This window comes from Gopherus flavomarginatus, chromosome 5, assembly GCF_025201925.1.
Source record: "Gopherus flavomarginatus isolate rGopFla2 chromosome 5, rGopFla2.mat.asm, whole genome shotgun sequence".
Classification (NCBI taxonomy): domain Eukaryota; kingdom Metazoa; phylum Chordata; order Testudines; family Testudinidae; genus Gopherus; species Gopherus flavomarginatus.
Window position 1 is genome coordinate 142690241 of NC_066621.1, and position 142825 is coordinate 142833065.

At 44.1% G+C, this 142825-nt stretch overlaps 2 protein-coding genes across 5 annotated transcripts; both read left to right on the plus strand.

Annotated features, from left to right (window-relative positions):
• The first annotated feature begins 14877 nt into the window (after positions 1–14877).
• CEP170B (centrosomal protein 170B) lies at positions 14878–108546 on the plus strand. 2 transcript variants are annotated; one of them, XM_050954080.1, is made up of 20 exons: positions 14878–15231; positions 18911–19046; positions 40688–40777; positions 43395–43473; positions 47623–47681; positions 49071–49209; positions 66293–66406; positions 67274–67750; positions 71032–71792; positions 73111–73299; positions 74635–74758; positions 76572–78368; positions 82521–82767; positions 88017–88176; positions 98889–98927; positions 99852–99995; positions 101528–101616; positions 102367–102460; positions 103697–103748; positions 104385–108546. In XM_050954080.1, the coding sequence occupies exons 2-20, from the start codon at positions 18942–18944 to the stop codon at positions 104618–104620; spliced, it is 4995 nt and encodes a 1664-aa protein (XP_050810037.1). In that variant the 5' UTR covers positions 14878–15231; positions 18911–18941; the 3' UTR covers positions 104621–108546. The 2 variants fall into 2 exon arrangements, with proteins under 2 accessions (XP_050810037.1, XP_050810038.1); XM_050954081.1 differs by lacking the exon at positions 98889–98927 and having other exon boundaries at positions 14880–15231.
• A 10577-nt stretch (positions 108547–119123) lies between these two features.
• On the plus strand, positions 119124–138154 carry PLD4 (phospholipase D family member 4). 3 transcript variants are annotated; one of them, XM_050952327.1, is made up of 12 exons: positions 119124–119222; positions 120404–120581; positions 123445–123534; positions 126772–126980; positions 127331–127514; positions 128568–128688; positions 129097–129224; positions 129464–129664; positions 130421–130560; positions 133333–133498; positions 134877–134973; positions 136449–138154. In XM_050952327.1, exons 2-12 carry the CDS (start codon positions 120579–120581, stop codon positions 136664–136666), a joined length of 1557 nt encoding a protein of 518 aa, XP_050808284.1. In that variant the 5' UTR covers positions 119124–119222; positions 120404–120578; the 3' UTR covers positions 136667–138154. The 3 variants fall into 3 exon arrangements, with proteins under 3 accessions (XP_050808284.1, XP_050808285.1, XP_050808286.1); XM_050952328.1 differs by lacking the exon at positions 123445–123534; XM_050952329.1 differs by lacking the exons at positions 128568–128688; positions 129097–129224.
• Positions 138155–142825: the final 4671 nt, after the last annotated feature.

The following is a 142825-nucleotide window of genomic DNA, read 5'->3' on the forward strand; positions in this document are numbered from 1 at the left end:
CCATTGGTTCTTGTTCTGCCTTTCTCCAATAGACTGAAGAGCCCTTTAGTAACTGGTAGTTTCTCCCTGACGAAGGTTCAACACTGTAATCTAGTTACCCCTCAATCTTCTTTTTTTTAATAAACTAAACAGATTGAGCTCTTATGTCTCCTACGGTAAGGAAATTTCTCCAGCCCATGAATCATTTCTGTGACTCTCTTTTGCACACTCTCCAATTTTTAACATCCTTTTAAAAATGTGAATACCCAAACTATATGCAGTATTCTAGTATCTGTCCCACCAATACAGTGTTCAGAGGATGAAATCACTTTCCTAGTCCTCCATTCAGACATTCAAGGACTGCCCTTTTGGCCACAGAATCACACTGGGAGCTCAAATTCAGATGATCCCAGGAGTCACTGCTTTGCAAGTCACACTCCTCTGTTCTGTACATATGGTCAGCAATCTTTGTTCCTAGATGTCCAATCTTGCATTTGGCTGTATTAAAATGCATTTTGTTTGAACAGGCCAGGCTTACCAAGCAATTCAGATTGCCCTGTGTGACTGCCCTGTCCTCAGTGTTACTTACCATTCTTTCAATGTTTGTGTCATTCTCCAATTTTATCAGCAGTGATTTTATATTTACTTCCAGATCATTGAAAGAAATGTTGAAAGGCATCAAGTCTAGAACTGATCCTTGCAGAACCCTACTAGCAACAACCCCATTTGATGATGATTCCCCATTGACAACTAATTTTTGAGATCTGTCAGTTTGTCAGTTCTTAACTCAGTTAACGGGTGCTTTATAGATATTGTCTAATGCTAATTTTCAATGAGAATGTCACATGGTAATAAGTCAAATGCCCACATCTACATAGTTACATTTATCAACCAAACTTATAACCTCATCAAAAATGAAATCAGGTTTGTTGGAAAGGATCTATTTTTCATAAAACCATATTGAAGGGCATTCATTATATTCCCATCCTTTAATATTTTATTAATTGAATCTTGTATCAGCTTTACTATTGTTTTGTCTGGTATTGATGTCAGACTAACTGGCCAATAACTACCTAGGTCAATCCACTTGTCCTTTTTGAATACTGGCACAATACTCTTCCAGTCTTCTGGAATTTCTCTGGTACTTTGAGATTTATTAAACATTAACACCAGCGGGCCGGAGATATCTTTAGCCAACTCTTTTAGCATTCCTGGGTACAAATTATCCTGGCCTGCTGATTTACATGTTCATTCCTAGGAGATGCTGTTTAACATCCTTCTAGTTATTAATGGACTGGAAAGTGCTTCCATCATCCTCATGTGATACGAGTACATCAGCCTATTTCTTTACAAATACTGAACAAAAACATTTATTGCACACTTTTATATTTTCTGCATCATTAACATTTTTACCATCTCCATGTAGTACTGTTTCTGTCATGCTAGCGCTCTCGAAACAAACCCCAGCGCAAATGTAAGCTTGATCCAAATGCCAGCTTATTTTCCCATCTCTGTATAAAATAACTGTGACCTGTTTAGGGCCTGATCTTTCAAGACAGCAGCAATGTGAAACTCCCAGTGAAACCACAAAGGACATGCAGTACTGGACTCTGCTCCTAATGAGATTTTTGGCGTCTTTGTTATTCAACATCAAAAATGATTTACATGATGAACTGGGCAAGTTGATTACTATCTCACGTGAGCCTATTGAGTTCGTTAACACCAAAAATGGCTGGCATTAAGTTTTAAAGTAGCCTACAATGGATGAATTGCTCATTTTTTTTAAAGCACTGAAATTGCCTAAAGGTTTTTATAATGGGATGTCTTCTTTATTTATATTTTTATAAATCCATACATTCTAGGCACCCATGACATTAGACAGGAATTCAACCAAATTAATGCCCAAACATGCCTAAATTTCTTAACTATGTGACTCCAAAAGGCACCATAATTGCAATGGGAAACTTTTATGTACATCATACAAGACTATAAAACTGCACAATTAGGTAATTGCTTAATAAACTTTAGTTTACTGACTACATCCTACGGCCCCGATGTTGCAACTTGATCCCTGAGGGTGCAAGTGTCTGCCCCCACATGGATTTGTTTGCAGCACTGGGACCTTCTTAAGCTCTTTTTATAGACTGTAAGCTCTTTGACTATCAGTTAGTGTATGTTTCTACAGTGTCTTAGCATGCTGGGACTCTGACTTGGTTGAATCCTGTAGGTACTACCATAATAGAAATGTTAAATAAAAGTAGCAATAAAGTTCAATTATTTCCCACTACTTTTTTAAAAGAGGAAATTAAAAGGACATTTTAAAAACAGTTATGAAAATATTTACCATATATACTCGTTCATAAGCCGAATATTTCTGGCAAAAAAGTGACACATCAGAGAGTGGGGGTTGGCTTATAAATGGATCCACACCAAAATTTGATGATTTTAAACTCTATGGAATCATTGAATTGAATATCTAATACATTGTCATTTTGTTTACCTGGAGTGTCTTCAGGCACAGAGCCCCTTGGCTCCCTGTGGCCGCTGTTCACGCCACTCCCTGCAGTTCCCATTGGCTGGGAACAGCAAACTGCAGACACTGGGAGCTGAGGGGATCTTGTGCCTGTGAATGCTCCAGGTAAACAAAACGTCCAGGCCCACTAGCGGCTTACCCTGATGGGCCAGGAGCCAAAGTTTGCTAACCCCTGAAATATAGGGTCGGCTTATGAAAGGGTTATACAGTTTTTCTATTTTTACCTAACCATCTTGTGGGGCTGGCTTATAAACGAACGGGCTAATGAACGAGTATATACAGTACTCTGTTGTTTCTTAAAAGCAGGAAAATCCAGATCTTTTAAAGCCATTTTGTTCTTTTCCATTTGTAAAGACTGATCTGCTGACAAAAAGCAATTTGTAAACTGAATTGTCATTTCACTTTTCCTTCAAGATAAAACAAACCAATCTGGCAAATGATTGGCCAATATGCTAGCGAAATCACCGAGCATTATGAAATATCCATTTGAAGAGGACCGAGTTTTTAACATGTACAATAACTTTTTCTTCAAGTAATTCAGAAGGATATTTACATGAAAAGTCTGACAAACTCACTGAAAGGGGGCAGAGACACTACTTAATCTCTGGCACACATGGGGTTAAACTCAGCTGAGCTTTCATTCTCCCCTTGCTCAGAGCAGAACTGTAGACTGACTGCTTGGAACACAAGGGTCATAAAACGATGTTGTTCCCTGTGCTATTTCTATTTCCTGTTCTGTTTATGTCAACAGAGTATCTTTTCTGCTTCTAAATGTGAACTCTTAAGGAAAATACTTTACTCACTGAATTTCTTTTTGCTCAGCTACTACCAGTTGAGTCATCAATAGGCTTGGCAGATTTTTTTTTTTTAATTTTGACAGATAATGTCAATGTTAATTTTTAACCATTTTTTGTATTTTTTTGTTTAAACTTTCACAGTTATGGGAATTTATGGGGGGAGTCAGATGATTAGGCAGTCAGACAATTATTTAATGACAATAGACACTGAAATTCAAAAAGTTAAAGCTTTATAAGTGTTAAAATACGAATTGTCAACACCCCACAGCAAAATATACAAAGTCAATTTCCTTAAATCAAACTCTAACATGTTCTCAAGCAGCATTTTTCTTATCTTGCCTGTCTGTAAATTTCTATTATCATCGATGGAAATTTGTTTTTGTCTGTTTGCAAGTGTACAGGGAAATTGAAGTTTACTGACATTTACTGATAAAAATTGAATCTAGCCATCAAGGTAAGAAATTATAGACCATATGACCTGATCTAACAACCTTTTCTAGATCTTTACATTCAGGAGAGCCTAATGTGAATTTACAACTCAGTGTGTCCTATAATAGTTATCTAGTGACTCAGCATTGGTCTAGGTCGATCTGCTTGCTTTCACTGAATTACTATGACAATAATGCCGAGAGGACCCAACTGAGACTGGGCCTAGAGCACTGTACACACATAGCAAGAGACAGTCCCTGCCCCAAACTTAGTATCTAAACACACAAGACAGACAAAGAGTGGGAGAGGAAACAGATGAAGTGCCTTGCTCTCACTCAGTGCAAGGAATACAACACTGTCTCTTCTGAATCCTAATCTAGCGACCTAACCACTAGACAATGTTGCCTCTCTTATGTGGTTATGTCTTTAGCGTTACAGTGAAAGGGTATCTCTTCTTTCATTCTGCATTTTCCTTCATACTTATTTTTCCATCATTCCAGTTATTTAAATAACTGTTTTACATCAATGTCATGCTGTAAAGTAGTGCTATGTACTTCCCTTTGTACTTCATAATTGCCTTATATTGGTAGTTTTGTAAGTGCAGATCCTGAGACTTAAATAACAGTAAAAAAGGGGAAAATGTAGATTACTGAGAACATGAGGAGACACTGAAAGGCAGAGATGGAAAGGCAGAATGCAATGTGATTGAACACATCTGTACATAAATATTGAGCTCCTGCCAACTTCTCGTGTCTGGGCCAAAAGGACTAAGGAAATCTGGACCCCGTATGAACTTAGGACCTAAAATAGCTAGACCCCAATAGGCTTAACGGAATAGATAATGTGAATGGTTCAAGTCACCGCATCCAAATTTAGCCCGTTCTCATATCTCAGCATTTGCTCATTGGGCAAGCCCATCTCTAGTCAGTGTTCAAGCTCCTATTCTTCCATGCACATTACTGGCTGGCTGGTACTCTTCCCCCCCTTTCCCTACCATTTCTGGCACCCTCTTACGCCAGGGATTGGCTGCAATGGAATATACACTAACCAGTACGTCAATGAAACTCAAGGACAGTGAACACTATAGGGAAATAAGAAGTTGCGAGAAAAACCTAGCACGCCTGTGGATGAGTACGGATTGTTTCCGACTGCCAGTACAGAAAGCGAAAACGTTCACCCCTGTGACTAGCTGGCTAATACATCATACTCTTTGGCAGCTGTTAAATTCTCCAGCAGCGGAGCCAGCCAGTGAACTTATCACACAACTTCTGGCTACAGTGGGATGTACCAGATAGGTGCTTCCTCTGTGCACCCTGCAAGAGTATTCCCTGCTAGAAGGCAGGTAAGGCAGTTCAGACTAAAACTGAGCCTGACATTAACAAAGGCAGCCTCCACCATTCCCTCCTCTACCAGTCAGCAGCAGGGGAGTGTGAACGAAGCCACAGTTTTATTTAGGGAGAAAAAAAACTATAAAAAGACCTTAATGCATCTTAATGAAGCCTATCAAAGAGCTGAGACATTTATTAGACTTTGCTCGCTACACAATTAAATCAGGGACTTTTTTCTCTTATTTACTTCACCGTCTGCAAATCAGATCCAAGCTACATGGAGTCTCTTTGCCTCTTGTTAAATATGCCCCCCCCAAAGTCCCAATTCATCGTCTGAGAATGTAGCCCCGTTAGCTTGTTTACCCTGAGCTGCTTTTGTCTAGTACTGTGCATGTACACTGAGGCTAGCAAAGGGGACAGTGCAAGTGCAGACAGGTCACAGGAGCTTTAATGTCTCATCCGGATCTGCTTAGGGCTGCGCTAGGATGACACAGCGATAAAAACACCTACAGCTGCTCTCTCCTGGCATTCTCACCCATGGGAATCTTCCCATTGACTTTAAAGGGAGATGGACTGGTGAAATGTGCAGTGAAGGGAGGTTGTGCTGAGTATGCGTGCATAATTCAGAGATGTATTTTACAGGATGCACATGAGCTGAGAGGCAAGGGCTCTCCATTGAGGGTATGACAAGATGATCGAATTGCCGCGTAGCACACAGGAACCCAACCACTGCTGATGAAACAAGATTAACTCAAGATATCCTGAAGCTTGCAAAATAATGCATGTAAACTAGATGCACATGTCCTGTGCTCAGAGTACTTTTCTATCAGACTCCTCCTGGTTGCCCTCCTTTGCCTTTGATGCTTTTAATCCCTCCAGTCCCTCTCAAGGAACACAAACATTTCTCTAATGATTTATTTTCAAAGGTACAGCAAGCGCATAAACCTACTACTGAAGACACTTACGTGATCATTCAAGTTATTCAGTCCCCTCCACCCAGTATAAGCTGGCTAGCTCGTCCTGACAGTGATGACCTTTTAATATATATTAATGGCCATCTTCCTTCCCTCTGAGTAATTATAACAGAACAACACCATCAACCCATTATATAACAGAGGAAGAGCAATGCCAAAGGATGATATAGTTGAATCTGACTTTAACTTCCACAGCGCAGAAAATGGGTGTCAGTGAAAGCGGAAACGTAAATCATTCCTTGTACACTGTCAAACATTATCTTATTCTTGGTGCTAGGTTTTAATTGCTGTGGAGGATACAGTCGAGAGACGCTTCAATTTATATGGAACTATGATTCCATTTATAGAGCTATTAAATATTTCATTGAAGGCTTTCAGTTTACAGGCAACATGACAGTGCAACAGAACGCAATAAACGAAAATCAAATATACAGTTTCAAGCAAAAGTGCTTAGACTTGGAGATTTCCATTAACAGAAATATTACCATCTGGCACCGGTCAGACTGGCAACTACTTGTGACTAGTGAGACCACAGTTATGATTCATTTATGGAAACACCTGTCTCTGCAATAACCTTACCCTCACCTCACCCTCCCTGTTTGTTAACAAGAGCTGGGCAAAAACTTTCACAATTTTAACAAAACTTTGAATGTTGATTAAAAAACCAGGATGAAATTTTGGTGAAGGTTTTCATAAACATTACAGCCCTCCCCGCTGTATTGTTCAGCTATCGTACATTGTCTAAATCTTGGAGTGTGAGCTCTTAGACCCATTTATTTGCACAGTACCTAATACTGTCCCAACAGGGGTTGGGGGCTTGTTGTATTAATAACAAGAACAATGTGAATTTACCTTCATCTTAAATTGAGATTTATATCTGAATCATAATCATTAGTACATTTAGATGGGTTGATTGTCAAGTTTTTTTCTCACAAATGTTAAACAGCAAAATGATTTGCCCCCAAAATTCTAAAGGCTGGGTGAAATTTACCAAGTGATAATGGATCCATACTAGCCACGCTGCTACCCCAGCATAGGATGGGGTGTGGCCGAGTAGCTAGGTGTTGGGACCTCTACAACCACAACCTGCCAAAACAAGATCTGTGCTGGTTGGCTCTGAATTTAGGGAAAAATTGGTGCTGGACTAGTGGACAGGGCTGGCACTATCATTTAGGCAGCCTAGGCAATCGCCTAGGGCGCCAGGATTATTCGGGGGGCGGCATTTTGCCGGGGGGGGGGGGGCGGCAGGCGGCTCCGGTTGACCTGCCGCAGTCATGCCTGCGGACGGTCGAGTCATGCCTGCGGACGGTTGGCTGCTCGTGTGGCTCTGGTGGACCGCCTGCAGGCATGACTGCGGCAGCTCCACCAGAACCACAGAGCAATGGATCCTCCGCAGGAATGACTGCGGCAACTCCACCGGAGTCGCGGGATCAGCGCAGGGGGCAGCGAAATGGCCGTGTGCCTAGGGCGCGAGAAACCCTGGCGCCGGTTCTGCTAGTGGAGGGATCATTTGAGCAGCATTAATTCAAATCCAGTACCCAGGAAGTCCTGCATCTGAGGGGGAACAGCAGAACCACCTTGTCCATAGGCTGGAGATTAATTTGTGTCCCTTCACTCCCTTGCATCACACAGCAGCTGCTTATCCAGGCTGGGTGAGAGAATTTTATCAATTATGTGTACTGGCAAGCTCAAGCTTGAGAAACTTACAAACCAAACAGAAAGTCAACTCATCACAGTAGAGAGAGCAACAACGTGGGCTGCTGAGGCCTGTCCTTTCCATTCTCCCATGTAGGAAACTGCAAAACCCTGCTGCTTCCCTAATGAAACCCATCAACTTTCCATGAAGAATGATTTCTTTAAACATAGAATTGAAATAGCTCTGGCTTACAATAGATGGCTCCTATTTAACAAACCACATGATATAACCATATATCCTTGACCTAATCTCATCAAACAGCTTGGTATCTTCATTGCTGCGCTTACTAATTACAGCTGCCCAACACTAATAATTAAAACACATCTTTTTTATTCTTTTCCAGCAAAGATTAACACTGCACACATCCGAGGTGAAACATTATAACAGGGGACCGTCACCACTCTTGTACTGATATTTCTTGATTTTACTGAGGTTATGAAAGGCTTACATTAAAAATAGCTTTATGATTTAGACTACATAATAAAAAGGAAATCATTATGCTAACTCGTTCATGGCATATCTGAGAGAAAGAATTCAACAAAGAATGGCATGTGTATCCTCACAAAAACTGCTAATGCCAAATAGATTTTATTTTAGTGAATTTCACAGTACTAACATTAAATGTCAGGCTGGTCTAACAGGGATATGAAGTCACTATAAAAATACAATGTATTGCAAAGTGAGAAGATATAGGGTCAAAGCCTCAATTGCTATAAATTGATGCTGCTTCATAGGCCAATACAGACCAACTGCAGGTCTGGTCCTACAGTTTTTAAATCATGGAGCTTAAAAATATTAACATTGTGGAAATCACGCATTAAATCCTCCAAAACCAGGCCTTGTCAATCAATCTATACATCTGAAGAAGTGGGTCATACCTCACAAAAGCTTATGCGCAAATAAATTTGCTAGTCTTTAAGGTGCCACAAGACTCCTTGTTGTTTTTGCTGAAACAGACTAACATGGCTACCACTCTGAAACATATCCTGTTGCTCTGGCAGAGAGGGGGGAACTGACCCAAAGTCTCCCACTCCCAGCTCAGTGCTCTAACTTCTGGGCTAAATGCTATAAGGTGGGCTCCTCTTCTGGAGATTGGGCTGTGAGCACGCCTACCAACTCGAGGAGCCGAATGCCTGTCTTCCCTCAGTTTGTGATTGCTCTGGGGCTTACGCAGGAGATAGACACCTGGATGATTAGAGGGAGACAGCGGGGGTGGGGGGTGCTCAGAAACAGAAATAGAGGTGCTCAGGGAAGTTTTACTCTGAAAAGCTTAGGCACTGTATGAGTTTAGGCAACTACAGGGCTCAGTGGGAGCCAAAACTGGGACTTAGGTGCCTAAATACCTTTGTGGCTCCTACCCTTAGGCCCCAGTGCTGCAAATGCTTATGCTAGTGACTAACTATGGCCCTCAGCAGTCCTCTTTAGTTCAACGGGATTACTCGGGCCTTAAGTGTTTGGAGGATTGGGGCCTCTTGCTAGATGTAAAATAGACTGGGATATAATGTAAATGTTGGCACACAACACTGCCGGAATATTCTGCAGGGCTGGAGATAATACTTAGCATGAAAGGAGGACCTGATTCTCCTCACTGCCACTGCTGTAAATCAGGAGCCAGCAACGTGGTTATGCCAGTGTAAAACCGGAGTAAGTGAAAGGAGAACCAGGCCCGTAAGCTGTAGAACAATTTATCATTGAAATACAACTACCAAGAAGCTGTATTAACCATTCAAAGGGGCAGAGGTCAGGCTTTCAAAAGTGGCTAATGATTTGGGGGTGGGGGCAAACTGAGACCCCTTTAAAGGTCTCTGGTTTGCAGAGGGCAGGTGCTCAGCATCTTTGGAATATCAGGACCCTCTAAGGCATCTCAGGTATGACACCTCAAAAAACAAGTCCCCCCCATACAATTCTGTTTGAAAAAGGTGTTGATAGGAATACTACCCCCATGAAAAAGTGGGAGGGAGATGTGGACAAAGAAATTGATCTAGATGAGTGGGTATCTCTGTGGGAAAGGGGATATACATCTTCAATTTGCATAGCTCACAAAGAAAACTTTTATAAATTACTGTCTCAATGGCATTTGACTCCAGTTAAGAGCCATTAGGTTTTTGCTACCAGGGAGGCACTTTGTTGATGGGATTGTGGGGAACATACTAGCATATCTGGTGGTTGTGTTGCAGAAATTAGACAATCTGGGGAGGAAATTATTAAAGAGATTAATTTTATAACAAAATGCTGCTTTCCAGAGATTCCCTGACCTGCTTACTTAATGCTCCAGTGAGTAAAGGGTCTACATTTTAAACAGAACAAATTAACTTCTTTTATTGTTAAGAGCAAAGCTTTGTATTGCTTATCACTTGAAAAATGTAACTTCTCCTGTAGAATTGTGGTATAGCAAAATATGGACTGTCCTTGTAATGGAAAAGCTTTACATCAAGTATGGACACAAGAGGAGTGCCTCAAAGAGGTAATTTGGTCACCCTTTTTACAGTACTTGGAGGAGGAGAACACCCCAGCATGCAAGCCAGAATCTTTAGCCAGGTTCTTTGGGTATTAACCTGATACTAAATGAGGTAGTAAGTAAGGTATGATTAAGTATTTTTAATGTTTTATTGTAACCTTGCCTTAATAAAAAGTTTTAAAAAATCAACTGACTTGTAATTTTGGGGGAGGCCTTATGAAAACCTTGGTGTAGGACTCAACTTTGCATGCCCTGCTGGAAGACAATGAATGTTTTGGATATATGAGGGATGCTGGATCAGGCCTTTTATGTCATCTTCTAAACGTCCATAGATTCTTCCTCCTGCCTCTGACAGGATGTCTGGGAATACTGACCTGAGGTGACATGGGAGAGCTCCAGGCACACACTAATCAAGACCATATGCAGCAGCCACTGGCAGCAGCAGCAGGACTCTGAAGAAGTGGTCCTCCTGCAATTAAGAAATCCTTGTTTTCTGAGAGACAGGTGACTACCCCAATAGAACTGTGCCCACTGGGTAGCAGAATGCAGCTGTGTGGAGTGGATTAAAATTCATTTCAGACTCCATGACCTCTTGGGAGCCTTTACTAATGTATCTGAAAGTATGTTATTCAAAAGTGGCTGAAAGAACCTGGGGGATTGGTGAATGGCTAATATTTATATAGTGCCTTTAATCCAAAGGTCCCAGAGTGCTCAGCAAATTTACAAACTGCACGTGTACACAGAGCTCACTCCAGCCTGCATGTTATGAGGTGGACTGTGGCAGATTTTAAGCAGTGCACAGTAACATTTTCTATCTTGTTTATTTATAAAAGGTATCTACCTGATAGTCGGAAGCCTGGGTTGCTGTGGCCTGAGCATTGTTGCAGAGAACTATTTCCTTGAAGGGGGGGAATCTGAGGTAGCTATATTGAAATCCATTATGGCTTTATACATTGTGTTCAGGATGCCAGCTGTACCGTGTAAATTAGAACAGTCTTAGGACAGTCTAGCTTAAATGTGCCTGCCAGCAATAACCCTGAGGAGCTGTCCTAGTAGCCAAAAATAGCAAGATTGCAGCAGGGCCACAGCTTTTAAACCATTCAAAAATCAGCTAGAATTATTCTCCAGGGTCCGTATCTACTAACTTTTTGCTCGCACTACATCATTGGAGCCGCACAAAGGGGCCATAACAGAATGTATATCAGGCCCTGCGTGTCTGCGTGAACTGTATTAGGATAGAAGGAAAGGTCCAAGGAGCAAGGACTAAGGTGTCTTCTATAGTTTGTACTGTACTGACCACACTGACAGTACTCATGGTGGGTGTGTGCACCTACACACAAAATAATATCAATCTCAAAGGTACTAACCCTATAGAGAAAGTGACTAAAACCTTTTTATAGGTACTTCCGAACAAAGATTTGCCTAGAAGATAGTTGGTTCATGTAGAGAAATAAATTGTATCACTATAGTCCTATTGGGTGATTAGGCCAATAGAGAAACTTCTCAAGTGAAGTTCAACAGGAAGGGATCATACTTATGAGATAAACTATACAATAGAGAAATCAACCATAACTGCACAACACAACCAAAGCATAAACCAAATAATGCAGGAAAGGTCACATTTATTTATAAAGGCCCTATAATAAATTATACAAATATTCCAAAAAATGCACAAGCAGATCTAAAGGGCCAATGAAAATGGCTCTAGAAAGGAGACAGTTCTTCACCTTGTCCACCTACAGAGAATCTACTGCTGGCTAAAGTGCTAGACTAAAAAGATGTGCCTTGCACAAGATCTGAAAGGACACCAAAGGCAAGGGCTTGCCACTGAGAAAGCTACTGTCAGTCCCATGGAGCTCAACGCTGGAGCAGACAAGAAGAAGAGAATCCTAGCCAAGGATCACTCCTGCAGGAGAGGCAGTCTCAGGCACAGCTGGATTTTAGGTCAATTAGGTCAATTTAGGTCAATTAGGTCAAAGCATTGAAATATATTTGGACACAAGGTTTTTCCCAGAGAAGAACTCAAACATTGATTGAAGTGGGTAATCATAATACAAATGATTAATAACTACTACTTTTAGAGTGGGAGAGGAAGAGAAGAAATGAAGTCTCCTCTCCCAGTTGTGCTGTAGCTTATTTCTCTCCCCTAACTCTGGGACTTCCAATCAGTGGCCTTTCCTCCTGGTAAGCATGATACCTACTAGTATTCACAGAGTGCTAATCACTGTATTATCTAGACATAAAGATATGAGAATGGATTCCGAATTCATTTGTGACCAGTGTAAATCGGGGTAGCTCCACTGTAGTCAATGGAGTTATATTGACATAACCGGTAGAAGTTAGTGTCCTCTGTAGCCTGTGTCACCATCTGCTACTGTAAATAGTTGGTTATGTCCCTAATTACAATTCTTAAACATAACAAAGATGCCAAGGTAGGTTCCTGGAGACCACATTGGTCCTGGTTTTCTGAGCTAGTTACTCAATAGCCACAGCTCTCATTGATCAGAGGGGTAGCCGTGTTAGTCTGGATCTGTAAAAGCAGCAAAGAATCCTGTGGCACCTTATAGACTAACAGACATTTTGTAGCATGAGCTTTCATGGGTGCATCTGACAAAGTGGGTATTCACCCACGAAAGCTCATGCTCCAAAACGTCTGTTAGTCTATAAGGTGCCACAGGATTCTTTTCTTTGCTGCTTTTACAGCTCTCATTGACTTCATCTGGAGTTGTGCACACTCAGCACTTCTAAAAATCAGATCCTTCTCTCTACCAGCCTCAGCACACAGCTGGATACATTCAGTACTTCTGGGCTTGGCACTTCATAGCCCTGGCACCTCTGGGCTTGCTATGTCAGTTACGAAAGTAAAAAAAAATTGCTTTAGCCCCGGCAACTCTTTCATTACAAATTAAGCACTGGATGCGTTATAATAATACTCAGTGGCTCCAGTTTTCCTTCAACAGAAAAAAGCTGCCTGACTGCTATCCATACCAGGGAGCATCAGTGATTTTCTAGTTACATTTGTAGATCACTATCAACGACATGTGTTTTCCTGAACTTGTTCCTTTAACAGTCTCTTCTTCCATTCACAAACTCTCCAGATTACTCCAATCCCTTGTCGATCAAGATATGTTCCTTCAAGGAGTAGCAGCTAAGGATTCTAAGTAGGATAAGCATGGTTTAAAAATGCATGTTGAATGGAATTTCAGCCTACTCCACTAAGCCAAAGGAGGTATGTCCAGGGCTGGCCCTTCCATTAGGTCACCCTAAGCGGTCGCCTAGGGCGCCAGGATTCGGGGGGCGGCATTTTGTGCACTCCCTACGGGGCGCACAGGAGCTTCCAGTTCTGCTCCCGTCACGCCACCGAAGAAGGACCTTCTGCCGATGTGCCACAGAAAACAGTGGCAAGCAATTGAGCAGCTCAACAACTGCCGCTGTCACCTGCGGCATTTCGGCGGAGGGTCCTTCTTTGGTGGTGCGATGGGAGAGGAACCAGAAGCTCCCGCGTGCCTTGTGGGGAGCACACAAAATGCCACCCCCCGAATTCTGCCTAGGACGCCAGAAACCCTGGCGCCGCTCCTGGGTATGTCTACACAGCAGTGTAGCCCAGGCTTGAGCCTGGACTCACACCTAATCCCCCTTGCATTCACACAGCAGTTGTGTTAACCTAGGGCTCAGACCTAAGGTCCCAAGACCCTGCAGGGCTGGAAGGTCTAAGCACGTGTTAAGCTGGGATCCAGGGTCTGAACCCTATTGCTTTCCCGTTTGCATGTAGCCCTGGCTTGACTTGGGTACTGGAAATCTTCTGGATGTATCCCAGAGTTCCTTGGGGAACCCTGGAGGATCAGGAGCAGTGCTGTCTGTTGGTATCTACTGGGGCACTGGGTATCAGAACTCCATTCTTAATTCTGACACTCAATTTGCTGCATTCATTTTATAGCCTTGCAAACTGAAGATAATACAGTCTACATCACAGAAGTGTTGCAAAGCTTAATTAATGTTTACAAAGCCCTTTGAGAACCTTGAATGAAAGACACTATAAAAGAGAAGTACATTACTATTATTATTAACATTCATTATGAATGGAAAAGTCAAGTACCCAGCAATCAGATTAGGATCTGCCTACTGTGCCATTACATTGGGTATTCAGATACCAGGATGAGAGGCACCTTTGAAATACCAGTGAGAGCTAGATAGATCTCTTCTGCATCATCAGCTAAATTTGGCACAACAACCAGCTACTAGCCTGCCAGCTGTTAAGGGAAAGGCCTTCTGCCAACATTTTCATTAATAAATGGGTGAAAGTAGACGCACACCCTGGCATGCTCCGACTTGTGCATATGCAAGGAATGGGTGTGCTCCTAGAAGCTGGGGTTGCAGATGAGCATCTGGCCAACTTCTTATGCACATTGGGCAATGTGCCTGCAAGCAAAAATGCCCACCCATTTTTGCACCCATGCTTTTGACAATGTGGGCAAATTGCATACTGTAGCATTTACTGCAAAGCCTGATGCACAGCTACGATGCCCTATAAATAATCATCAGAGTGTAGCTCCTAAACGGGGACTGGAGGAAAAGGCCCTGCCCATTATCACGTCCTAACTCTTGGTTGGAACATGTCTGCTCCTTGCAGAACACACCCAAGCGCGCTGCATGCCCGGCTGCAAACAACTTCGCCGTGACTGGGGTCACAGCAGAGCTCAGGCTGCAGGCACCTTTAATGTTTAAACCAGCTTGTCACCTGACCTAACCTGGATTGTCTGCTCCGGGGAGGGCGGCTGCAGGAGAGACGGGCTCGGGGGTGGTGGAAGGGGTAGGAGCCGCCTACTGACGTCTAGAACCTGCTGTGCAAGTGCAGGCGGCGCTGCCTTCCCCTGGCAGGAGAGGGAAGGAGCCCGGCGGCCGCTGACAATGTGCGATGCCAGAGGAGCGGCCAGTCGGGCAGGCAGAGCCGGCTAGAGGCAGGCGCTGAGCCGGTACCTGCCGCCACCCGCAGCTGGCGGAGGGGCAGGGGCAGGCAGCCGCGGCGGGCTGGAGCAGGTACCGGGAGGCCGGGCCGGGGAGCGAGCCTGCGGTGGCGGGCGGGGGAGGATGGATCGGCAGCCGACAGGAAACAGCTGATCCTCAATGGCTTTGGCCTGCGGCCTCCGCCACAGCAGCACCTGGCTGGATTGCAATGCACCAGCCGGCCCGGGCCTGCCGGCGGAGTGGGGAGGAGAAGCGGGGCCGCTGCCCGCTCGGGGCCGTGCGCAGGGGGCTGTGAGATGCGGTGGGGAGCCGGCTGCCCCCGGGCAGGGGCAGGGGCAGGGGCAGAGGCTCGGGGCAGTGAAATGCGGAGGGGGGTGGGGTCTGGGCTACCGTGCAGAGAGCGGGGCAGGGGAGGAGGCGCAGGGCGCTTGGACCGAGAGATCTGCCAGGCTGTGGCCCCGGGGGAAGGCGGCCGGGCCCCTTTCCAAGTCTTGGTGGCGGTGATTGATCTGGGGAGAGCTGTCCGCCGCTCTCCAGTCTAGGGCTGGGGGTGGGGTCAGAGCTCCCCTCCTCCCCCGGCTCTGCTCTGTTCCATTCTCCACCGCACATGATTTTGGGCAGGGAAATAGACAATGTGCTTTAAACCATCTTATTCCTGATCCCCCCCCCCCCCTTTCCCCAGCCTGGTCCTCTCTAGACAAAGAGCCCCGATCTGCCTCCCCCGTGACTAATGGGCTCCATTCCCCCTCCAGGCTCCTTGGTCCCGCGGGCTGGAGGGTTTGTTGTCGCACCTTGTTTGGTTGGTGTTTTCCCTGGGTGTGGATGACTGGCAGCAGCTTTCTAATGCTGGCGGATCATGGAGGAATATACAAGCCAGCCAGTTTATTGGCATCGGTGGCCCACCACACATGCAATCAGCATCTTAAACATCCCCGAGCGGGTTTTGTTCTCAGTCTCTGCCCCTCCATTGTAGTGGATTTGATCCCGTGTGCAGCTTGGTAAATCCTCCCTCCCCACCCCCTCCTTTTAAAAACAAAAACACTTATATATTATGTCAGTGGGATTAAATGGCTTTGTTCTGCCTCTTTTTGCTTCTTGTCTAAATAACCCTCCTCTCCTAGAAGTGTCCATAATAAGCATTAGTTTCAGTAGTGTCTGCTGCTAGGGGTGAGAGCTGATTAAAGATACAGCCTCTCTCCACTGAATCGAGCTAAGGGTTGCAGCTTCAATTCCTCCACTGACTTTCTGCATTGTGGCCCAATAGCAGCTTTATGGAGTGTTTATTCCCTTCCTCCTAGCAACAAATGCCAACACGGGCTCACTGCATGGCATTAGAAGCAAAATGTAGTGTCAAAAGAGGTGGGGTGAGTTTCTTTATCCCCTAGCGTTTGTGTAGGACTAGCAGCGTAACAGGGCAGACCTTTCTGTCTGGGTCCCTGCCCGTCACAAATAGCTTTTGGTACGAATGCAAGGCCTCCTGGCGTCTTGCACTAGCAGAGTGACCATGCAGTTGCATAGCATTGTGCCCACTCAAGTCAGTGAGGCTGTTTTGAATAGGCTAGAGGTGACAGGGGAGTGGTTTTACAGAGACCTCCTTTCTGCAGAAGTCCTTCCCTTCTGTCGGCTCCTGGGGCACTGGTGCAAGGCGGCTTTCTGTGATTGTCCACATCGTGGTGCTTTTATGTTTCCAACAAGGAATACCTGAGAAGGGATGGATGGAACCAGAGGAGCTCAGGGGTACTCACAGATGCTAAAAAAGGAAAATAAAGGCAGCCCGGTAGTATGTGTTAGGGATGTTCAGTGGTGTTCTAAGCACTGACTGCTTGGTGCCCTATGAGATACAGATGAAGTCAGAATCCATGCCCCAAGGAGTTCATAATCCAAGACCGACAACATCCAGAACCTCTCTCTGAGCCTCCCAAGGCAATCACTGTCTTGGAACTCATTTCCATGTCCTTTGGGTGGACAATGGCATTTTTACTGATGCAGGATAGCGTTTGTAGTATTATTGCAGTTGTGGTCCCATGTCCCAGGAGTTAATAGTTCCATATCAGCCCAAAAGCCAAGTTAGGCACTTGCCTGAGAAGAGGATATAAAGCCAAAGGTGCATAGCACAAATTGCTCAACAATGAGGGGTATCTTTTCATGTGAACTTATTGCCATGTGACTTTGTTTACACACAGTAAATGGGATAGTAATACTTGCCTCAGGGCTTATGAAGTTTACTTCGTGTTTGAAATATGCTTTGAGATCCTCAAAAAGAAGATTCTGTAATGCAGAGATCGTGGAGCATGTATGTTAAGTGATCTCTTTCCCCTTCTTGCCATTAGTGTTGTTGATCCATCCTGCTTTGTTAGATGGACATTGTTCACACTCTCACCTATAGCTAGAAGCAAAACAAAACAAAACTTTGCGAAGAGGAATATGGGGGCAGGGAATCAAATGGATAGAAAAAAAGGGAGTCTAAGTAGTGATACATCCTTTTTTCTTTGGAGATGGGGGGGAGGGAGGGTGAAGAGAAAGAGAGAGAGAGAGAGAGAGAAACCTTCTTCCTCCCAAAACAAATGGCTTTCTTCTCTATCCACCCTTGCCCAGGGACATCAGAAACCTAATGGGAGAGCACAAGCCGCGAACAGGTTTGCTGGAACAGTTGCCTGCAGAAGTCATGCTCCTCTTAGAGTGCTCCTTGATGCATTAGCGTCGCTGATCTCTGACCAGTCATACTTTAGAGTTAGACTGTGATTTAACAGTGTGCCTGGTATAATGGGAAGTATGTAGCTGCACTGTCCTGGAGCAGACTGGAGAGCCAACTGTGATACAGCTCGGATAGCCACGGTCTGTTCCCTGGTTCTTCCCACTTGCTGTGGAAGTGGGGTGGGAAAGTAAAGAGCTACTGATACAGAACTGTAGCAGGTTGCATCCCCCACCATGTACCAGCTGAGCTCCTCTGGCTGGCTCATTGTGATGCGGGGGATACAAGGCTCTGCCTGCTCCTTGCCCCACCTGCTCTTCCCCTCCCCGTGCGTTGTGTTGTGCCTGCGATGCAGATATCCCAAAAAGGAGAATAAGAGGGCATGTTATATCTCCTTACTCCCGGAGTTAGTATGGCCAGTAGTTATGGACCAGCTTGGCTATTTGAATATGGAGGTGGAGGAAGCATGCACTGTGCTCCTTGCCAGCCTGGAGGATGCAGTGGGTCCAGAGAAAGCCTGGTCTAGAGAGCTTTCCTGCTTAAAAACAAAAATGGCCATACTGGGTCAGACCAATGATCCATCTAGACCAGCATCCTGTCTTCTGACAGTGGCCAGTGCCAGGTGCCCCAGAGGGAATGAACAGAACAGGTAATCATCAAATGATCCATCCTCTGTCGCTCATTCCCAGTTTCTGGCAAACAGAGGCTAGGGACACCATCCCAGCTCATCCTGGCTAATAGCCAGTGACGGACCTATCCTCCATGAATTTATCTAGTTCTTTTTTGAGCCCTGTTATAGTCTTGGCCTTCACAACATCCTCTGGCAAAGAGTTCCACAGGTTGGCTGTGCGTTGTGTGAATAAATACTTCTGCTTCTATACCACCTGTTGGCTTTGTAGCCATTGGATTCCAGTAGCCATGTATTTTAATCTGTTTATAAACGCCCACAAAACTTACTTAATGCATTCAGATTAATTTCAATGCTGTCAATTAACTTGCTTCTGTTATTGGCCAATAACTAATAACAAACTATATATATGTGTTGTTTTATTTGTTCAGGATGTTTCAAGGTTAAGTGCCAAACACCAAAATGAGTGTGACTTCGTGGTTCCTGGTGAGCAGCACTGGCATTCGCCACCGGCTCCCTCGGGAGATGATATTTGTTGGCAGAGATGACTGTGAACTAATGCTCCAGGTACCTATATTTTCATAAAAAATGTTCTGATCTGGTAAATATCCTCTGAAGATGTAGTAGATGTCTTGACTGTGAAGTTAGGGGTCTAGAAGCTGTTGCAGACCTAAATGTTGCTTTTAAATAAATCCCCTAATTCATAAGAACTTGATTTGAGGCTAAATTTACCATATCCACAGAGGTTTAATGGATTTGTGAAAGTGACAGTGAGCTTTCTCAAATGGCCCACTGATTAGTTTGAGAATCAGGGCTTCATTAGCTGTAAGATGACTGACTGGAACAGATTAACAGTGCTACTCCTGAGGGAATTCTGTGCCAAAAAGTTAAAAATTCGGTGCCAAAAATGTAAAAATGGTGTGCATGATATTTTAAAATTCTGCAAAATTCTGCATGTTTTATTTGTCAACACAATATAATTATGCCATTTTCAATAATTTTGGTCATTTATTTCAAAATACCCATCAGCAAGTATGTCTGTAACAATACAGACAACAAAAAAGAGTCAGGACATTTGTTTTGACAAATAGATTCCTTTCTCGACATATTAGCACATTTATATGCAGAGAGCGATACTAATATTTCCATGTATGTCAAGCACAGAAGTCTTCAAGGGTATGTCTACACAGTAAAGGAAAACCCGCGCTGGCCTGAGCCAGCTGAATGCGCTCAGCCTGTGGGGCTGTTTCATTGCTGTGCAGAATTACAGGTTCAAACTAGAACCAAAAGTCTAGGACCCTCCCAGCTTGCAGGGTCTTAGAACCTGGGCTCCAACCCCAGTCCAGAAGTCTACACAGCAATGAATCAGCCCTGCAGCCCAACCACCACGAGCCAGAGTTGGCTGGAACAGGCCAGCCAGAGGTTTTTCTTTGCTGTGAAAACATATCCTAAAAGGCAGGACATCCTTAGGAGTGAATTTAGGCCCTGATCTGGTACAGCACTGAAATATGTACAGATAGTTCAGCACTTGACTAGCAGCTGGAGCCCAGCACATGTTCGGAGCCACCGGCTGGGGGTTCCCCGGCCCTGCCCCTCTCTGGCTCCAGGCGCACTGCGGTAGCAAGCAAGAGGGACAGAGTCTTGCACACACGCCCCCCTATGTGATGATTTATGTCCCCCCTGGCTGTCCCCTCCCGTGTCTCCCCAATTTCTGAACCAAACTCACCCGCTTGGAATGTGTGAAACAGTTATTCTGCTCGGAAAGAGTAAAATCTGCAGGGGACATTAATTCTGCACTTGCGCAGTGCTGCAGAATTCCCTCAGGAGTAACCATGTGGCTGCTCATACAGGCACTACACAAAAGAAACACGATTCTGTCCTGTCATGCTGAATGGTTAGGTTGTTTTTTCTGTAGATTTTGTGGCATATACCATCCATAGATGCTTGTGATTTTGCTTTTCTCTAATTTACTATTTAATTTCATTGTTAGTGCTTTCAGAGTAAAGATCCAAACCAGGGATTTAAGAGAAACACAAATGTTCAGTGCAGAAACTAACTGATGTGGTGGCGTGAAGGAGATGGCATCCTTTTGTCCTAAAAAGTTACTGTGTTGCTTTTACGTAAAGATGCCCCTCGCCTTCCCCTCGGTGGAATAATCCAGTTTGTTTGCAGTCTTGGCCTTGATAGTCAGATGTTTCAGCTAAAGAATGCTACATATTGTTGAACATAGAGATGTACAAACTGGAGAAGAACGTTAACCAGGAGCCCTTCGCCTTAGGACTTTGTGGAAATTCAGGACCAAAATTCTTGGCTTTGGCCTAGTAGAAACATTAATATTTAGATGCCGAGAGATCTTCATTGTGAGGTTGGTTTTTTTTTTTTTTTTTTTTTTAGTTACAAATGAGCTGGTCTACAAAGAGGGGAAACGGCTTTATCTTGCCCTATCTGAAGCAGAGGTGTCTGTACACAGGGGCTGCTCCAGGCACCAGCACAGCAAGCGCGTGCCTGGGGCGGCAAGCTGTGGGGGGCGGCCTGCTGGTCGCCGTGAGGGTGGCAGTCAGGCAGTCTTCAGTGGCGTTTCTGCGAGAGGTCCACCAGTCCCGCGGCTTCGGTGGCGATTCGGCGGCGGGTACGCTGAAGGAGCGGGAATGGCAGATCACCTGCAGAGCCGCCGCCGAATCTGCGGGACTGGCGGACCTCCCGCAGAAACACTGCCGAAGGCTGCCTGACTGCTGTGCTTGGGGCTGCAAAAATCATAGCGCCGCCCCTGCCTGTACAATGGTCCCCAGATCACTGGTTGCAGCGTTTAGTGGTGATCGGGGGAAAGCTGGCTGGCTGTTGCGCAGTGGGGCTCTCTTCTCGGTTCCCACCTGCTGACTAGTGTAAAGACATGTCATAAATGCTTTTCGAATATTGTTTTCTGGCGCAAACAATGTTTGTAGCTGCTGCAGGGACTTTTTGTGATTACGGCTGGGAGGGGAGAGATTGGGTTTCCAATCAGAGTGGAGGCGTTGACAAGCAATCAATCTATTAAGATGTGGTCTAGCTATAATAACATTTGAGAAACCTCTACTCAAAAGGAAAACTTGGTGTTTTGGGGGCACTGATTTGCAATGAATGAAATGGCTAGACAGGGTTTACCAGAGTTTGACACTCCAGCATCATATTGTTTCATTTGTTGGGGTTTCCCTTTATCATGCTTTCTTGGTTTGTCTTCTTATATGTCTACGTTTGGGAGTGGGAAGTAAGACATGCAGAGGTTTAAAATGTCCTAATATTTTCTGTAGGGCTGTATGTGACTGTTCAAAAATCCTGATTGTTCCAAAGGGTTTGAGTTTTTAAGTGACCAACTTGAGGCCTTTTAAAGGAACTTGATTTCATAGGGTGGGTGCTTGGCACTTTCTGAAAATCAGGTGTCTCTAGTTGGGCACTCAAAAATGGAGACCCCAAATCAGTAGTTACTCTTAAAAATCTTGGTCGCTATTTCTTCCAGCGTTAACCCATTTCAGAGCTATCAAACTGAACCCTCACCATTCCTCTGGTGCAACATTTCCGGCTGAGGAGCTGCTCTGTGAGGCTGAGAGTTGATTCAGCGCTGTGCTGCTCTGTGAGGCTGAGAGTTGATTCAGTGCTGTGCTGCTCCTGGTCTAACAGACTCATGCCATCAGCAGCAAAGCCTAGCAGCAGGGATCCTTTTAAACTTCAGTCTGGCTCTTTTTGGTGGGTCACAGGTAGGGAGAAATTAAGTAGGCGCCAATAGAAGTTGTGAGGAGGATGTGATTGTGGTTGGGAGTCTGGGAAAGAGAGTGAAGGGAGGCGGGTTTAACTGCTTACCCAGACTGAAAGCTTATTAAGGCCAGTTGGTCGATGTTCATGTGACACATCAAACGTGACCCTTTCTGAGTGTATTTCTTTGCTGTCCTCAGTAATAAGTCTTTTGCTCTCAGGGGTGCCCAACCTATGGCCTGTGGGATCCATACATAGCCCACCAGAGCATTTCATAAAGTGGCAGGGCTTGGGCTGTCATCCCCAGGCAGAGAATCTGTTTGGCCCACACAAGGTCGTGCTTAGGTTTATGTGGCCCTCCTGTGTAATAAGGTTGAACACCACTGCTTTAGATGATACTTAACTTCTCATTTGGAGCAGCATAGTGGATTATTGTACTAGCTATTCACTTCTAGAGATGTTCTTCAGAGCTGTTTTAGGTTCCAGATGAAATGAGTTTACAGTAATCTAAGGCAGATTATAGAATTTTCACGTCACATATGTGTTTGCAAAGTTGCATGTGAGCAGATGGAGGTTGGGGTCTAAAAATAGACCTCTTTCTACAAGACCTTTATCACAAAATCACTGTGCAGACTGGCCTGACAGTTTGTCTTCAGAGGAGCCTAAGAAGTGAAGGCATTGCACGATGCATTGCATAGAGGTGTATTAGCAAAGCTCTTCTGTGGGGACCATACTCCTAGTTTACTGGAACCGGTACGTTTGTTTAGAACTTCTGGGTCAGCGTGCTTACTGCAGAGTTATTTTGTTTGAAAGTGTGTTTTCGGGGATCGAGCCATTTGCAGTAAATTATTCCTAGTACACATACAGCAGACTGGTATTGTCAGGGGAATGGAATGTATAACCTAATAGGTCTCGAACATTATGATTATTTAGTAGTCATATTGTGGTAATGACTAGGTCAGGGCCTCACGTGTTGCAAAAGACAGTCCCTGCCCCAGAGAGCAGACTATCTGTTATTCTACTGCTCTAGGAATTACTTTGTGGGCGGGGATGGAAATAGATTCTTATTTTTAAGTTTCTTTAGTTGAGTTGTTTCCAGGTAACAATAGATTCCTAAACAATTAAAATGCTTTACTGTTTTGTTACAGAATTATAAAGAGATGCTATATGCTTTATTTTGACCCGGGTTCATTTATTTCATCCAGTGGGCTGGATCTACTGTTAGCAGTCAACTAGTTGAAGAAGATTGGAGCCTTAAAGCTTGAAACTAAATTGGTTTGCTGGGCAGGAACTTAATCTTTCTGGAAATCTTCTACACCTACGTAGAGGATTAGAAATATTTAAAATACTTCTGCGGTGTTGTCAGGCTTTTTAGTGCAAGTAGTTGTGAGGCATGTTTTGGTTCTGAACATAAGTAAAAGGGAAAACCTGGGTTTAATTTGTATTTTGAGGTGCAGCCTGGATTATTATAAATAGTTAGGGGCTCAGTTGTGCCATTCTCACGTTGAGTTTGCTCTTCAACCAGTCCTCTTGATTCCAAGGAGATTATCCAAGGAGTAAGATATTATTCAACATGAGTAACGGTTTCAAGGTCCATCTCTAAATAACGTAGTAAAAAATGCCAAGTTTGCATGACCTTTTTTTGGGGAAAAGAATCAATTAAAATTTTTTCTTATGAAAATGTTTTAGGTTTTGGTCAAAACAATTTTTTTCGCCAGGGGGAATTTAGGGGGAAAACAACAACTTTTTTCAAACTTTCCTGAAAAATGTAAATGGCATTTTTAATCAACTCTGACCACCTTTCTTAATCTTTTTTGTATTTGAGGCTTTAACAAAAATGAAGAGAATTAAGTTTTCATAAACTGAAAATTCTTGCCGAAAACCAACCATTAAAAAAAAAAAAAAAGGGCTAGCACTGGGAGCTGTGTGGGGGGAAGAGGAAGCTGGAATTGGTTGGGCACCAAGGGGTTGGGGATTAAGAACCAATGTGATGAGGGGAGGGAGAAGAGCAGCCCTGATAAGGCCCTGGGATGCAGGGGAGAACTGGAACTGGCCAGGGAAAGAGACTGGGAAAAGGAGCCAGGAATTGGAGGAGACCGGGCCAGGAGCCTGGGAGGGTGTGGGTGGTAGATTGAGATTGGCTGAGGAGCCCCCAAAGGGGCACATTAGGAGTCGGAGCCAGGGGGGAGGGTTAGGGAAGAGACAAATCACACAAGGGGCTGCGAATGGGGAACTGAGGTTGGCTGGGGAAGGAAACTGGGACTGTGTGTGGGATGGTAAATACTCTGCTAAATCAGGTCTGAGGTGTCTAAAACTGGGCACCCAAAATTAGTGGAATCTTTTGGCCTAAATAATTTTGTCTCAGCTCCCTATCTGTAAAATGGGGATAATACCCTTGCAGGGGTGTTGGGAATATAAATTAGTTAATGTTTATGAAACACTCAGCTACTGACTCACCAAACTCTTTATGGCAAGGCAATCTAAGGGATAAGGAGTTCAGGAGAGCTGGCAGCTTCTGAAAGAGGAAAGACAAAACAGCAAACTGTCCCCGTATAAAGAAAAGGAAGAATAGTAAGGGGCCAATATGGCTCCATCGTGAGCTCTTTAATGACCTGAAAATCAAAAAGTGGAAATATGGACAACTTGCTTGTGTTATTCTTTTGTACTCGTGTTTTGCATGTCGACACAAAATGAGAACTGTTAAGGCACATCATGCATTACACCTAGCAAGGGACATACAGTGCAGTAAGAAGAGGTTCTATAAATATATTAGGAGCAAGATGAAGGAAAGTTTAAGTCCTCTACTTAATGGGGAAGGAGAGCGAATAAGGGATTACGTCAATAAGGCTGAGTTGTTTAATGCTTATTTTGCTTTAGTCTTAACTAAAAAGATTAATTGTGACCAGATGATTAACACAATTAATATTAACAAGGGGGAAGGAATAGGGAAGAACAGGTTAAAGACTATTTAGATAAGTTAGAAGTATTCAAGTCAGCAGGATCTGATGAAATGTATCCTAGGGTACTTAAGGATAGTGCCCTGCAAATCCGTGGATATCTGCAGACTGTTCTTGCAGATTGCAGATCAGATGCTGATACAAATTTTGTATCAAAAGCTCTGCATATATGTGGATATCCGCTTTATATCCATGGACCATTTTTGTGGATCTCTGATCGGATGCGGATACAAAGGTTGTATCTGTGCAAGGCTCTACTTAAGGAACTAGCTGAAGCAATTATCAGTTGTCTTTGAGAACTCATGGAGAGTGGGTGAGGTCTCAGAGGAATGGAGAAGGGCAAACATAGTCCGAGATGGCTCTGTGCAGCAGCACAGCAGTCAAGTGGCCTTCGGCGGCATCCCTGCGAGTGGCCCGCTGGGGACACGGATTCGGCGGTGTTACTGCGGGTGATCTGCCGGTCCCGCGCCTTCAGTGTATCCGCCGCCAAATTGCCGCCGGGGCCGTGGGACCGGCGGACCTCCCTCTGGCATGCTGCTGAAGGCAGCCTGACTGCCGCCCTCACAGCGATCGGCAGGCTGCCCCCCACGGCTTGCCACCCCAGTCACGGGCTTGCTGCGTTGGTGCCCGGAGCCGCCTCTGAACATAGTACCTGCCTTTAGAGAGGAAACAAAGGGGACCCGGGGAATTATAGCCCAGGCAGTCAGCCTAACTTCAATACCTTGAAAGATACTGAAACAAATTATTAGGCAATCAGTTTGTAAGCACCTAGATGATAGTAGGTTAAAGAGTAATAGCCACTATGGATTTGTCAAGAACAAATCATGCCAAACAAACTTTATTTCCTTCTTTGACAGGGTTACTGGCCAAGTGGATGGGGGAAGCAATGGATGTTGATTTTAGTAAGGCCTTTGACACAGTCCCATATGACATTCTCATAAGCAAACTAGGGAAATATGTTCTAGATTAAATACTCTGAGATGGGCTCACAACTGTTTGATAACTATTCATTGATAGTCTGTCAATGGTTCACTGTCAAATTGGGAGGAATTATCTAGTGAGGTCCTGCAGGGATCAGTTCCAGTCCAGGTACTATTCAGTATTTTCATTAATTACTTTGATAATGGAATGGAGAGGATGCTTATAAAATTTGCCGATGACACCAAGCTGGGAGGGGTTGCAAGCACTTTGGGGGACAGGATTAGAATTCAAAATGACCTTGACAAATTGGAAAATTAGGCTGAAATTAACAAGATGAAATTCAATAAAGACTAGTGTAAAGTACTTCACTTAGGAATTAAAAATCAAATGCACAGCTCCAAAATGGGGAATAACTGGGTAGGCAGAGTACTGCAGAAAAGGCTCTGGGGGTTATAGTAGATCACAAATTGAATATGAGCCAACAATATGCTGCAGTTGCAAAAAAAGGCTAATATTCTGGGATATATTAACAAGAATGTCGTATGAAAGATACAGGAGGTAATTGTCCCGTTCCACTCAGCTGGAGTACTGTGTCCAGTTTTGGGTGCCACATTTTAGGAAAAAGGTGAAGAATTGGAGAGCGACCAGAGGAGAGCAACAAAAAATGATAAAATGTTTAGAAAACCTAACCTATAAGAAAGTGTTAAAAAAAACAACAACCTGGACATGTTTAGTCTTGAGAAAAGAAAACTCAGAGGGGATGTGATAAGTCTTCAGATATATTAAGGGCTGTTATGAAGAGGACTCTGATCAGTTGTTCTCCATGTCCACTGAAGGTGGCACAAGAAGTAATTGGTTTTATCTGCAGCAAGGGAGATTTAGGTTTAGTCCTTGGCTACGCTACAAAATTAAGTTGACCTAAGTCCACAGTATGTCCCCTTTGTTGGTGATGCACGTCCTCACTAGGAGCTCTTCCATTGGCTTAACTTTGTGGGACACTGACAGCTGGAGTCCACCCCCCTCGGATGGTGGGGCTCCGGCTGTCATTCGCACATGGGGCTGACAGCCAACAGGTGATGTAAATAATGCAGTGTCTACACAGACGCTCTAGCGACCTAACTGCATCGACCTACGTACTATGCCTCTCGCAGAAGTGGAGTTGTTCGGTTGGTGTAGTGGGCAGCTTACGTCGGTGGGAGCAAGACTGTAGTGTAGACACTGACCGAGTTAGACCAGGCCTAAGGTATTAGGAAAATCATTCTAATTCTAAGGATAGTTAAGCACTGGACAGTGGCATGGCTACCGTGATGCAAGTGATGCAGTACCATGGCCCCATGAGGTAATGGGGCTCAATCATCCCTGAAGCTGAGCTGGGCCACTATGGACCACCACAGGGCAATGGGTGAGACTGGAATGGGGGGTCTCTTTGGCTGGGGTAACCTTGGGCATGAATAACTGACAAAGACACATGGAGAAGGCATGGGGAGTGGGGTGTCAAAGTGCCTGGGGATGTGCAGGGACAGGGGTTGCCTGAAGGTGGGAGGTAGCACACAAGGTAAAAGCCACTTTGTACGGGGTGGGAAAGTTTTGGGGGAAGAGGACTACGGGATTGGAAGAAGGGAGCTGGAGGGCCTAGATCAGAGCTGGGAGGATGGGAGAAAGGGAGATGGAGCAGAACTGAGTGGAGCTAGGGGTGCTTGATTACAGCTGTTGAGGATGGGGGAAGAGGGTTGGTGCGCAGCTCGGTGGGTCTGGCTCACAGCCGGGGAGCTGCAGGGTGTGGGAGGCTGGGATTGGAGCAGAGGTGGAGGAGACTGAGTGGGGAAGCTAAGGGAGGGCTTGTGGGGCCTGAAATGGGGCTGGGAGGGGGATCAGGAAAGTTGGAGAGGTAGAAAGGGAACTAAAAGGGCCTGGAGGGGTGATTGGACTGGGGTTGGGAGAGCTGAGGGTCTATAGGGAGGGAGCTGTGAGGGAGCTGGAGGGAACCTAGGCAGGAGCTGTGGGATGGGAAAGCTGGATTGGGGCTTTGCAGAACTAGGCAGGAGCAAGTGGATGGGGGGAGAGAGGCTGTATTAGGGTGGATTTCAGAACTGGGAAAGGGGCCCCTAATTTATTCTTGCCCAGGGGCCTTCTGGGGCCTTGTTAGGCCATTGGCTCTGAAATAGGGTTACCAAGGGAGGTTGTGGAATCCCCGTCATTGGAGGTTTTTAAGAACAGGTTAGTCAGACATCTGTCAGGGGTGGTCCGGGTTTACTTGGTCCTGCCTGAATGCAAGGCGCTGGGCTTGATAACCTCTTGAGATCCCTTCTAGCCCTGCATTTCTGTGATTCTGTAGTGACGAGCACCACTGAAAAGCCTATGACGAAATTAATAATTTTGTCCTCAGAGCAGGGGTTGAACAATGTGCAGTCAATAAGGAACCGCATATAGAACAATGAGGAGAAAACAAAATATTGAATAGCTGCTCATTCAGTGAGCTCTGTCTGCTCTGTGCGCTGAGTGAGGTGGGGACCTGGTGGGGAAAATACTATGTGGTTATGTAATTAAATGCTGTTTCATAATGCATAGGTCCAATGTGTCTGAATTAAGATTTCACAGGCAACTTTACTTCTGATGTTTCCTAACTTCTGAGAGTTTGAATTTGCAGCCTTAATGATGTTCTTTTACCATGGTTTTTTGGTCTCATATGTATAGCGTATAATAAACCATACAGATTTGTGGCTTCGAGATTTGACATGAACTTTTTAATCTACTTGGCTACATTTTCACTCTAGCCGATGCTCATTGGGTGAATTCATCTTGTGCTGTAGCATGCTTCCAGAATACCCAGGCTCAGGAGACTCTCTATGGGTTCTGCAGAGCAAGCTCCACTGGGTCTAATGTCCCTCTGTCCCTCTTGTGGAGGCATTGGTGCCGGCATTGTCTGGGATGGAAGCAGGGCCGCAGAGAACGGGTTCGGGCCCTGGTGAAAAAAAGTTTTTGGGCCCCCCAGCAAGGGTGGACCAGCTAAGCAGGGCAGCCGAAGCCCGGCCCTGGGCCGCCTTCTGGACTGCCAGGCCCCAGTAATTTGTACTGGCTTCCTCCACTCCCCACTGTTGGCCCTGGGTGGAAGCAGGACAGGTCAGGGCAATTCTGTGCTCTAGCTTTATGGTACCATTGCAGGGGTCCATAGGAGCTGAACCAGCCCTTCATTACAGGAGGCAGAAGCTGCCTCCCCTCTGCCCTGGGACTGACTTTAGCACCAGTGCTGGAAGGGCAAGTCTGACCCCAGGTCTCAGATTATCCTAAACTATTTATTTGTTCATTAAGTGGCCTAGGCGCTTCACAGACATGTCTGAAGTAGGGCTGTTGATTAATTGCAGTAACATGCGATTAACTGCACTATTAAACAATAGAATGCCAATTGAAATTTATTCAACATTTTTGTATGTTTATCTACGTTTTCAAATATATTGATTTCTAGTACAACACAGAACACAAAGTATACAGTGCTCACTTTATATTATTATTTTTATTACAAATATTTGCACTGTAAATATGATAAAAGAAATAGTATTTTTCAGTTCACCTCATACGAGTATTGTAGTGCAATTTCTTAACAAATGTAGATTTTTTTTGTTACGTAACTGCACTCAAAAACAAAACAGTGTAAAATTTTAGAGCCTATAAGTCCACTCAGTCCTGCTTCTTGTTCAGCCAATTGCTAAGACAAACAGGTTTATTTACATTACGGGAGATACTGCTGCCTGCTTCTTATTTAGAATGTCACCTGAAAGTGAGAACAGACATTTGCTTGGCACTTTTGTAGCCGGCGTTGCAAGGTATTTACATGCCAGATATGCTCAACATTCTTATGCCCCTTCATGCTTCAGCCACCATTCCAGAGGACATGCTTCCATGCTAATGATGCTCGTTTAAAAAATAATGGTTAATTAAATTTGTTAAAATTCTCCCCCAAGGAGCTCAGTATGTTTTCTACTCCGTTTTACCCACATTCTGCCATATATTTCATGTTATAGCAGTCTCGGATGATGACCAAGCACATGTTTGTTTTAAGAACACTTTCACTGCAGGTTTGACAAAACATAAAGAAGGTACCCATGTGAGATTTCTAAAGATAGCTACAGCACTGGACCCAAGGATTAAGAATCTGGAGTGCCGTCCAGAATCTGAGAGGGACCAGGTGTGGAGCATGCTTTCATATGTCCTAAAAGAGCAACACTCAGATGCGGAAACTACAGAACCCGAATCGTCAAAAAAGAAAAGCAACCTTCTGCTGGCGGCATCTGACTCGGATAATGATGGTGAACATGTGTCAGTCCTCTCAGCTTTTGATTGTTATTGAGCAGAATCTGTCATCAGCATAGACACATGTCCTCTGGAATGGTGGTTGAAGCATGAAAGGACATATGAATCTTTAGTGCATCTAACATGTAAATATCTTGTGATGCCAGCTACAACAGTGGCATGTGAATGTCTGTTCTCACTTTCAGATGACATTGTAAACAAGAAGTGGGCAGCTTTTATCGCCTGCAAATTTTAACCAAACTTGTTTGTCCGAGCGATTGGCTGAAGTAGGAATGAGTGGACTTGTAGGCTCAAACTTTACGTTGTTTTATTTTTGAAATCAGGTTTTTTTTTGTACATAATTCTACATTTGTAAGCTCAACTTTCATGATAAAGAGATTGCCCTACAGTACTTGTATTAGGTGAGTTGAAAAATACTATTTCTTTTGTTTTTTACAGTGCAAATATTTGTAATAAATATAAAGTGAGCAATGTACACTTTGTAGTCTGTGTTATAATTGAATCAGTATATTTAAAAGTGTAGAAAACATCAAAAATATTTAAATGGCATTCTTTTGTTTAACAGCGCAATTAATGGAGATTAATTTTTTTAATCGCGTGACAGCCCTAGTCTGAAGACAAAGGTCCCTGCTCTGAGGTGCCTACAGCCTTACAGACCACATATAAATGGGGGCTGTTCTCTAACAGCAAACAAGTGAAAGAGCCGGGAGGTTAGCACATGTCATCCTAGTTTCATGATGTCTGACTATAGCCTTGCTGTTTTGGTTCTGTGTTTTCCTTTGTCTGTTTTGCTAACACTTAGTGGAGGGTGGGTTAAGGCTTATCCAACTCACCCAAGAAGCAGGTCTTGATGGGGCTGGTGGCATGGTAGACCCTGTGGGGAAAGGCCGGAGGTAGTTCCCATGCAGCAAGCAATTGGGAGGGAGGAACGGGGTGAGTAGTGTGATGTGAAGTGAGCAGATCTCAGGCAGCTTGAGCAGAGGAATGGTAGTGAGGGCTTAAGCAAAAAGAAGAGTAGGAGCTAAGCTGAGCAGAGCTTTGAAGACTGTAACTTGGGCTGGAATTGAAGGACACGAGGCAAAGGGGACCAGAAGAGGGTTGGATGTGACTGGACTATTTATATGTGTGTTTGGGAGAAGGGGCATTAGCGTGTCATCGCTCCTAGTAAACGTGCAAGCCAGACTTTTGTGGCAGCCTTTTGGACAGCTTACAGAATGGCACAAAGAGAGTCAGGGAAGCCAGGGAGGAGGAAGCTGCAGTAGCTGGGTCGAGAGATGGTTAACAATGAGTTATAGACATGTTATTTCAAACTGGGTGAGAAAATTCAACGTATGTTCTAGTTAAGACTTATACTCCTGGAAGAGTCTAGATCCTGACCTGCTGAATTACGGGTTTGTTTCCTTCCCCTGTCTAGAATCTTACCTTGGAGATCCTGACAAGTGGCAAGAGCGCCACAGACATTGAACCACAAAAGTGCTAGTCAGCCGCAAATCTAGTCTGTTTCAAAATAATGGATTAAATAGTTTCCAGCACTGCACCCACCTCTGAATCCCCTGGCCAGCTGCTGGGAGTTTGCAGTTTTATATTCCAGGGTGGTGTGTGTGTTTAAATATTTTTCTGCTCCTGGTTGCCACCCTTAGGACCTCAGTCCTGCATTGGAATCTGTTTGTGTCCACTGTCTTAGTTGTGATGGGACTAAAACTGTGGTTCCCAAACTGGGGTTTGTGAACCCCTGGGGGTTCACAAAGTGTTACAGGGGGTTCTTGGAAAAAAAAATCCCTAATGGTGGACTGAACTGTCCTTAGGGACCCTGGGCAGCACAGGGACAGCAGCCCGGAGCCCCGGGACTTCCAAGAGCTAAGCAGATCAAAGGAAGCATATCTATCACACTGAGGAGATGTAAATTTCAAAACCTTATAAGAAATGGAAAGGGAGGTGGATATTTTTTGTTGTTTTTGAAATAAATAGTCAGTGTTGTTTTTAAAATTATTGTGAAGAACAAGTTTAAGCTTTGTTAAAATGTGCGTTGTTTGCTTGGACTGCTCAAGACCTGAATGCTTGTGTAGGAGGAACTCTTTGAGTTGGCTTCTTAAAATACCTTTATGCTGTTTCACATCTGATACTCCTTGATGAAACATAGGAGCCTTGTCTTATAACAGGCTTATTCAAAGTGATGCAAATACAAAAGTGAGATCTTGGAAGCGTGTTGCCGTTTTCATAATGTAATAAAAATATTGTAATGATGAATAATAATTCATAATAAATAGTGTGTAATAAGCATGTCATAAAAACACATTTTATATTTCCAAGTTCATTACTTTTATAACTTATACTCAGGTAAAGGAGAAAATCCCTGGAAATATGAACTTTTAGGAGGGGATTCGTGAGACTTGACATTTTAGTGAAAGGGGTTCACAGGTTGTTAAAGTTTGGGAACCACTGGACTAAAAGCATCACCTCAGTTGCTTGAGGCCTGGCTCTGTTCCTGGGACTGTAATAGGCTCATATACCCTGTGGACTGGGCACAAAATGGAGATGCATAACACTCACCGACCAGTGGACTACTCTGGCACAAACCCCTGTGCTTATGCAGAGTCCCATTGAAGACAAGGCATGCCCTACTTTGATGTGTGTCCATTGTAACAGATCTGTTGCAGGGCTTAACTGATTGTACTAGAGAAATACTGAGATGGACTGTACACAAAATGCTGTCTAATGCACAAAGTAGACAAATCCAGCTGGGTAATCTCTCTTGGTGGTGTGAATTTTGGGTGTTACTTGTAAAAATAATAAGTGAGCAAATTTCAAATCAGAGTATGCGATTTTTAAATTGCTCCAGTGGTCCAGTTTAAAAGGCTGGCACCAAGAGGTTTAAATTCCCTTACTGGGACAGTGGCTGTTTTGCACTGTGGCTAGCTCTGAGCATTTCCCAGAGTGCTAGTAACAACTGTTACTGACAGAAGTGTAACCTGCTCAGCATGGAAAGTATTTGACTTAGATAACTGCAGCGCTCTGGCCGCAACCTGCAACAAACATTCATTCTAAGTGCCAGTGACACACATCAGACTATCGTTAACATACAGAATACAGCAACTGCCACTGTGTATTTATTTGATCTCAGAGGCTCTTAGGAAGTTGCGGACTGCACTTTTGTTGTGGAAGCAGCAACTTTCTGCATTCATGGCAGCTTTTTCACAATGCCACTCGCAAATTTGGCCTCTGTCATGATGAGGGGGCAGCTGGGCTGAATTTCAGGGAGTCATGCAAGGGCACCGTTTAGATAGGGTGAGCCAGGGAGCTGACCCTCCTGTGCTTAGCCTACACGCAACTCAAGTTGGGCTGTTCTTGTCAGAGGGAGGCTGTTTGTGGTCCTATCCTTGGGGGCGGGAAGCTGAGGTGCATGGAACCAGTTGTGGAGAGGCTGGCCCCTGCTGCTGACAGCAGCATCCAAGGGCTGGCGGTGCTGAAATGAGCCTCTGGAAGCCAGGCCCAGCAGGGAACTGCAGCATGGAGGAGGTGGGGTATGGGGAGGAGGAGCCTGTGCTGCCACTGGGATCGGGGGCCTGGTCCCTGCATTCCTGCGCACTCTAGGCTATGATTGCAACTGGGCAGGGGGTGAGGGGAGGGGGCAGGGCTGGATGTGGTGCACAGAGGGAAGACCCTACATTCCTTTCCCCCAACACATGGTGCCCACACTTGGGGACTTGTTCACTGCAGTGTGTGCCCGCACTGGCCCTAAGTGGCCCCTGGACCGCCCACTGTAAGCTGCCTCCTTCACTGCAACCTGAAATGGTGCCTCTACCTCAATGCCACTTATATTTGGCCCAGACGCAACTTCCTTTGACAAAACCGTAGCTTTAACACACTGTGGCTGCAACCTTTGAGCCTAAAACCACAACTTTCTGACAGCCTTACTTCTCTCCCGTACCATAATCCCTCCTGGCACTGAGTTTCAGATCCAAAGGTCGAGTTGCAAATCTTGATCCTGTGCATAAAGCTGAAGCGGAAGAGTTTTGCCTGTGGGTCTTGTGCTGAGCCTAGGGAGAAACGGAATCTGGATCTACGTAGAGACCCAGGGTCTGACTGCTGCTAAACCGTATGGGGAAATACAAGGGACGGCTTGATTCTCCCTCGTCTCTATCCCCAGGCAGGTTTCTGATCCTGTGGATCTCACTTTGAATCTGTTCGCGGCCTACTGTTTTCGTTCCTCTCTCCTCCCTGCATCATTCCTGGAGCCCTCCCTGCTCTCTATCCATAGAGCCATGGAGACCTGTCACACAATATCTGTTCTCTGCGGTATGGGATCTCCCTCCATGGGGACTCCGCTACTCTGGATTCCTGCAGTGCAGAGCCACATTTTTAAGCTGCTTATAGTTCTAACCCAGCAGGCTCAGGATTTGAGGCTATGTGACTAATGTGGTGAGTGTGTTTTCAAGGACCATAGACATACCACTTGGCTGCGTGGGTAGTCGCAGTAAATGAAAAGGCTGATGCAGGGTGCTGGTGGAGGTTTTGAGATTGGCACACAAAGATTTAGGTAGATTTGTTTGGAAATATGCCCCCTTCTAATGTAGGCTTTAGGGGGGTTATCAAAGTATACAGTACCTCTCCCTTTGAATAACTTTGTTAATTTGAGGTAAATGGTAAGTTTTAGGTATTTAAAACATGGTGTATTATAGACTGTGTTGGAGAAACAGAGCAGCATAACGTTATTAAGAAGTGATTATATTTATGGAAAAGAAATACCGTGTAAGTCAATATTGTATCGTTCCATGTTACCCTTCAGAAAATGTGGTAAATGCTGTTACTGAGTGTTCAGGAAAAGCACACTTCTTGTCTACAAGAAAAGTTATTTGAACTGATAGTAGGCTCTGTACTAGAACTGGAGAAACTTTGAATTTCTCCTTCTGCCTCAGAGTGGATTTGATTTAAACCAAATTGATTTAAATCATGATTTAAATCACTAGTCAGGAGGACTTGATTTAATCATGGATTTCTACATAAAAGTGCATTCTTGTTGGTTGTTATAACCTTAATACATGTTCTTCACAACTCAGAGATATATGTTTCATTTTTAGAAGGTACACACTATACATTTTTAAACAGTGATTTATTTGAAAACTTTTCAGATTTGTTTTATAGCTATATAAAAAAATGAATGATTGTTTGGTTATTTCATCTACCAAAGGTAATTGAAGCAGATAGTTCACCTCCCAATGACTTCAGAAATATCTCCAATTCAACAGGTTAATCATTAATATTTGGAGGATTTTCTTGTCATGCTGTATTAGGAGGAGAACATCACCAGACAGACATTTTAAATTGTTTTTATTTAACTAAAACAATGTTAAGTATTCTGGATTTTTTTTCTTCAACAGCAAACATATAATATTTTAACAAAACAAGTTTATGTCCCTGGCTTCTCACATTTATCTCCAGTCTTCTTCTCCTTGTCCAGATCTATTCCACCCCCAACAAGCTTCTATTCACTGAACTTTTTGAAACTTTGCACTTTTAGATAGAAATAAGGGATTAACTCTGTGTATACAAATTTGCAGAGAGACAATAGCTGTTATTTGTCACCTCTATATATTATTTATTTAAAACATTTTTGCTGTTAGCATGCATGTTACCTCTGGAGACACAAATCCACAGTTTGAGAACTGCTGCAAAACTAAGCATCTCTGATGGTATCTTCTAGATTGAGCACTAAGTCCCATTGGGTAGATAGAAAGATTAACCTAAATAATCTATACAGAAGCCCCTGGAACCCCGTAAGATTGGGTCCCTAATCCATGAACTGTTGGAACTCATTTACAAAACTTTTCTTAAACATTACATGAATATGTTGTCTCATACTATAGAATTAGAATGTATCTTAATTAGAACTATCTTTAGATAAGTTTTTTTCCTCAAAAAGCATTTTATCACCAAAAATCTGATTTTAAATACAAAACAATCCAATTTTTTTTCATTATTATTTTTAAATCGATTTTTATCCACCATGTTCTGCCCCCTCCCCATCTCCTGAGGTGTAACCCTCTGTCTGGCTCTTTTCAGCTTTAGGCTTCCATTCAAACAGTTGTTCCTCCACCCCTTCATTTGAGAAGATGAAACCCTGTTTTTGATGTTTCCAAGTGGAATAGAAGTGATACTTGTATTAGTGTTGGAATGCTTCAGGGCCCTGTTTATCTCTGACTTTGCTCCTCCTGAGAAATACTTACAGCTGTCAGTTTGTTTCACTTGTTTTTTGCTTTATAAAGATTGTTTTAGACAAGCTGTTGTGAATTTTTTTAAAAGAAGCGCATGAGAAATTCAGATAGCAGTGTTTCCATTTTGACGTGTCTGCCCCCACCCCACATGTTACGTAGAGCACTGTTGTATTTTTGCAATGGAGGATGCAATTGAGCATGTTTCTCACTCTATCACCTTCATCAGCCTGATTGAGTCAAAATGCTTAATAAGCTGATGGTTCCTAAAATACTGATATAAATGGGGCTGTTCATACTCTGGGTGACTTTATCCACCAGGGGCCTGACTAACTCCCAAGGAGGTCGGTGAGAAGACTCCGACTTCAGTATGAGTTGGATCAGGTTCTAGTCTAACAATCTTGAAGCTGATCAAAGTCCCTCTTGTTCATGAGTAGGATTTGAAACATTCTGCTGGAACCTGGAAGAACAAAGGTTGATCATCCTCTAGCCCTTGAGGTTACTGTTACACTGAGGGAGAGCTATTTCTCTTAAACTTAAGGGATGTCAACATAGGCCACGTCTGCTCCCAAATGAGCATGAGCAGATTTGTGTGGAAATAACTAAAGGTGTGAATTACAACTCATTTTAGTTATTTTGCTTCTGGTTTCCATGTAGGCAAGCCCTCAAGAGCTCCTGTTGCTGATTCTTATGGTGTGCATTTGTTGACACAACTGAAAGCAACAAAATCCTCTTTTCTGCAGGAGAGCACAGCATTTCTCATCAGTGTTAGTTGTAGAACGGTTAAAATATGATTTTTTTTTAATGCTTTCTTTAAAGAGATGCTGCCAAATAGTTTCAAGATCATGGGCCAGATTCTTCACCCTATTTCTGGTCCTTTTGCATCACCAGTGTGGCACAGGAAGATGCAATTTGGTTACAGCTGAAAATTCTTCCATGGAGAAGGCTTATTGGTTCTAAGTCAGCAAAGTCAGCTCCTACACCAACCTACCCCCTCTTGGTGTAGGAGTTGCAGTGGGAGTGGAGCAGATCTCTGCTCCCCTATGGCAATTCTCAGCTAGCACATGGGCCCTAGGGGACTGTATCCAGCTGTCATAAGTTCCAGTAGCCCCAAGGCTACACTAATGTACATCAAGGCCATAGCCAGGGAAGCTTGAGAATCAGGGAAACGTAACCAAACCCCTGATGTCCACACTTCCTGTGTCCCCTTTCTACACAGACTGTTATCTTGGTGCAAGAGAGAATCAGGACCTCTATAACCTGGTGCAACAGAGAGTCTGTCTTGCATAAATCTTTTTTTGGGGGGGGAGGGCGGGGGGAATCATCACGTTTGCTGCGTTAATTTCTGTGTGGCACACTGTTTAAGTGCCAGCTGGCTCTACCATATATGTTTATTACCAAACATTGTGCCCAGAGCTTTCCATTTCTGCAGACACCACTGATGACTGTGATGCCCCAAGCATCAGCTAGCCCAGGAACCAAGGAGTCCTTGTTCATGTTAGCTGCTGGGTCATCCAGCCAGAACATCGCTGATCTGCTTCTCTGTGTCCCGTGGCTGGTACGAGACCATTCAGTATGAATGGTGCATCTAAGAACCTGTATCAAAGGGGTTCTTCTAGAGTGAGGCAATAACTCAGAGCAGTAGTAAAGCTTTTACCTATGTCTTGATTTTGGCTCATCATTCTCCTTCCTGGTCCAGTTCTGCACGGTGCTGAGCACCCATGGCTTCCATCGATGGCAGCAGGTTTGTCTTGACTAGGATTCAAGAATGTGTTGCTGTTAGAAGATGAGTTAATGTCCTAATACTCTAGTCTAGCCAAGTCAGTGTAGGTTTTTAATAAGTGCTAAGAAGATTGAGTTGCCGCTAGACTTCAACTGGACCAGCTTAGCACCTCCTTCCCTGACTTGCCACACGAGAATAGGAGGACCTGTTGGCCAATGCCTTCCAACAGCAATGAATCTTTAAATCCTAGTGGAGGCAACCTAATGGGTAGAGAGCACTTGACATTTTGAAGGGCAGGTTCTTTGGTCGTCTCCCATTATCACAGCGGTATATCCTGCTTGCACCGCTGGGCCGTCTTTTGGCATTGTGAAACCACATAACAGATTGTATTATCCATGAGGGCAGGGCAGGGCGGCTTGAGTGGCAGCTTGTGGAGGGAGATGAAGTCTGTATCAAAGGCACTCATGGTCCTGAGGCATGTGCAACCCGCTCACATGATCCCTTGTTTTAGGCCCAAAGTTGCCCACATTGCATACACATTTGGCGGGACTCTCTTCTATCAAGTTATTTGCATCAGAGGTAGAGAGCCATGAAACCGAGGTTACAGAAAGCATTACAATAAAGGGATGAAGCCCGCAACCTCAGGCAGGGACCATTTTGTTGTTGTTCTGTTTGTACAGCGTCCAGCAAGATGGGGTTCTGGCTATAACTGAAGCTCCTAGGTGCTACTGCAATACAAATAAAAAGTAAAAATGAACATATTTCACTTCCTGTGTGAGTAGTCCTGTGTGTCCATGTCTGTGTCCGTCCCTCTCTCATCTTGGGTCTTCGTCACACACTACGTGGTCCGATGGCTAGGGCAAAAGCCTAAGACTTGAGAGTGGGGTTCAATTCCCTGCTTTTCCACAGACTTCCTCTATGACCCTGAGCAGCTTACTTAGCCTCTCTTCGCCTCATCTGTGCAATGGGGATAGTAGCGCAGCCCTCCCTTAGAGGTGTTGTGAGGATTAATATGTTAATGGTTGAGAAGTACTTTGAGATAGTGATGGAAAAGGCACTATATGAGAGCAAGAAGGTGCCTTACCATAAATGTGTTAGAGTCTGTCGTGCAGTCTTGACTGTTACTTCTCTGTGTGCAATATCAGTTGTCCTGAAGACATTTTCATATCATGGGAACTGTTGTACAGCTTTAACTATCATGGAAACTTCCTGGCGCGACTGCCTAGAGTAATGACACCTATTGGATGGCATGGCAGTTAAAATTGCCTCAGCAGTAAGGATCATTTTTCATTTGAAACTGACTGTATTTACATTCAGTGGTGACCCACTTAGAGGTTTTGTTTTTTTTTCATGAGATATCAAAATATTAGTGATGCACCCTGAGGCAAACCTGTTTTTGTTTTTTTTTCATATCTAAGCAATAACTTCTGCTTTCTGCAGTAGGTTGCAAATGATGTAGGCTATCTCATGATATATAAATATAACCTCCAAATTGAATATATGTTTGTTTCTAATCAACCAGTTGGGGTCATTCTGGAGGACACATTTCCATGGTTGAAACTTAGTCTGGAAAAAAGAAGAAAAAGCTGAGGATTTATCTGCTGCTAGGAACATTATCAACATGTTTGACATCAGCAAGGGAGAAAAAATTCTAGGAAACTGTTACAATATTTGTCACAAAAAAGCCATTCTTTTGTTTTAATTCTTGAATTCTCATGAAACAGTGCTGGCCTCTCTTTGCTTAAAAGCAGGTTGGTAGAGACATTTTTAGAATAGTGTTGTGGAAGCCAGCGTGTCTATACCTGGAGAAGGGGAGCAACTCCTCTCTTCCAACAGCTGATTGATAGATCTTCAGTAAAAGTGTAGCTTTGCCTCCTTACTTCGGTGGTTTGTTCATTTTTGCAGATACCCAGAGATACTACAGAGGTTTATATTGATGTGCTTTTCATTGACTGGTCTAGTTTTTCCAGTTAGAATTCAGGTCATATTGGGAAATTGAAAATAATCCTAAATATAGAGCAGAGAGTTTCTGTGACCTCATTTAAATTTTTCAAACTATAAAGATCATGTAAAAAATTGAACACAGACCCAGTTTATTTTACCTGTAGTTAATTCATGCATTTTGAAGATTAAATGTACTGAGTGCAAGTAACATTATGTAGAGTCAGTGGGACTATTTGTTTGAGTAAAGTTACCCATGTGTAAGTATTTCCAGAACAGAATTCTTACATAATAAAGTAATTAATAATATGTAATCTTCCACCCACCCCCATACCAGGTGAGCCTAATATCACCATGTTTTTTTTTATTAAGATAACCTCTTGTGTCTGACCAGTCTCAGATTCATTATGTCTTTGTTCCCAGTCCCGCAGTGTGGATAAGCAGCATGCTGTAATCAACTATGACAAGGACAAAGATGAGCACAGGGTGAAGGATCTTGGGAGCTTAAATGGGGTAAGTTGTAAATGCTTCAGCTGGCTAAGACGTATATACTGTGTATGTCTAGGTCCTAATCGTGTGACCTTTATGAGCATACTTAACTTTACTTGCGAAAGTAGACCCATTTTGAGTCAGTGGGACTTACTCATGGGAGTGAAGCCTAACACCTGTGTAAGTGTGTGCATGGCTGGTTTGAGCAATGAGTTGTTTAACTAGAAAATAAACACACATCCATTGAAGTTATTTTCCTTTATGTTGCTGCTCCCTCTCTCTCCACCCCTCTGCCCCCCTCAACCTCAGCCTGGCTGAACTCTTCAGTTGCTAATAAAATTGTAGAGCTGGTTGGAAATGGGTTGAAATTTTGTCTCTGTTTTGCACTGAAATTTTCTGACTGGCTCTATAAAACTGCAAAACTAGTAAAGATTCTTCAGTCAGCTGTTCATGCTAAGCAGGGTGACCTTGGACGAGCCAACTGTCTTACTAATTAAGGATGTACAGTATGGAATGCCTTTTAATTTCTCTGAGATAAGCCATTTAAAAATTGCCTTTTAAATAACGAGAATACCCTCCCCGCCCTGTTTCTGTTATTAAGATTGAAGGGCAGCGTGGCCTAATGAATTCAGCATAGAGCTGGGAGATGCACTCTTGAGTCTTAATCTCTGCTGTGGCACCGACTCACCGAGTGGCTTCAGGCAAGTCACTTAGGGCTTGTCTACACACACAAGTTGTATTGCTTTAGCTAAAGTGTTGTAGTTAAGGCAGTACTGCCTCCTACCATGGATACAGTTATATTGGTATAAAGGTGCTTTATACTGGTAGAGCTCTTTCTGTAGGGAAAGGAGAATACACTGTATCTGTATAAGAAAGCTTTATAACTATGTCCACATTGGGGGTTGTACTAATATAACTATTTTGGTTTTAAAAAAAATCATTCCCGTTAAATAGCACACTGGTACAAAAACTGTATGTTGACCAGGCTTTGGGCTCTCTGCCAGTGTTGTCCTCTACGAAATGTGCATGATCATGTGTCTTTATGTACCTCACAGAGGTGTTATGTGAAGGGTAACTAATTGCTGGTAAAGTGATTTGAAAATGGAAAGCTCTGCAGAAGTGCCAAGTATTATTATTTTGTTACATAAATACTGTAGACGGCTCACTAGCTCACTGTGGCAAAGCAGCAGCAACAACTGAAAGGGACTGATAGGTGACGACAGAGATGATGCAGGCTGCTGTGCTCTTGCTTTAAATAAATATGAATATTTAGTAGTAGTAAATACAACATGCAAGCATTCGTTAGAAGAGGTAAGCTCTGCGTTGGGACGTTTGTACTCTGTATGGGGAGACATCCCCTCTTCCGCCCTGGTTCGCCATGCCAGGCCAATGGGGGCTGCGGGAAGTGGTACGGGCCGAAGATGTGCTGGCCGCCACTTCCCGCAGCCCATTATTGGCCTGGCACGGTGAACCGTGGCCAGTGGGAGCTGCGATCGGCCTAAACTGCGGACGCTGCAGGTAAACAAACTAGCTCGGCCCACCAGCGGATTTCCCTGATCGGCAGTGTGTCAAAGGTTGCTGATCCCTGTTCTAAACTATATTTCACTGGATTTAATACTTGGTCTTGTCACGTGTGCTTAACCTGGGCCGTTGTGAAAGGATTAGGAGGGGGAAGTTATGCCCCGGCACTGAAGGCATATTTGCTCGTTTTACTTTGTAAACCTGTTTCTTCAAAGTCATTTTTGAAAGAGTCAGTTTTCTGGTGTGTTTCACAAGCAGTGACTCCGCCCTTATGCATCCAGGGAAGGAATTGCACTGCAGCTCTGAAAACCCGACAACTGGCAGCTGCTTCTCATTTCCTATCTATATAGAATTCCACCTCCGAGCATGTGATAAGTCCCAATGTTTGCCAGTGCCCATCTCTTGATCTAAGTGCAGCTGTGTACCTAGCCCCCAGCAGCATGCCGGCATTTGTTTGCCTAAGTTTATGATCTCTTTTTATTTCTGAACTGGACATACAAAAAGCACTTACACGCAATTGCCTGATTCTCACATGTGGATTCATTTCTTTTCTATTAGGAGGCCTGGAGTCAATTTCCAGCTCTGCCTCACACTTCTTATGTGACCTTGGGCAAATCTCTTAATCTCTCTGGGCTTCTCTTCCCCATCTGTAAAAAGGGAATAATTAGCTTGTAAGCTCTTTAGGGGAGGGGAGCATCTTTTAATTCTGTGTTTATACAGCACCAAGCACAATGTGGCCTTAGGTATCACTTCAATACAAACAATAATGATGCTTCCTTTCATGCCTGTCCCCCATCCCTAGCCTCTCCAGTTTATTTAAATTGTAAGCATTTTGAGGCACAGACCTGTCTCATAGTATGCACATGTGCAGAGCCTAACATGGTGTAGTACTCATCTCCATGGTGGCATGTGGGTGTTACTGTAATGGCTAAAGAAAATTAAATCCAGTACATAGAATATGAATAGTTCTAACGATTGTCGAACTATATTTTGTTTTTACTGGCTTGTAGGTGGAGCTAGGTGTTTTCAGAGTTTATACATGTGTTCCATTGGGTTGCTTGGCTAAATATGTAAACATTATGCTTTTCATCAAAAGAGGGTCTGTGTTTCTGTCTTGCAGACTTTTGTGAACGACGTCCGGATTCCTGACCAGAAATACATCACACTAAAACTGAACGACGTGATTCGCTTTGGCTACGATATCCTTATTGCCTGAGCAGAACATTACACACTATTTTTGTTTTTAAGTTCTCTGTTGTTATGTTGAGGGTTAAATACTCTTAATTATGGCTAATGACTAAGTGTGTTGATAATGCCTTTCAGAGCCTCTGGATGGTTCATCAGCTTAGAATTTCTGCACCGTGGGCTTGATCCAAAGCATGCAAATATCAACTCCCTTTGATTTCACTGGGCTTTGGATCAGGCCTTATGTTGGCAGTAGCTGCATCCATCATAGGTACCATCTCTAGCTCTCTCATCTTAATGGGACTAAGTAAGGGGTCCCGGATAATCTCCATCTAAGAATATTAAAGTAATTGGCACATGAAATTGCACGTCCAATAGCAAGGATTTTTAATGAAATGTAAACTGGGGGTCAGGGGGTGGGAAGAGCATACCTTATGACTGGAGAATTGCTAATATAGTTCCTATATTTAAGAAAGGGGGGAAAAAAGTGATGTTGGAAACTACAGGCCTGTAAATTTGACCTAAATTGTATGAAACAAATTTTGAAAGAGAAAGTAGTTAAGGGCGTAGAGGTGGACAGTAATTGGGATAAAATACAACATGATTTTACAAAAGATAGATCATGCCAGACCAACTGATCTTCTTTGAGAAGATAACTGATACTTTAGACCATGGAAATGCAGTAGATCTAATCTCTACCTGGATTTCAGTAAGGCATTTGATACCGTTCCACAGGGGAAATAATTAGTTAAATTGGAAAAGATGGAGATTAATATGAGAACTGAAAGGTGAGTAAGGAACTGGTAAAAGGGGCAAGCAACTACAAAGGGTTATACTGAAAGATGAACTGTCAGGGAGGGAGGTTACTAGTGGAGTTCTTCCGGGATTGGTCTTGGGACCAATCTTATTTAACATTTTTATTAATGAACTTTGCACAAAAAGTGGGAGTGTGCTAATAAAATTTGCAGAAGACACAAAGTTCCTCCAATACAGATGAAGACCGGAATATCATACAAGAAAATCTAGATGACCTTGAAAACTGGAGCAATAGAAATGGGACGAAATTTAATAGTAGAAAGTGCAAGGACATGCACTTTGGGACGAACAAGAATTTTTGCTGTAAGCTGGGGACCTATCAATTGGAAGAGACAGAGGAGGAGAAAGACCTGGGTGTATTGGTTGATCACAGGATATCTGTGAGTCGCCAGTGTGAGGTGGCCATAAAAAAGGCCTAGGATGCATCAAACATATTTCTAGTAGAGACCTGGAAGTGTTAATACCATTATACAAGAAACTGGTGAGACTTCATCAGGAATACTGTGTGCAGTTCTGATCTCCCATGTTTAAGAAAGATGAATTAAAGCTGGAAATGGTGCAGAGAAAGGCTACGAGGATGATCTGAGAAGTGGAAAACCTACCTTATGAAAGGAGACTCGAAAGAGCTTGGCTTGTTTAGCTGAATCAAATGAAGGCCAAAGGGAGGTATGGTTGCCCTCTATTAAAATATCAAAGGAATAAATACCAGGGAGGGAGAGGAGTTATTTAAGGTAAGCACCAATGTGTCCACAAGAGCAAATGGATACAAACTGTCCATCAACAAGTTTATGCTTGAAAGTTTCTCACCATCAGAGCAGTGAAGTTCTGGAACTGCCTTCCAAGGGGAGCAGTGGTGGCAAAAAACCTAACTGGCTTCAAGACTGAGATTGATACGTTTTTGGAGGGGGTGGGATAATGCAACTGCCTACAATGGCATGTAGCCGATCCATGACTGCTAGAAGCAAATATCTCCAGTGGCCGGTGATGGGCCACTAGATGGGGAAGGCTCTGAGTTATTACAGAGAATTATTTCGCAAGGTGTCTGGCTGGTGGGTCTTGCCCACATGCTCAGGGTCTAACTAATGACAATATTTGGGGTCAGGAAGGAATTTTCCCATGGGTCAGGTTGGCAGCATGGGTCACTTGCAGGTTTAAACTAGAGTAAGTGGTGGATTCTCTGTAACTTGAAGTCTTTAAATCATGATTTGAGGACTTCAGTGATTCAGCCAGAGCTTAGGGGGTCTGTTACAGGAATGGGGGGTGAGGTTCTCTGGCCTGCAATATGCAGGAGGTCAGACTAGATCATCATGATAGTCCTTTCTGACCTAAAAGTCTATGAGTAGAATTTTTTTTTTTTTTAACAGAGCCCTGGATGTTACACTTCACTAGGCACCAGTCTGGGAGCAGACATGAAATTATGTATAGTTTTTACAAGTGTGTGTGTATGAGAGAGAGAGAGGTAGGGAGAGAGAATGAGAGAGAGAGCTTGCACAACCTCCTCTAGGATTTTATTTTTTTACCCCTTCACAGTACAGATTTTCTGCTATACTGAGGCCCATCCTGTTATTTTCAGGAAAAACCTGTCTGCCAAAAAATGAATCTGTGTTGCTCTGCCTGCAGGTGACTTGTGCATGCAAATCTTAGTAGTTAAATGTCTAGCTCCTGCAAATTGCTGCTGGCACTAAATATGTGGACAAATCTATTCATTTTGCCGCTGCAAACTGCACCTTGGTGAGGGAGGCCAGGCCCTGGACATGTGACTGTTTGGTTATGAAATGTGTAGACAACCCGTCTGTGCTGAAACATCCTTTGATCTTTGATATCTGCATCCTCCTCCTTCCAGCCCGCCTAGTGGTTTGTTCCATCCATCTGTCACATCTCGTCTTTTAGGCTGTAAGCTCTTTGCTGCAGGGACCTGTCAATGACTAGATGTTTGTATAGTGTGTGGCATGATGGGGCCTCAACCTGGTGAAGGCCTCTCCATACTGCAGTATAAGGCACTGATCCAGCAAAGTGGTTACACACGTGCCCCATCTTGAGCGTGCGAGTGACAGCAATAGAACTTCTTGCATACTTAAGGTGAGGCATATGTTCAAGTGCCTTGCTGAATTGTGACTTGTATGGCTAATATGTTGGCATATTATTAATAATACTCCAATATCACCTCTTGGGACCTTTGAGTTGATATATACAGAAACCTGAAGAAGACTATTGTAAACTTAAATGCATCAAAGGTATTAAGCCAATGGCTAGAGTGCAGGTAGATTTTAATGACTGAGATACAGATCTAAACTTTCCCCGTAGCTCTGGGCATTGTACGTCATAGTCCCAGGGCCTAATAGTGCAGCCTTTACTTGTGACTATTCCTGTTGAAATGAAATATTGCAAATGACTAAGCATCTGTGTGTTGCCCCTCAATGGGAAGACTTCAGAGAGTGAGGGCTGCAGGGTCAGTCATCATTGAGCACAAACTGCACCAAATATTGTTTCTGCCCATTTTTTGCCAGGACATTTTAAAGAGTGCTTTCTGAGCCTCTCTTGTTCAGCCCTATACTGAAGGCAGCATCTTTTCTATGCTATGATTCAGCTGAGCTCTGTTGCATAAGGGTGTTCAGCTCTTTTTCCATTGAGAGTGGCACTCACAGGCTAGTGAGGTTTCCCTGCTATGCTCATGCCACTTGTGTCTATTTTTAGTTTAACATTTCCCACCCTGTTTTTTTTTCCCCCCTTCTGGTCTGTGTAATCTTTATAGGGCTGCTTTTGACCACATTATTGAATGTTTCCTTTATGCATTTTCTGTGCAGCAGAAATGATTTGAGCCCAAACACATGAGTATTGCCCTTTTTGGGAAGTTTTAGCATTTCACCCCCCCCGAGTTACTCTCCACACAAGAAGCTAATACTGACCAAAAACTTGTTAGTGCAGAGCAGGATTGAGCCCTGGTCCTATGTGGCTATGCAGGGAACTAAAGCTACCCATCCTCCTCTTGCTCAGCCACATAGGACTATTCCAGTTCTGGCTCGGGCATTGAGGAGGAAGGGCTGGAGGAGCTGTGAGTGAACAGTCATGGCTCTGAATTCCTTCCCACGGCTCCTCCTGGTCCAGTCCAGCTGTGTATCACACAGTGCTGTGCCTATAGAAATTGATCTATATGTTGCAAAATATACAGTGTCGTTCTAAGGCAATAATTACATTGGGCTGTTTAGTTCTGGTAGAGTGGCGACAACTTTCAGTTTCTTCATCAATTTTTTCCTTTTAGGCTTTTCCACTTGTATAATCACGTCTGTTTCAGTTACACTATCGCTATGTATTTAATTCCTTCCCTGCTTCCTTAACAAGCGCCGTACATTCTAACATGTATGTGTTGGAACAAATTCAACACAAAGTACCAGAGGAAGCGTTAAAGGTAAGCACGCATGTTGTTTTTGTATAGAGATACTGGTACTTGTAAAGCGATGACAGCATTAAACAGCAAAACCCTACAGCATGTTCTTAAACAACATCCTACCTTTTTCAGTACACCGGTGACAGCTTTGATAATGAATTGTGGAAAAAACCACAACTTAAGTTTCCCTTCAAAATGTGCTTGGGAGGATCTCACCTTGAGGATAGATGTATCTCCCAGCTAGCCCAGATCTACTCTGTCCTTTCCCAAGACTAGCATATAACTGAAATTATTCATGATTTCATGACTGCCTGCTAAACAAAGGGCACTTTAGTGTATAAAGATGAACCCTCAGCACATTCAACTTTTCTTCAGCAGAAAATCAGTGTCCTCCTAGAAATTAAGCAATGAAGAGTGAATACCTTTCTCTGGGTGCTGTGGCTTATGTCAGCCCCTTAATGTTTCCTCCAATGAGCCAACGTTTGCTCAATTTACTCTCAGTAGCATTCTCAATTTCAATTGCCTCTTTCTCTCTCCAAAGATCCTAGATCTTCCTTATGACTTTCCTTATAGAGCAGTTTCACTTACTTCAGTGAAATGGCTCCCCTAAGCATGAGCTGCAGGATCAGATACAAAGCATACCAGACTCACTTCACCCATGACAGAAAGTCAGTCCCCTCTGGGGTGGAATGCCATAGGTGTTTCACAGCTCACAGCGTCACTACACAGCATTTAGAACAAGAAATACCAATGCCAAATGTCAACCTTCAATTGACAATTATAGTCTCACACCCCAGGTTCCATATTTGTCTACTTGTGTAGGAGGGTAGGACTGGGTGAATCATTTACTGAACTTACTCAGACCTGATTTTTATGGAAACACCCTTTTCTGTAGATCCAATTAGATCATTGAACACTGCCCAGCCCTAAGGGGAACGTAACTTTATGCAATACAGCTTTCCGCACCTTCTATCTAGGTGTGAAACAATTAATGATAAAATATGTTGAGGTGTCACCGAAGCCTTAAAGAAGATAGATAAAAGGATGGGTTTGGAAGACTTCATCATGCTGTTGTGAGACTAAAGAGCGGTGAGAGGGTTCAGTATTTGAATCCTGAATGGAAGGGGCGTTCATTCTAACTGTCTAGGTTATTTTTTAAAGAATTTCCTAATGAGATGTTTCTTGGGGCAATGTCACTTAATATCCTTCTAAATGAGGTATTTGAAAGCTTCTCAGCTGGTAGTTATTTAACTCCATAGCCTTTGTTCAGGCATGTCTTTTATTCTTGTTCTCGAGCACAGCCACGAGATTTGTTCTTATATGATCACATGGGGAGATAGTTTGTTCTTTTCATTGCCTGTTGTATGGCACTGCATAGCCTTGTCCACATTTTTGTTTCTGTATCTGCAGCATGAAAAGTATACTAGCCAACTTCAGATGAGTTTCAAGGGCACCATGATGAAAAGGGTGGAGCAGCCGGTGGAACATGGTGGTTATACTGAATCCCCGCAAGCAAAACTGGAGAGAGGAGAGAAGAAAGCAATTGCAGGTACTTGCTCAGAAACCAGTTAGTCAAGGTTCAAAACAGTCACTTCCAGTGCATCTTGATTTCTTTGCTGATTCAGAATTGAACTCCAGTAATGCAGGCTACTTTTAGAAGCAATTTAAGTATTCTTGTTTCAGACAATGAGCCTGGCTGTCTCTGATGCAGTCTTCAGGAGAAATTTACCAGTCTGACATTACAAGAGAGCTGTGCTATTGCAATGGTATTTGCAGTGAGATGTGGGCAGAGCAGGCCTGGCTAATTCTTGGCACCTGTCTGGTTTATTTTTAATTTCTTACCCGGGAACTGGCGCATGAATGGTGCGAGTGACTCAGCTTGGAAAGTGCAAGGCTTCTGTGGATGGGTGCCAACATGCAGGGGATGGTGGCAGTATTGGATTCACTGCAAAAGCCCTTCATGGTCTTAAGTAACTGCACTTCCTAACGTGGTGGGGGGATTGACCTCTGTTGTATTTCGGGATGAGTGGATTGCTGCAGGAAACGTAAGGACCATCGTGAACATTTTCAGTTCAGCTGAGCCCCTTCCGATATCTTCTCCCTCACTCCCTTTGTCTGTTGTTCCTGCCTACCCACCTCTGTGTTCCTCTTCCCCGTGTCTAATGCCAACCAAGATGCCTCCTGCTTCTTCCCTACCCCTATGGTGTTTACAGACATAGCAACCTCTCTTCATTTACTTTACGCTCATCAGAGTCGTGATGCAGCCCCTTACTGGTAGCCAAAGTGCATCGCTTAATTTTGGAGCTTGAGGTGTGAGATGAGCAATGATCAGCGGTAATGCACTTTGGTGGCTTGTTGGCCTGCCATGCATTCTAGATGCCCCAAAGTGCCAGGAAAGTTGAAATAAGCAGTAACCTGTGGCCTAGCAGAGAGGCTGTTGGACATACTGAATGGGCCCTGTAGACCCGCAAAGGAAGGAGAGGTAGGTGGCAAGAGGGAAGGGGCTGGGGGAACATTGTGTGGTTAAGGGAGGAGATGCAGGGCCTGGGTTGCAGGAGAGGGATGAGAGGGGTGTGTGGATTTGATACAAAATCTTTGTAGAAGCATCTATCTATTTAGATACTCAGGTGGATCTGTCACTAGTCCTTGCCAGACTGAACGTTGTGACCTTAATCTGCCTTATTGTGTATTGTCCTTGTGAAAATCCCACTAAGCTGGGAGAGTGTCTTAAAGCAGCATAGCATTTCTTCTCTGTATTTTCCCCTGTTCTTCACTCCTGCTGTGTATGAAAGCACACATGCGTTCCTGCTCCTGACTCTCATTCCCTGCCCCACAGAAACCTTTTCCCTGGCGCTTTCCATGTGTCCCAATGTCACTCTTATTTGTAGCGAATACAGCAGACGTTGCACATTCCGCCTTGCCTCCTCAAGAATTGTTCACAAGCGCTCAGTTAGAGGGATGAGCTTGGCTGTGATTAGCTGTAACACAGAAGAGGGTGAAAGGAGATGAACTGTATCTTGGCTTTGGGGAAAACTGTCTAGCCCTAGTGTGACATGAGCCAGATTCTTGAAACGAGTTGCAAATATCCAGTCTGTATGCTCCAAATGTAATTAATTTACATTTGTCACTTACTGGCTGACATCTTGGCAGCATGCAGGGATTATGCAGGCGCTTTCCTACTTTGGTTCTTTTTATCACTTGTCACCTTGCAAAATATGCAGGGCTTTTTTTTTTTTTTTTTTTGTTTTCCGAGTGAACCCATGTAAGGTAAGCAGTTGATATTTGGAAATATCTGCAAATGCAGCATCTAATGTGATACCTTGAGCATGGTGACCTACTTTCCTGGTGTGTAATTCTTGCTAACCCATATTTAATTTTCACTTGCAGGAACAAAACTTAGGCGAATCCATAATGATTCAGATTGCCTAGGAGGGGTGAATTTTAAGGATTGTATTGCTTGCTCCCACTGCTCAGTGTCCAGTCTGGCAAGAGGTTGAGTGTCATTTGCCTCAGGTCCCCTGAATCCTCTGGGCGGCCTTGTTACTTAGTGGCAGTGGGAAAGAGGCTTTGGAGAGAGAACCGTTCTGCTAAGCCTGTAGGTATTTAGTAATTTGCTTGTAGCAAATTAAAGCACGATCTGTGGTGACAATGGCCTTTAAAAATCTATATTATAGTTCCAGTGGGAGGAAAGGGAGCAAAGAGGCAGGGCTTTTATAGGAGGGGAGGTTTAAAAAAAAAATGCTAGAGCAGGTTAGGAATGGGGGATGATATTGAAAACAATGAATCAGAAAGAGGGATCTCAACTGTGCTTTTCTGTTTATTCTTTCCCATAATATCCAATAAATCTTTATACTATTGCAAAAGTCACAAGGATTCTTTTTTAAAGTGTATTGCCTTTAAAGTGCAACATATCATCAACCATTGGAGCTTGCTCCTACAGGATGTTATTGAGGCAAGTAGCTTAAATTAATTGAGGATTAGAAATGCTTATGAATAAGAAAAGCAGCCACAGGTTGACTAGCTAGTGTTAAAAATAAGCAGTATTAGTTCTCATGCTTTATGGGATAAGCTGATCCCTGGCTGGATTAGGGAGACATAACTTCCCATGTAAATGGTGTTGCACAATTGCTTTGCATTATGCAGATATGAAGACTATCTCTGGAGCACTTGCCATTGGCTGTGGCATATTGGGCTAGATGGACCATAGGTAGATTTTGACATGACAGCTTCTGTGGTCTCCGTGCATAATTATAGATTGGTCATACAAAGGGTGATGTGTGCATAAACATCCTGCAATCCTAGAGTGTAGCTATTTGAACGTACTATTGTTGTAGCTTAAAAACAGTGTGGTGCTTGTTGTTTTTTTTTTAAAATCCTTTGGTATTCCGAACCTTACAGTGCTGGCAGATCAAAATAAACACTGGTGGCTTGATTTTCAGAAGCGTGGCATGCCCAGAGCTCCCGTTTGAAATTGGTGCCTTTGTAAATAGGGCCATAATTTTTAATTTCCTTTGAATTCTGTGAAACAGTCTGCATACAAGTGACCATTGGTTAACTATACTGCTGGGTGCCGGAGAGGACAGAGGGTCTTGTGCTTGAGGCACTGTATTGGGACTCCGGAGATCAGGTGTCAGTTTCTGTCTGTGCCACAGAGTTCCTTGGACTAGTCATTTGGGCCTCCATTTCCCATCTGTAAAATGGGGATAATACTTCTTTTGTGTCTGTCTTCCTGTCTAGATTGGAAGCTCTTTGGGAGAGGGCCTGTCTCTTATCCCCTGTTTGAACAGCACCTAAAACAATGGGGCTCTGATCTCTCCTGGGTCTCAAGGCGCTATCATAATACAAGTAATAATATTGATAAAAGTTTAAACCTACTATTGAGGATGAGGAACTATAACATTTGTAACTGGTTTGCTGGAGTGCTTGCTTCTAACAGTTCTGTGTAGTTAAATTGTGGTGTACTGTAAATGAAATGGGCAGTTTTCAAGTCTTGGGGCCAAATCCGTCACTGGAGCAAGCTGGTGCAGCTCACGTGGAGTCAGTGGGAGCTGTTGCTGCTTGTGTAGTGGTGGATTTAGCCCTTTTGCTACTTTCACCCTGAGGTCATGGTAACAGCTGCATTAGAGGATAGGAGAAACCATCATCTTAGATATGCAGCTATCTATATCTATATCTCATCCGATCCAGTTTCGAGGAACCTACAGCACATCAAATACTGACTAAATAATTGATACAAATAAGTTTGGCCATTACAATGCAAAAACCTCCAATATTAATGTATACTCACATCAGTTACAAGAGACCATGGTATAGGTTTACCCCACTTAAAAAAAAAAACCCCTTACAGATAAAAACTGCCAAGGATTTCTTTAGTTCCCGCCCCACCCCAGGTAAATTGTAATCTACTATTAGAAAAAGCGATAGAGGTTTTAGGAATTACTTGACTTAAAATATTAATATTGGATCCCCCCTCCCCCCGAGGCCTATTCCTTAATGAGCCTGCTATACTACATCTTCTGAAGATGGAAGTTGTGCTATTAATAATTAATCAAAAAAGGCTTGACTGAGGCAGCGTAGATTTCTGATGCTTTTGTTGTGAATAGCAAGCTTCAAAAACTGGTTATGCTCTCATCAGCAAAGGAACTTACCGTTATTGTCTCTTTTTTCCTTGGCAATTTTAACCTTATTTGGGCTACTGGGTAAGTACTAGCCTTTAGCACTAAACCAGGAGGCTGCCAGGAACCCCATCAGTTATATTATCAAAGAAATGGAACCCCATCATGATCAAAGGTGCATGTGTAACATGAGAGCTTTCTCCCAGGAAGCTGTCCGAGTGGCTGCATTAATGCATAGTTTCCTCTTTTCCTTGTTAAGCTGGATTGCATTTTTGGTCCTGACCCTTGGTGCCTTATCACTTTATTTATTTATTTTTTTTTTAAGAGACTACCCATCCCCTTGCATTACAGGAATACATTGCTGAACATAACACATGCATGTCGGTAGCCTTCTCTGCATGACACTGTCACCAATAATTCAACATTTATCCAGCTGAATGGTCATGCTGATCTCAGTTCTGTCATCTACAAGAATAGTTTTCAGACTTTCTGCCTGAATTTCTGAGCCAAGAAATACGTTTGAATGAATTGGCATCATCTGGACAGATTAGCATGACACTGAGATGGGTGGTAATGAGCTGCTATCAATTAGACTGACCATAATATGGTTTAAATGACTGAGTGGTTATTTTTCATTTATGCTCCTCATGGCACCAGCAGTTTGGGCAGTTCCCATGTTTCTGTGCATTACCCAACAGCCTTGTGGAAAAAAACCCGAAAAGCTGTGGCTTTAAGGCGACTTGTGTCTAAGGTGGTTGGTGTGTATAATAGGGCAGGCAAAATCGTATAATCGGGCAGGCAAAATCGTATAATCCATAATTCCCCACAGAACGTAAGAAATTCTCCTTTTGGGGCCAGATCTTCAGTTGGTGTAAACCAGTGTAGCTCTGCTGAAGTCAGTGGACCTATGCAGATTTACATCAGCTGAGGATCTGGCCCTTTGGGTTAGAGTTGAAAGTTAGCAAGCTCCACTCACTTAATATAATTGCTTATTTAAAATCGAGTTTAATTTAGAAGCTAAAATGTGATAAGAAATTAATGGTTCCTACAAAAATATTTTAGCCAGACATAAAAAGAGAGAAATGCAGTCACCTCCCCCTCCCCTTCTAGCTGTGCCCTTTGCATTCTTCTTGGAAGTTGAGTGGAATGAAGTTGTAGTTTATTCCCTTATCTTTAGGATGATCAGGGACAGCAGATAAACCCCAAAACAAATGGAGTTTTTCCCCCTCCCCCCAAATGTTTAATCTTAAAATACTGATACTTATTAACATACCACGTCCAATCTGGTCTTGCCATCAAAGCTATGTGGGTAGACTCTGTGCGCTGTTCGGTTCCCTCTAGGAGGTGGAGGGCATTAATTGGCTTTAAATCTTGGAAGTGTAAGGTAGAGCAGACTTTAGGCTGCTCTGATGAATGCTGGCTGGAATGGCCACCCAGAGCGATGCATTCTGACCACGCCCCTTCCAACTTTGATATGTTCCTTACACTGGGCATTGCTCCATCTTTGTCACCCATGGATCCCCTACACAAGGGGAATACCCAGCTGCCCCTCTAGGGTTGCTGGAGCAGCATAAAGCAGCTGGAAAGAGGGGCTGAGGATCCCGCTAGTCAATTTTTGTTTTCTTTTTATTTTCCCCCCCATCCCCCGTTTCATTCTATCTTCACAGATACATAAGAATGGCCATACTGGATCAGACCAATGGTCCATCTAGCCCAGTATCCTGTCCTACAACAGTGGCCAATGCCAGGTGCTTCAGAGGGGATGAACCAAACAGGCAATCACCAAGTGATCCATGCTCTGTCATCATGCCCAGCTTCTGGTGGTCAGAGGTTTAGTGACTCCCAGAACGTGGGGTTGCATTCCTGACCACCTTGGCTAATAGCTATTGATGGACCTATCCTCCAGGAACTTACCTAATTCTTTTTTGAACCCTCTTGCAGTTTTGGGCTTCACAACATCTCCTGACAATGAGTTCCGCAGTTGACTGTGTGTTGTGAGAAGAAATACTTCCTTTTGTTTGTTTTAAACCTGCTGCCTATTAATTTCATTGGATGACCCCTGATTCTTGTGTTATGTGAAAGAGTAAATAACACTTCTTTAGTCACTTTCTCCACACCATTCAGATATCTATCATATCCCCCTTAGTCATCTCTTTTACAAGCTGAATATTCCCAGTCTTTTTAATCTCTCCTTACAAGCTGTTCCATACCCTTAATCATTTTTGTTTCCCTGCTCTGTACCTTTTCCAATTCTAATGCATCTTTTTTGAGATGGGGCAGCCAGAACTGCATGCAGTATTCAAGATGTGAGCATACCATGAATGTATATAGTGGCATGATGATATTTTCTGTCTTATTATCTATCCTTTTCCTCATGGTTCCTAACATTCTTTCAGCTTTTTTTGACTGCTGCTGCACATTGAGTGGATGTTTTCAGAGAACTTGGATCCCTTTCTTGAGTGGTAACAGATAAATTGGACCCCATCATTTTTTATATATATTTGGGATTGTTTTCCAACGTGCATTACTTTGCATTTGTCAACATTGAATTAAATCTTCCATTTTGTTGCCTGGTCCCCCAGTTTTGTGAGATCCCTTTGTTATTCTCTGCAATCTGCTTTGGACTTAACTACCTTGAGTAGTTTTGTATCATCTCCAGATGTTGCCATCTCACTGTTTACACCTTTTTCCGGATCATATATGAATATGTTGAACAGTACTTCTTCTTCGAGTGATTGCTCACATCCATTCCAGTTAGGTGCGCGCCGCGCGTGCACGTTCGTCGGAAACTTTTTACCCTAGCAACTCCAGTGGGCCGGCAGGTCGCCCCCTGGAGTGGCGCCGCCATGGCGCTCAATATATATCCCTGCCGGCCCACCCGCTCCTCAGTTCCTTCTTACCGCCGTGTCGGTCGTTGGAACTGTGGAGCGCGGCATAGCTGTCCTCCACGTCCCTAGCTCTCCTTGTTATCTCTCGTTATTGTTATAGTTGTTAGTTAGATCGTTAAGTATAGTTAGTAAGTAATTAAGTGTAAATAGTGTTGTAAATAGTTGTTCGCCGGGGGCTGTAGCCCTTCCCGGCACCGGGCACCGGGCTCATGCCTGGTTCGCCGGGCTTTAAGCAGTGTGCGGCCTGTAAGAAGCCTATGCCTACCAGCAACCCCCACGACGCGTGCCTGAAGTGCCTGGGGGAATCGCACAGATCGGACAAGTGCCGCATCTGCAAGGCTTTTAAGCCCAGGACAAAAAAGGAGAGAGACCAAAGACTCTGGACTCTCCTCATGGAGGCGGCACTTGACCTGGCGGCTTCGCAGGCCGTGATCTCGGCGCCGGCACCGGATCGCACCGGCACCGGGAAGACTCCCCGGCACCGACCTTCTCCGGCACCGGGTGCAGAGCCAAGACCGTCAGCGTCTGCTACTCCAGCCAGGCAGACCCGACTGGAGCGCCCGGCCTCGACATCGGCCGCGGCGCCGCCGGCACCGTCGACTCCGGGCCCGGCGGGTCCGTCGAGCCCGGTGCCGCCAAGCTCCCCCATAAGATCTGGGGTTGAGATATTGGTCCCATCCACGCCGGAGATCTTCGCCTCGGCATGGGACCTTATTGCCTTGACAGAGCCTACTCAGCTGCCACCCCCGGTACCTCCGGTGCGGGTCGCATCTAGAGGCAAGCCCATGATGTCGGCACCGTCTCGGGACTCGCGCTCGCGGTCCAGGTCCCGACGTCACGGCAGGTCAAGATCCCATCGCCGCTCGCAGTCCCGGCACTGCTCCCCTCGGCGGTACCGGTCGCACTCGCGGCACCGATCGACCTCCAGACGGTCGCGGTCTGACTCCAGCCGCCGATACCGGCACCGTGACTCCAGGAGCCAGTCCCGCCGTCACTCGCCGCACCGGTCGACCTCCCGGCACCGAGCTGGTGGCAGGTCCCGGTCCCGGTCGACCTCCCGGCACCGCGTCGGTGGCAGGTCCCGGTCCCGATCCCGGCACCGAAGCGGCGGCCGGTCCCGGTCCAGAACCCGGTCCCGGTCCCGATCCCGGCACCGCTATGACTCCCGGTACCGATCCCCGGCACCGAGAAGATCGTCGCTGCTGACCCGCGCAGACCCTTACCAGCCACGGTCGGCCCCGCCGTGGCCTTCTAGGCAGCCGTCGGTGTCTTCGCAAACGGACAGCGGGTATGCGCTGGGCACCGACCGGCAGGCGGCACTCTTTCAAGACCCGCCGCAACAGGACCAAGGCCCGCAGCAGTGGGGGTTTTGGACCCCATGGGCATACCATCAAGCCCAGGGCCCCCAACAGCTTCCTGCTAGGCCTGCGACGGCGGAGCACAGGGTGCCGGAGGCCTCGTTGTCTCGCCCCCCTCCCTCCCCGGATGGAGAGGAAGGGTCCAAGCAGCAAGACTCCGCTCTGGCTCCTGAGGCAGAGGCGAGGGCCGAGGGGGACCCCCCATTGGACACTTTCTTGCCGGGGGTCTCCTCATCCTCCTCCCCTGATGAAGCGGTGGCTGGCACCTCCTCCAGTAGCCCCTCCCCGCTGGATCTCAGGGCACACCAAGACCTCCTTAGGCGAGTAGCTCAGAATCTGAGCCTACAAGCCGAGGAGGTCTCGGAGATCGAGGATCCGATTGTCACCATCCTCTCGTCGAATGCTCCCACCAGGGTCGCCCTACCCTTCATAAGGACGATCCAGGCCAACACCAATACTATCTGGCAGTCACCGGCCTCCATCCCCCCTACGGCGAGGGGCATCGAGAGGAAGTACATGGCCCCCTCTAAAGGCTATGAGTACCTCCATGTCCACCCGACACCGTGTTCCCTGGTGGTACAGTCGGTGAATGACAGGGAGCGTCATGGGCAGGAAGCTCCAGCCCCCAAATCCAGGGAGGCCAGGCATATGGACCTCCTTGGACGCAAAGTATACTCGGCTGGGGCGCTGCAGCTCAGGGTTTCGAACCAACAAGCCCTGCTCAGCAGGTACGCGTTCAACTCATGGGTGGCAGCGGACAAATTTAAAGAGCTGCTGCCGCAAGACGCCCGCCAAGAATTTGCGGCCATCCTAGATGAGGGCAAGAAGGTTGCGCGTACATCATTGCAAGCTTCTTTGGACGCTGCAGACTCGGCTGCCCGCACCCTCGCCTCGGGGGTAACGATGCGCCGTATCTCCTGGCTGCAGGTCTCTGGCCTTCCTCCGCAGCTCCAACATACCATCCAGGACCTCCCGTTCGAAGGCCAGGGCCTGTTTTCGGAAAAGACAGACCCCAGACTTAAGAGTCTAAAGGACAATCGGGTCATTATGCGCTCCCTCGGGATGCGCACGCCGGGAACGCAGCGCAGACCCTTCCGGCCACAGCAGCAACAGCAGCGCAGGCCATACCCCCAGTTCCGCCAACGGCAGGACCTCAATAGGCGCCGTGACAGGAATGGAAGGCGTAGGCATTCGGGGAACCAAGGGGGGCAGAATCAAGGCTCCTCTAAGCCCCCGCCTGGACCCAAGCCTTCATTTTGAAGGTGCGCCCGAGGGCGCAGTAACAGTTTCCCCCACGGATCCTTCCCCCCCGTTTTCCAACCGCCTTTCGTTTTTCCTCCCGGCGTGGACCCAAATAACATCGGACCGCTGGGTCTTACGCACGGTGCAGACGGGATACCGCCTGCAGTTTATATCATTTCCTCCTTCCCGCCCCCCTTCCTCGTCCCTCTTCAGGGACCCCTCTCACGAGCAATTCCTTCGGCAGGAGGTACAGACGCTCCTCAGCAAAGGAGCTATAGAGGCGGTTCCGGAAAACGAGAAAGGCAAGGGGTTTTATTCCCGCTACTTTCTGATCCCCAAGGCCAAGGGAGGCCTCAGGCCTATCCTCGACCTGCGAGAGCTCAACAAATACCTGGTGAAGTTGAAGTTCCGCATGGTATCCCTGGGGACCATTATCCCATCCCTGGATCCGGGAGACTGGTACGCCGCCCTCGACATGCAGGACGCTTATTTTCACATTGCCATTTGGCCACACCACAGATGTTTCCTTCGTTTCATGGTGGGCCCCCTTCACTACCAATTTGCAGTCCTCCCATTTGGCCTTTCTACGGCCCCGAGGGTATTTACAAAATGCATGGCAGTCGTTGTGGCACATCTTCGGCGCAGTCGTATCCACGTGTTCCCTTACCTAGACGATTGGTTAATTCGGGGCACGTCGGAACTGCAAGTTTGCAGCCACGTCCGCGTGATCACCGGCCTGTTTGCTACCTTGGGCCTCATGATCAACATGGACAAGTCCACCCTGATCCCCACGCAGAGGGTGGAGTTCATCGGGGCTGTCCTGGACGCCACCGTGGCCAGGGCTCTTCTGCCGTTGCCGAGGTTCCAGGCATTGTCGGTGATCGTTCAACGACTGCGGGCAGCCCCCTTGACATCAGTGCGGACATGTCTAACCTTGTTAGGCCACATGGCAGCATGCACGTTTGTGACCGGTTATGCTTGGCTCCGCATGAGGCCCCTCCAGTTGTGGCTCATCGAACATTACCGGCCGGCAAGGCAGCCGCTAGACATGCTGATCACAATCCCCCAAGGGGTGTTAGATTCTCTCGACTGGTGGCTAGACCAGTCCGTAGTGTGTGCGGGGCTCCCTTTCCACCCACCTCAGCCCTCGGTGTCCCTGACAACAGATGCCTCAGATCTCGGCTGGGGGGCCCACCTGGGAACCCTGAGAACGCAGGGCCTGTGGTCCCCGCAGGAGGTGAGGTTGCACATCAACATGCGGGAGTTGAGAGCGGTCCGCCTTGCTTGTCAAACGTTCTGTCACCAGCTTCGAGGTCGTTGTGTTGCGGTGTTTACCGACAACACGACGACCATGTACTATATCAACAAGCAGGGCGGCACCAGATCCTCTCCCCTGTGTCACGAGGCGATGCGACTCTGGGACTTTTGTGTAGCCCACTCCATTCACCTCACGGCTTCCTTCCTCCCCGGAGTACGGAACACGCTGGCGGATCGCTTGAGCAGATCCTTCCTATCGCACGAGTGGTCCCTTCGCCCGGACGTTGCTCTCTCCATCTTCCAGAGGTGGGGTTATCCCCGTGTGGACCTCTTCGCGTCCGGGGGGAACAAGAAGTGCCAGGCGTTCTGCTCCTTTCAGGGCAGGGAGCCCGGGTCGATAGCGGATGCCTTCCTTATTCCGTGGACGACCCACTTGTACTACGCGTTTCCCCCGTTTCCTCTGGTTCACAGGGTCCTTCTGAAGGTGCGCAGGGACAGGGCTCGCGTGATCATGGTAGCCCCGGCGTGGCCCAGGCGACATTGATACCCCATGCTGCTGGACCTGGCCATAGCCGACCCAGTTCCCCTGCCCCTTCACCCGGACCTGATTACCCAGGAGCACGGGACTCTCTGTCACCCGGACCTGCAGTCGCTGCACCTAGCGGCGTGGTTCCTGCGTGGCTGACCGGCTCTGAACTGCTCCACACCGGTGCGGGAGGTGCTTTTGGGCAGCAGGAAGCCTTCCACGAGAGCGACATACTCGGCCAAGTGGAAGCGTTTCTCCTGTTGGTGCGTGGAGAGAGGTCTCCGCCCTATGGAAGTTTCGGTGGCCAATATCTTAGACTACGTTTGGTCCCTCAAACAACAGGGTCTGGCGATATCGTCGTTGCGGGTCCACCTGGCAGCTATCTCCACCTTTCACCCGGGTGGGGATGGTCGCTCTGTTTTTTCTCACCCGACGGTTTCTAGATTCCTTAAGGGGCTGGAACGTTTATACCCTAACGTCCGACTCCCTGCTCCAACCTGGGATCTTAACCTGGTGTTGTCTCGGCTCATGGGGCCCCCCTTTGAGCCGTTAGCTACTTGCTCCCTACTTTATCTCTCTTGGAAGACTGCCTTTTTAGTAGCTATCACCTCAGCTAGGCGGGTGTCGGAACTCTGGGCTCTTGTGGTAGACCCCCCGTATACAGTCTTCCACAAAGATAAGGTGCAGCTGAGGCCACACCCTGCCTTTCTCCCCAAGGTAGTCTCGACCTTCCACATCAACCAAGAGAGATTCCTTCCGGTTTTTTTCCCGAAACCTCACTCTTCAGGCAGGGAGCAGCAGCTCCACTCGCTTGATGTCCGTAGGGCTCTCGCGTTCTATGTGGAGAGGACCAAACCCTTCCGCAAATCCCCCCAGCTTTTCGTGGCGGTAGCGGACCGCATGAAGGGGCTTCCTATCTCCTCCCAGAGGTTATCCTCATGGGTAACGTCCTGTATCAGGACCTGCTATGACTTGGCCCACGTCCCTACGGGCCGGGTGACTGCGCATTCTACCAGGGCGCAGGCGTCGTCGCTGGCTTTCCTCGCCCGTGTGCCCATCCAGGAAATCTGTCGGGCAGCGACCTGGTCATCGGTCCACACCTTTGCTTCCCACTACGCCCTGGTCCAGCAGTCAAGAGAGGACGCGGCCTTCGGATCTGCAGTGCTCCATGCCGCGACTTCTCACTCCGACCCCACCGCCTAGGTATGGCTTGGGATTCACCTAACTGGAATGGATGTGAGCAATCACTCGAAGAAGAAAAGACGGTTACTCACCTTTGTAACTGTTGTTCTTCGAGATGTGTTGCTCACATCCATTCCACACCCGCCCTCCTTCCCCACTGTCGGAGTAGCCGGCAAGAAGGAACTGAGGAGCGGGTGGGCCGGCAGGGATATATATTGAGCGCCATGGCGGCGCCACTCCAGGGGGCGACCTGCCGGCCCACTGGAGTTGCTAGGGTAAAAAGTTTCCGACGAACGTGCACGTGCGGCGCGCACCTAACTGGAATGGATGTGAGCAACACATCTCGAAGAACAACAGTTACAAAGGTGAGTAACCGTCTTTTGTTCTTGTACAGACCCATGGGGGAGTCCACTATTTTACCTCCCTCCAGTCTAAAAACTGACTGTTTATTTCTACCCTTTGTTTCCTGTCGTTTAGCCAGTTACTGGTCCATGACAGGACCTTCCCTCTTATCCCATGACTGCTTACTTTGCTTAAGAGCCTTCCGGGGGGGACTCTGTCAAAGTCTTTCTGAAAGTCCAAGTAATCTATATCCACTGGATCCCCCTTGTCCATATACTTGTTCATGCCTCAAAGAATTCTAGTAGATTGGTGAGGCGTGAATTCCCTTTGCAGAAGCCACACTGACCCTTCCCCCAACAAATCATGTTAATCTATGTGTCTGATAATTCTGTTCTTTGCTATAGTTTCAACCAAATCCTCCCCAAAGGGATGTCCCTGTCTGAACCATATGCTCCTCTGCACTTGTTGGCCTTCTCTCAGCATTTAGTTTAAAAACTGCTGTATAACCTTTTTAATTTTTACATGCCAGAAATCCAGTTCCTTTTTGGTTTGGCTGGAGCCCATACTTCCTATATAGGTTCCCTCTTTCCCAAAAGTTTCCCCAGTTCTAATAAATCTGAACCTCTGCTCCCTACACCATCATCTCATCCACACATTGAGACCCTGCAATTCTATCAGAACTAAGAGACGACTAAGGGTGGTACGACAGAGGTCTATAAAATTATGACGGGTGTGGACCAAGTAAATAAGGAAGTGTTATTTACTCCTCATCACACTAGAACTAGGGGTCACCAAATGAAATTAATAGGCAACAGGTTTAAAACAAACAAAAGGAAGTATTTCTTCACACTGTGCCCAATCAACCTCTGGAACTCTTTGCCGGCAGATGTTGTGAAGGCCAGGACTTATAACTGGGTTAAAAAAAGAACTAGATAAGTTCTTGGAGGATAGGTCCATCAATGGCTATTAGCCAGGATGGGCAGAGATTGAAAACTGTGCTCTGAAGTGTCCCTATCCTCTGTTTGCCAGAATGGGCAACACAGGATGGATCACTTGATGATTACCTGTTCTGTTCATTTCCTCTGACCCAACTGGCATCAGCTACTGTCGGAAGACAGGTTACTGAGCTACATAGACCATTGGTCTAACCCAGTATGGCCATTCTTATGTTCTTAATGGTTTTGGTCAGTTCTTACTCCTTTTTTGAATGGTTTGCCAGTCCCTATTTGTGATACCTATCGCTTAGCAATTACAATTCATTCATGGTGCGAAATCTTCCTCCTTTGAATTTTTAAAGGCCGCAGGAGCACTGTGAATGTAGCTTTCTTTTAAACGCTGTGGGGAGAAAGTACATAAGATAAGTTTTCAACCTCACTTGATCTGTAGTCCTACGAGAGACAATATGTTTATAATTTCCGTACATGAAGAAAAGCCCTTGGGAAGGGCCTGTGGTCAGTAAATGCTGTATTTTTAAAACAAAACTACTATATTTGGACTGTCATTTTCAAAGCCAGCATTCCAGATTTATTAGTTTCTCATTCGGATTTCTTCTAAAATATTCCAAGCAGTGGTTTTAGGTTTGGGGGAGGGGTTAACTCTTCCTTCAGAGGTACTGTTTAACTGTATATCCTATTGCTGCCATAGCAATAAGAACTAATTCCCACCCTTTCCACACTAAGCTGGCAAGACAGATCAGTACAGCGGCAGTCCGACAATTCCTTTCAACAGCTCAGTGTGTGGTTTTTAAAGCACAAGTCAAGTAACCGCTGTCTAGGCAGCCGTAACGTGAATATGATGCCATAGAAGAAGTCAGGATTTAAAATACGTCCAATAATGGACATGCTGATAGCTGCCATTGCTGGAGGCATCTAATGCATAGGTATGAGGGGCTCAAGAGTACAGATATTCATGCTTGTGAAATTGCTATGAACATCTGCTAGCCCAAGTGTGCCATCCACACTTGGTCTCCACCATGCTGAGAATGACAAATGAAAGCTATTTTACTTGCCTCTCTAAATAAGCAAAGAAAACCTTGTCTCAGGCAAGCTGGGGGGTATAATCTTTACTTTTTACATTACAGTAGCATCCAGAGGCCCTAATCAGGATCAGCTAAATGTTTTACAAACATGAAGAAATTCCCTGACTACCTAGGACCCGATCTTCAGTGGGGAATTCACACTACATGATTCAGCTGACCAATCAAAACTGGCATTGCCAAGGCACCTTCCAGAAAAAAGAGTGATAAACAATAAATGGTAACCGTTTCCCGGGGTGGGGTAGATAGGATGCGGCGGAATATAGAACATTTCTAGAAAGTCTGGTTATGTTCATGCAAATGTTTGGGGTTTTTCCCCATGTGACCAGATTTCATGGAGACAGTGTTTTTGAATGAAATTTTTTGATCAGTTCCATTAGCCATCATTTTCTCATAACAAAGACCTGACATTGCACGAATATCTGTTTGAGTGAATCCCTGAAATCGCATAGCGCTTCATTGAATCCCAACACAGGAGACATCTGCCTGAGTAGAGGTTACTACAGGATCAAGGCTAAGTGGCTACCAAGCAACTGTATGAGTTGTGAGAGTTGTACTTCGCATGATATGGGTTACATGGTGGTATCCAGCAACTCTAGAAGTCTAGGTTTCTTTCACTTTTTGGGACAGGGACCGTCTCTCTCTTTTTTGTGTGTGCATGTGTGTGGCGGGAGGGCAAATGGCCAGTGCGATGGGGCCCTGATTATAGAAACAATTAATCATTCTGCAGGCTCGTAACAAGGCTGTGCAGATTTGCTCATTACAATATTTATGTATCAACCTGAAATTCGCCCTTATGTATCAACCGAGAGTCATCTGTAATTCATAGATGCCAATCCAGCTTTTCATTGGAGAGTGAGTGAGACAGTGAAGTTCGGTGTATAGTGTGCTTAGCCCATAGTGAGTCTGAGTTGCCTTTGGTTACTTTCTGTGGCTTTGTGGGCTGAAGATAGCGTGGTGGCCACACAGAGGATCTATGATCTCTCACTCTAGTCTTGGGGAAGTAATGGGGGAAAGGATTTCTTCCCACTCCTTCACTGTATCAGTCTCCTCTTTCCAATATAAACGTTGTATGGTTCAGAGCAGCACCGGGATTCAGCACAGGTCATTGCTTAGGGTAGGATCCCTGCTTGCCATGGGTTGGAATGAAGGTCGCTGAAAGAAATCTGGAGCGTGCCCAGTCAAACTGGTTTAAATGTCAAGAGCTAACACCACTTCCACCCATGTGCCTAGTGAGGAGAGAGAGTCTCCCCCGGGACACTGAGAGGATTTGTAATGAGGCTCAGTGTATCCCAGCACTAGGAACCGTGAGATGTGGCCTGGCAGCACTGGAGGATCTTGCAGCAGCGTGAGTGTCGTTTCGCAGTGTGGCTGCTGTCTCTCATGCTGAGCTACTTGCAAGAGAAATAACTTGACTGCAGCTCACTTAACTCTGCAGTGAAAAGTCACCGTAAGAGAGTGCCAGCCTGATCCTGTTGTTCAGGATTGGGGTTGTAGGCAGGATTTGGCTTTTACTGCAGACTTCCTCTTATTTATACCTCCCTTCACCTTAACTACCTTGTGTTTCCATACTGAGCCCAGCCCTGCAATCCATCAAAGACAAAGCTCCCATGATTTTCCCCTGAAGGTTTGCATCCAATAGAACTGCCGGATTGGGAATTGTAAGTTTAAAGAGACACAGTTAAGTCATCCATTAAGATGCCCATGTCTGTTGAAAACCTGGAGGAATTTAAATATCACCTTTTTTCACATTTATTTTGCTTTTTGCGTTTTGCTCAGCTGGGACATTGAATTGTGGTAGAGTCACTCTTTGGCTTCTCAACAATAAGATAATGCTACCGTTTGGGTTTGCAGCACAGCAGGACATACTTAAAATCCAAAAGAAAACAGACAGTCTTCATTGCAATTTCTCTCCTTTTTTTGCTCCTTTTTTCTTTCTCCCTGCTCCCCTCACCCACCAAAACTCGGGGTCTAAACTAAATTGGGAGGAGACGCTAGCAGTTTGAGCCAACAATATTTTGTAGTGAAATGCTGGAAAATTGCTTGAGTATAAGAAAGTCCATTGAGACTCCATCAGTCCACTTGCACCTCCCTGTTAGCAGACTGTACTCTGTTGCCTTTGTGAATCTGATAGCCACCTTCTACTGATATTTGCTGTCATGGTAACTTCTTGCTTTTCCTTCCCAGAGACAGCTCCTTATCGCACACCCCTTTATGGTCAGCCTTCATGGTGGGGAGAAGATGATGCAAATAACAAACTAGAAAGGCAGGAGGACAGAAGGCAAGAAGAACATTATTCAGGTAATGGAGATGGTCTTTTGGGAGAAATTAATTCTTTTTATTTCCTGCTGCACGACACTCTCCTTCAGAATTCTAGTGACTAAAATTCGTGTACTCTTTAAATTTGCATTCAATTGTAATATTTTTGTTTAAAACAAAATGGGAATAAGGGGAAATTAAATAATGTGTGTTTGCTTGACGTTGTATGAAATGGTAAATAGTGAAAGTTGCCTTGGTAATACACTTTTAATTCCAAATAAATAAATACCAAGAACACCACCCCAAGGGGCCTGCTTGATTTCTGTTAACACCGTGAAGGACACTAATACTTTATGAAATCAAGCTCTGAACCTAGCTTCATATCCACAGGTAGTCCCATGGAAATCACTCATGTGTCTACAGTTAAGTAGAGGCTGATGTGATCATGCAGGATCGGGGCTTAAGAAATTACATTGAAGAATAAACTTGGTTATAGTTATTAACTGTGGGATGAAGTTGCACAGGAACCTAAGGACCAGCCCAAGCCCCACCACCTTCTGCTGCATGTTCAAGGTCCACTTCATCATCCTGCCCTCTCTAACATAAACACAAAGCAACCTACAAATTCAGGGGGGAGCCAACCTAAGAACCTCCCAAAATAAAACAAAAAACCTACCCAAATAAATGTTGCACTGCACACACAATTCTTCTTCTGAGGAGAGAGAGAGAACAAACCATACATAACAGATGTTAGTCATGTTGCTTATTGAGGTTCTCAGATTCTACAGCGATGAGGGTGGTATACAAACAATTGAACTATACAGTTACCATATATAGTAATTTAGGCTTTTAATCTAACATTGATGTGGTGCCTGTAGGGTGTGTTCTTCCATATTTTTGTATCTACAGAAAGAACGAAGGAGATATCCCAGCATGAAGGGGAGATCAATGGTAATGTTATTGCTTATCGAGATTCCCAGGAACAGTCTGTGTATGCATTCAGAAGAGAACCCAGTTATTTTGAAATCCCAACGAAGGAATTCCAACAGCTGGCAAAATCTCCTGAAACACAAGTCCATGAAATCCCAACGAAGGACATCAATGCTGTGGTGCCACCCGTTGTGCAAAGCCATGCCTCTTTTACCATTGAATTTGATGACTGTACCCCTGGTAAAATAAAGATAAAAGATCATGTAACTAAGTTTTCACTCAGACAGAGAAGACCTTTCAGTAAGGATGCGGGTCACACAGAGATGATGTCAGCGGAGAGCAAGGTGGCTGATTGGCTGGTTCAGAATGACCCAAGTTTGATGAGAAGGCAGTCTCCGGGAGACGATGTGTACAGTACAAAGAGTGATCTTCCGGTTCATGTGAGGACACTGAAAGGTAAGCTGTTGGTTTTCATGCTGGCTAGTCCATGTGCTTGCCTTCCAAGTACACCATAAATAAGGGGAAAAAATGTTGCCCTTTTTCTCAGCCCAAAGTTCGCAGGGTAAGAACCACTTCTCTGTGACAGGTATTTTTATAATCACTATCGACACTTCTAAGCCTAGTTCAGCTGGCCGCTGCTCACCTGCTGGACATGGATGCCACTTGTGATGCTGGCAGTGGAATGCTGTAACCCGGTTCCCACCTGGCTTTATCACGACAGGTCGTCAGACATACTTGTCTCAAACAGTTTCAGTTTCAGATGTTTGAGTTTTTCTTCATGCCGTTAAGGCAGGTTAGAAACAGGTTTAACAGTTTGTTAATCTCTTCTCTTGGCCCCTTGTCGGGGTAGGAATGATGTTTGCTTTTTTAGCACTAGGTTCACAATTGCCAAATGTAGCTAATCGCCCTTGCTCTTGGTATAGAGTGGACAGTCACAATTCCAAGACAGTGGATGGGAGCTAGAGCTCCAGAGGCAGAGTCTGAGGAGTAGGGACAGAGGTTATTGAAATTCTGTGCCATGGCTGTGAGAGAGGTTCTTTTCCTTAACCAAAGTGTATCTGAGCCCCGCCTCCCCCACTATTTAACTGTTCCAGGTGAACCCAGGTTGCCTGCCTTTGGGAAGAGGCACGCCTGTCACTGTGAGGTGTCTTCTGTCATCTCTTGCAGACAAGGAGGGGAAGATTTTCAAAGGCCTAAAATAGTTTGGTGTCCCACTGCTAATGGCAGTCAGGCATCTAATGTCCATCCGAGCCTTTGGAAATTCCCCCCACGATCTATTTGACCTGAACTAGTTTGTCCGCCTCTATCAGTGCAGTTCACTGTCAAATGGGGAAAAGGCAACATCTTGTGAATTTCCACCAGTTTGCTCATGGAGGCCTTGCAAGTGCTGGAGAAGCTACAGTTTGTAATCCTGCTGCCTGTTAAAGTCAAGGAGGAGGGCTGTCAGGTCCACCAGTGGCTGAGATTAATGGCCCTTTACGGGATGGCAAGACACCGTCTTCCTTCAAAGGAGAAGTCACTAGGCCCTCGTCCAAAAAAACATCTTCTGATGTTGACAGTCTTGCTTACCTTTGGCGTAATCTGCCATGGTGTGTAGTGTTTGAGAAGGTTGTGTAGCGAAGGAGCTCTGGTGTCTTCCAGGGTATGTCTACACTGCAATTAAACATTCACAGCTGGCTCTGGCTAAGGGGCTGCTTAATTGTGGTGTAGATGTTCGGGCTCAGCCTGCAGCCGAGCTCTGGGACCCTCAGAGGTGGGTGGTCCCAGAGATCGGGCTGCAGGCCGAGCTCGAACATCTACACCATGATTAAACAGCTGCTTAGCCCAAGTCAGCTGGCATGGGCCAGCCACGAGTTTCTAACTGCAGTGTAGACATATCCTATGTGACTGCGTTTTGTAATCTCGGATGTGAACCTTGGCTGTAGTGTCTGGGAATGCACTGGAATAGTGCTCTTCCTTTCCAGAGAGATGCCAGGGGCTGGTGGCAGGCATTTGCTCATCTGCCTCTAGGATTTTCTCATATGGTGTTCTGTACAGCTGTGTGTGTCTCCACGCTCAGTGTCTACATGAGGTTGTGAGAGAGAGAGTGAGATAATGTGAAGTTTCAGTATGCGAATGATGCACGTAATTGTCTCCTTTTCATCAAATACCTAGTTAGTGTATATATCCATCTGTATGTAGGCAGAGGATTCTCTGATGAGAACTTTGCAACATTTATCCCTGCCTTTTTGACCTCCAGACTGGTTTACTGTGTAACACGTTCCTATGTGGGGCTGTCTTTGAAGAACACTTGTTAGTTACAGTTGGCCACCTCCTTAATTAGCATTGTTGGCCCTAAGGAACATTTTACACCAGTTTTCTGAGGTCTTCACTCGCTGCTTCTTTCCTTTTGGAAACAATTCAGGCGTCTTGACATCAGAATGAAAATACTCTGTGGTTTGGGTCCTGGCCACCAGAGGAAAGATGTAGTCTCTTACTGACTCTTACTGTGCTGTCATAACATCTGAAATCATCCAGGGAACTTCTCACAGCCCCAAGATTTTAACGTTGAGAGCAGGGTTCCCAGCCATTAACTTGAGAACTTGCTGCTTACCTCAATCCAACAGAGACCAAGTTTACTGACCTTCAGGGCACAATACAAGGTCCATTTCTTGCTCAGCCTTTTTCTTGAGGAAGGAGCTGGTGAGATCTTTGAAAGGCTACATTAGGGATTGAGTGTTAAATCATGATGCTCTTTACCAGTGTGGTTGAGCCACTTGCATTTGTAAAACAGGTGCAGTTTTCCTTTCAACTGCATGGTGTTAAACCTCTATCTCTTCTTATCACGCATGGATACGGTCTAGAGTACAGAGGTCTTTTCACAGTTCTCCTGATGTAAGTCCTTGGGCAAGTTACCCACAGCCTGGATGCCTCAGATTCCTTCTTGGTTAAATGTTGGGGGAACCGGGAGAGATATTAAATGTTACAGAGATTCTGTACTAAAAATGTTACTACTCTTGGTGCAAAATAGAACTTAATAAGCAAGAACCTTCCATAAAATAACCAAGGTAACCCTTGCATGGAGGGTGAAGAAATGATGTGGAAGCCATATACATAACTTCTGGGAATTTTATGGCCTTAATCCTTTAGATAAAACTGAAAATCCTGCAACTCCTAAGGGGGAGAGAAAATAGAAGTTCAGGGGCGCTTTAGCTATGAATTCTGTCAGCCTGCTGCTCTTTCATCATCTTGGTTTGAGTCCATGGAATGCAATCTACAGGGCTTTTGTTTTGCCTTGTTTTGTTTCCCCTGCTCTGCAGGATAATTTTTGTCCCGCAACAAATGATGCATAACAAGATAATCTTTGAGACTAGTGAAATTGCACAGAATGGTAAAATAATTACTGTATTTATTTTGATTTAAATAATAAAAAAAGATGCACATAAAAAGCTCTAGATTCCCTGATGCATAATTAATTTTACAATAACAACAAAACCAAAACCCCAACCGTATTCAAAAGGGAACTCCATCAGCCAGCTCCCTACAACTCCTCCTCCTACTTCCCACCTTTTCATCATTCTGGGACGCAAACCATCGGCTCTCTCTAAACAGCAGATCAAACAGTGTCTTTTGCAGCGTGCCCAGTATGAACTATTCCTTTACAAAGAGAAAATCCAGGATTGACCGTGCTGGGAGGTGGTTACTAGGGTTACAGTAAAATGTTAGTGTAGGAATAAAATGCGTGTGATCGTTTTCAGGTAACAGACATGAAGATGGGACGCAGAGCGATTCCGAAGACCCCGTTGCACCCACAGCAGAAAAGGAGACCACCAGCAATGACCATGCAGCTGAGCAAGCCAGGCTTCAGCGCCAGATCAGGCGTGATCCCCACGAAATGCTGCATAACCAGCAGGCCTTCGTCATCGAGTTCTTTGATGATGACACGCCTCGTAAAAAGAGGTCACAGTCTTTCACGCACAGCGCACACTCCTCCCAGAGCGACACAGATCCCGTGCCGAAAACCAAGGTGGAAAAGCGCAAAGCTGCCATGCCTGCTGAGAAGCTTGGTAGCCCAGTGCCACCTCCTCATCTGGCTGCCCAGGCAGGCAAGCTGGCCAGCAACTCTTTGGGGACACAGAGATCCAGCTCCTTTAAGAGAGAGAAGACAGAAGATCGGATCAGCTCTTCATCATCCTCTGCTTCAAGGCCGTCTGCAAAGAACTTCGGCAGCATAGGAAGAAAGTCTAAAATTGCTCAGGATTTTGCTGCTGAGTATCTAAGGGAGAACTCTCAAGCTGGAAAGCTCAGTGCTGAGAAGCCAGCACCTCTGCAGATGCCAGTGGCTCCTCGGGTAGTAATATCGTCTGCACCAGACCCTGCCACCACACCTACCGACCCAAAATTGGTCAAGGCTAGAAAGCACGATGAGGAGGATAGTTTAAGTGAAACGGGCACATACACCATTGAGACGGAGTCACAAGATAAAGAAGTAGAAGAAGCTCGGAAAATGATAGATCAGGTAAAATCACTCCAGGGAACACTTCTTATAAACATGATCACTGTTGGCCGACAAACCAGGGGTTGACCGAGGGACCTCTAGGGTACGTCTGTGCTGCAAAGCGGCAGCCCGCGGAAACTAGTGTCAGAGCCCAGGTCTACAGACTTGGGCCTATGGGCTTGTGCTGGAGTGCCAAAACAGCCTCCCCTCTCAGGCTACAGACCCTGAACCTGAATGTCTGCATGTCCATTTGAGTGCTGTAGCCTTGTTTGTAGACCTGGGCTCTGAGACGCTGCCGCTTGCAGTGTAGACGTACCCCTCGAGCCAAAAGTATGAACTGCGATGGCTTCGGCTAAAGGGTGTGAGCTGGATGGGAGCTCTAAGGGATTCCTGTCCTCTGTGGATCCAGCACAGAGGGGATCCTGTCACACATTCATGAGTGCGTTACACAGGCACCGTAAATGGGGGTAAAATGTCCATTAAAAACCCATCTGAAAAGGAGCAGGGGGACCTTATTGCAACTCGCATCTTTGTGTCCAAATAGGATTTACATGCAAAGGTACAAGAATGACCTTGCAAATGTACCAGCAAAGAGCAATGTGATGCTCAAAATAATGAAGGGGTTGATTCTGCCAAGATTTGTACAAATGAGTAACTTTAAACAACGGGACTGCTCGAATGCATAAGTCTTTGCAAGTTCAGGATCTAACTATGCATCATACCCTTTACCCCACCTCCTCCAGCCCTGCTGTTAATAATATATGGGGCACATATACTCTGCCTGGCAGGCTCTCCCTGGCAGGCCAAAAGAAGCTGAAACGGAGGACAGATTTTCTCTATCTCAGGAGCCCCAGTGACATCCCCAACTTCTAGTTGGGCATGGTTTGGTTTTGTTAAAGGGGACTTGTCCAGGCAGACGGCAACTAATTGCTGTAGGGAAGGGAGTGTCTGGGTGGGGTTGGTCATGGAAATGGTTGTATCTGTTGTAATTTAAAAAATGAATGTTAACTTAAAAAAAAACCCCAACCGCCCCAAACACAAACAGTTATTTGGTAAAGTGTGGCCTATTTCCAGGTTTAACAACAGAGGAAGCAGGCGGAGGTTCAAGTAAAACAGGCACGTGAAAAATAACAGAAATGTAGGCAAAGGGTAAAATAAAGTTTGGGGTGGGGGAATCCTGTGATTGAGTGGCGGGTGAAATACCTTACATGGAATATATGAATTGGTTTGTATCTGACCATTTGGGACCCCAGTTTCAGTGTGATTAGCATTTTTTGGATTTGACTTCCATGGTTACAGTGTTTTAATCCCTGCCCTCCCCCACCACACACTTTTTTAGGTTTTTGGCGTGTTTGAATCTCCAGAGTTTTCCAGATTATCTTCAGCCTACAGACCTGTTATAAAAGGCGAAAAGGAAGAACCAAGCTCTCACCAGCATCTAATCACTGAAAATGGCACCAGTCAGAAGACACTTCTGCTCCAAGCATTCCCTTCAAAACCCACTTGTGGGTCCCAGGCTGAGATGCAGGTACAGGGAACAGGGATGATGTATGTGCTTTTCTGCCTCGGTGGGAATGTATTGATTTGATTTCACCTTTGGGAGACCAGTCTGTGTGTGCAACAGGCTCTCAGGAGGGCGTGACATTCCCTAGGGTGCAAGCTGAACCACTGTGTCCCTTCAGCTCTTCAAAGTGAGATGCCTTTAACACTGCTTTGCCTTTAACACCGCTTTGCTGCTGAATAGCAAACCTCTGCGGGTTCTGCTCACACACAGCCCCTGGCAAGTAAAGTCACTCCCAGCTGAGTACATGAATGCTGTGCCCAGCCATCCTTAAATTACATACAGGGCAACACCCGCATGTCCCTGAATCTCAGCCTTGTCCCCTAGAAATGTGCATCTTGTACTGTTCAGTACTCACTGGCCAGTACAAGCTCATAAATAGTCTGTCATTCCAGCAGGGGTTCATGAATATGCAGCAGCCCTGTTGACCTAGTAGAGATTTCTTAAAACACTTCAATCAAACACACTGGTTTAGATAAAACAATAAAAGAAGTTTATTAACTGGAGAAAGATAGATAGATTTTAAGTGATCATAAATGGTAAGGCATAAAAGTCAGCACTGGTTACCAAAGAAATAAAAGGTTAAACACGCAAGCTAATTCCTAAACTTTTATCAGACTAATAGGCTTAAAAGCAAAAGGTTTGTCTCACCATGAGCTGCAATACATTTCACAGGCTGCATCTCTTTTCAGCCTGAGACCATTCCGTCCCTTTTTCAGTTCTTGGAGAGTTGTTGCTGCCATAAGCAGAGAAATGGAAGGAGGGGAGCGGCGTCCTGTAGCGGTCGCTGTCCTTTATTTTTATATCCTCATCCTCCTCTCTCTGAGGATTATCGCCCTACCGGGGTGTACACAGTCTCTTCTGTACATGAGATTCACCCTGCAGCTGGGAGGCTATGTAAATTTCTTGTTTACACTTCCTCGTTGCTGAAGGATGGCTGCTTAAGTAAGTCATAACTCACTTGACTTTGTTGGTACCTGTCTGGGGTTGCCAGTATGTCTTTTCCTCTGAAAAATGGGTTTGTTGGCATTACCCAGAACTACAACATATTTCAGTAACAATCATATAGCAAAATCTCATAATTTTACACATAGTGATGTTATACACATTTTAACAGGACACTCATGTTCAGCAGATTGAGTTTTCAAATGATACCTCATACTTGGTACAGAATATGTCATAATCATATAAAGGGGTGAACATGGGGTACCGGGCGTCATGTGAGTACAGGGTGTCACAGAGGGGTTTTGTGACAAGACTTTGGTTAAAAAAAATTTAAACATTCCATTTGTCTCTTTATAGGTGCCTCCAGCATCTCAAGGTAGTCAGAAATGGGTCTCTAGGTGGGCAAGTCTTGCTGACAGCTACACAGACTCAGGGCTTTGTGAAGGTCAACAGCAGGGATTGGTATCTGAGGGCCATACAGGTAAGTACTGTACTGATGCCATCTTCAGGATGCTGGACAGTTTATTTAAAAGTGACATGAAAAGTGTGTGGGGGTGGGGGAGGGAAGATGTGCTTATGCTCTTTTTTGTTGCTTTCTGACAAACATAAAGAAAACTTGAAATGCTGTTAAATTTTCATACAGTTTACTGTCTGTTTTAACTAAAGTATTTGGAAAGAAATCTTTCTTTGTTTAGCTGCCTCATCTGTTCAGTTAAGGGTTACAAAGGCACCCAGTGCACATTTGAGTCATCCAAGTCCTCCATCAAGAAAAGTGAAGACCATACTTGACATTCCTGATGTTTCTTAAGGTGGCATAGGGAACAATAACACTTAAGGGGGCAGGATTGGAAATAACCATCCATCAGGAATTGTTTATACTTCATTACAAAGGAAAAAAGAAAAGGCAGAACCCCAGTTTTTCCTTTGCAAGACATTTATGAAAGCTAGTACTGACCAGCCCTCTTTAGCTCTGGTTTTGTTGCACTTCTCCCATATTCTCAAGCTGTGCTGAGCATATCAGACTGTCCTTGGGTCTGGTAGAACTGGGTAGCAGCATTTGAAGTGATTGTAGGAAGCCTGATGCATAGAACGAAGTACAAGAGAAGAAAAAACAAAATGAAGTCTTAGAATCATGTCAGAGATAGGAGCTAAAAAACTGAACGGGCCCTAAGACCTGATGTTGAGAATGGGAGTTGGAGAGAGTAGGAAATGTTGTAATCCAGAAGACAACCATGCCCCCTCTCTCTAGATAAGGAGCCATATGTCCTCTCTCCAACAGCTAAAAGACTGCAGAAAGCAATTATTTTGTTCCAGAGATTATTTCCATAATGTGGCACATTGTACTTGAATTCTCTTGGACAGTTGGGTGTTTTATCTTGCAATGCCAATCAAGTTACCAGCCATTTATTATTTAAACGAAAAATGACAGAAGATATGAAATCCTAAGCTGTGACATGGGGTAAAGTAATAAAACTCTTCTAGTAAAGTGTGTCCTTAATAACACATTGCCTTCTAATTCCTAACCCTGTTTAAACAGTAGGATTTCTATATGGAGACTTTGATGTGAAATACAATCTGCTAAGGTCTGTACAAGTGGAAAGTGGCATCTCTTTAGTGAAGTAAGCTACATCATCTAGCACATTTCTAAAATGTTGCATCTCTGGTCCAAACATATGGCTACGTGGTTGACAGCTTTTCCCTGTTCCCTTTGGCAGGAAGAAGATACAACTTCAGGGTCTCTTGTGTATTTGTATGATCTTTTCGATTTATGTATCAGAGGGGTAGCCGTGTTAGTCTGGATCTGTAAAAGCGGCAAAGAATCCTGTGGCACCTTATAGACTAACAGGCGTTTTGGAGCACGAGCTTTCGTGGGTGAATACCCACTTCGTCAGATGCATCTGAGGAAGTGGGTATTCACCCACGAAAGCTCATGCTCCAAAACGTCTGTTAGTCTATAAGGTGCCACAGGATTCTTTGCTGCTTTTCGATTTATATAACTCTGATAAGAGTGCTACACGGCTTGGATGTTTGAATGTCAAGGTTATTAAATCAGATTTAGGATTTGATTCTGCAAGGTGATGAGCACTCTGGCCCTGATCCAGCCTGGGACTTAAGCAAATGCTTAGCTTTAAGCATATGTATGGGACCTATTGATGTCAGTGTTTAAAATTAAGGATGTACTTAATTGCCTTTCTGGATCTGCGCCTTGCAGGCTCAAGCCCCTGGTGAATAAATGCAGTGTTCTAGTACAACGTGTAAACAGCATTTAATGGGTGTCTTTTAATCTTTCTTAGAAAGTGGCACAGCTCATAAACCAGGAGAACCAGAGACCATTGTGCCTTCAAGAACAAGAAGGCTTCTTCCCCAGCTCCCATCGAGTGATAAATCTGACAGCCCAACACCCACAGTTTTAATTTGTCAAGACTCGTATCCTGATGTATCCAAGAGAAAAGTTGTAAAGGAACAAGGTAAAGAAACCTACGGTGATCCCAGCACCCAATTGTTCATCCAAGAGGACTTGGATCCTGATAGCCTGAGTGATGCCAGCAAGTCCGACGACGGCTTTGGTTTGGAAAAAGGAAAGAAATGCAAAGAAAACGCTAAAATGCCTGAGCAGGAACGACGAAGGGGAGCAGATTTAAAACCTGAGGTCCGACAGGCAGCAGCACTAGGGGTTTCACGTATCACAACTGTAAATGAGCCAGGATCTACTTCCTTCTACATTGGTGATGAAACTAATGAGGTTGGGATTCCCTCCAAGCTTTCTCTAAGCATGTCTCATTCTCGAGCAGACAAAGAATGCAAGGATCAAGAGTTTCCTGTCAAGTCACCCAGTATAGCTGCTTCTGGAAAGCCAGTGGTCAAAGACGTTAACAGCACTTACGTTAGTGCGTCGGGGAAAATGGTTATTTCCCTCCTTCAGAATCTTGCTCAGGAGCAAGAAAACATAGCCACAAAAGAAATATCCTCCTTCATTAGGCAGGAAAGTTTTACCAAAGATAAATCGAGCTGCGTTGTTCCTGAGAATAAACTTCCTCATATTTCAAGTCACCCTCTGCTTAAAGATTTAGATGTTGCACGATCAAGCCGTATGGACTATAATCAAGACACTCATCTTATCCTTAAAGACACTGAAACTGCTTTGGCAGCACTGGAAGCCAAAATACTCTGTCAAAACCACCAGCTGGACCTTTCAGAAACTATTCCCGGGCAGCTAGAAGACTCCTTATCTGGGGACTCAGATGTGGACACGGCAAGCACGGTCAGCTTGGTTAGCGGTAAAAACGTGCCAAGCAGCACACCGAAATGCCAAGTTACGAGCAGCTTGCAGAAGGAGAAATCCTCCTCCACGTCCTCTATCCAGGACCAATGTAGCCAGCCCAGTGCTCGTGAAAGGCTGTCAGAAAAACGCAGGATGCTTCCACCCGAGGTGGGAAACAGAGGAGAAACCACCAAACGTTTCCAAATCAAGCGTAGTGCTGGGGCTCGTGGGTCACTGGATTTTACGGATGACGAAAGAAGCTCTAGTCTTCCTTACTTCCCAGTAACTGAAACGGCCTCCTCTGATCACGAGCATTCTGTGTCAAAATCTGTCCCCAGAAGGAAACCTTTCACTCAGGCTACGAAAGAGGAGCGCGGCAAAGTGACTGCAAACATGCAAAAGATCCAGCAAGTTCTCACCAGGTCCAACAGTTTATCGACCCCCAGGCCCACGAGGGCCTCAAAACTCCGTCGCGCCCGGTTGGGAGACGCATCAGATAATGAATGTGCCGACACCGAGAAAACAACTTCCAACCTCGAAGCCACAACTGCGTCTTCTAAACAATCGGTGGAGTCTAAAAAGCTGTCCAGGCTTGACATCCTTGCCATGCCAAGGAAACGGGCAGGTTCGTTTACAGTGCCAAGCGACTCTGAAACTACGCAGCCAAGAACTGGGTTTTCAGGACGCAGTGTGGAGTCGTATTATGCAAATCGGAAGCCACCTGTGTCAGACGCTAGAACTGCAGCTAGAAAAACTGCAGCTGCTGCTACTACAAAGCAACCTTTCAGTAGAACTCGTTCTAGCAGTGTCAGGTATTCATCCACCTCCAGTAAGTGCTTATGTTTTATGTTTCTCCCTCGTCCCTCTCTTTTATGATATACAGACTCTCTATGTGGGCTCCAGATGTAGTTCTCCTAGGAACAACAAAAGCCCGGCTGTGGGTGTGCCATGAGGAGGAAGAGAGGGAAGGGAACAAGGAAGAGGGACAGGGAGGAGTGTACACAAATAAGCACGTTGGCGCAATTCATGAACAACACAGCTTAACACGTCAAGGTATAGAAATAGCACATATACCCAACTGAGATTGTTTGATCAACCAGAAGGATTTCATAACCGATTAGTGATTTTTTGAGTGCCTCAGTTATTGCATGCCTAACCTGAGATGCTTTAATAGGGGCTGACTTTCGGAAGGTGGATATTGAGCACTTTCTAAAAGTCAGAGTGTCTCAAATTGCGCACCCAAAATCATTACTCATGTGAAGATCTTGGTCCTATTCACAAAGATAGAACTTCTTGACTATCCAGTGTCACACGGAAATTCGCTGCTTGTCTTTGGTTTTGAAAAGCCAGAAAACATGTGCGTTGACCCAACAGAGAATTTATAACTGTGTCAATGATGGTTTGAGGTCAGAGTAGTAAATTTGAAGACATCAGAGAAGGCAAAACGAGAAATAAGCAAGTGAGCAAATAATTTGGAAGCAACTCTGCTTCTTGCAGCAAATTCAAAACATTGGATGATTGGACAATTGGCGTTGAACTCTGATAGCCCATTGGGGGAGATGGCCTCTGCGCCTTTTTATTATCTGGCATGCAGTCTCCAGAATGTGCCATAGTTATAGTAGCTGCATGCTTAAATCTCTCATTGAGGAATATGATGCAGATTATTTGGCTGCCTATCTATGCAGAGCTATTGGCTATTTGTGAACTGTGTCTTGAACATTAACAGTTATGTTTAAACTGTACTTAAATTAATAGATGGGAAAGATGCCTATAACAGATACTGCACAGTAATCAGAGATGGTTGTGAACATCATTTGGTCTGATACCCTGGTTCCTTGGCCTTCGGGCATAAGAACGTAAGAATGGCCCTACTGGGTCAGACCAAAGGTCCATCTAGCCCAGTATGCTGTCTTCCGACAGTGGCCAATACCAGGTACCCCAGAGGGAATACACAGAACAGGTAATTATCAAGTGATCCATTCCCTGTCGCTCATTCCCAGCTTCTGGCAAACAGAGGCTAGGGACACCATTCCTGCCCATCTTGGCTAATAGCCATTGATGGACCTATTCTCCATGAATGTATCTAGTTCTTTTTTAAACCCAGTTATGGTTTTGGCCTTCACAACATCCTCTGGCAAGGAGTTCCACAGGTTGACTGTATGTCACCCATGCAGCAAGTCATATCAATTCACTTGGGCTTTTAATGAAGGAAAGGAATGAAGAGGGTGAGGAATTCTGTGGCTTGCTGAGTTTCACGGGGGCTGTTGGGACAGTGACTAGTTTCAGCCAATCTGTTTTTTGTAACTTGCACCAAAGGCCTTTAGGGCTTGTCTTCACTATTAGAGTAAGTCGATCTAAGTCAACTTGAATAATGTAGCTGGAGTCGACGTAGCTTAGGTTGATTTACCCCGGTGTCTTCACTGTGCTTCCTATTGCATGCTGGAATTGTTATTCACTGCTGTTATTTTGATCTTAACTTTTTAAATGATCTAATCTCCTTTTATTTTGGGGGAGTGGGGGTTGGTTGCACACTGATATGCAAAGAAATCAGCATAGAGTATGAGCAAGCTAAGGGTATATATACAATATTTCCCTTGTGTTTTCTGAGACAGGCTCCTATTTACATTCTCTTGTGTTAGAATATTGACAAATTCAAAGCGCAGGGGGTTGGACCAGATGACCTCTTGAGGTCCCTTCTAGCCTTACATTTCAGAGTTTTCCAGCTAGGTTCTTCCCCTGCACAGGACCACACTGGACTTTGAATGTTAAAACAAATTCATGCCCAGTTCTTGTTCTAGATGAATTGGTTTTGGGCTTCCAGTACTTTGTTACAACACACTAACAATGTTCCTTGTGTAGAATTACAGCAGAGAATTATAATGCTTTCTGTTAAATCATTTTCTGTTAAAATACTAATCTTCTAATTCCTTGATAGAATTCTGTACCTTGCACAAGTTCTACGTAGACTGGGGTACTTTAATATGCTTTCTCATACTGTAGATAGTGTTTGATATGTGTTCCTGTACTAATGAACAAACAGCTAGTACCCCCTTTATAAGAGGAAAAAAATAAACTTGAATAAGCTTAAATGTTTCACTGTGCTATCAAGGTGTTTTTTAACATGATACAGTAACAATTTGAAAGTGATGTGCTTTCACACTGGAACCAGAGATTCTGGGTGATGTGAGGACTGGGAGAGAGCAGTGAGGTAGATCTGGCTGCTTTACTCAAGGATTTCTTAAAATAGTTAGCTGAGAGCCATTAACTCTATCCATTCCAGTGAAAACGTAATCCTGCCAACAGAGAAACAGAATGAATACGTGTCCACGGGACATGAGATGCCAGGATGTTGTCAGCCTATCTTAAGCAATTGTACTGAGATGTCAGGATATTATCAGAATGTTTTGAAAGCTCGGGGCCACATTTGTCTCACTTATGCTGGATTTATGCAGCATGATGTCACTGGCTTCAGTGGACTTAATTCTGATTTACACTAGCTGAGGTGAGTGGTGGATCAAGCCCTTAATTTTGAAATGTCGACTGAATGCAAGAATAACCTCTTGATTCTGAACGTTGAATGGCTTTTTAGGGTTTTTTTAAACACTCTCTCAGCTGAATTATGAACAGATTCAATTTTCTGGTAACTTCGTCATGAGTCAAGGCTCTTAGCAGGGGTGGCTCCAGGTCCCAGCAGGCCAAGCGCGTGCTGGGGCGACAAGCTGTGGGGGGCACTCTGCCAGTCGCCGCGAGGGCAGCAGGCAGGCTGCCTTCGGCGTCTTGCCTGTGGAGGGTCCGCTGGTCCCACGGCTTCAGTGGGCCTCCCGCAGGCGTGCCTGTGGGAGGTCCGCTGAAGCTGCGGGACCAGCGGACCCTCCACAGGCAAGCCACTGAAGGCAGCCTGCCTGCCATCCTTGGGGCGGCAAAATCCCTAGAGCCACCCCTGGCTCTTAGGTCGTAACCAAGCTAGTAACGTGTCTAGGAATGTTCTGTTCATAGTTAAGGGGTAACTGCATGTCTATAGATCGTTGCTGTCCACATTTTATATGCCAAATGCAATATTTTCATTTATCTGATAACACCTATGTCCATTACTTCTGTCGTTGGCTTTAGTTGATGGTTTAGTATTGTGATAACCTTGGTGACACAGTGAAGCTTTTAAGTGTATTCAGGTCATACTTCACTTTTAAATAAAGTGGATAATTTTGTCTTCTATAGATTATCATGGCCGAATGTAAGAAGTGAAACCATTAATCATTAAGTGATGTAATGGGATATTAAACAAATATTGGGAGCCCAAGTTTCAAATGTAGGCACTGAGTTGGCCTAATGTCGATACGTAAATGCTTAAAAATGGGTATCTAACTGCTTAAAGGCCTGCTTCAGAGCCCAGGGAAATGAAGGAAAACACTCTCATTGACTTTAGGAGACTTTGGAGCAAGCCCTAAGTACTCATTTGAATACTTTCCTGAGGCGTTTGAAATCCTGTTAAAAGGGAATGCAGATTTTCACAAATAAAATAGAGCATGAAAATCTATGCTTCACTTAATCCCTCCCCTCTCCGTTTTTTTTTAATGTTTTTATTTTTTACTTCCAGCTCACCTTTAAGATGCTCAGCACACTTGAAAATTGGGCCCTGGGGAATCTAACTTGTGTATTACTTATAGATGGGGCTTCTGTGTATGGAAAATCAAGTCTGACGATAATAATTGAGTATGTTTAGTTGATAATACAGTCAATATGCTTTTTCACTGGAATTTATAACTTCAAATTCATATAGCTTGTGGCAGATCCATTAAAATAATGAGTGGTTTTTAAATAAGCTCTACCAAAGTTTCCCTTAACTGAAAAGATGCACAGAAACTCTCCAGGCCTTTCTTTGTGTTTGTGGGCTAGTTTGTACTGCTCCTTGTTTTGCCCGCTGTAGTTAGTCTGAAATCTCTTCCGCTTCTTCTTCTTCTGAAACCAATTCATTTTTTATAAGCTTCAAGGCGGAGACAGCAGGGTTCAGATTACACTTCTACTTCAGAGGAGGAGTATGGCTCAAATCACAGCTCCCCTAAACACAAACGCTCCCATACTTCAACAGCCACACAGACGTCTCGGCCGCACAGTTCTGGGCTGAGCCGGCAGAAGCACAAAGGGAGAGAAACGGACGATGACGAAGACTACGATGAACCTGACCCCTTCAACTTCAGCGCACAAACGGCCGAGATAGCCGAGATAGCCAGGTGAGCTGGAGTCACGGTGCCAAGCCGTACTGGGAAAGCTGATCTCCTGCATTACCTCAGAGTTCAAACCAAGCTGGAAGGAGGGAGCCTGGAGAGAGAGAATCCAGCATTGTAAGAGAATGTAGTTAGAGAATAAAGTATACCCTCTAGGGGTACCTGTGAGCTGTGGAGTGACGCAGTACAGCCTTTCATGCTGCCAAGTGTTAATCCTTTCCTCCTCACTTGGAAGATCCTTGCGTTATATAATGGCATGAGCTGGTTGTATGTTTACTCCATCAACTGAAATTCTATCACTCCTCTTGCTTTATCCGTTCATTCGCCCCCCCCCCCCCACCCAGTTAAACACAGTTCTGGTTTTAGGGCCTGATCGGACTCCCATTTTCTGTTGCCTTCAGTGAGGGTCCATTGTGTTTTGGCTGCTTCTGTTCCTGCTTTAGCAGCAAACCTAAAATACGTGCTTGTCTGTACCCTCCTGTTTACTTTAGCAGTGCCATTTACACTCCTGTAACTCCCCGGCTCATAGGGGTTTATAACTAGGTCATAAAACTTCTCTGTGACCCAGCCTGCGAGTTTATTTTATGTTACTGTTGGTTTAAATGATTGGGCCATATGGGGTCAGGGAGGAAAATACAGGAGTGGTGACAGCTGCACTGACAGATGTGCTGTGATGAATTGTATCTATGCAGAGGCACATTTGTCTTTAACAAGACTTCATGTGTAAAAGGCAGTGGGCATTTGAAGGAGTGATTTGAGGAATGATGGAGCAGAGGGAAGGAAAGGGTGCCACTGTAGTTAAGGCACTGGACTGAAACCGAGGAGATCTGAATTCAGTTTCTGGCTTTGCCACAGATTTTTTGTGTGACCTTGACAAAGTTACTTAATCTTGCTGTGCCTCAATTCCCCATCTGTAAAATGAAGATCATACCACCTCATTTCTTCCACCTGTTGTCTGTCCTCTCTGTTTAGAGTGTAAGTTTGTCAGGAAAGAGTGGGAGCCGGCAGCGTGATTCCCTTTTATTAAAAGACAGTTACCTATTATAGTTAGAGGGCAACAAATACATAAATACTCTTCTCCTTCCCTGTTGTTGTAGTTGCTTTTGGGTTATCACATGTTTGCACTTCAGAGGTGGGGGTGAAGTGTTAATGGAAGGGGGAGTGGCAGTGCAATTGAGACTGTAAGGTTAACAAAGCCACTGGGAAATTCCCTTACTAAGATACGTTCTGCACTATGGCATAGTAAGAACCCCCCTACCCAGCATTTCTCAAACGGGGGTTTGTGGACCCTTGGAGTTCCCTGAGGGTACTCCAAGGGGTCCGCGGGCCCCAATGATCAACTCTTCCCCCCTCCCTTTCAGGGATGTTCTCCAGCATGCTGGAGGTGCTGGTATGTATGGAGCGGAGTAGGGACGGGGCACACTCGGGATGGGACAGAATGATGTCCGGGGCCACTGGCCCTGCTGATCATATAATGTTGCCAATCCTCCGGGTTTCACCGGGAGTCTTCCAGAATCAGGTTCTATCTCCTGGAGGCTACTAACACTGAACCGGAAGATTTTAGGCGCTAAGGGCTAAGGCAGGCTCCCTGCCTGCTCTAGCTCTGCACCACTTCTGGAAGCAGCCGGCACATCCCTGTGGCCCTTGGAGGGGGAAGGGGTCTCCGTGCATTGCCCCTGCCCTGAGCGCCAACTCTGCAGCTCCCATTGGCTGGAAACTGAGGCCAATGGGAGCTGTGGGGGTAGTGCCTGCAGACTGGGGCGGCGCACGGAGACCCCCTGGCCTCCTCACCTAGGAGCCACTGCCAGAGGAATTACCAGTTGCTTTTGGGAGCCACCCTGGATAAGTGCTGCCCAGCTGGAGCCTGCACCCCTCTCGCACCCCAATCCCCTGCCCCAGCCCAGAGCCCACACCCCCTCCTATGGGGGCAGGAAGAGGTGGGGTGGGGGTGGGTCATTGGGGGAAGGAATAGAGTGAAGGCTGGGCCTGGGGCTGAGCGGCAGAGTCATCTCTTGGGTAGAGTGAATCGGAGCAACCGCTCCGGGCCCCACGCTTTGGGGGGCCCTGTGGGCTAGTGCGATTGGCCTGCGCGGTCGGTCCCGGAAGACCCGGTGCAGCAAGGCCCCCAGCCAGAGCCCTGAGCCACCGTGGCACTATATCCAATAATAGCCTCACCCTAGCCGCCGGCAACTGCCAGCAGCAGCAGGCTGCCCAGCACCAGGCTGGATCCATCCTGCCGGCCCAGCCACCAATGCAGAGCAAGGGCCTCAAACTGGTGGGCGCTGATTTGCAGTGGCACTGGAACATTGTTAATAGTGGGGGTGCTGAAAGGCAGCCCCCTCACTCCTGTCCATCCCCCTCCCCCAGCTGAGGCCGGGAGAAAAGCCCCAGGTGTGGGGCTGGCAGCTGGGACTCTGGGTGCACAGGGCTGGCAGCCAGGACCCTGGGTGTGATGCAACACCCCCCGTACCCTTAGTTCCCATGCCTATGCTGATTTGTCCCTGGACTCGCACCCCCTTAGGAACGGCCTTGCTGAGCAGGGTGGCTTGGGGGGGGGGTCCCTGAAAATTTTTAAATCAAAATGAGGGTCCTCAGATTGCTAAAGTTTGAGAACCGCTGCCCTTCACAAAGGTTTATAGCTCTCCTGGAGCTCAGCATCCTTTGCTCTCTCACCAACATCTTGAGAGCACTTGCCACGGTATCTTAGCAGCTCCCAACATCTGGACATTTTCCAGCAACTACCTGGCAGCTCTACTACTCCTCCCCTGGTGGGCTGTACATTGCCTGTTTCCAGCATCAGGCACTCACCCTGCTACCTACTTGCCAACTGCAAAGCTGTCCAGCTAGCTCCCTGTCTCTGGCACTTTACCTTCTCTCCCACCAGAGTCTCCCATGTCCAGCTACCAACCTGACCTCTCTGCCAGCAGCTACTCATCTGAATTTTGCCCTGCTAATATTTTTTCCCCTTCACACCTGAAAATTAAAAAATCTCGTTTGAAGTGATTGATTAAGCCTCACGGCACAAGTAAGGTAGGCAGGCAGGATTGCCCCCTTCCTTTGAAGGCCTGCCGAGGTACAGGGAGGCTGTGATTTGCCCCACATTCACACAGCCCATGGCACATGTGGAACAGAACCTAGGAATCCTCACTCTCAGGCCTGTGCTCTAACACTAAAGGATAGTCCTTGTCTTTCAAAATTTAACAGGCTTTGAAGCCACTGATGAGCTCATGTGGAGTAGATTCTCTAGCCAGAATGTCTGTTATATATAGTGGGTTATTCTGGCTGTTTGGAAGCATCTGGCTGTTGGCCTTGTGGAAGTGCATCAGTTTTTAAAGTGGTGGCGTGTGTAAAACAGCACAGTTGGATAGTAAAGAAATACTAGTTTTCTTGATTATAGGAATTCTGTAGTGCGTGCCATTCTTTACATACTTTCAGTTTAAGAAGCCAACTCTTATCTACAGTCAGTCAGTCTTTCCACATTGTCCACAGTATGGATTTTCTAAATGTTTTTTCTTTTACAAATGTTTCAATTTAAAGGTTAAAACATCCAATCAAAGTAGAAACAATTATCGACTTTGCTTCATAGGAGATTCCCTAAAAGAGAGAGCACTTTTGATTGCAAAAGCTATAAATAAATGGTTACATCAGATTTGTCTAGCATTGCACCGTGAGCACTCTGCAGAACTCGGTCAAGTAGTCTGGTTCATAATTGCTGCTCTGATTTTCCACTTCTGCTCCTGAATTAACTGGGCGTGGTTTAGAATAGTGAGTGAGAGTTAAAGGAGAAAATTCCACTTGTTTACAAAGAGGATAATCACATAATTGATGCAGTCTGTGACAACTGTATCTGAAACAGACAAGTGTAGATGGTGCATGAGACGTGCAGATCTAAATATTATTTCATTAGTTCAATTATACTTCTTGTTTCAGAGGAAATCACTTCAAAATATTTTGGTGATCTCATGGTTTAATAAATTACTTGATTACTCCAGTAAAAGAAATACATCAAAGCAACACTCGCTGACTGGGAGACAGCTTTAAAGAAATCACATCAGCCTTTTTAAACAACTAGACCAAGATTTTTAAAAAGTGACTAGTTAGTTTGGGTACCTGATTTTTTTGGTTTTAACTTGATTCCTTAAAGGGGCTTAGGTATTAGATCCCTTTAAAGTATTTCAATCCGGGTGCTTACTTTTTCAAGCCTTTTCATTTTTGCATCTCACTTGAGTTGAACAGTGAAACTGAACTGGTCAGTTTCACTTTTGTGGTTTTCATACCTAAGAAAAATATTGTTTATCTACTTAGGTTCTTTGGATTCTCATTACCACAGTATCTGGGAGACCGAGTTTCCTATGCAACATGGGAATGTCAAAATTAAAAAAAAAATCATTAACATCTGAAAAGCATCCATGAAAATATTTATTTTCATGTTAGGTTTTATAAATGTCATTTTTTATGTGTGGTTTTTACGGGAAAGAAATTGTAAAATTTGAGGTCTAAAGAAAGTTTTTATTTTAAAAACAAACAGATTTGGTTTTGGGTTGCCTATATAATATAACATTTCCTGATGTTATGGTAGAGCCAGTAGAATCAGCCTTTGATTAGAACATCACAATTTTTGAAACTCCTCCGGCTCCACTCTAAAGAAAATGGACCAGATTCAACCCAGGTTTATGTGAGCTTCTGCCAGTGAAAACCATGGCACAGGTCCGTGGCGGTGGATAATGCAGCAGAAGAGATGGTTGTGCTGATGTAAAGCAATTGCAAACTTCCTTTTATCAGAGTTTAGAGGCATAGGAGTCCAGTGTGAGGACGGAGTGTGATGTGCAGGAATGTGGATTAAATCAGCACCGTTTCTTAGCAATTCTTGATGGCAATGTTCCCTGGGATACCCAAAGCAGCAGCGGCTGCTCTCCCTCAGGCTGAATCCCCCAGGGCTTCTATAGCCTCTGCAGAGGTATAATTCATACAGTTTTAGTGCATCTGGCCCAGTAAAGACTCCTTTGTGGCCATGGGACAATGACACCTGCCATTAGAGACTTGCCTGGGATTAGTGTAGAGACCTGCAGCAGGACTGGGGTCCCACCATGCCCGCTGCCATAATAGCGGGAGTGGGATTAAAGAATAGTCCCAGGCAGGGCTCTACCTGCTGTTACATTCAAGGGACTTTACACAGCCTTTTAAGGATCAGTGTGAGGTTTGTCAGTTGCAGTGAGGTCTAATAGATCTGCCTTGTGCTGTGCTGTGTGCCCTAGATTAAGCCAAACCTTGGTGAAAGATGTAGCCATCCTTGCTCGAGAGATTCATGATGTTGCAGGCGATGGGGATTCTCAGAGTTCGTCAGGAACCGGACCAAGCATCTCCCTCAGCTCCGTACCCAACACCCCTGCTTCTACCATATCAGCAAGGGAAGAGGTAAGATTGTTGTCGTGGCAAAAATCTGGGCCACAAAACTGAAGCAAGTGTTTATCTACCCATCCGTGGCAAGGGGAGGGCAGCAGCGCCAGTCTCCAGTTACTACCAGGAGGGGCGGGGAATGCAAACAAAGGAACACTGCCTCTGTGGTGCACGCAGCTTATGTTTGTCATGGTGGCCCCTTCTCTGGCCAACTTAGACCGAGGTGGGGCCAAGACTTTCCTCAGCTTGATTCAAAGGAAGGCGTCTTCCCTTACCAAATGGTAGCAGACTTGCTCAGCCGGAGGGTTGGAAATATGTCATTTTATTTAGTCTTCAGCAAGCAGTAGAGCTCTGTGGTGAGGGTAAAATAGTCAACTCCCCTGGGAATTGAGACCTCCTGCTCAGGGAGTCTCCCTGGATTAGGAGAATCATAGTCTTCGTGGGGAAATCAGTTTCCCATAGTTTACATGCTGTACAGTGATATGATTTTATGCATATTATAAACTAGATCCAAAGATAAGGGAAAAGTTAATGATCCTTGTGTATTATTTGAGTTAGGTTAGGATCTAAAGGCCCCATTGTTTTTATTCCTGTAGCCTCAGAATGGAGTTTTAAGAGAGTTCCTGAAATAATACTGATAATACAGTTTATCCTGCTTTCCACTTGCGGTTAAACCAGGTACACCTGCACCCCTGTCAGAAAATGGTATTTTCCAACTTAGACTGGGCTTGTGTTTCTATTGTGCAAAGTACAGTTGCTTCACAATAGCTTCAGGCAGTGGGATCATAAAGATTCTTTTATTGCTTTCTTTGAATCCAAGTACCACACCTGCAAAACTGCTGTTTTGAGCAACTAGATAACAAATTTACCCTTTACTTCCCAGCTTCCAATGACTTTCTTTTAGTACTTTTTAACAGAAATCGCAGAGAAACATACTTATTTCTATTTATATAGTGCCATTGGGAGTGTGGCACTTTGTACACATGCAAGAAAGAGAAGTTCCCTGCTGTAGAAGACTGCTTCCTATCTAGGCGAAATAGGAGGGACATGGGAGCAGAATGTTTGTTTGGGGGACATGTGCTGACTGTGTGTGTGCTGAGCCTAACGGCCTGCTAGGCAAGGCTGAGAGCTTCTTAACCAGGCTGTGATCCCTAAGCCTTTTAGCACCCATCAACCTTTAACCAAGGGACGGGGTTACTCGAGGCTACTTAGGGAGACCAGGGCTTTAAAAAGCCTGCGACCAAGCGACCAGAGGAGCTAGCAAACAGGGGATTTTTTGTGAGGAAGTTCTCCAGGTGAAGGAGGAGCAATTACGTGACCCTTGGGGCAAGTTTGTTGCCTGTAGTGTGTGTCTATCCCTGTTTGTGGTGTGCTTGCTGCTTGACAGGGCTAGTTAGACAGGCAGAACTGCAGAGTCTCAATGTGTGGATGAGACAGTGGTGTAGAGAGGAAGGGTTTAGATTTGTTAGGAACTGTGGAAGCTTTAGGGGGAGCCTATACAGGAAGGATGGGCTCCATATAAACCAAAATGGAACCAGATTGCTTGGCACTTAGTTTAATGACCTTTTTAATGTTAAGGGCTGGAGGAAAGCTGGCAGGTGTGGAGGACCACATGGTTCGGACATCCCTTAGGGGAGCATCTATTAATAGAGAATCTCTGTGTCCTAGTGAGAACAAGAGTATGGAAAATGATCAAATGCAGGCAGGGTCTTATCAGAAACAGTCAAATAAAAAAGAGTCCCATTCAATTACATCGTGTAATGGCAGACAGCTAAAAGGAGACAAGTTTTTAAAGTGCTTATATACAAGTGCTAGAAGTCTAAATAATAAAATGGGTGAATTAGAGAGCCTTGTATTAAATGAGGATATTGATATAATAGGCATCACAGAAATTTGGTGGAATGAAGATAATCAATGGAATACAATAATACCAGGGTACAAAATATATCGGAAGGACAGAACAGGTCGTGCTGGTGGGGAGTGGCATTATACATGAAAAAAAGCCTAGAATCAAATGAAATAAAAATCATAAATGAATCAAACTGTTCCATGCTCTAATAAGAACATAGTGATAGGAATATATTACCTACCACCTGACCAGGATGGTGATAGTGACTGTGAAATGCTCAGGGAGATTAGAGAGGCTATTAAAATAAAAAAACTCAATAATAATAATAAGATAACTGAAATCACCCATTATTAATTATCCCCATATTGACTGGGCACCTGTCACCTCAGGACAGGATGCAGAGATAAAGTTTATTGGCATCTTAAATAACTGCTTCTTGGAGCAGCTAGTCCTGGAACCCACAAGAGGAGAGGCAATTCTTGATTTAGTCCTAAATGGAGCACAGGATCTGGTCCAAGAGGTGAATATAGCTGGACCACTTGGTAATAGTGACCATAATATAATTAAATTTAATATTCCTATGGCGACCCAACACTATATAGCATTTAATTTCAGAAAGGGGAACTATGCAAAAATGAGGAGGGTACTTAAACAGAAATGAAAGGGTACAGTGCCAAAAGTGAAATCTCTGAAAGCTGCGTGAAAACTTTTTAAAGACACCATAATAGAGGCTCAACTTAAATGTATACCACAAATTAAAAAATGTAGTCGGAGATCCAAAAAAGAGCCACCATGGCTAAACAACAAAGTAAAAGGGGCTGTGAGAGGCAAAAAGGCATCCTATAAAAAGTGGAAGTTAAATCCTAGTGAGGAAAATAGAAAGGAGCATAAACACTGGCAAATGAAGTGTAAAAATACAACTAGGAAGGCCAAAAAAGAATTTGAGGAAAAGTTAGCCAAAGACTCAAAAAGTAATAGCAATTTTTTTTTTAAGAACATCAGAAGCAGGAAGCCTGCTGAACAACCAGTGGGGGCACTGGACAATCAAAGTGCTAAAGGAGCACTCAAGGACAATAAGGCCATTGCGGAGAAACTAAATGAATTCTTTGCATCAGTCTTCATGGCTGAGGATGTGAGTGAGATTCCCAAACCTGAGCCATTCTTTTTAGGTGACAAATCTGAGGAACTGTCCCAGATTGAGGTATCATTAGAGAAGGTTTTGGAACAAACTGATAAATTAAACAGCAATAAGTCACCAGGACCAGATGATATTCACCCAAGAGTTCTGAAGGAACTCAAATGTGAAATTGCAGAACTACTAACTGTAGTCTGTAACCTATCATTTAAATCAGCTTGTGTACCAGATGACTGGAGGATAGCTAATGTGACACCAATTTTTAAAAAGGGCTCCAGAGGTGATCCCAGCAATTACAGGCGTGTAAGCCTGACTTCAGTACCGGGCACACAGGTTGAAATTATAATAAAGAACAATATTGTCAGACATATAGATGAACATAATTTGTTGAGGAAGAGTCAACATGGTTTTAGTAAAGGGAAATCATGCCTCACCAGTCTACTAGAATTCTTTGAGGGGGATCAACAAACATGTGGACCAAGGGGATGCAGTGGATATAGTGTACTTAGATTTTCAGAAAGCCTGTGTCAAGGTCACTCACCAAAGGCTCTGAAGCAAAGTAAGCTGCCATGGAATAAGAGGGAAGGTGCTCTCATGGACTGGTAACTGGTTAAAAGATAGGAAACAAAGGGTAGGTATAAATGATCAGTTTTCAGAATGGAGAGAGGTAAATAGTGGTGTCCCCCAGGGGTCTGTTCTGGGACCAGTGCTATTCAACATATTCATAAATGATCTGGAAAAAGGGGTAAAGAGTGAGGTGGCAAAATTTGCAGATGATACAAAATTACTAAAGATAGTTAAGACCCAAACAGAATGTGAAGAGCTACAAAAGGTTCTCTCAAAACTGGGTGACTGGGCAACAAAATGGCAGATGAAATTTAATGTTGATAAATGCAAAGTAATGCACATTGGAAAGCATAATCCCAACTATACATATAAAATGATGGGGTCTAAATTAGCTGTTACCTCCTAAGAAAGAGATCTTGCGGTTATTGTGGATAGTTCTCTGAAAACATCCACTGAATGTGCAGCGGTAGTCAAAAAAGCGAACAGAATGCTGGGAATAATTAAGAAAGGGATAGATAATAGGACAGAAAATACCATGTTGCTTCTATATAAATCCATGGTACTCCCACACCTTGAACACTGTGCAGATGTGGTCGCCCCATCTCAAAAAAGATATTTTGGAACTGGAAAAGGTTCAGAAAAGAGCAGCAAAAATGATTAGGGGTATGGAACGGCTTGCGTATGAGGAGAGATTAATAAGACTGGGACTTTTCAGGTTGGAAAAGACATGGCTAAGGGGGAATATGATTGAGGTCTATAAAATCATGACTGGTGTAGAGAAAGTAGATAAGGAAGTGTTGTTTACTACTTCTCATAACACAAGAACTAGGGGTCACCAAATGAAATTAATAAGAGCAGGTTTAAAACAAATAAAAGTAAGTATTTCTTCACGCAGCACAAAACCTGTGGAACTCCTTGCCAGAGGATGTTGCGAAGGCTAGGACCATAACAGGGTTCAAAAAAGAACTAGATAAATTCATGGAGGATAAGTCATCAACAGCTATTAGCCAAGATGGGCAGGAATGGTGTCCCTAGCCTCTGTTTGCCAGAAGCTGAGAATGGGGGACGGGATGGATCACTTGATGATTACTTGTTCTGTTCATTCCCTCTGGGGAACCTGACACTGGCCACTGTAGGAGGACAGGATACTGGGCTTGATGACCCTTTGGTCTGACCCAGTAGGGCCGTTCTTATGTCCCCAAACTGTGGGGTACACCCCTCTTAGGAGGCACAGAGGGACATTCAGAAAGGGCACAGCAGGGTTTGCGGGGAGGGAGCACCATCCAGCCCTGCTGTGCTCCCAGCTCTGTTCTGGCCCCGCCCCTAGCTATGGCCATGGCTCCGCCCCCAGCCTTGGCTCACGACTGGCCCAGCTGCAGCTCCGCACCTGGCCCCGGCCCCACTCCCAGCCTTGGCTCCTGGTCTGGACTCCCTTCCTGGCCCCAGCTATGGCCCCAACCTCAGCACGCTTACTCTGTCTGTGTCTCCCCCACCTCCCCAGGATCCAGGGCCCTGCTCCCAGCCTCACCTCCAGGGGGAGGGCAGGGATGGTACAGATAGGGATAAGGGAGGGCATGACCCGGAAAAGTTTGAGGACCACTGACCTAGAAGCAAAGTGTCTGAACAACTGTGCTTAGCAGGCATCTTCTTAAACCCAAGGTTTTTAGTCATGGTTTTGGAACTGTACTGTGAGTTCAATTAGAAGGTTTTAGGGGCCCAGGAGGGCCTTAAGAAGTGATTGGAAGAAGACGGAGTATTGAACTCTGGAGCCTTGTCTACATTAAAAATCTTTTCCAAAACATCCCACTATTGCTAATGCCATTTAATCTCCACTACTGTCAGCAACAGTGCAAGCAGAACAGGCTGAAACATTTCCCAATGAAAAAAAGAGGACACACTTTTTTTTTTTTTTTTTTTTTTTTTTTTTTTTTTGCAAAACATAGAATCATAAAAATGTAGGGCTGGAAGGGACCTCAAGGGGTCACCTAGTCCAACTCCTTGCGCTAATGCAGAGCTGAGTAAACCTAGACCATCCCTGACAGGTGTTTTATCTAACCTGTTATTAAAAATCCCAATGATGGGGATTCCACAACATCGCTTGAAAGCCTTTTCTAGGGATTAATTATCTTTATAGTTAGAAAGTTTTTCTTAATGTCTAACCTAAATCGCCTTTGCTGCAGATAGTTTGCTGTTGTGCTTTTAATATTGTCTCTTTGAGAAACTGCCAACTCTTTTAACCTCTGTTTCCTTTAGATTTTCTTCCCATGGGACCTTACCTACCAATTCTTTGAGTTTGTTAAAGTCTGCTTTTTTTGATGTCTGTTGTCCTTCTTCTGAAGCTCTTACTGCTTCCTTTCCTTAGAATCATTAAATCTATTAATCTTTGACCTAAATTGCCATCATTCTTCACATTTGCAACCAATTCCTCCCTGTTGGTCAAAATCAGGGCTAAAATGTCTGTCTCCCTGGTTACTTCCTTAGACTTCTGAAACCAGAAGTTGTCCCCAGTACATTCTAAGATCTTACTAGACATTTTATGATTTGCTATATTACTTTTCCATAGATTTCTAGATAGTTTAATCCCCAAATAATACCAAGTCTTGAGTTTTGGATATATCTCCACTAGGACTGTCAAGCGATTAAAAAAATTAATCACGATTAATCGTGCAATTAATTGCATTCTTAAATAATAATAGAATACCATTTATTTACATATTTTAGACGTTTTCTACATTTTCAAATATGTTGATTTCAATTACAACACAGAATACAAAGTGTACAGTGCTCACTTTATATATTTATTACAAATACTTGCATTGTAAAAAACAAAAGAAATAGTATTTTTCAGTTCACCTAATACAAGTACTGTGGTGCAATCTCTTTATCATGAAAGTTGAACTTACAAATATAGAATTATGTACAAAAAATAACTGCATTCAGAAATAAAACGAACTGAAACTTTAGAGTCTACAAGTCCACTCAGTCCTACTTCTTGTTCAACCAATCACTCAGACAAACAAGTTTGGTTACAATTTGCAGGAGATAATGCTACCTGCTTCTTCTTTAAAATGTCACCTGAAAGTGAGAGCAGGTATTCTCATGGCACTATTGTAGCCAGCATGGCAAGATATTTACGTGCCAGATGTGCTAAAGATTCATGTGTCCCTTCATGCTTCAACCACCATTCCAGGGGACATGTGTCCATGCTGATGACTGGTTCTGCTCCATAATGATTAAAAGCAGAGTGAACCGACGCATGTTCATTTTCATCATCTGAGTCAGATGCCAGCAGCAGAAGGTTGATTTTCTTTTTTGGTGGTTCAGGTTCTGTAGTTTTCACATCGGAGTGTTGCTCTTTTAAGACTTCTGAAAGCATGCTCTACACCTCGTCCCTCTCAGATTTTGGATGGCACTTCAGATTCTTAAACCTTGGGTTGAGTGCTGTAGCTATTTTTAGAAATCTCACACTGGTACCTTCTTTGCATTTTGTCAAATATGCTGTGAAAGTGTTCTTAAAATGAACGTGTGCTGAGTAATCATCCGAGACTGCTATAACATGAAATGTATGGCATAATGTGGGAAAAACGGAACGGGAGACATACAATTCTCACCCCAAGGAGTTCAGTCACAAATGTAATTAACACATTGTTTTTTTAACACACATCATGAGCATGGAAGCATGTCCTTTGGAATGGGGTGGCCAAAGCATGAAGGGGTATATGAATGTTTAGCATGTCTGGCACATAAATACCTTGCACCATTGGCTACAAAAGTGCCATGCAAACGCCTGTTCTCGTGTTCAGGTGACATTTTAAATAAGAAGCAGGCAGCATTATCTCCCTTAAATGTAAACAAGCTTGGACTGAGTGGACTTGTTTGCTCTAAAGTTTGTATGCTCTTAAGTTTTACGTTGTTTTGTTTTTGAGTGCAGTTATGTAACACGCCAATTTTTTTTGTTACACTTTCACAACAAAGAGATTACACTATAGTACTTGTATGAGGTAAAGTGAAAAATACTTTCTTTTGTTTATCATTTTTACAGTGCAAATATTTGTAATAAAAATTAATACAAAGTGAGCACTGTACACTTTGTATTCTGTGTTGTAATCGAAATCAATATATTTGAAAATGTAGAAAAACATGCAAAAATATTTTATACATTTCAATTGCTATTCTGTGTTTAACAGTGTGATTAAGCATGATTAATTTTTTTAATCACGTTTAATTTTTTTTGAGTTAATTGCATGAGTTAACTGAAATTAATCAACATCCCTAATCCTCATCTTTCATGTTCCCGCCTTTCATCCAGCTCTGTTAGTCCCAGTATGTGTGGCCAGCAATGGCTGACACCATTTTAAGAGTCATGTTGATTAGATTTGCTTCAGACACATTTAGATGGTTCAGAATGGCTCAGAAGCTGGTGGACCATTTGTATTAGGGTGCCTAACATAACTAACACTGGTGCAGCCACACTGATGTTAACAATAGTGGGAAATAGGATAAATCAATGGGATTTTCTAATGACTTCACTGAGAGTTAAGTCAAGCCTTTAATGATGAATGGCTTGAGATGCTGAGCTAACATCCTTGTACCGTGTTATTAATAGCACTAAATATGCATTGATATGGGAATTGATAAAAGTGCATAAAATCTGTACGACATTGGATTAAAATCAATAGTGATGTGCCTACAGAGACAGAGGCATTGAAGTGACTTTATATGCTAAATCCAGGCTAAAATGATTACTGTAGATTAATGCAGGGAAGACAAATAAGAGATGGTCAAAGATCATGAGAGAGGGATGCCAAGTAATGTTAATCAGTGGACATTTATGAAACAGCTTTTTATTAAATGTCCTAAGTGTCATCCTATATGGAACAGAGCTTTGGGAAAAGAAGAAGTCCATTCAACACAAATCGAACTGCTTTCAGTGCAGGAGTCTCTGCAGAATATTCCAAGTAAGCTGGATTTATAGAAGAAGTAATGAAGAGGTCCTAAAATGGGCACTATTACCTACAACAATGCTATGGAAGAAGAGATGGAACTGACTTTTAAGGATGTCTGATAATAGGCTACCCAAATGAGCATTTCTTTGGTAACCCAATGGCAAGAAATGGGGAGGTCTACCTAGCGATACACTCCATCGCACAATAATGCCTGAAGCGTTGTCATTGCATCTGAATATAGAAGGTCTAGAAAAACAAGCCCAGGATACGGATGATTGGCTCCATTAGACTTCTGCCTTGTGCCCCTGATGGTGCGGGAAGACTAATGATGACAATATTAACTTTGCATATGTGAGGGCGCAGAGTGAGGGAGCAGACACTGTTTGTTAAGCAAACTACTGTAATTGTACTAGGTTCAATAGAAGGCTGTTTGATAAATGGTCACTGGACACAGGTAGAGCACTCGTGTGAATAAGCAAAGCAGTTTGTTGCACTTGACCTATCTGGCTTATACTAAGGGTGTGTTTATAAAACATAGCACACCACTAATCCAGTGCCCTGGATTTCCATTGCTGAGTATCCATTCCTTTTCTAAGATGGGAAGAATTCAGGGGCTCAGCTTCTTCTTGGTCCCCCAGGCACAGTAGGAAAAGTAGTAGCAACTTCTGTAATCTTTTTAAAGGTTGGTCAGTGGGGACTAACCTGGAGTTTGGTAGAGGGAAAAAATATTTTAGAATACAAAATACTATTCAGATTGCCCCAGCTAGAAGTACCTCACTGTAATTCAATGTCAGTGTTTTCAGTCTATGCTGCTGTTTTCAGGGGTTTATAAAAATGACTATAAATATTCACTCTGGACTCATACTTGGCACAACAGTTTGGAGCCCTAGCCAAAATGATTTTTTAATGTCTTTTATTACCACAGTTGATTAAAAATTTAAAATTAGCTGTGCCCTTTTAGAAGATAAAAATGGGGCCATAAAACTGCATTTTTGTGCTTTAATCCTGATATTTTGTCCTCTACCAGTACTGGATTGGCTTGCAGTAAACCCAGGATGTTTTTCAAGTTTCCAAGTGCACATTTAGTGAGGATTGTAGTGGCCCCCATGTTGTATAGTGCATGGATTGTATAGTTCCCTGAAGGGCAGGCTGGTGCACTACTGTGAGTTTACATGGCTTGCATTTTCAAAAATGACTTGTAATTTTGAGTTCCTCGGTTACTGGATGCCCAAACTGAGATGTCTTTTAAAGAGTCTAGTATTCAGAAGTGCTGAGCACCCACCCTCGGAAAATCAGGTCAGTTGAAGGTGTCTCCAGCGAGGCATGGGGAATCACTAGTAACTTTTGAAAATTTAGGTTTGTGTTTCTTTAAAAAAAAAAAAAAAAAAAAAAAAAGTCTAATGATATGTGAAAAACGTTTAAGTCTCCTTCAGTATTGTTATGATGTATGTAAGGTATTAAGAATGACATGGACGAATACTTGCGGATATGATAGAATTATTAATAAGTATAAGCCAGTTTCTCATGAGACAGTATTTCACAGGTTGTAAGTCCCTAAATATTGGATGTACACCATAGTAGGAATGTCTCATTTGTCACCATTGATTTTTAGTGAATCTTCCACCACCACTCCCAACATAATGCACTAAAAGCATTTCCAAAGTTCTGAAAGGATATTTTAAAAAATGAACAATAGAGGGCAGAATTGTGGATATAATCCACCGTAAATGAACATTTTGGATGCTGTATGTATTTAACCCAGTGTCTCTTGCTTTCTTACTGTTTATAACTCATTCTCTGTTGTGCGATGCTTGAGTATACAGCCCTTGCCCCAGGATCCCCAGTTTCTCTTCATTTTGCTTAAGAGAGTTGTGTGCTATCCACCAAAAGGTCCACTGCACTTTCTTCACAGTTCCACAATCTCTGTTGCATAGCTTGTCTGATTTCATTAAAGATAGTCCATATTACTGCAGTTCGTTTCTTTTCAATGTAATTGGGGTATTGCCACAGATCATCTCTGAGGAACTGATGTGTGAACAAATTCTCAAGATGCCACTATGCATCTCCATGTTTGGGAATTTCCCATGGAAGTATGTTAGTGTTTTTAATGTTCTCTGGAATGAGCTTTTTTTAGAATGCCACCCATTATGGTTTATCTTCCTTAGATAACTACTGTCCAAGTCATGTGGTCAGCATTGATCTCTTTATCTCATTTGTTTCTGTTTTAACACAGATTGCTCGTACATCTTTACGGCCGGCATATCCATCTCAGGTGCACTTTTCATCCCATTGTTTTGTATCTCTCTCTCTTTAATGTTGTTTTCCTTACATTCTCCTATGTTTTGTCTAATGGGTGTTATCAATTTTAATCTAGTTGTCTTGCTTATTGTGTTTATCCTTTCTAGTATTATTTACATATTTTAATTGCTTTTTCATCTCTTCCGTGTATTGAGATTGGCTTTGCTTAATTTTAACGTCACTTTAAGATTGTATTAATTTTTCAGATTTTAATATATTAAAACAGAGGTTGGCAACCTCTGGCACGTGGCTTGCCAGGGTAAGCACCCTGGTGGGCCGGGTCAGTTTGTTTACCTGCCGCATCGGCAGGTTTGGCCGACCGCGGCTCCCACTGGCTGCGGTTCGCTGTTCCAGGCCAGTAGGGGTGGTGAGAAGCTGCGGCCAGCACATCCCTCAGCCTGCACTGCTTTCCGACGCCCCTATTGCTGCTGATGCGAGAGGTAAACAATCTGACCCAGCCCTCTAGGGTGCTTACCCTGGCGAGCTGTGTGCCAGAGGTTGCCGACTCCTGTATTAAAACATAAAATGCACATGTGTGAGCAGGTCTTATCTGGAAACAGTCATTTTTCTTTTGAATTCAACCATGAATTCATATTAGGCAGGGATTTAAGTTGTAAGGACTTGCTGTGGTACCAGTGTTGCAAACATGCACAGGAGTAGTTACGTTGAGTTTCATGGGACAGCCTCAATATATAAAAATTTTGGAGGTTTGGGGCCCAAATGATTTGTTTCAGAACCCATTCCTGCTTGGTTAGGACCTGAACTATGGAGCACTCTTCTTGGGCTTGCCTCGAAATCTGTAATACCTTTGGAAATGGGCCCATTTGCCCGCTATGTTTTTTTTTTTTAATCTGCACCACAGATAATTGCAACTGACTCATTGCTTATTATTTTTAAGTTGGTGCAGCACATTCCAGAAGCAAGTCTGAACTACCAGAAGGTGCCTCCCGGGTCAACAGGATTCAAGGATTTTGATCAAAATATGAACGACAATAGAGAAGAGGATCTCTCGAGAAAAACGAGGGCAAGAAACCGAGAGGAGGCAGGTTTTTTTCTCCTGTACTTTATAAGCTTGTATATAATACTATAAGTTGCAACCCATATGGTTATACTTCCTAACTAGCTAGCTAGCTGAGGGAATTCAAAGAACTCCAATGCTCAGGAGTCCTTGACTTTGTAACTATAGAAATACCTGTTTAGAAAAACCCTTATACTGGATGCTGGGTAGAGTTTTCTTTTTGATGTAAAACACTGATAGAAACCTGGGCATTCTACTAAAAGGAACCAGGGAGCTACGGAACAAGATTTTCAGAGGTCACTAGTGATTGTATCAGAGAGGTAGCCATGTTAGTCTGGATCTGTAAAAAGCAACAAAGAGTCCTGTGATACCTTAAAGACTAACAGATGTATTGGAGCATAAGCTTTTGTGGGTGAATACCTGCGTCTGATGAACCCACGAAAGCTTATGCTCCAATACATCTGTTAGTCTTTAAGGGGCCACAGGACTCTTTGTTGCTTTTTAGTGATTGTAAGTGCCACGCTTTTTGGAAGCCCAATCTGAAACTTCTTAGAAAGGCCTTGTTTTTAGCACTATCTGAAAATTGGGCCTTTTTTGAAAAGTGCGTCAAGTTCAGCACCCACAATCGCTAGTCACTTCTGAAAATCTTGGCCCTTCAGTCAATATTTGTACTTCATGTTTTTGCAGCTGGTACATAGCCAGTAAGACCACTCATAGAACAAGATAATATTCAGGGGTGGCAGAAGCTAGACATTACTAATGAGCTTCTGCACTGGGGTTGGGTGTCCTATCATGGCCTACATATTGTATTCACCTTAACCCTCAGTAAAGCATGAGAAGCTCTAGATTCTATCCCTACAAATGCTCCATTTTAGGATAGCAATACAGTAAGACATGATGTTTACTGGCTATTCCAATTGAGGTCTTTGCCAGGTAAACTGGAAAGATTGCCCCGAGAAGGCTTGGGAGTCTCTGACATATAGGGTACTGACTGGTGTGCTGTGAGTTTTTTATTAGGTGGGTTAGGCTGATTGCAATGAGAATGTAAAGATTTCATTCAAAAGGCCATGTATACTATATGGTAGAGACTTGGGTGTATTGTTTTTTCACAGGAGGTTGTAACATTGCTTTTCCAAGACTAACGCTGTGAAAGTAACCTGGTTTTGAGCTACAATATGAAAACGCATTGAACGTTTGCAATAGGGGTTTTCTGTTTTGGTCTTTAAAACCATGGGAGGAGTTCAGTGATTGGTTTTAAAAAAAATACTTGAACAGTTTTGTAACTGAAAGCAATTCTGCAGGCCTCTCTCTTCCTTTACTCTTTAAAATAAAATCTTAACAGATTAGTGCTAATCCCCTCAGTGAAGTACTGCAATAAAGCTGCTTTTTCGCTCATCTCCTGTTGAGTTTTAAACATGATCCAGATTCAGGAAGCCTCAACTGAAATGCTACCATCTCCAGTTGCAGAAATAAACTCTTTTGGCACAACCAGTATAGTATAAAAATGGTAGCTCTGAGGGCACATTTTCAGTATGATCTGATCTGTTACATTTTAGGTCATCTTTGACAACCTGATGTTGAACCCAGTGTCTCAGTTATCCCATGTGATCCGTGAAAATACAGAAAACCTGGCTGAAAAAATGAAGTAAGCTTTTAGCTCTGATCTGGAATGTTCTCTTGCCCATTGAGATGTTCCAAGAGAGGGCGTGATTAATTTATTACTTATAAAAAGTACTGGATTGTCATCCCTGGAAACTGTGGTTGCCGTTACGCAGAAGGGAAAGAGCACAGACTGCAAAATTAGAAAAAGGTTTTTACTTCCCTCTTCCGTTTCATAGGCTCGTCCTATAGCATAGTCTGTCCCCAGATAACTGAAGTCTTGACCCAGCTTCGTAATGCAATGTTAGGATGTTTGCATAAAAATGTAAAGTTCACTATGTATGGCACAACTAACTTTTTGTTATGGAGGACAGTGTCCAAATGATGGTAACTCAGAGCACATGCCTATTCTGTCCTGCCTTCCTGATACATCTTAGCCTTCCCTGGAAGAGTCTTGCTTATGATTAGATGGGGAGCTCATTCTCTATTCCATTCAGTCCATGGACCCCCCATTCCAAAACTCCCAGCACGTATGCAGATTGTGATGGTATTTGTTGTGATGCCCTCTTGGAACAAGATTGTCAGCTCCTAGGCCTTAGGACAGGCAGCAGGTGGGGAATGACTTTTGGTTGCTTGTGAGCTAGATTGAAAGTGGAGATGAAAAGCCCTTTATCTCATCACTAATCTACAGAACCTCGTTGTTGCTGTGTTTTGTGTCAATTGTACACTGTAAACAAATGTAAAGGATATATTTTTGGTGGACATTTTGTAAAAGGTCCAATCTTGTGCCCTTCAGAATTGTGTTTCAGAACACCGAGAGGACCTGGGAGGAGATGGAGGCCAAAATTAATTCGGAAAACGAAGTGCCAATTTTAAAGACCTCAAACAAGGTAACGTGTTTGTGCGTAAGCAGGCTTCTTGGCACCTTGCTTATTTCTTAAGACAAGTCTTTGCCTAACAATTTATGGACTTAGGCTGAGACTTTCAGAGCAGTTAGATGCCCAGCTGGCACTGAATTTTAATGGGATGTGATTGCCTAACTTCTTTAGACTCTTCTGAAAGTCTCAGCCTCAACTTTGAATGTAAACATAAAAGTGACACATAGTCACTGTAAAAGAATTTTCCATTGTAAGTAAATTTTTTTTTAAGAAACCAAAGCAGTGAACTTCAGAGCCAATCAAACCTATTTCCTAAATTTTTATTAGTTCAAATGTATATATTGAACTTCCTCCTTCTTCTGTTTTACGGTGTGACTATTATATAGTCTCATACTGTTATTTTAATGTCAACTTCACCTATGTCTCCCCTTTATTAGTCTTCAAGGACCCAGTCTTGCTAAGGGAGGCATAAACACAGATTCTTGTCTAATTACCAGTCTTCTCAGTGTGCCCCACCAGCGCAGCTGCATTGATGACAGCATGAGTGTAGATGGCGCATAGGCGTTTTCACCATCGTGTTCTCTTCATTTACCACGGTTACACAAGAGAGTGGTATAAATGTTGGTGTCCCAGTCAACGTTCTCTGTACTCCTGCACAGACTTCTGTTTTCATTAATAGGACTCCCTTGGGAGCAATGCAAAGATCTAAGAACATGCCTAGTTATTGGGCTCAGTGAAACCACTCGTGTTTAAAGCTAAGGATGTGCATAAGTCTTCGCAGGATTAGGGGCTCGCAGACCCCTTTGCATTATTGGGCCATAATGTCTGTCCAACAGCTAGAGTCTCAAATAAAAAGTCTAGTCCAATGCACATTTTTACTGAGTGGCTTGGTAGTGCTTTTTCAGATATGGCAAACCAAATCCCACGGGTGTTTGCCCAGATAAGCATGTTATTTTGATGCTCAGTAACACAGTAGCTTGAAAAAATTCAGAACTAAATATGAACGTACCTAATCAGAAAAAGGTAGACTAACAAGGTATTCTATCAGGTTTCAGAGTAGTCTGTATCCGCAGAAAGAGCAGGAGAACTTCTGGCACCTTAGAAACTAACAGATTTATTTGAGCACAAGCTTTCGTGGGCTACGGCCCACTTCATCAGATTTTATTCTATGTAGGCTTGATTCCTAAAGTAGCTGAATGGTTGGTTGGTTGGTTAGTTAACTGATCTTTTGGGTGTATTTGTTTCTAGGAAATCAGCTCTATCCTAAAGGAGCTACGAAGAGTTCAGAAACAGCTGGAAGGTTGGTAATTTTCAAAATGTTCTCAATTTCTCTCCTAAATGTAGATGACTAGTACAAAATAAAGCACCATTGTAACTCGTTGTGATTTGCTTTGTCAATTTAAACTTTGTAAATGTAAAGCACTCATGCATTTTGTGCCTGCATTGCTTCTCAATATATACAAACAGAAGACATATACCTGATGGATTTTTCTTGTGTTGCAAAAATAAGAAAGTTACTGACATCTGAAATGCTGAAGTTATTGCTGTGGAAATGATTAATTCACAATAATTAGGACTTTACCACAAGATGGACAAGCCAAGGCTTCTGTTGTTCAGACCCCCACATGGCTGACAGCCCTATTCAGCCAATAAGTCATGCCATAATATCATACTACTTTTAAGCAAGTGTTCATGTTGACTTGAATCCATTATGGAAGGTGCCACGCTATAGAGATGATAATATGAGCTCAATGCCTGACCCTTGTTTTATTTTAATGGTTAAGAAAATGTAAAAATGTCTTATTGGTGAGTGATTGGAGTTTGTGATTAACTGGGCACAAGAGTAGTCTAGAATTCTGAAGGTGAGAGTTTCTTTGTAGAAATGCCGCTGAGTGCTGCTAATATGCATTTTTCTATCTCTTTTCTTCTTCCCCAGTTATAAATGCTATCATTGACCCCAGTGGGAACTTGGATGTAGTTGCTACTAACAAAGCATCCTCTGCTGCTACACAGTCTACAACCACTAAAGTCAGGACTGCTAACCATTCTGGCTCCACATTGGAGATTTTGTCACCAGTACAGATGAGAAATTACATCCAGAAATCGAACTGTGGATCTTCTAGCCTACAAGATGCTAATTTCATTCCAGATGGAGAGAAATACGTGATCTGATACAATATTTTATATTGTTATCATACTGTCATTTACTGTGGCGTTAGTTTTGTGTCCGAGTGGTTGTGGACAATTCATATGGAGCAGTTGTTTAGATTGCTAACACATTACACATGCACACACAAACACACAAAAAAACTATGCTGTGTGGATGAATGGCAAGTCTGTGTATGCCTTTTGAACAAGACTAGCACTGTGGAGCAGCACATATTCAGCATAGAGGCAAACTCTGATTTTTACAATACAACTCACTTAAATTCTTCCAATGTGCCATAAGAAACAGGCTTTGCATATCCTCCATTTGCTACTGCCGAAGCTCTAAAGTGTTCTGGGATTAGCCTGTTTATAATGCTCAGTTACTGGTAGTTCAGTTGTAACAAGGCTCTGTTTAAAAAAGACGTGGACTTTTTTTTGATTGGCGCTACATTTTGTACTGATTTTAAAAATAGAGCGTTACAGTTCTGTTGGAATCAGCTTGCTTACCTAGCAGTATAATGGTGCACTACAGTGGGTTTCTATAAGGAACTCTGTTTTGATCATATGAAAATTGTTTTCAGTGTTCGGGAGAAAAAAAAAAAAAGGAAGAAAGGAACCACTTTGAATCTATGTGCATCATGCTTTCAATCCAAAACCTTTGTTTTTCTATTGAGAAGGTGTAAAATTTCTAATATAGTTGTAGATTCTGAACATGTTTAAGGCACAAAGCTTCAAGTTTACAGATGTAGATTAGCCATATAAATGAGAAGGTCAGTTTTGATAGCTGAGCTTGCCAATTCTCATTATTTCAGTTTAATCACTGTCTGAAACTTTTTTGAAAATATAATAATAATAATAATAATCTTTCATATTGAGCTGCAAATTCTCCTGAATGAGCTAAAGAGCAAGTTGCCTATGATCAGCCAATTACTAAGAAAAACATCTATTTCATTGGCTCATGTACTAAGCTTAATTACACAATGGCTGTGAACTAATATTCACTCTACAGCTCTCAAAATAATGGCTTAAATGTGGCTCTGCCTTGACTGATTGTGTTGTCATGAGATTTTTCGTATCAGTTATGCACGAATACACACCATCCTGTTGTATTCTTGAGAACCTACCCAACAGTGTAAAGCTGCTGGTGTTACAATGCAGCATTGGTATGGCTCTTTTGCTCCATTATAATCTTAGGAACGCTAAGGATTATTTTGCAGCAGCATTGAGAGTATACTGTAAAATTAGCTTTTTATATCCCATCTGTCAAGTGAGCTGCCAGATTCTAAACAAAGTATTTGAGTGGCTTTTTGGAGAGTCTGTTTGAGGCATGCAGTGTGCAAACTGGAATCTGTCCCTGTTGCATGAATTCCTCTTGACTGGAAAACAGTGATCAGGAAACGAAAGTGTAGGTGCAGAGTTGTGGGAAATACACTTACTGATGGAGATAAGCAAACTAAATTCTGCTGCGCACTCACACAGTGTATAATTTTGCTAATGCAAATAGCTTCCCAAGCTTGATTGCTCTTTATGTGCTGACTTCATGAAGCGGGGCTCGGGTTGGTTTCATAATTGGGTCAGTTAATTGACCTTTTCTCCTAGGATTTTGCTAAAGTGTCAGATATTTATGATTAAATAACTGGGCTGCTCACACCATGTTTAGTGTACTAGCAAATGGCAGGATTCTGCTTCAGGTGCCACCAAGTGGGAGTGTTCCATTGATTTCAACAAGAGCAGTCCCAAAGGGGGAGTTTGCTGGTTTGCCATGCTAGTATGTCCTGCGAGCCTGCAAGGTTTTGCGTGTGTGTGTGTGGGGGGGAGAATAGTGCAGTTTTGCTACCAATGTATCCAACAGAGAACATGGCTCATCCACTCCTGTGGAGATTTGGAGGAATATACTGGACTTCATTATGAACACTATGATGATGGGAGTAAAATTTACTTTGCAAAATAACTAGGAACTGGCCTTTAAGTTTCTCTGGCTGCATATTATGTTAATACTGTCTGATTGTTCCAATGTATCCTTTTGGAATACTTGCCTGTGTCCTTAGTTAATATCATAAATAGTGGTATGGCTCTTGACACATGATAATTTGTTTTCAAAAGTCTCCTCGGTGAGGGTCCGATCCAGCAAGGTCCTGACTCCAACTCATTGGGAGTTGAAGGGATTCAGCAGCATAGTCCACTAATTACAGTTTTGCAGTAGACAGGTGTGTGTTTGAGTTACTCATCAATGTCAGATTTTATTATTTGTTTCTACTTTTTACTACATTGTCCCATCCTCGTGGCTATGCTCTAGTGGTTTTGTTTCTTGACACCGTATCCTTGATGTGACTTCCATTTACTTTCACTTGGAAACTTACTAGTTTCTACTTTCATGAAGTGACCCATCAGAGATGAATTTTCTCCCTTTGCTGTTCCTCTGCTCTTGGTACCCAAATATCTTCATTGCCGGTTGTGTAAACCCAGAAATATGGTACCTTTAAGAAACAATTGGAAATAAAGCTGGAGTCATGAATCTCTAAAAGTTTTAGTCTGGGAGCGGGGAAAAGCACAACCTGATTTTGTTTCACTTTGAATAATTTGTTCAGTGTGATATTAAAAAACCACCTGTTTCCCAGCATAAAGTTCTTATTGAGAATTTTTCAAGACTATTTTAATTGCAGTCCTGGTATGTAATCATTTTGGTGCTGAAATGTAACAAATATATTTGAGGTACTTAATTAATCTGAAGTGTACCACATTCTGCATTTGTCTGTTAGAATTAAACCAAAGAGCAAGCCACATACTTATGAACCATTAGCCAAGGTTTGGTCTTATTAGCAGTATTCTGTGACAACAATAAAAAGTCTGTACAGTTCTGATGTGAGTATCACAAGCATTTAGGGTCTGATCCAATGGCTATTAGAGATAGTGGAAAGATTCCTTTTTACTTTAATAGGCATTGGGTCAACCTTTAGTTGGTTAGCTTTCAGCGAGCTTGATGTGTGCTCTACTGACCCAATAGTCATTCATACAGTAAATTGTTTTCATATTTGTTGTATTTACATTTAAAAAATTAGGCTGGCATTTTCAAACAAGTCTAAGGAAGTTAAGCACCCAGCTCTGATTAAACCTTTCCGGGATGTGGATGCTAACACACTTAGGTGCCTTTGAAAATCCCAGCCCTTGTTCTTTTACTATACTTGAAAACTGTGCTCTCATTGAGATTGTTTTCGAATGTTAAACTCTTGAGACTTCATGATGATGGAATGAATGTAAATTCTTGGGAGAATGCATCAGTGCTTTGCGAGCAAGAGCCTAAGTGTGTCTACAGTACCGTCGTGTTGTGTTCATGCTGAGAGTGTGAATAAAGCCTAAGTCATCCTTGAATATTTTAATAAAGAAAAACCTTACAGAATGTTTACATACAGCCTACTGAAAAAAGTGTTTAAAATATATAAGTGCAAGATTCTACTAGTTTTTTCCTCATTTTTGCAGATCACACTAGATATTTTTAAAATTCAGCAAATATGTGTAATGATTTTGCAAAAAAAAAAGTTAATTACCTGTTTACTTTGGATGTGCCCTGTGCTGAATTGTGCCTATCTGACTCTCTGCTGTTATGCTGCCGATTCTGCTGTTCTAAACTCTTCACTGGATCATTCCATTTGCATGCAACACAAATGCAAGCTGTATGAGAGTAAAACTGAAACACGTTTGTATACCTTGAATCGATCAATGACTGTCTCTCTTTTTTTTCCACACTCTTCTTGAAATGTTGTGTATAATTTTGATTTCCTATTTCTCCCACCCTGTTTCTTTCTCTTGTATTTTGAATGGTAATTTATTTTGTTTTGATGATAGACAGTATCTGTACATTTTGTTCCAAGGTGATATTGTGGCTGTCTTTAAAAATAAATTGTTATTTTATATAATTTTATCATAAAATTTCTTTAATAAATCATTCTTTTATCATGTGGCAAATCTGATTCTTTTGGGTTTTTTTGAGAATTAATTTTAAGATATGGGAAAATATTTGGAGAATTAAACTATTGATCTTACACTGCCCTTATAATGGCATGAAGGATCATATTACTACATAGTAACAAGCATGATTGGAGTCTCTTACAACTATATTGTTGTCTACATAGAGCGCCCATTTCTCACACACTGATTCACTCATGTGGATTCAGTTGCAGGGTTAGGGCCTGAAAATCACTTTCTTTTCTTCCTTCTGAATATTTGATGGGTTTGCGTTGCATTGCAGTTGTTGGGACGCAATTCGTGAGGATATTTTTAAGGTTTAAATCCAGCTCGATTTTTACATGCCTCGCCCCCATTTAATCCTTTGAATTAAGGTCTATCCCTGCCTGAATTCTGCATCCTCTCTCACACTGCTGAAAAGGCATCATTTTCTCCTGCTCAGCCTAAGGAGCTCTCACTGCTCTGATCAGTACAGGAGTGGAACTTCGTTTCAGCTTCCTCTGTCACGTCCAAGTTTCTGAACAAAGCAGCATGATGGAACGTGCATGGCAGATGCAACATTGTGTGATGAGCTGTTCCAGCAATGAATCAAAGTATTAACAAAAGTCAATCCCATTTTTTCCGTCTATTTGGGGCCTGATGCAAAGCCCAACTGAAATCAATGTGAGTCTGTCCATTGACCCCAACAGCCTTTGGATCAGGCCTTTGAGAACTGAACGTTTTACTTTTAACAAACTAGATTTGGCTTTTTTCACCAGCCATCGGTTTTGTCAAATGTTCCTGCCTCTGTTAAAAATGCTTCCTCTAGCTCTGCTGGTGTCATAAGTGCTGGAGGGGAAGGGGGGGTGCTGCACCCCCTGGCTTGAAGGAATAATAACAACCTAAGTACATGGTTTCCGCCTTCAGGACCTTCCACTATAGCAATTGTTTCAGCACCATTTGCTAGTGTAATCTTTTACAGAGAGGGAGAGAGACACCCTTACATCCCCTAAAATACGGCACCGATTGTATCCTTACTGTGACACTCTCCACATCCTGACTTAGCAACGCTGAGCAATATTTCTGAGTGTTTTAAACGTCGAGCCAAGTGCCCTTTGAAACCAAAGGGGCAGCCATTTCAGTCATTTTTAATAAGTTATGGCTGAATAAAAATAAGATGTGGTGGACCTGCTGCCAAAACTAGTCGCTCGGTGATGAAGGCTATTATCATTCACTTTTAAATCTTACCAGAGGAAAGGCAGAAGCAGCTACCACTACTGCTTACCGCTGAGTACAGCAGTCAGTTGAAATCCTGCCATGCTCTTTCAACTTTTCCTGGTCGATGTGAGACAAATACATGGCCTGATTTCCCCCCATAATCTTACAGAAGTAGCCCATTGGGATTGGGGATTACTCCCGTCTTTAAGGGTTTGTGGCATCTGTCCATATTTGCAAAAGTAACTCCCATAACTCATCATTGATCTCCAATTCCGAACTGTTGGTCTCTTACAGAAATGCAATTTATACATGGGGCTAATCACTTATACTGGACCTTGCCAATAAAGATGGGGAGGATGTAGGGGAGCCAATGCATAGTTTGTCTTTTATTTTTTTTTTATTTTTTTAACCATCTTGAGTGAAATCACATTCATGGCTGGATGAAAGCAGGATCCTTGTGACCCCGGTTCCATGCTCAGATAGCTCACCTGGAGCTCTGAGTGAGCCAAGAGAGAACAAGAGGAGGCAGCATCTACCACAGCTGCCTACTGAGGACCGGTTGCCTGATTTAGGCAGGAGATGAAGGATTCAGAAATGGAAGGCAGGGATCTGTCAGAGCTCAGACTGTTCAAGAGACCCAAAGTGTTGGTGTCTCAGGATCACATCCTCTAGAACTAATAGGGAAAGCAAGACCTGATATTTTTAATGTAAAGCATGGAGATACCTTTGATGGCTGCCTGTCCTGGTGCTCTGGCTGCTGTGGCTGTAGCACCTCCAGCCACCGTTGCTGTGGGCAGGGGGCAGGGAATGGGGTTAGATAGAGGGTAGGGGAGTTTGGGGTGGTAGTCGGGGGCTGGGATGTGGGTAGAGGTTGGGGAAGTCAGAGGGTGGGGAACGGGGGATTTAATCGGTCCTGGGGGAGGAGTCAGGAAGGAGGGGGGGTTGGGTTGGGTGGGGTGGCAGGGGGCAGTTAGGGGTGGGAGGGTCTGGGGGTGGTCAGGGGACAGGGACCAGGGGGAGATGGATTTGGCAGGAATCCCGGGAGAGTTGTCAAGGGACAGGGAACGGGGGCGTTGGATGGGGCAGGAGTCCCAAGGAGGCTGTCGGGGTGAGAAGCAAGGGGGGGGTTGGATAGGGGATGGGGACTGGGCCAGCCTGGATGTTTGGGGAGGCACAGAAATACAATTTCTGAAACCTGATGTGGCTCTCAGGCCAAAAGGTTTGCCCGCCCCTGTACTAGAGCAGTGGAAGAACCCATTCAGTGACTGTAGTACACGTCTATCCTACAGCAGCATAGCTGTAGCAGCATAGCATTTCTAGTATTGACATACCCTACTTGTAGCAGGAAGGATAAGTATTCGCTCTCTGACTCCAGGGGAAGTTTGTTTACAGTGGGATTCTGGCACTCAAGAGGCAGCCACATGGGTAGTTAAGTATCAGAGGGTAGCCGTGTTAGTCTGGATCTGTAAAAGCAGCAAAGGATCCTGTGGCACCTTATAGACTAACAGACGTTTTGGAGCATGAGCTTTCGTGGGTGAATACCCACTTCCTCAGATGCATGTAATGGAAATATCCAGGGGCAGGTATATATATGTGTGCTAGCAAGCAAGCTAGAGATAACGAGGTCAGTTCAATCAGGGAGGATGAGGCCCTGTTCTAGCAGTTGAGGTGTGAAAACCAAGAGAGGAGAAACTGGTTCTGTAATTGGCAAGCCATTCACAGTCTTTGTTCAATCCTGAGCTGATGGTGTCAAATTTGCAGATGAACTGAAGCTCAGCAGTTTCTCTTTGAAGTCTGGTCCTGAAGTTTTTTTGCTGCAGGATGGCCACCTTAAGGTCTGCTATAGTGTGGCCAGGGAGGTTGAAGTGCTCTCCTACAGGTTTTTGTATATTGCCATTCCTAATGTCTGACTTGTGTCCATTTATCCTTTTCCGTAGAGACTGTCCAGTTTGGCCGATGTACATAGCAGAGGGGCATTGCTGGCATATGATGGCGTATATTACATTGGTGGATGTGCAGGTGAATGAACCAGTGATGGTGTGGCTGATCTGGTTAGGTCCTGTGATGGTGTCGCTGGTGTAGATATGTGGGCAGAGTTGGCATCGAGGTTTGTTGCATGGATTGGTTCCTGAGCTAGAGTTATTATGGTGTGGTGTGCAGTTACTGGTGAGAATATGTTTCAGGTTGGCAGGTTGTCTGTGGGCAAGGATTGGTCTGCCACCCAAGGCCTGTGAAAGTGTGGGATCATTGTCCAGGATGGGTTGTAGATCCTTGATGATGCGTTGGAGGGGTTTTAGCTGGGGGCTGTATGTGATGGCCAGTGGAGTCCTGTTGGTTTCTTTCTTGGGTTTGTCTTGCAGTAGGAGGCTTCTGGGTACACGTCTGGCTCTGTTGATCTGTTTCCTTATTTCCTCGTGTGGGTATTGTAGTTTTGAGAATGCTTGGTGGAGATTTTGTAGGTGTTGGTCTCTGTCTGAGGGGTCAGAGCAGATGCGGTTGTACCTCAGTGCTTGGCTGTAGACAATGGATCGTGTGATGTGCCCGGGATGGAAGCTGGAGGCATGAAGGTAGGCATAGCGGTCGGTGGGTTTTCGATATAGGGTGGTGTTAATGTGACCATCACTTATTTGCACCGTGGTGTCAAGAAAGTGGACCTCCCGTGTAGATTGATCCAGGCTGAGGTTGATGGTGGGGTGGAAGCTGTTGAAATCATGGTGGAATTTTTCCAGAGTCTCCTTCCCATGGGTCCAGATGATGAAGATGTCATCAATGTAGCGTAGATAGAGAAGGGGTGTGAGTGGACGAGAGCTGAGGAAGCGTTGTTCCAGGTCGGCCATGAAGATATTGGCATATTGTGGGGCCATGCGGGTGCCCATAGCAGTGCCACTGATCTGGAGATATATATTGTCATCAAATTTGAAATAGTTGTGTGTAAGTATAAAGGCACAGAGCTCAGCAGCCAGTTGTGCTGTGGCATCATCAGGGATAGTGTTTCTGACAGCTTGTATTCCATCTGTGTGTGGGATGTTTGTGTAGAGAGCCTCTACATCCATGGTGGCTAGGATGGTGTTTTCTGGGAGGTCACCAATGCATTGTAGTTTCCTCAGGAAATCAGTGGTGTCGCGGAGATAGCTGGGAGTGCTGGTGGCATAGGGTCTGAGTAGAGAGTCCATATATCCAGACAGTCCTTCAGTGAGAGTGCCAATGCCCGAGATGATGGGGCGTCCAGGATTGCCGGGTTTGTGGATCTTGGGTAGTAGATAGAATAACCCTGGTCGGGGCTCTAGGGGTATGTTGATTTCTTCTGGTGTTAGTGTAGGGAGTGTCCTGAGTAGATGCTGTAGTTTCTTAGTGTATTCCTCAGTGGGATCTGAGGGAAGTGGCCTGTAGAATTTGGTATTGGAGAGTTGTCTGGCTGCCTCCTTTTGATAGTCAGACCTGTTCATAATGACAACGGCACCTCCTTTATCAGCCTCTTTGATGATAATGTCAGGGTGGTTTCTGAGGCTGTGGATGGCATTGCGTTCTGCACGACTTAGGTTGTGAGGCAAGCGATGTTGTTGTTCCACGATTTCTGCCTGTGCACGCCGGCGGAAGCATTCAATGTATAGGTCCAGGCTGTCATTTCGACCCTCAGGAGGAGTCCATGTGGAGTTCTTTTTCTTGTGCTGTTGGTGGGAGGGCACCCGTGTATCAGTGCACTGTTCAGTGTTGTCCTGGAAGTATTCTTTGAGTCGGAGACGGCGAAAGTAGGCTTCCAGATCGCCACAGAACTGTATCATGTTGGTGGGGGTGGCAGGGCAGAAAGAGAGTCCCCGAGATAGGACAGACTTTTCTTCTGGGCTGAGTGTGAGTTGGATAGATTGACGATATTGCTGGGTGGGTTAGGGGTACGGGAGGTCCACTTTCTTGACACCACGGTGCAAATAAGTGATGGTCACATTAACACCACCCTATATCGAAAACCCACCGACCGCTATGCCTACCTTCATGCCTCCAGCTTCCATCCCGGGCACATCACACGATCCATTGTCTACAGCCAAGCACTGAGGTACAACCGCATCTGCTCTGACCCCTCAGACAGAGACCAACACCTACAAAATCTCCACCAAGCATTCTCAAAACTACAATACCCACACGAGGAAATAAGGAAACAGATCAACAGAGCCAGACGTGTACCCAGAAGCCTCCTACTGCAAGACAAACCCAAGAAAGAAACCAACAGGACTCCACTGGCCATCACATACAGCCCCCAGCTAAAACCCCTCCAACGCATCATCAAGGATCTACAACCCATCCTGGACAATGATCCCACACTTTCACAGGCCTTGGGTGGCAGACCAATCCTTGCCCACAGACAACCTGCCAACCTGAAACATATTCTCACCAGTAACTGCACACCACACCATAATAACTCTAGCTCAGGAACCAATCCATGCAACAAACCTCGATGCCAACTCTGCCCACATATCTACACCAGCGACACCATCACAGGACCTAACCAGATCAGCCACACCATCACTGGTTCATTCACCTGCACATCCACCAATGTAATATACGCCATCATATGCCAGCAATGCCCCTCTGCTATGTACATCGGCCAAACTGGACAGTCTCTACGGAAAAGGATAAATGGACACAAGTCAGACATTAGGAATGGCAATATACAAAAACCTGTAGGAGAGCACTTCAACCTCCCTGGCCACACTATAGCAGACCTTAAGGTGGCCATCCTGCAGCAAAAAAACTTCAGGACCAGACTTCAAAGAGAAACTGCTGAGCTTCAGTTCATCTGCAAATTTGACACCATCAGCTCAGGATTGAACAAAGACTGTGAATGGCTTGCCAATTACAGAACCAGTTTCTCCTCTCTTGGTTTTCACACCTCAACTGCTAGAACAGGGCCTCATCCTCCCTGATTGAACTGACCTCGTTATCTCTAGCTTGCTTGCTAGCACACATATATATACCTGCCCCTGGATATTTCCATTACATGCATCTGAGGAAGTGGGTATTCACCCACGAAAGCTCATGCTCCAAAACGTCTGTTAGTCTATAAGGTGCCACAGGATCCTTTGCTGCTTTTACAGATCCAGACTAACACGGCTACCCTCTGATACTTGACACCATGCAAGGCACTGCATTTAGCCGTATGGAATGGAAATCCATCAACCTCATGAAGAAACTTGCACAAATACAGACAGATATCATCTTCCTTTCCAAATGCAAACGGATGGACATCATACCAAATGGACTAAAGGTAAAAAATCCACTGCTATCTACATACTACACAGACCACAGTGAGAGATTATGTCATACTCTATCAAAAAAACTGAGGAACCACCTGATCAGCATCCTATACAGCAAACAGGAAAACATCAAAAAAGAGCTCTCCAACCTGGAGACTCTCATTAATAACCAAACTTCTATACAAACAGACTTCACTAGAATAAGACAGGAGATCTACATTACTCACTTCACCTCTCTTCACAGGAAAAAGGACTGTAAGCTGTCTAAACTTCTACCTGCCACATGGGGCCACAACAGTGGTACCCCTAACCCACCCAGCAATATCGTCAATCTATCCAACTACACACTCAGCCCAGAAGAAAAGTCTGTCCTATCTCGGGGACTCTCTTTCTGCCCTGCCACCCCCACCAACATGATACAGTTCTGTGGCGATCTGGAAGCCTACTTTCGCCGTCTCCGACTCAAAGAATACTTCCAGGACAACACTGAACAGTGCACTGATACACGGGTGCCCTCCCACCAACAGCACAAGAAAAAGAACTCCACATGGACTCCTCCTGAGGGTCGAAATGACAGCCTGGACCTATACATTGAATGCTTCCGCCGGCGTGCACAGGCAGAAATCGTGGAACAACAACATCGCTTGCCTCACAACCTAAGTCGTGCAGAACGCAATGCCATCCACAGCCTCAGAAACCACCCTGACATTATCATCAAAGAGGCTGATAAAGGAGGTGCCGTTGTCATTATGAACAGGTCTGACTATCAAAAGGAGGCAGCCAGACAACTCTCCAATACCAAATTCTACAGGCCACTTCCCTCAGATCCCACTGAGGAATACACTAAGAAACTACAGCATCTACTCAGGACACTCCCTACACTAACACCAGAAGAAATCAACATACCCCTAGAGCCCCGACCAGGGTTATTCTATCTACTACCCAAGATCCACAAACCCGGCAATCCTGGACGCCCCATCATCTCGGGCATTGGCACTCTCACTGAAGGACTGTCTGGATATATGGACTCTCTACTCAGACCCTATGCCACCAGCACTCCCAGCTATCTCCGCGACACCACTGATTTCCTGAGGAAACTACAATGCATTGGTGACCTCCCAGAAAACACCATCCTAGCCACCATGGATGTAGAGGCTCTCTACACAAACATCCCACACACAGATGGAATACAAGCTGTCAGAAACACTATCCCTGATGATGCCACAGCACAACTGGCTGCTGAGCTCTGTGCCTTTATACTTACACACAACTATTTCAAATTTGATGACAATATATATCTCCAGATCAGTGGCACTGCTATGGGCACCCGCATGGCCCCACAATATGCCAATATCTTCATGGCCGACCTGGAACAACGCTTCCTCAGCTCTCGTCCACTCACACCCCTTCTCTATCTACGCTACATTGATGACATCTTCATCATCTGGACCCATGGGAAGGAGACTCTGGAAAAATTCCACCATGATTTCAACAGCTTCCACCCCACCATCAACCTCAGCCTGGATCAATCTACACGGGAGGTCCACTTTCTTGACACCACGGTGCAAATAAGTGATGGTCACATTAACACCACCCTATATCGAAAACCCACCGACCGCTATGCCTACCTTCATGCCTCCAGCTTCCATCCCGGGCACATCACACGATCCATTGTCTACAGCCAAGCACTGAGGTACAACCGCATCTGCTCTGACCCCTCAGACAGAGACCAACACCTACAAAATCTCCACCAAGCATTCTCAAAACTACAATACCCACACGAGGAAATAAGGAAACAGATCAACAGAGCCAGACGTGTACCCAGAAGCCTCCTACTGCAAGACAAACCCAAGAAAGAAACCAACAGGACTCCACTGGCCATCACATACAGCCCCAGCTAAAACCCCTCCAACGCATCATCAAGGATCTACAACCCATCCTGGACAATGATCCCACACTTTCACAGGCCTTGGGTGGCAGACCAATCCTTGCCCACAGACAACCTGCCAACCTGAAACATATTCTCACCAGTAACTGCACACCACACCATAATAACTCTAGCTCAGGAACCAATCCATGCAACAAACCTCGATGCCAACTCTGCCCACATATCTACACCAGCGACACCATCACAGGACCTAACCAGATCAGCCACACCATCACTGGTTCATTCACCTGCACATCCACCAATGTAATATACGCCATCATATGCCAGCAATGCCCCTCTGCTATGTACATCGGCCAAACTGGACAGTCTCTACGGAAAAGGATAAATGGACACAAGTCAGACATTAGGAATGGCAATATACAAAAACCTGTAGGAGAGCACTTCAACCTCCCTGGCCACACTATAGCAGACCTTAAGGTGGCCATCCTGCAGCAAAAAAACTTCAGGACCAGACTTCAAAGAGAAACTGCTGAGCTTCAGTTCATCTGCAAATTTGACACCATCAGCTCAGGATTGAACAAAGACTGTGAATGGCTTGCCAATTACAGAACCAGTTTCTCCTCTCTTGGTTTTCACACCTCAACTGCTAGAACAGGGCCTCATCCTCCCTGATTGAACTGACCTCGTTATCTCTAGCTTGCTTGCTAGCACACATATATATACCTGCCCCTGGATATTTCCATTACATGCATCTGAGGAAGTGGGTATTCACCCACGAAAGCTCATGCTCCAAAACGTCTGTTAGTCTATAAGGTGCCACAGGATCCTTTGCTGCTTTTACATGGGTAGTTGTCACTCTCCAAACCCTGGTTGTGAACAAAGAAAGCTGCAGTTTGCATGAGTAAAGAACACCCTGGTTTCAAGCAGGGGAAAGCCCCATGGTCACACATCACGGCTTTGCTTATTTATGCTCGCACTGGGCCTGGCCATTGACTGATGGAATTAAGGTATAGTCCCCCTGAAGGAAAAGGTCTCTCGTTCACACATCCCATCTCCTAATCTGCTCAGCTGAGCTGTACCATGTTGCTTTGCCACAAGCAAACCTTGGAGCGGAGGCTTGTTTGTTATTTTTGAAAGAGGTGAGAAGAATGACACTTTGTTCTTTGTTTTCAGGAGGCTAGAGTGAGCAGGAGTCAGCCTTTTCTCTGTTTCTCTCTGCTGTTAGGTCGTGGGCAACTCCAGGAGGCAGACAGAAGCCACATACCCCACTTAAAAAAGCTACTGTTAAAGTGGGAAAGAGCATGCAGGAGGCTTCTGTCAGCATCTAGTGAGCTTCATGCATATCCTGGCCCTTGATAAATTATGGGTCACTGCACAAGAGAGACCCTGCCCCATCACTGATGGGAGTTGAATAGTAGAGGACTGGAACCAGGATCTTTTGTCTTCCCCTCTCACTCATGATCCTTGTGGTGTCATTCGGGTACCACCTACATAGCCCTATAAACCAAATTGAATTTTTTTTATGATAAGCTTAAAATAACTGCAGCATCTTTATTATTAACTCTGGCAATGAAAGCATTTTAACTCAGCAGCTTCTGTTTCACAAACTTCCCATGTCTACCAGTGCAATGTCTTGTAATATATCATCCTTCCCAGGGGTGGCTCTAGTCATTTTGTTGCCCCAAGCATGGCGGCATGCCGTGGGGGCACTCTGCCAGTCGCCGGTCCAGCGGCTCCGGTGGACCTCCCGCAGGCGTGCCTGCGGATGCTCCACCGGAGCCGCGGGACCAGTGGACCCTCCACAGGCATGCCTGCGGGAGGTCCACCGGAGCTGCCTGCCGCCCTCCCGGTGACCGGCAGAGCGCCCCCCGCAGCATGCCACCACAAGCACACGCTTGGCGTGCTGGGCCTGAAGCCGCCTGCTATCCTTCGCCTGCCCCAAAATAGGGTTCTAACTTGTTTGTCAGAGGGAGAGTGTGTGTCAGTCCTGGGCTAAACTGAAGAGGAAGGTTTTTAAAGTGAGAGGGGTTTGCTCTCTGTAGGAGGCAAGTGTGAGATTACCAGCTGGTTGCTACAGGGAGCCCCAGCTGTGAAGAGAGGAGGGGATGGAGAGAAGGCTAAGTTTAGAAATGCAGAGCTGGCAGAGGAAGTGAATGTGAGAGCAGACAAATAGGGGGCAGCTAGACCACAGAGGGCTGAAAAGCAGGAGGGCATATTACCATCAGAATTGCAGCTGGACAGTGAGCCAACCATGGGGAGAAGAAATGTCTCCATTTCCTGGATTCTGGTGGCAACATTCCAGATTCCCTGTGGGTTGGTGCATGTGCAGGTAAGAAGATCATTATGGAGAGGATTTTCCAAATGTGACTAGTGCATTTGGAAGCCTCAGCTTGAGAATGCCTCGAAGGAGCCTGAAAGTGCTCAGCACTTTCTGAAAACTAGGCACCTTTCAGGCATCTCAAGTGGGCTAGAGATTTTTCCGATTAAGCTCCCTTTCATTGCCAAAAGGGGCAACCCAATTACAGGGTGGTGTCCTGGGCGATCTGGATTTGAAAGGAAGATTTGCTTCTAACAAACTGTTCATTGTTGTCTTGTGCAATTTCAGAGTCCTGGATCTTTAGCCTCATGCAGACAGCAGGAATCACTCCTGCCACCAGCTCCAGTATCATGTTTAATAAATGAGAGAGGATGCTAATAAACCGGCATGATGATGTGCTAGAGGGGACCAGAATTAAGCCTGGCATACAGCGCTCAGTAGTGGGTGGTGCTGCACCTGGGACGAAATCCCAGCCCCTATCGAAATCAATGGAAGTTTAGTCATAGACTTCAGTGGGGTCAGGATATTGCCCTGGTATGTAGTCAAAGCAGCGTGGCTGGCTGTTAAATCTGTGCCTTTGGTTCAGCCTCTTTTATGTCTGTTGTGATAGAAACACCTAATCTAAGAGGGGAGTGGTGGGCTAGGGGATGGGCCCAATGATGAGGTATGGAAGTCCTGCCTTGACTGCAATGGGGCCAGGATCTTGCCTGGTGTTTTAAAAACCTTTATGCACTAAAGTCTCAATCCTGCAAGATGCAAGCAAGGTATACTAAGTCCCCTCAGCACCCGCTGAAGTCGATGCAAGTCCAGGGTACTTAGCACAGCTTGTTACATGGCACCTTGCAGGTTTGGGCCCTCAGCGCTTGTGCTAAGTGCATAAGAGTTGATATTATTGAAGTAAACCTGCTGGAACATCTCATGTGGACACTGCATTGAAGAGCTATTACTCCCCCCAACACAACCTTTCCTCTGTAGCCTTTCAGTGCTGATCTAGGATTTGATCCTGCACCACTGAAGCCAGTGGAAATTTTGTCATTTAGTTCAACAGAAGCAGGGCCCTAGGAGCTGTTTGGAAAGCCACTTCAATGGATTTATGCTGATTTACACCAGCTGAGGATTGGGCCCCAGAATCTGAGGTGTCACTCAGATAGGCAGAGCCAGATAGTAACTTGGGATCTCTATCTATTTATGAGCTTTGTGAAACCCCTGCCCTGAAGAGGAAGTTATCTACAGCAAAAAGCAAACGTGGAATGGAGTAGAAGGGGGACAAATCTGTTGCAGGAGATTTTGTCTGCTGGCTGCCAGAACAGCAGCTGTGAGCCTGATCAAAAGAAGGGAGAGCATTTTCACAGCAGACAGTCTGCCAAGATGGTAAGTACTTTGAACGATTATGCTGTCATCTTGTACTTTTGGGAAACAGGGAGATGAATGCACCTTACTAATTTGAGGCACATAAAACAGCTTCTATCTGTTTTATCTGGGGACGGTGTTTTATTCTAGAGACTCATCTTTGTAAATGTTTGAAATTCGGAATCTGAAACAGTTCATTTCTCCCAGAGAAAAAATCTCACCAGAAGCCCAAACTGAGGCTCTTTTGTTGCTGTTACTATTTAACAGTCCCTTAATACAACATAATCAAAAGGGATTTTGCAGGGCATAAACCCCACTCCACCTCTATATGATGCTTAAATGCCCCAACCTGTATATATCCAGGTAGTCTAGTATTAGCCTACTGGTTGAAATCTGATAAGCAAAATTGAATAAGACTTTTTTTCTTTGTACTTTGTCACTTACTTTCAGTGACTAAAGTCCACCAAAGTCAAACAAAGCTGTTAACGAGTTGTGGTTCCTTATCGGGCTACTACTTCTGCTTTTCTTTTAAGCGTTCTGTTTGATTCCAGAGTGTATTCTTTTATTATTATTATTATTATTATTTTTTCATTTTTTTGAAAATTAAACTTTGGGGCCACATCCTCAGCTTGTGTAAGTAGGTATAGTTCGACTGACTTTAATGCATCAGAGTCAGTGGTACAGAGAATTCCCGAATTTGAACAAAATGGGGTTTTTATTTTATGTGCTTTTTATGGCAAGTGGGAGGCTGTTCATGACAATATGTGAAAGAGAAATGCTGTTGTCCAAACCCATCTTGTAACTGTTACCGGAAAAGAGAAGTGAAACATGTTAATTGCCGCTTTTGCAAGTTCTAAATGCTAAGGCATAATGTATCTGTAGGCGCATATAATGGGGCTGTAATTCTTTAAAGGGATCCTGCTGGCATCAGACAACAGGCGGCAGAAAAGGATTTAACATGGGGAGTGGGATGGGCTAGATGGCACCTCACGGGGCTTTCCTATATCTGAGCTCTCTAATTCCACCAAGTGCACTCAGAATGGAAGGTTCGTCACCAAACGCTCTAGCCAGAAGCAGCAGCTGCTGGGATTGCTGCACTGGGCGGAGGGGGTAAAATGGGGCCTAGCCTGGTCATCCTCTCTCCCCAATACCCCATTCCAGACCCAGAGCTGTGCAGGGGAGCCCCCCCCATGTTTTGGAGGGACTAAGACCCAGGTGGTGCCTTCCGCATGTGCAGCTGCAAAAGCTGCCACAACAGGGACCTCTGGACATTCAGAGAATCTTCTACATGTTTGACTGGACTTTCTTTGCTCTGTGCTGACTAGCTGCTTGCTCCAGGTCTCCCCTTCTGTCCCAGCAGGGGCTATGGAGTGCCATTTAAAGTGGAGGGATACATTGCCCTTTCTTCCCCCTCCCGACCCTGCCTGAACCTCTTCTTTCCCTCTCAGGCACATCACTTACCCCACCATCAGCGTGCCCATCCCTGCCCCCAGGCCAATGAACCCCTACACCCACCTCCTCCCAGGAGCCTGAGCCCTTGGGGGACTCTCCCTACTGTCCCCTCCCAAAAGCCCCTGCCACCCCCACTCCACTCCATTCCTTACCTTACCCCTCCCTGCTGGCGATCTTCGCCCTCGGGTAACAGGTCCCTCCCTCTTCCAGTCCCATGCCCAGCACTACAAGGACCTGCATGGTTTCAGCAGCTGGCAGGGGAAGGCCAGGCATGCAGCACACTGCCTGCTGTGCATGCAGATTGGGGCCTAGGTGCCGGTTGCAGCATGCTCCCAACCGTGACGTGCACAGTCACTCGTTACGAGACTCCCCAGGCACATGGCTGCGCAGCCAAAACCCCAGCAGATTACATCTCTTGACTGGCAACCAGCATGAGAATAGAAAACTAAGATAGCAACCTTATTTTCCATGTACCTGCTTAAAAATGGTGAGGCTGTAGCCTGGGCAGTGCCCCTCCCCCAGCTCTGTAGCCAATGCCTCACAATCTCTTCCCTTCAGCCTCACTCCACACCTACCTGCTTACCCTCTTTTCATCTGGCCTGTCCCCCACATGACCCTTCCTTTCAATGTCCCCTTTCCCTTTTCTTTCCATTTAGGTGACCGCCTCCTAACTAAACCCACATCCCACACAATGTAGTGGAACTAAGATGGTGTTTGCCACCATCACATGGGTCACTCTATACCCCTTCCACAACCTGGTGTCTGTCTTGTCTATTTAGACCGTAAGCTCTTCAGGGCAGAGGCTGCCAATACTCTGTGTTTGTATGGTGCCTAGCTCAAAGGGGCCCAATTCTTGGTTGGTCTTTAGCCACTACTGTAATAAACATGATTAAAAATAATAATAACCAGTCCCATAGATGGAATCACAGCTTTCCCTCCTGAGCATGTGTGGGCTGTTGTTTATTATCTGTGGTTGTATACAATCTAAGAAGCCAACCCCAGTGCACAGGGTAGGGAAGAAGGACAAAATATACAGTGAAAATGTTAGACAATTTAGATTTGAAAAAGAACCATTATCCCCTCTAGCTTCTGTACTTTGGCATTATTAGTTGGCTAATTTATTTGTAGGCACCATGATAGAAGTGGATCTTGAGGAGAGATCTGAAGAATGAGAGGGTCATTTCCGTGCAAATTAGCTACAGGGAATGCATTCCATGTGCAAAGACTGGGCCATGTCATCTTGGTTTCTAGTAATGTCACCAAAGCTCCATAACAAGATGGCTGTTCTGTACACTTGTCATTTCCACAACTCCATAAAGTACAACTATAGTAGCCTGGTTTTCTGTGTGTAACAGACTTTATATAAATGTTGCCATAGTATGTAATTCAGTTTCTTATTTTTTTCCTCCGTACATATGTTTCTGTTTTGCAGATTGGAAAAAATGCTTTTAAAAAATCCCTGCTGTTAAATGAGTATTCCTATGTGAAATTAAACGCAAATGACCAAAAAGGCATCAAAGTGGTAGGTATTCAAACACACCGTGGTGAGTGAATGAGAACTGAGAATACATAGCATTATATCAAGCTCACTGGGAAAAAATAGCAATTTATTAATAATATTTTGATTATATGGGTTGAGCCTGTTTGCAGCAAAGTCAGTGACTAAAATCCTCATTGACTTAACCGGTGGCCTGATCGGCCCCATAGTGTGTGACAATATACAGACCAGTCCTGCAGCCTTTGCTTGTGAGAGTAACGCCCACTCGTGCAAGCAGTGCCATGTACTTCATTGGTGCTCAGATCCAACAGTGACAGGAGGCAAATAGATAAATAGACAAATTTAGTGGGCCACATCTCCAGCTGGTGTAGATCAGCACAGCTTCACTGAAGTCAATGGAGCCCCGTCAATTTACCCACCACCTGAGGATCTGGGCCACTAACTTCAGTGAAATTACTGTGGATTTACCCTTTAAAATGCCCCATGTAACACAGAAGATGAAATTCATCTGCAAGGCCGATGTACCATTTGGATACTATTTTAAGGGATTAAGCAATTCATCGAGCCTTGTGTGTGTATGTGTCTTAGAATCATAGCCCAGTTCCCTGTACTCATGGCAAAACTAAGTATTATCTAGACTGGGGTGAATGTACTGGGGTGAATATTCCCCCTGATTTAGCCACCAAGTAACAATCCATTAGAATTATTTTATCCACCCAAGCTTGCTCCCAGCACTCTGGCATAGGGGAGCTAAGCACAGGTTGTTTTCTATGTGGATTTCTTCCCTTGCAAACTCATATTACAATATAACCCATGCCATTAACATTCATTCAGGGAAATCCTCACCCTGTTGAAATCAATGCGAATTTTGCAACTGACATCATGGAGAGTGGGAATGGACTGTGAGTCACACCATTTCTTAATTAGATGATCCATCTGTAATCTGTTAACGTTACAGGCCAAAATGCTCATTCTAGGTGGGTTTGTTTTATACAGAGCTTCACCCTTCAACTGATGGTAGTGTTGCAAACATTAGAGAGTATCAGAGGGGTAGCCATGTTAGTCTGGATCTCTAAAAGCAGCAAAGAGTCCTGTGGCACCTTACAGACTAACAGACGTATGGGAGCACGAGCTTTCGTGGGTGAATACCCACTTCGTCGGATGCGTTGGAGAATTTACATAAAAATTAAAACCAAACAGAGATTTACACTATAAGTGGTATTTTAGATGTTTTCTTAGAGTGTTTAAAATCTAATTGTGCTAATTTCTATTATTTACAATTTGTCATAAACAGATAGTAAGAGTTAATAGAACAGAAGTACTTTATATCTCTTTTGCCTGTAAAGGGTTAACAAAATCAGTGATCCTGGCTGTTACCTGACCAGAAGACCAATCAGGGGACAGGATACTTTCAAATCTTGAGGGAGGGAAGTATTTGTGTGTGCTGTTAGTTTTTGGTTGTTGTTCTCTCTGGGTTCTGAGAGTGACCAGACGTGCAACCAGGTTTCTCTCCAATCTCTCTGACACAGTCTCTTATATGTCCAGAATAGTAAGTACTAGGTAGATAAAGCGAGTTAGGCTTATGCTTGTTTTCTTTATTTGCAAATGTGTATTTGGCTGGAAGGAGTTCAAATTTGTATTTTGCTGAAAGGATTTTACTTTGTACTTGTATACTTAGGCTGGGAGGGTATTCCCAGTATCCATAGCTGAAAGACTCTGTAACATATTCCATCTTAAATTTACAAAGATAATTTTCACTGTTTTTTCTTTCTTTAATTAAAAGCTTTTCTTGTTTAAGAACCTGATTGTTTTTTTTATTCTGGTGAGACCCCAGGGGACTGGGTCTGGATCCACCAGGGACTTGGTGGGGAGAAAGGAGGGAAGGGGGAGAGAAAGGTTAATTTCTCTCTGTGTTAGGATTACTTTCTCTCTCAGGGAGAGTCTGGGAGGGGGAGAGAGAAGGAGGAGGTAAGGTGGATTTTCTTCTCTGTTTAAAGATTCAAGGAGTTTGAATCACAGTGATCTTCCAAGGTAACCCAGGGAAGGGAAGCCTGAGAGAGGCAACGGTGAGGGAAAGGGTTTACTTTCCTTGTGTTAAGATCCAGAGGAACTGGGTCTTGGGGGTCCCCGGGCAAGGTTTTGGGGGGACCAGAGTGTACCAGGCACTGGAATTCCTGGTTGGTGGCAGCGCTACAAGTACTAAGCTGGTAATTGAGCTTAGAGGAATTCATGCTGGTACCCCATCTTTTGGACGCTAAGGTTCAGAGTGGGGAATTATACCATGACACAAATATTTTTGTTTGTTCACATTTACACCTAGGGCTTATCAGGCATTTTCAAATGAATAGGAAAGGAAGGTCCACACTCTGGAGGTTTTAGAGCCCAGAGGTGTTGAGTGCCTTCCACAAGGGATCAAACATTCCCAGCTCCTAAGAGTTGCAAGAGGTACTCTCTAGAGTTGAAATCGGTGGGAGTTAGGTGCCTAAACACCTTTGAGGGTTTGGGCATGACTAGATAAAAATGATCCTAATATTTATAATTATTGCTCCATTGCTTGATCTCCTTAATATAGGAAAGTCATATAGAGGTCACTATTATGTTGTAAGTTTCATAATGAGTGCATGGACTGTACCTGTATGTAAGTAAGTTCACCAGACCTTCTGGTTATGAAAGACACAGAAAAAGGGAAACACCAAGCTGTTAGACCAAAATGAAAGCATAAAGAGGAACACTATCGATCTCATGGACTAATGGTTTGCTAAGTTCCACTTTCCAAAGTGACATTTGAGGTATAGAAGTCTAAAAACAAACAATGGCCTGAAACCAAAAAATGGCTTTATGTTTCTGATTTGTATTTATATTTATATTTCTGACTTCTGCAAAACTGCTTGCTTGTTTTTTTCCCAAGTTTGTAAATATACTAATTATGGTTATGACTCAGTATTTCAGGCTGCGTTACAGATGAATATCTGCTATTCTTGTGTTAAAGAAAAATGAAACATGTCAAATAAAGTTTGATTAAAGAAAAGATTTTTGGTGTATTGGTATAAAATAAAATTTAAAAAGTAAAATCAGCCCCAAGCTCAGAGTCCTTGGTCTGAATGACATATCTGGTGCAAATGAACTGTTTGATAGTAGCTGAAAGCAGAGTTAACATTCAGGTACTTGTTTGTAAAGTGATAGGTACCCGATACAGTATTAATGGCTCTTGGAAGGCTTTTCAGCTATGACAAACCATCTCTAACATGAACTTTCTTCTAGGTCCAGTTCATACGAGTGATTTCAATAGTTGTGTTTGTTGTCCTGATGGCTATTTACATCATAAAACCAGTCAACATAGATTTTCCAAAGGACAAAGAAACCATTATCAGCAGTTACCAGCAGATGAAGGAGCAAGGACTCTTTGGAGAGATCTTGGAAGACAAGATGATTAATGAAGACAATGTCAATAGATGTAATGATTCATGCAAGTAAGCCAGATCCGATGGTTTGGAGAGAGAGAGAGAGAGAGTTAATCAACTGATAGAGAAATAGTCATAATGTTAACAACCTCAAAAGGAGGCAGATAGCAAAGCAACATACTGTAACAGTTTATAAAGCAACACTAATTTGGGAAGATAATTAAACTTTCTGATTATACATCTCATGGGATTTCAGAAACTAGAGCCAACAAACACTCTTTGGTCATCTTGCCCAGCCCTTGGGGTTCTAATTTAGAATTGTCCATTACCGCAGATAGAGAGGAATATTCTTCAATGTCCTGCATGGATGACTTTCAGTTCATGAATGTTTGCTTCATGATATGCAATTGCCATTGCAGTTTTGAACTTGTGGAAAGTATTCCTTATGACATGCCTTATGAGACAAATAGCACCACTGTAAAACCCTTGTACCAAGCATGGATGGGTCTCCTCAACATGGCACAGGAAAGAATCCATGTGGCTTCTTACTACTGGTCTCTCACAGGAGAAGATACACATGTAAATGACTCATCTTCTGAAGAGGTAAGAGAAAAACAGGAATAAGCCCACATATGATCCATGGAGCAGTGCATCTATCCGGTTTGGCTCCAGGAGCCTCCATTGCCACAGTTTACCCTCATCTCATACCATTCTCTTGGCCTTCAGAGCTTGACATGACAGAGGTGGCTTAGCCCTCTAGCCAAATCACAAGAAAGCCAAGCTGTCCAGGATACCAGAGTCCAACCAAACACAAAACCAAAAGAGTCTTCCACTCTGATCTTCCTTTCCAAGAGTCTCTCTTCTCTTCCAAAGCTGCCCTTGCTCTAGGCTCAGCTCTTCCCTTTCCTGGCCTCTATTCAGTCTTCATGTGCCTGCCCTTGTTTGCAGGGATCACTGCTTCACCTCACTAGGTGGCAGTGTAGGAGAAAACCTTGCTCACCCTCTTCTATGGGTTTCCAGCCTTCAGAACCCGACACAACAGGGCTTTCCACTATCTCGGCTGCCCTGCCGCTCCTTCCAATGTCCCCTTCCTGTTCTATCTGCCATCCCAGTACTTCTCTCTCTCTCCCTGTGACCCACAAGCTGCTCTTAGCCCTTCCTCCCTCCTATGACCTGCCTATCACATGATTTTGCTCATTTCCTCCCCTTGGGAGAAGAGACAGGTGTGGTAGAGGTGCAGCTGAGCCCCTACCTTCTTAAAGGGCCAGCTCATCCTGTTATAATGCCTACTACTTTCATCCTCAAATAAAAATGATTCAGAAAATCAATTCAATGTATCATCAGCCAATAGTTTGTGTTGCTGTTTGTATTTCATCTTTGAACTGCAGAAATATTTCAGTTCTAATGTTTTCTGTGTTTGGCTGTAATGACCTTACAGCAAATTATATTAATTGATAGGAAGCAAAGTTGTATTTATAAATTGAATCAAGGTCTTTACTTTGTGTCTTTAGTCCATCTCTAGCTGAAACTCACTTAAAGATTAAACATTCCCATCCTTGTATTGTGTGTGTTTCCTTCAAATGAAGTACCTGTTTTTAGAAGGTCCTTGCTGTTCATTGTCACAGTGCAGCATAATGAGAGGTGCATTATATGCAGGGTGAAGATATTCTGAAGAAGTTTGAAAGTTTACTTATGGAGAATGTCTCAGTGTATATTGCAACAAGCCTGCCAACTTTAGCTGTAAATTCAACTGATCTTAAGGTTTTGAAGAAAAAAGGTAACTGTATGTAATTCACAAGGCCTCAACAGTTCTGCTGTGTTGTAAACACGGACCCAAGTAAATAATGTTGTAAACAAGGACCCAAGGATCCAATCCAGCTCATGTTTAATTTGCAATCAATGAGACTACTCACATGCTTAAAGTTAAGCATGAGTTTAAGTGCTTTGCTGGTTGGGTCCTTTGTGAATATTGATATACATTTAAGGTACTTTTCTGAAAGTTGTTTTAGCTAATATACATATATTATACAAATACTAGAAATCCATACATGTTCTGGTCATCACAAGAATGATACAGATTACACTCCATTTTCATGTTAATATTAAAATGAAAAACTGTGTTGGGAATTACTTTAGCTAAAACATGTTTGTTTTCCCCTCCCCCTTACTCAATATCTTTCCTTAGGGGCTCATGTAAGAAGGGTCAATTTTGGACATTTGACAAAAGGTGTGCTGCATTCCAAATTCTGGATTGTAGACATGAAACATATGTATATTGGCAGTGCAAATATGGACTGGAGGTCATTTTCTCAGGTCAGATGTACTTTATACTGCTAAACATAAACTCACCTCAATACACATGGTAGAGATGATATCCATGGGATAAATTTCAGAGCTGTGTGAGAAATTATCGTTCACATATTTGATTATAGTTCTCCATGCCAACACATGACAGTAATATAAAATATGGGCACATCAGGAAAACAATGTGGGGTGAAGAAAGCCTTTGAGGTGTAAGACCGGGTTTTGACATATGTTTACTCTCTCTGCAGGTGAAAGAAGTTGGTGCTGTGATATACAACTGCAGCTGCTTAGCCAATGATCTGTGGAAAACGTTCAGAACATACTGGGATCTTGGGCATGCTAATGCCACCATTCCCTCTCCATGGCCGAGCAATTACTCCACCAAAATTAACAAGTGTAGACCTCTGGACGTGCAGTTTAATGGAACCTTGACAACAGCCTATTTTTCTGTAAGCAGATTTAAAATTAAAATATTTTTTGGTAAACTGTGGCAAACTATTTGCTGGAAATGTCATATTCTGTATTTTTCTCTTTACTCGGGCTCATTTATGCTCTACTTAGGTTGAGTAGCAACTTATTCCACAATTCAGTGGAATACTGAATTCCCTCCATTCAGTGGGGCTACTCATGGAATAAGGTCCTACGCAAAGTGAGTAAGGGATATAGAACCAGGCCCTGTATCTTCAGATGAAAACATAGGGACAGATCCTGCCATAGGTCACTCACATTTTGTAGTAACCTACTGCTCAGGTCTTCCCATTCATTTGAAAGAGACTACTTTAGGATTAATGCATTACTCAGTGTGAATAAGAGTCTCAAAATCTGGCCTGTAGTAAATAGTGTGTTGCAATTCTAGCCCATGATGGTTTTTAAACCTTCTTTTACTACCTTATAATGGCTAGTAGATTTTAAATACAGAATTACTGACCTATTCTATAGGGTTTCTTCCTTATTATATTAGCTAGCTGGTGGGCACATTGATTATATTCTGGGATTTGGGGTCCAGTTTTCGAACCTAAAAATTGTTTACACAATTCCTGAACCTGTAAATGAATACAGCTCGGGAAATTCTGTATGTGTAATCAAAACTGAGTAGAGGTTAATATAATTCAATCAATTAAAGTTTGTTGAAAGAAAATTTAAATAGTAGGACAGGAACAGAGAAAAGTACGATGATCATCAGACTTAGTTTCCCTTCTTTACAGGCCTCTCCTCCTGCGTTTTGCCCAAAGGGTCGTACTCACGACCTCATTTCTATTATTGACGTTATAAATGATGCAGAAGAATATGTGTATATCTCAGTCATGGAGTATTTTCCTACAACCCGCTTCAGACACCCAGCAAAGTAAGAGATTAAACCTGGATCAAGCAGTCAACTGTTTTCATAACTAAATGTCCTTTGCTTTTGCAGAAATTTGTTCTTACCAAAAATGCAGCATTTCCTCCCCCTTAGAAATATTAATATTGTTTTTTTAACCCATGGAGTGAACTGAGACTTTGGACATTCTGCAGTTGTTATGCCATTGCAAAGTGTGTGTAAAACACTACCCTTCTGTTTTGGTAGCATTTTACATTGCCTTTGCTCTCACTTCATAACTTCATGAAAATGTATGTAGAGCTGGAAGGGAGCTCAAGAAGTCATGAAGTCCAGCCCCCTGTGCTTAGGTAAGGCCAACTAAACATAGCCCCTCCCTGACAGGTGTTTATTCAACCTGTTCTTAAAATCTTTCAATCACGGGGATTCCTCAGTCTCTCATGGAAGCCTAGTTGTTGTTAACTACACTTACTGTTAGAAAGTTTACTGGAGTAAATACCTACGCAGGCTGAAGAATCAGGCCCTTTCCCTCCAAACTTTACTCAAGGCAAAAGAATAGCAGTTACAAAAACCTAGGGAGATATGTTTGGGATAAAATTTCCATAGAAAATGTTGCTCCTCCTGGTATCTCTCAGTGGTCTCTGTTCTCCTCTGCTTCCTCCCATTATGGTTGTGGTATTAGATGAAGCTTTTTTACCTTTTCCTGCTACTTTACAAGTACTTCTATGGGCATTCAGACTCTTCACTGAGGCTATGAACGCCTGCAGAAGGAGCTATAAAAGAAGGGAAGTAGCAAGCACTATATGGTCAGCTAGTGCTCTGTGGACTACCATCAGATTCTCTCTAGGTTTAGAATTATATAATCTCTGACCATAAGCTTCACTCTGAGTAATACAGAAATCTGTGGAGTGAGATGTTTTTAAAAAAGTCTCAAAAACCTTCAGCTGCACTTGAATTAGGAAGTTTGTATGCAGCCAACCTCTCTGTGTATTTTAAATTATATCTGTATCTAGCACTTCTGGGTTATCTAATCACTAAAAAAAGCCTGATAGAGATCATATGTAATTACATGTGTGTGTTGCTTCAAGTCTGCTGTGAGGAACATACTGGGTCCCGTGTTGCCATTTAGTGTATGCATCTATCAACAGTCATATCATGGTACATGTGCTCAGAAATGATCATTGTTCCATAATGAATGCACGGCAGTGTGTATTACCTGCAGCCCTAGGCATCTATAAAGAGAGATGGGTTATAGAATCATAGATATGTAGGGCTGAAAGGGATCTTGACAGGTCATCTAGTTCAGTCCGCCGCACTGAAGCAGGACCAAGTAAAACCTGGACTATTTTTGACAGGTGTTTGTCTAACTTATTCTTAAAACCATTAACGATGGGAGTCCACAACCTCCCATGGAAGCCTGTTTCAGTGCTTAACTATCCTTTTATTTAGAAAGTTTTTCCTAATATCAAAGTATTATCCAATCACTCACAGAGCAGCTGCCACCCGATGGATAATTTTGCAAATCAGACCGTTCAGAGGAAATTCTGTTCAATGTCATATATTTGATTTTCTGTATTTCTCTTCTCCCATTCTTTTTCGCTAAGAATATTTGTATGAAAACAGGCTCTTTTTCCCCTTAGGAGTCCATTTATTAATGTTGTGCATTCTCCATTTGAAGCCTTAATCCCCCGTTTATGTTCTCTATGTTCTCTCCTGATCTGATGCAAATGGAAGTTTGAGGGTCCAGGGAATGCAGGATTGAGCCCTTGCACATCTCCACAGCAACCAGCTGTAATGTTACAAACTGTGGCTGATTAGTTCAGGTTGGGCAGAAAGAAGCAGCTGAGGCAGCTGAACTCAGAAGGAACAAAGCTTCTGTTTTCATACCCAGGGGTTAATTAATTGAAAAAGGGTAAAACAATGGAGAATAGTCCCTAAACAGAATGCTTTTCCAAGACTTCCAAATATATTATGGCTCATGGACATAATTCTGAAAACACATGAGTAGCTCTGTTGCTTTCAGTGAGATGACTCTGTGTGTGTGTGTTTGTGTGTGTGTGTGTGTGTGTGTGTGTGACAGAGGGAGAGAGGGTCTGAGGAAACAAAGCCCTAGGTCTTTGTTTTGTTGGTTAATAATTCCCTTTGGAAGCACTCAGACATCTCCCAGTGGTAGGGGAATAGGTTAAGGAAATGAACCCACCATAGGCTTGCTGGGGAACCTTGGGCAAGTTTCTGTGTGTTAGTTTCCCCATCAGTATAATGGGGCTAATAATGCTTCCCTTCCTGTGTAAAGTGCTTTATATTCTAGGGAGTGAAAGTGTTACGCAGGTGTTAAGAGTTAGTAATTATGGGCCATACTTTGCCCTCCATGGAAGTTGTCACCAGCCTTCCCCCACAGAGTGGCTCGTACAAGTGCCAGTAAGTACAGTAGTCCCTGCACTCAGAGCAGGGTCTTTACTCCTTTGTGGTTTTACAGCATACTAATGGGGGCAGGCAGGGATGGAGAGAAGATGGTGCCATGCCCTTTCCTCCGTCTGCACTGGCTGATGGAGTGAGACCAGTGTATAGAGTGGGAAGAAGCCTATGTGCACATGACATATCCAGGAGGCATTCTGCAAAATGACTCCTGATTTATCCCCAGGGCTCCCCATTGCCTTTGACTCCAGGTAGTACTATCAAAGGAATGATCCAGCTCTACATTATTATTGCTATGCTTATTTTGTTATCAGTGTGCTGGGAGGTATTTCTTGTCTCAGTTTTCTCTGAATGTATTTTTCTGTTCATTTACTTTCATTCCTATAGATACTGGCCAGACATTGACAATGCTCTGAGACGTGTGGCATTCAACCACAATGTACAAATCAGGCTTTTGATCAGCTGCTGGCTCCACACTGACCCGTCCATGTTCCATTATTTGCAGTCACTTCGTGCTCTCAGTGATCCACATACCAACATCACCATCGATGTGGTAAGATAAGAAAACTCTTTTGACATAATGGGCCATCCATTAAAAAAGGCAGCTTTCAAGCAGGCACCACAACTACTTGTGTGTATAAATGTACAGCTGTATACACAAATGCAAGCGCATACAAATTTGATTACAGACCTTGCAGCAATAGCCCTTTGAAATTTGGACATAGGCGATGTTATTCAACATTATTCTTAACTGAACCCAGCAACCGCTTCCACCAGCAATGGTTTGATTTCAGCAGCTTTCTTGGACATATTATTAGGGTGGAAGACCAGTGAATTATGAAGCATATTTACCAAGGAATGCCACTATATGGATAGCGATTATGTAGTTGCCAAAAGCTTTGGTGGTGCAATGCGATTGCCAGTGATAGATGTAAAATGAATATACAGCCAGACCATCTTAAGGACCTAGCTAAAGACCAAACCAGCTGGCACTTGCTCTGCAAGGATTCTACATCCCTGTGGGATTGGTGGTGATGATGATGATGATGATGTTATTCTTCTAGGAAGCAATGGCTGTACTTATTTCAAACCCGTTTACAATATTACTGCACATGCAAAGAAATCTACAAAGAGGATAGCTGACTCATTGCAATCATTGTGGTAATTTAATTGATAATCTCTACTTCACAGCCTCTAACAACTTTCACAGCATCATCTTTCTGGCATGGCATGGTTAAGAAATTACACTTTATCTGATTAGTAGCACCACTCACACTTTTATGAATGGGACTGCTTACTAGTGACCTCCCTGCAAATACACCAATTTGGTTACTAGGGTGAAAGCCTTGGCTGTGGGGCGCTCCCAGGTTGGTGCAGGTGGATGGATAGAGGAGAATAAACGAATCAAGACAGATGGATTTTTAGCAGGGAAGATAACAAACAATGGCTTGAAATGTAATTTTTAATTAAAGTAAAAAAAATGTAAGGCACTGTTGCTCTTTGCAATACCAGCCTGTATCTGGGATCAGCCCATTCAACTGTACAGTAATGCTCAACAATCAATGATGAATGTAGAATAGTAAGACTATTAAACAGCTGTCTAAAACTGTATTTAGCTGTCTTTACTGTAATATGATAGCTCTTTCACAGATGGAACGTTGTGAAGTACACATTATACTTATCTGATCACGCTGTCTTACCCAGTTTTGCTCACAGTGGAGTCACCTGTTTGTCCAAGTTACTTTTCTTGACTAATAGCAAAATCTGTTTTATAAACCATCTAAAGCCAGAGCTTTTGAAAATATTGTTCTGTTCTATTCTATTCTATATAGAATTTTATTTGAAAACAAAGAAAGTTTGCAGCATCCAATAATATAATCTATGCTTACTCCAGTAATTCTACGTATGCTTTGTAATTATTTTCCATCCAGAAAATCTTCATTGTTCCAGTTCTGAATCACACAAACATCCCTTTCGGGAGAGTGAACCACCACAAATATATGGTCACTGATAAAGTGGCTTATATTGGTAAGCATCCTATTTTGAATATGTATAGTTTCAGACATGATCAGAACTACAGGGTTGGGACAGAGCTGAAATGGCATTGGGTGTCGTGTCAAATGGTAGCTAAATTTACCATGAATGGTGCAGAAACATATAGTGGTAGCGTTAGCAAAATATTTGCACTGGATAGAAGAGTAAAGACATGATGGGAGAAAATAATGTAGGGCAAATTCAGCATGAGATTATTTTATTGGATTGTGAACTATTAAAAATGAAGTACATGGCCTTGAATGAGCGGAGATTAGTATTATTGTCAAGCACTCACACTAATCTCATAAATTGTGTGTTTAGATTCATGCAATGACACTTAGTATTCCAGGGAAAAAAAACATTATTTTGCTTTAACAAAAGCTTAATGAGAGGAATCCATTGACCAATTGTTTGTTAAGCAGAATTTCAGGAGTGGAGTGGAGGATACAGGGGCCTAACACACCCTAAATTTTTAACCACCATGTTGGTATTGATGTCTCATTCTCATATTAGAATCCTAGATGAGAGTAAGCAATGGAAGAGGTTACCAAGTTCACCCCTCTGTCAGTGTGTGTTTGTGTCCTATTGAATTATCTTCAGAAGATAGAGGTGCAGTTAGTTACAATGAGAATTTATTTTCTACCCAAAGAACCTCTTGGAATGAATGAGAGATTTGTCTGAGTGAGACCACTTGCCACAGAATCCCTACGTACTAAAATTTGGATTTATTCACAGTGTTCAATGCATTGCGTTATGGTAGCTGTTGACAGAGCATCAGAAATCACATTCAGCTAGATCCCAAGTAGAGAACATAGTGGTTGTAGGTGTTGTATTTAGCTAGACCCTGTTTTCTTGTAACAAGTAAAGTTCAGCTGCATACCTTATTTTCATTTAGTCTTTTTCTTCTGATGGTTTAAAAGCTTTGCAAAGATTGCATTGTAGCTAAGGCACTGCCGCACAGAAAACCGAGAGAGAGAGAGAGAGAGAGAGTGCAGAGTGAAATAAATTTACTAGTTATGGACCTGAACCAAAATATCAGATCTGGAATCACCTCTCCGCCCCATGCCTGAATCCAAACTTTGTGTCTTGCTCCTATTTCTATAATGGGTACATTCAGTGCATCTGTGCCGCAACCTCCATTGTATTAGACTTCTAAAGAGCCTCCAGTTGACACTTAAGTTGCTCATCTGTATTGGAGCCCTCAAATGAGAAACAGCTGGCCTGATTTTCAAAGACGCTGATGACTTGCAGCTCCCATTGAGTTTAATGGCAGTTGTGGTTGTACCACATTTCTGAAAATCAGTCCACTTACATTTAGGTGCCTTAAATATGTATTGAAGAGTCTAACAATAGGCCCCAGGCTTGAAATTTCATCCAACGTCACGTCTCCCATTTGCCCCTCTGCCCAACAAAATATTTGAAATAAAATTTGTTCTTCCTTGTTAACCATCAATGTTTCTATCCTGTAGGGACTTCCAATTGGTCAAAAGATTACTTTAGTAATACAGCTGGAGTTGGGCTGATTGTCAATCAGACTTCAACAGATCCTCAAAGAAAGAAGCCAGTTATACAGGAACAATTAAAAAATCTTTTTGAACGAGACTGGAATTCCAAATATTCAGTAAATATGGAAGATCTACATGGGCAGAAAGACTGTGCCTGGGAAGAGGGATTAAGTTACTTATAAAGTTCAACATTTTTCTTTCTATTTGAAATGTAATATACACAAAATACATAGTTTATTTTTTATTACTTGTCAAAGAAATTATTTCCTACTGGTATGGCCCACTGCTTAATGTTCTGAACGCATAGTTCAATATACCTGTATAATCAAATAATTTTTGGCAGTTAATATGTAAAATATTTGTATATTTGTCTGGGACAGCATGAGGCATGGGCCACATAAGCAGCAACCCAGGGCACAATATGGACCAGATTTAATCACCTAAAGATGCAGATTCATAGATTACAAGGTCAGAAGGGACCATTGTGATCATCTAGTCTGACCTCCTGTATCACACAAGCTTCCCCAGAATAATTTCTAGAGTAGATGTTTCAGAAAAATATTCAATCTTTATTTTAAAATTGTTAGTGATGGAGAATCCCCCATGACCCAAGACCCGGGTCTTCAGCGGGGGAAGGGAAGGACCTGCTGCCGAATTGCCGCCGAAGAATGAAGCGGCGCGGTAGAGCTGCCGCCGAAGTGCCGCCGATCGAGGCTTTTTCTTTTTTTTCTTTTCTTCGCCACTTGGGGCAGCAAAAAAGCTGGGGCCAGCCCTGCTCTTTAGTGAACCTTTATCAATTTATCTTCAATTGTGGGCATCAGAACTGAACACAATATTCCAGCAGCGGTCATACTGGTGCCAAACATATGGGTAGAATAACCTCTCTACTCCTACTTTAGCTTCTCTTGTTTATGCATCCCAGGCTTGCATTAGCTCTTTAGCTTCAGCGTTACACTGGGAGCTCATGTTCAGCTGATTATCCACCGTGACCCTTAAATCTTTTTCAGAGTCACTGCTTCCCAGGACAGAGTGCCCTATTGTGTTAGTATGGCCTTCACTCTTAGTTCCTAGATTGAGCCATATTAAAATACATATTGTTTGCTTACACCTTGTGATAAATGAAAGGGGGGATAGCTCCCTTTTATGGACACCCAGCCAGCCAGTTAGCTATAAAATCCCTCTGAGTAATTGTTCTCTACTTGCTTTACCTGTAAAGGGTTAAAAAGTCTCCCTGCATAGGTAAAAGGAAGGGAGTGGGCACCTGACCAAAAGAGCCAATGAGAGGGCTAAAACTTTTTAAAATTGGGGAAAAACTTCACCTTTGTCTGTCTGTGTTGTACTCCGGAGAAAGGGAAGAGGGTAACAACTATGCTTTAAGAAGCTTTGAGCTAGGTATGAAAAATCATTTTTATCATACCTAGAAACTCCTCATTTGAAACCTCCAGGTATGTAAGTAGATCAAGTTTATCTCCTTTTATTTCTTTATGGCTTGTGGACTCCTCTGTGCTAACCCCGAATGTTTTTGTTTTGCTTGTAACCTTTAAGCTGGACCTCAAGAAAACCATTCTTGATGCTTAATTCTTGTATTTGCTCTTTTTAAATCTAGCAATAGCCTAAGTTTTCAGGTGTATTTTCTTTCTTTTTGTTTTAATAAAATTTACCTTTTTAAAGAACAGGATTGATTTTTTTGTGTCCTAAGAGGTTTGTGCACAGGTTGTTTAATTAGCTGGTAGCAATAGCTGATTTCTTTTGTTTTTTCTTTCTCAGCTCCTCCCCAGGGTGTGTGTGTGTGAAAGGGCTTGAGGGTACCCCACAGGAAGGAATTCCCAAGTGTGCCTTCCTGGGTTCTCAAAGGGATTTTGCACTTGGAAGCATCTACCCATCCAAGGTCAGAGAGAAGCTGTAACTTTGGGAGTTTAATACCAGCCTGGAGTGGCCAGTATTAATTTTTAGAATCCTTGCGAGCCCCACCTGCTGCACTCGAGGTGCAAGAGTGGGGAACCAGCCTTGACATGCCCAGTTTACCAAATGATCCAGGTCACTCAGAATTTGTGACCTGTCCTCTAAATTATTTATCACTCCTCCAATTTTTGTGTCATCTACAAACTTTATCAGTGATTATTTTGTTTTCTTCTAGGTCATTGATAAAGATGTTAAATAGCATAGAGCTGAGAACAGATCCCTGGAGGACCCTAGTAAAAACACACATGTTCAATGATGATTAGCCATTTTCGATTACATTTTGAGAGATATCAGTTAGCCATTTTTTAATCTGGCTAATGTCTCCCATGTTAATTTTATATAGTTCTCGTTTTTTAATTAAAATACTGTGCGGTACCAAGTCAAGTGCCTACAGAAGTATTCATATATTACATCAACATTATTACTTTTATCAAGCAAACTTGCAATGCCATCAAAAAAAATATTAAGTTAGTTTGACAGGATCTATTTTCAATAAACTCATGTTGGTTGGTGTTAATTATATTATCTTTTATTCTTTATTAATCAAGTTCTATATCAATCATTCCATTATCTCGCTCATGATTGATGTCAAACTAATAGGTTAATAATTGCCTGGGTCATCCCATTTACTCTTTTTAAAAATGGGTACATTAGCTTTCTTCCAATCTTCTGGGACTTCTCTTGTGTTCTAAAACTTATTGAAAATCAACATTAATGGTCCAGCAAACACCCCAGGCAGTTCTTTTACAACTCTTGAATGCAAGTTATCTGGACCTGCTGATTTAAAAATGTCTAACTCTTGTAGGTGCTTTTTAACATCTTCCTGAGTTACAGTTGGAATGAAAGCTATTTTATCATCATCATCCTGTGGGATGACTATAGCATCTCTTTTTTCGCCAAATACAGAACAGAAATATGTGTTGACTACCTCTGCCTTTCTTCATTATTATTGATAGTTCTACCATTTCCATCTAGTACTGGATCAGTACCATTTTCAGGATTTTTTTTATTCCCAAATATACTTTAAAAACTTGTCCCTATTGCCCTTAACTCTGCTGGCCATAGATTTCCGCTTGTGGCCCTTTGCTTTCCTTAACAATTTTCTGCAATTGTGATTTCAAAATTGCCAGTTATGGAACAGTGGTGATGATCTGCAATGGATGTGTCATGGGTTCTTTCCTGCTGGAAACCAGAAGGGACACAAGCAGTGGTGGCTGTGCTGGAGGAAAAGAGTCTTGGATGGGTGCGGCATGTAGAGATGCTTCTGAGAAGTTCAAAGACTGCAAGGTTCAGGAAAATCAGTATCCCAGGTTCAGGAAAGAGAGGAGCTGGCTATGGAGGAATCAGAGAGACAGGAAGTCAGAGAGAGGAGGCCTGGCAGTTCATAACCACTGGTGGCAATAGATCACACTGGCATTCCTCACAGCTGGAGACGGATGAGAATAAGCAGGCTGTGACCACCAGATAGATAGAAGTTTTCACTCTATACCAGATAGGTGCCTAGAGGCTTTTGAAAATCCCACTACGTGCCTATTTGCATCTTTGGGCACCTAAATACCTTTAAAAATTTGGCCCTACATTTTTAGAGCTGGCTTCAGTCAGGCTACTCCTTGCATCTCAGTAGTTAGGACAGCTTGGAAGGGTCTGTACTTTTCAGGGCACCTGTCATACCATGAGGAGGACAGCTCAGGCCAGAAGTTGATGCAGGTATGGCACAGCTGCCCTATTTCCAGCTCTGAACACAGCTATGGGATAGTGGAATGTAGGGAGGCTTATCCCTTTAAGAAGATCCCCTCTACTACACTGTCCGGCAGCAGAGACCTAGATAGCCAATATTTGTTGTGCTGGTCCTGATTAAAGTAAGCCCACATTTACAATGAAACATTGACAGCTACATTTTTTATTAACGCATGTTGCATCAAAGAGCTGTCTTTTGCTTGAATTAATGTTGGGAACTGATACATCATACCAGGAAGCAATTAGGACTCAAAGAAGCAGATTCAGATCTTAGTAAAACTAATGGAAAAATTAGTGACTCCGCTGAAATCTGGAGTTATTCTTGTTTTGTCCTAGTGTAACTGAGCACTGGATCTGGCCTAAAGAATCATAGGATATTAGGGTGGGAAGAAACATCAGGAGGTCATCTAGTTCAACCCCCTCCTCAAGGCAGGACCAAAACCAACTAAATCGTCCCAGCCAGGGCTTTGTCAAGCCCAGCCTTAAAAACCTCTACGGATGAAGATTCCACCAGCTTCCTAGGTAACCCATTCCAGTGCTTCACCACCCTCCTAGTGAAATAGTGTTTCCTAATATCCAACCTAGACCTCCTCCACTGCAACTTAAAACCATTGCTTCTTCTTCTGTCATCTGTCACCACTGAGAACAGCCAAGCTCCAGCCTCTTTGGAACCCACCTTCAGGTAGTTGAAGGCTGCTATCAAATCCCCCCTCATTCTTCTCTTCTGCAGACTAAACAATCCCAGTTCCCTCAGCCTCACCTTGTAAATCATGTGCCCCAACCCCCTAATCATTTTCGTTGCCCTCCACTGGATTCTCTCCAAATAACCTATTTCAAGGCCTAGTCATGCAGGATTCTGGGTGCGCTCAGTTCCCATTGATGTCAAGACGTGGGATCAACAGGGGTTGTGGGTGCCCTGCACCTTCTAGTCTGAAGCCTTGAAAAGGAATATAAATTCAGTGTTTGTTTGAATCACAACTGTTTACACATACAACACAATCAGGGAGCACATCAGTACCTTTCTGACAAGCAAATATTTCGAATTATGGGGTGTAAAGTCTCAAGACTGCCATTACACAGTAATATAAAAATCAGCAGCCAGGTGGTTACTTAGATATAAAAGAGTGTTAAACCTGGGGAGGATGCTTTTGTTTGTTTAGGTTCTGGTCATTTGAAACCTTAATCATTAGCTGGAATTTAATAACTGGATCATTAATAATTTGGTTGGCAGATTCCCACTCAGCCATGCAGTAGGGTGACCAAGTGTCACCCTAACATGTGCTCGCCAGCATCCAAGCTGCACTTGCTCCCTCAGGACACTGTGGGGTGCAGTGGTGCCTGGCTCAAGGAAGCCAGGCCAGGCAGTGGAGGAGTTGATGGATGGGAGGTGAGGGGAGAAGTGGGGGGCTGGAGGGGACAGGGCAGAGGAAGACACAAGGGGGCAGGTGCTAGGGTGGAGCACAGTAGGGGTACAGCTGGGGAGGTTAATGAGATGTGGGGCAGAGTGAGGAAGCCTGCCCCCAATCCCTCCCCATGGTCCTGTCTCCTACTTCCCCACAACAGCCCCCGCCCCAGGCTGTCTCCCTCAGCTGGGTGGGGCCCTGGCAGACGGGGCCACTCTGTGCTTCCAAGCTTCAGCTGTCCTGCCCCTAGCACTGGGGGTCCTTGCTCTGCAGGGGCTCAGCAGGGCCAGTGAGTGCGGCCTGTGTGGGGATGGGGGCAGGGCATGGGGGAGTGGGTCTCGGGGGCTTCCGCAGGGGGGGAGGTTCTGGGAAGTGAGGGAGTTTTTTGTGTTTTGGGGTGCTAGGCAGTGTGGGTTCTATTGGGGAGGGGCTGGCTGGTGGGAGCGGTCTATGTGTGTTGGGGTGCTGGGCATTGGGAAGCCTGTGCGGGGTACTGGGCACTTGTGGTGGAGCTGTGGCTGGGGGGCACTGGGCAGGGATGGTGGTATGCAGGGTGCTGTGCATTTGTGGGGGGGCTGTCAGGGGAGAGCTGGGCATAGTGGGTCTGAGGGGGCACTGGGTATAGAGAGTCGGGGAGTGTTGGACCACCCCCAAGGGGAAGGGGCACGCTGTCACCACAGGGCCAGGCAGGCCAGTGTGTTTCTGGCGACTGCCAGTTTGTAAACAGTGGCCTTGCACTGGGCTGGGTGGAGGGGGCCACTCCCACCATGCCATGCTTCATTGCCCCTGGCTGGCCCCCTCGTTCCAGGGACTGATTTCCCAGTGCCCCCAGGGGGGTCCATGAGTGTGTTTGGAGCTGGGGCCCAGAAAAGATTAATTCGGCCCTGTTCAAGGGATAGGGCCTTGCCTTCTTACTCCAGCTGACACCTTTCAGGGGACCCTGAAGGTGTCCCCAGTGGCTTTTCCCCACCGTTCGGTAATGCCACACGTGGAACAGCACAAAACTTCGCAGCTCTGTGATTGGACCATCCCACATCACATGAATAATGGTTCCTTTAGGGCCAAATTGATGTCATCCCAGAACATCTTGTTTAAGCTTGGGTTTAAACAATGTGAATGATATGGCATAAATTCTCTGAAGTGTCTTATATGCAGATATGGTAGGTGATTTCGGAAACAGAAACAAGGAAATTAACTCCAGCTGAGGTTCTATTTTTGCAGTGGAATCTATGGGCTAAG

Bases quoted from the DNA above. Each gene is read 5' to 3' on its own strand.
- CEP170B (XM_050954080.1), top strand. From the start codon at position 18,942: ATGAGTGTGACTTCGTGGTTCCTGGTGAGCAGCACTGGCATTCGCCAC. The intron at 49,210-66,292 runs GTACTTGCTCAG...TTTCCTTCCCAG, and splicing joins AGAGAAGAAAGCAATTGCAG to AGACAGCTCCTTATCGCACA. The intron at 102,461-103,696 runs GTAACGTGTTTG...ATTTGTTTCTAG, and splicing joins TTTTAAAGACCTCAAACAAG to GAAATCAGCTCTATCCTAAA.
- PLD4 (XM_050952327.1), top strand. The intron at 130,561-133,332 runs GTAAGAGATTAA...TCATTCCTATAG, and splicing joins CGCTTCAGACACCCAGCAAA to ATACTGGCCAGACATTGACA. The intron at 134,974-136,448 runs GTAAGCATCCTA...TCTATCCTGTAG, and splicing joins TGATAAAGTGGCTTATATTG to GGACTTCCAATTGGTCAAAA.